General features: G+C 42.3%; 2 protein-coding genes across 2 annotated transcripts in view; both read left to right on the top strand.

The window, feature by feature from the left end:
* The window catches only part of FUNDC1 (FUN14 domain containing 1), a 13,376-nt gene extending 10,633 nt beyond the window's left edge, over positions 1 to 2,743 (top strand). Inside the window, exons 4-5 of the mRNA XM_063344324.1 lie at positions 365 to 493; positions 2,096 to 2,743. Coding sequence (XP_063200394.1) covers positions 365 to 493; positions 2,096 to 2,173 — 207 coding nt within the window. The 3' untranslated portion in view covers positions 2,174 to 2,743. The remainder of the gene's footprint in view (positions 1 to 364; positions 494 to 2,095) is intronic.
* A 28,160-nt stretch (positions 2,744 to 30,903) lies between these two features.
* Positions 30,904 to 101,630, top strand: EFHC2 (EF-hand domain containing 2). The gene is made up of 16 exons (XM_063353897.1): positions 30,904 to 31,010; positions 40,339 to 40,527; positions 44,779 to 44,929; positions 52,750 to 52,973; positions 55,874 to 56,125; positions 59,220 to 59,330; positions 59,657 to 59,795; positions 67,570 to 67,735; positions 68,747 to 68,889; positions 74,026 to 74,222; positions 78,536 to 78,669; positions 84,196 to 84,393; positions 84,960 to 85,052; positions 92,614 to 92,707; positions 95,129 to 96,635; positions 101,428 to 101,630. Exons 1-15 carry the CDS (start codon positions 30,969 to 30,971, stop codon positions 95,222 to 95,224), a joined length of 2,229 nt encoding a protein of 742 aa, XP_063209967.1. The 5' UTR covers positions 30,904 to 30,968; the 3' UTR covers positions 95,225 to 96,635; positions 101,428 to 101,630.
* Positions 101,631 to 144,179: the final 42,549 nt, after the last annotated feature.

The following is a 144,179-nucleotide window of genomic DNA, read 5'->3' as shown; positions in this document are numbered from 1 at the left end:
GAAATGAAACAGTTTTTTCATTGTTGTCCTATCGACGTGTCTTCTTTTTTACAAGTGAAGTTATAGTAAATGCTGAAAGAAAAACATTGTTATTTAAAGTTTTTATAACTAAAGAATAGATAACTAGTAAAATTAACAAGAGTCTACTGAACTTTGCCATTGATCTGATTTGAACTGCTGTTACTGTGGAAAATATTAGTGTCTGAAGCAGAGTACCTGCTGTAATTGGAATAATATCTTTCTGTAGCTGTAATTAAAAAAAAAACAAACCAAGAAAAAAAACAACTTTGTAGGCACTAAGATACTGTATTTTGACTCATGAAATGTTAACTACAACTGTACTAAATACTCTCTGTTTTCCTAGATTGCTAGTCATAGTGGATATGTACAAGTTGACTGGAAGAGAGTTGAAAAAGATGTAAACAAAGCAAAAAAACAGTTAAAAAAGCGTGCAAATAAGGCAGCGCCTGAAATCAATACTCTAATTGAAGAGGTAAGTCTATGGTGATAAATTGTTTTCTACCAGACAGTTTTTCTTACCTTCCATTGCAGGTCATGATTAGTTGAAAATGCAGGTGCAAAACTGGAAGGCATCAGAAATGGTCTGGCTGTATATTTTATTAAAAGTTATCAGACTGTACTCTTTTTTATTCATTTAGCTTTCTATTTTGTTTATTCTTAAAGATGACACACAAACTTCAACGTTAATCCATTTTTACAGCTGATACAGCTTAGGGACTGCTATTGGCAGATTCTTGGCTAGTGAGAAAGCAGTAAGGTCATGACACGGTAGAAAGTTGAGGGTGTTGTGGTTAAAACATGGTAGCTACAAAGACAAAACCCAAATGTTCTTAGACTGCTGATAATGCAATTACTTGGTTGGAAAAGGCTGACCTTTCTTTCTGGAGAAAAGCTATAACCACTTCCTAACTAGAGTTGTGGGTTTTTATCTCATTTTTCTACAGTTTGAAGAATATCTGTCTTCAGAATCTGTCAGATACTATGTTGAAACGAGGTAGCCCGTGATACTGATCAGTGTCACTGAGGCTGTTTCATTCTGTCAGTTGAAGACTTTTATTTAATTGTTTTATCTTTTTAAAAAAAGTACGTTTAGCCTGTTTTTACGTATTTTCAGATTTCATACAGACGATCTAAGTTTCTTTCTTAGTAAGTAAATTCTGACATGGAAAATGTTGCAAACAACGTAACAGCAGCCACACTAATGCTCTGTAATTAAGAGCTTTGACATCTCAGATTTAACCTGTGTGGAGTTGCACGTAGGTTGATAAAAGTTACCTTAAATTTTAACGTGAAGCGGAAGTTCAAGAGAGATGGCTTCCTAGCTTCTTCTGTATCCCAAATAGCTTAACTTGTCCTTCTCCATCACCCCGCAAAAATGAGTGGGACAGCATGGTGGTTTTGGTTGTTTCCTTTTTTTTTATTTTTTTTTTTTCAGATTATGTTACTTTCTTCTAATTGTGCACTAGTAGCCAATCTGAAGTGTTTGAAGTGGAGGATTTATGAAATGTCACGTTTGATACAACGTTATACTCTGTGCTATTACTTAATGGAATACTGTATACAAATGTCGTTGTACATTAAGTGCTTTTTGTAGCATTAAGTTGTTAGGAAACTGGCTCATAATGGAGTGAAGCGTATTTCTTTTTTTTTTTTTTTTTTTTTTCAATGATCTAATCTTCCAAAACCCAATATTTTTTTAAACTTTTTTCATGTAATTAAAACTGAAGTGATGGTAGTGCTCATGCTTTTTTGCCAAGGGATCTTTTGTAAAATATCTGTCTTGTTTTAATCAAAACAAGAGTGGTGTTGGCATGAAATTGCTGTGACAACTCCTTTGTATTTTGACTTTTAAAATGCTAACAGTGTTTTAAATATATCGTTAACGAAAGCTGAGAGTCAGTTTTCACTCCATTGGTGCCAGCAGTTGCCACCTAGCTTTATACATTTTTAAAAATATTGCTTCCCTCCCTACATAATTTTAGTATTCTTGTTTCCAGGCAATTGTGATAAGTATTAAAGGTTACAATCAGACACAAATGACTCAGTTCTTTACGAATATTATTTTTCTTCTCAGTCAACAGAATTTATCAAACAGAACATCGTGGTGTCCAGTGGATTTGTTGGAGGCTTTTTGTTAGGCCTGGCATCGTAAGGACCTGAATCGTCTCTTCCCGGTGGCATTCGTGCCGGCAAAGAACAGTTGTGGTGACGCGCTGTCTTAAAGCAGTGTGGGTCACTGGGCCTTCCAGAGCAGGACGAGTGGACTAGCTAGACAGCTTGGAAGCGCTTACATTTCAGGCTTTTGCCTCTCGAAGCTTGGCAAAACTAGGATTTGCTGAAAAACTGTGCAGTGTGTGCTGCTCATAGCATTTCTGGGCAAAACTGGTTCATCTTCATCATGACTCTTTTTATCTATGACCTTTCAAGATCTAGCATTTTTTAAGATGTTATTCTTGGAATGTAGATATGTAACCATACTTTAAGAATGAAAGCTCCATTTCTATGTTTTCAGTTAAATGTTGTTTATTTTAAAAGTATATTTCTTCATGCTGTAGTAAATAGTATCAATGACTACATAATGTATATGATACTGTAGTTTCAGCCTCGTGGCTGTCCATGTTCTTTGAAGTCACTGCAATAATCTATCAATCTGTAATACCTTTTTACAGAGTATTAAATAACAAAGAATCATGAGCTTATTAAAGGTGAAAATTAACTTTGACTCTGGCCTTTGTGTACGCAGAAAATAAAGTCTCATGTTTATAGCCTGCAGGCATCTGGTACAAATATTTGCAGAGATAGTTGTGTGCTAAGTAAATGTGTGTATCTGTTATTTTTCCCAGATGTGTAGACATGTGTAAACTCATTCAGTAGTTGGGGAGATGACGAGATGAGGCTTCTGTCCAAGCGCTGTGCAAGGGCTTGGTACTTTGTAGGGCTTGGTAGGATGTCAGCGCGATGTGCCTGGAACAAACTGAAGGCTGCTCTTGCAGTCTGTTTTAGATGGAAATGGTACTCCCTTTCATATCCGCCTTTATTGCCACCTATGTTCTCCCCAACTTAGACATATCTTTTTTTCTCCGTTGTCACTTAATTTGACTTTCACTGTCTAGGATGTCAGCTATGGGAAAACAAGGGCACAGATGGGTTTCACTTAGCTTATTGGGAGAGTGCCTATGTCTGGGAAAGCAAATGGGATTTAATCTCCTCAGTGTGTTTGCTGCCTCCGCCTTTGACAGGTCAGAGCAGGAAGCAGATACTAAAGGAGATTGGAAGCATAACTGTGGATGGGCTGGAAAATTTATTCTCTTGTAGGTTTTTAAGGTGGCTTTGGTAATTTGTTACTAGGTTATTCTGAAGAAGTTGAGAATCCAAACAAATGCTTAATGTGTTTTTCTGCATTTCAAACTTGTGAACCTTTCAGAAATTTCTGCCCAAGAAGAACTGTTTGCTCTCTGTTTTTTTTTACTGTACCAGCAAGTTAAAAGTGAAATGAAGTCTCTCTTACACAGGTTCTGTTGGGTTCGTGTTCACATGTCTGGACAGCATTGGCATCAGGTGGCTGGGTGTGAACTTTGCATGTACAGGACATGGGATGAACATCCATCAGCTGGGCTGTATGTGAAAGCCGTTTGACATAGGAGCCCATTATATATTTAGATTAGTGCGTCTGTGGACTTCAGAGATCTGTGTTATATTTGGCTTCATACATGCCTGCTTGTGGCCAAGGTGAGTAGGTTACAAAGCACGTCATGCATATCTGCGAGGTTTAAGGGTTTAGTTAAGCCTATTTAGGACTTTTGAAAATAAAACTTAACACACATCCCCTGCCCCAAACCAAACCCCCAAAACCGAGGAACATAAATGGCCACAACTAACATGCTAGCATCCTAAATATTTTGGGTTTAAGGTGAATATCTAAAGCTATGTAAACACAATTGCTGCAGTTTATTGGAAATGGGAAGCCGACGGAGGGATGCGCGTGCTGGGTCGTCTGGGATTTAAAGAAAAACTAAGAAAGATGAAAATGTTAAAATGTGAAAGCTTCTTTCCCTTAGTGTTCAGCCCAAACGATAATGGAAGGTAACCCCTCGGCTCCTTTCTGCTGATGAAGCTAATGGATTTTTGGCATGTCAGAAGAGTTGCTGAAGCCAACTGACGTGAGTCACCCACCCCCACTGGAATGAACTCGGGCGTTCTGGGGGCCTTTAGGAATGAAGTGGCCACTTCAGTAGCACGGACCCGTAAACTTGTATTTTTAAAGAGAGTCTACTTTGTGAAAGGATTTCAAGGGAGCGTCTTTTAGTGCGCTTGCTAAAAAGGCTGCTCATGTGACCAAGGAATATAATTCATAGTGAAAAGTAGAACTAAAAACAAAAAAACAAACAAACCAAACACAAAAAAACCCCTCCAACTTGCATAGATTAATATGCAAGACTGATTTCCACAGAGGAAAGTTCTTCTGCTATTATTCTGTTGCCATTATCTGAGATTCGGGGTAAGGCAATGAATAAAGAACTGGTCAAATTAAATATATTTGAGGTTTTTATTATTTTCTTTTTTTGAAGCCTTTGGAATAAGAAGCGTAATGTACGTGTAAAACTGTCCTAGGGACAAAAAAAAACAGTAAGGAAAAACGGGTATGATTGAAATGGTGAATACTGGCCGTTTGTGTTAGGATTGGCCTTACATAAATGCATTGATGATGTAAGAAGAAGGACTGCTGGCACAGCAATACTTGCTAAATTCTCCGCTGCGGTTCCTTAGGTTGGTGAGGTAGAGGGGATGCTGCCAGGAACTACAGCAACAACTGACAGGGCGAGGAGATGATGGAGTGGCAGACTTTGATAAACATAAAGTACTGAGGCAAATAAATGCAGCTTTTCTTGCAAATGCCTGAGGTTTTATACGTGTCAGCTCAGAAAACAGCCTTGTTTATCACTGCGCGTAAGGGAATGCTCTATAAAGTTACCGTCAGAAAAAGGGATGGGATTATCGAGAACGGAATGGCGCATAATGGAAACACTGTGTTTCTGGTGGTAAATTATTCTTTAGAATGATTTCAAAGTTACTATTACCCTCTGAGAAAAACTAATGCAGACTAAGAAGGTTCTGAGAAGGGTGAAATAAAGATTGAAGAAAAAATTTTTGAAGACCCTTTTTTTTTTGGGAGGGGGGAAGAGAGAACATCAATTTTAGAAAGCAGATGATTAAGAAGGAAAGTGTTAGAAATGTGTAAATTAATGAAAGACTGACCCAGCAATTCTGTGCTTTTTATTGTATAGCTGAAAACCGAAGTGGAAGGTGGAAAACGTGAAGCTAGCACAGGGAAACAGCTTTCCACAGAAGGTCTAATTGGTCCGTGGAGCTCGTTTGCACTGCGTGCTAATGAACCCAGGGAACGGGGCAAGACGGGGCAACGCTGAGGTAAATTGCAGGAGTGCTCAGTTATATCCAAAGACGTAAGAAAAACAATGTCAGGTTTCTGGGCCCATAGCTAATATTGCTTGGTGAAGTTCATGATAAAATCATCTTAGCGATCAGATTATCCTGCCTTTGCCTTCTCCAGGCTTGTGTGTTTTTTTTCCAGCAAACAATTGTTATCATCAGTCACTTTTCAAAATTGAATACTAAGCTAAACGACTAAGGCATACCATGTATCCCTCTGTAGTGAGCAGCTGTTGAAAGTTTACTAAATAGTGAGTTTTGGGAGAGGTTACTAATAAATCATTTATTTGTTTTGTATTATTTTAATGGTGATCGCTCTAGGTGATCCTGCCTCTGGCAGGGGGGTTGGACTAGATGATCTCCAGAGGTCCCTTCCAATCCCTACCATTCTGGGTAATGGGATAATTAATTTTCTGATTTTTTTTTTTAAGTTAAAGCAGCATTGGGCAATGAGTTTTAATATAAAGTGAGATGAATGCTTGGTCAAAACCAGTGTGATCTTATTACTGAACTTTAAGAAGTTAAAGTTTGTCTAAGACTTTGAAGGCTATTTCTGTTTTAGCAGCCACCCTGAAAATTAAAATATTGCAGCTAAAGATACATTCAAGTGCATTTGTCGTGAGGTTTTAAGAAGGGGGAGGATGTATACAGAGTGAAATGCAAAGTCAATGCTGTAATTCAAAACCGATGCCTGTGCAGATTTCATAACACACATGGCATATAATAATGTGAAGAAGCATCAGTCATACCTCCTCCTAACCTTTTGAAAAACATTGGAAATCTCAATTATTTTAAAAATCAAACTTGCGTAGCATGCAGCTGCCTGTGTGTGGTCTGTAGGTGATGGTGGAAAAAGAGAATGTTCACCCAAATTCAGCGCAACTACAACTCGGTGACATTTTGGGAGGGAGATTGATCATAAAAAAATGTGGGTTTTGGTCACCCTAGGACTGTGCCTGGGGCAGGGGGGCGGTGGGAGACAAGGACTAGAATCACATCTGCCGAGAGTGTCATCCTCCCTTGTCTTTTGTATTATAGTTCACAAATTTGACAGGAATTAACACCTTAAAGAGATGTTTTTCCTTTGTTTGACTGGGAAGCAGGTCTGATGTGATATGGTGATGTCTCGGTACCGGGACAAACGGAAAAGTTGACGTTTGTTATTTTGGGGCAATCTGGGAAGTGGGTGGTGAGTTCTTAACTACTGAGACAGCTGACATTCATTCAGGACCTGTAAGACCAGAAGCCAATTTTAATTAATATAATTGTGGGGTGGGTTACCACAAAGCATCCAGCGCCAATCCAGCGCAGCCTGAAACCTCGGTTGGATTTGGCTCCACATTCCAGCCAAGAGGCCATTTAAGTCTTGGAGCGCTGAGGGACACGGTGCAGAGACCTAATGCGGGCTTTTGTGCTCACACACCGGACTGGAGGCAGCAGGGCGAGTCCTAGGACAAGAGGTGCCATGCTTTAACTAAACAACCTTGCTGGACCCAAGCTGGCTCAATTTATAGCTTGGGTAAACCAATATAACGTTAACAGATCTGAGCAGTTCAAGGGTTCAGCACACAGAGGTCCTCTGCCTCCCTCACCCCCTTCTCTTGGCCCCTGACCTCTGTGCCCCCAGTTTCTCGGTGTGCTCCTACCTCCCTGATTTCGTTTTTCCTACCTTCTTATTTTTTTTCACAGCTACCTGGAATAGAGCACCACAGCAGGCGCTACTGCTGATCTGTGAAAAAGAGTGCTTGAAAGTGGGGTGAAGTTGGGGAATAAATCCCACAAGCCTGTTCAGCTCTTGGACTGTCTGCCAGCTAACGCCTCTGAGTTAGAGAGCTCAAAGAAGCTGGAGGCCACATTCAGTTACCTCTTCCTGGGAAACCTCTCCTGTTTCCCAGACCAGTACCCTACCTGCCAAACCAGGAGATATTTTGGCATGAGATATCCTTGGTCTCTCCTGCTGATGCCCTCTGTTGTGGGGATGTGTTTCAGCAGTCATGGGAACGAGGATGGAAACTTGTGTCTCTTCTCAAAGTTTACCTGAAATCCTTGCTAAATAGTGAAATACGCTGCTTGAAGAGGGAAGGGGAGGGGAGGGGAGGGGAAGATTTTTGGCTTCACTGTGAAACCCCCACAAAATCAACTGCTTACAGCCTTAGGCTGTAAAAAAACATTTTTGCACATGTGCACTGTATATTTTAAAAATACTCAATAGAAAATGTTAACATTAGAAAGGAAATAAATGACTATTGAATCATAAAATTCCCGTTTAACACAGATACTTTGATGGTGACAAGAGGCTACGTGCACACACTTGCCGATACACACTCATGGGGCCTAGAGAATTAAGACCCAACATATCTAGTATGATTTTTAATTAAACATCTTACTTTCTTGAAGTATGAATTGTGAAGTAAAGGTTGTGCTGTTTTCTCCTGTGTTTAACAGACAAGAAACTCATACTGCAGCCAAATATAAAGATTTTAATTTTCAGATTTCAAATCCTCTCCAGTGGGACAATTGAAATGCTTTGATAGCTGATGTTGCTCAGACAGAAATCTAAGCCAAACTACATCTGAACAAATCTGTAAACATAAGAAAAACGTGCAGATGTATGAAAGGAATGTATCAAAATCAAGTGTTGCCAAATGTTTCAGAATTCACTTGGGACAATAAAGAGGAGGAATGAAAATTAACAGCGATAAGGGAGTCCGTATTTTAATGCTCCTCTAACAGTGTATGATTGCTAAAGTTAAAAAATATTGAGAAATTGCCTTTCGAATCATTGATAATATATTTTTTTCTATTTCCATGGCATCAAATATGATACTTTATTTCCAAACCTAAAAGCTTCTTGTGCCAGGTAAATTGTGTGCTGGCTCCTGTAGGAGCTTTGTTTTGAGGCTGCTTGTGCAAGTAAAGCTGAGCGTGTGCTTCAATGGCGAACTGGTTTGCGCGTGAAAGCAAAGGGTAGAGCAAACATTGGAAGTGATATACGCATTTTTTTTTTTCTCTTTTCATGTTGTTGCAGGAAATCTCCAGTTAGGCTTTGAGACCCTCAGGTAGTCTGCAGAGAATCCAAAAACCAGGGACTGCACAATGTGTAGGGGCGGAAGGTAAGGCACAAAAAGTGGAATTTGTCGGTCTGAATACGGATGTCGAGCTACGTACCCTATGGCCTGCTTATACGAATTAAAGGAAAGAGGCATTTCTGTGGCAATTTGCCACATTCTAAAATTGACATCTACAGTGGCTCGGGAAAATCCGACCTAGGAGGACCCGCTTTTCCTCACTGTTTTTAAAGGCATCCCAGGCCTTGACCTGCTCACCTGTGGGTACTGAAGGCTGGGTGAGATGAATCCCATGAAACACGTTTGAACTGCCAAGGGCATGAAGGACAAGGAGGTGATTTACCAAGGACATGTCATGCTTGCCTGGCCTGTTCTCCTTCCCTGAAGAAGCGACTGGATATGAAGAAGGGGAGGCTGGTGGAGCAGACTCTTAAGTGGGCTGAAAACTGCCGGCACTGCCAGGCCCCGAGGGCAGCGATCAATGAAAGGAGGCTGTAGCGAGGTTGGGGTCGGTCTCTTCTCCCAAGTTACAGGTGATAGGACAAGAAGAAATGGACTCAAGTTGCACCAGGAGAGGTTTACATTGGGTATTAGGAAAAATTTCTACACCGAAAGGGTTATCGAGCATTGGAACAGGCTGCCCAGGGAAGTGGTGGAATCGTCACCCCTGGAGGTATTTAAAAGATGGGTAGATGTGGTGCTTAGTGATATGGTTTCATGATGGTTTTATCAGTGTTAGGTTGATGGTTGGACTTGATGATCTGAAAGGTCCCAAAGGTCCCTTCCAACCTAGACAATTCTATGATTCTATGACTCCATGTCTCGGTGTCCAGCTGGCAGTGGTAACAAGCGGAGTACATCAGGGACTGCTGCTGCATGGATATTTTTCAATATCTTTATCAAAGACCCGTGTGATGGGCCAGAATGCAATGCAGGCCTGTAACAAATCTGTGGGTGACACCAAGTCAGGAGAGGAATTCGGCAGACTCAAGTGTAGAGTTTAAATTCAAAAGGCAAAGCTGGGGAAGCTGAACATTGCACAAAGAGCAATCTTGCAGAGTACAGCAAGGAGAAGCAGAAAGTCCAGTGCCTGGGGCAGGTTAACCCTATAGACAGCCACTGCCTGAGTAGTAGCTATGCTGGAAAGGGCATGGAGGCTATGGTGGACCTCAAATTCAATTAGAATGAACCCTGTGCTTTTACTGCAGGTGAAGGAAATCACATACTGAGGTACCTTAGGAGGAGCATGGTCAGCAGTTACAGAAAGTTGTGACCCACCTGTCTGTACTTAGCGCTGGTGAGGCCACACCTGGAATACTCTGACAACTTTTGGGCCCTCCTGTTCAAAGGGGATATGGAGAAATAGGAAAGGGTCCAGAGAAAAACGCCTAAGCTGGTTAGGGGCCTAAAGCATAGGACCTAGAAGGGGACCTGAGGTTCTTCAGCCTGGGGAAGGGGAGGCTGAGGTGCCATCTAAGGCAGCCTACAAATTGAAGGGAAGTTACAAAGATGATGGAGCCAAACCCTCCTCAACAAGGAGCAGCAGCCACAAGCTGTGGCTTGGGGGAGTCACACTGGACATGAGGAAACCAGGAGGGTGGTGCAGCACTGGAACAAGTCACCCAAAGCTGGTGCGGGTTCTCCCTCCTCAGGGTTTACAAGATTCGGCTGAACAAAGCCACAGCTGACCTGATTCAGTGTTGATGACCAACCATCCTGCTGTGAGCAGAAGGCTGCAGTGGTCCCGTCCAAGGAGCACTTCTATGGGACTGTGAAAGACAGGTGTTATCGCACTCAGCCCATCAGCCTTTCTCCTGGGCTTAGTCTTGTGTTCCTGCACATCTGAATGTACGTCATAAATGCTCTTCTATGGCTGGTCTCTTCTTACTATTCATATTGAGCAGGAAAAATAGATGCTGAGGGTATGTGGTACTGCAATTAATTCAATTTTTTTGCTTTAAAAAAAAAAAGCAAATTTATTTATTATATCAGCATTGGAAAGGTTAGAGACCTGCCTGTTCTTGTGATATTAGATTTGTTTTCTGAAAATTAAGATCCTCTGGTAGGTGACATACGGGAATTCGTATATGCGTGGAGTTGTTGCAGCAAATTCTAAAATATGGAACAGCTAGAAAAATGATATATTTTTTTTCTTTCTAATAGGCACTCCTACACTAATTTAAAAATAGTAAACTGGAGCAAGGTAAGTATCACAGAGCCTGATGTGAAAAAGTACATTGATAGAAAATAAGGAATAGAATATGTGATGAAGATTGACATCACAAATGAAAAAGGAGGAGGAAAAAAAAATAACACAAAATAACAGAAGATGCAAAGTGATTAGGGAGCACCAAGAGAGAGACGGGAATGGAAAGTTGGTGACAGATGAGGTTGATAAGGCAAAGGGCCTAAAGGAATTCCTCGCCCCAGTAATCACAGAGGCAGCAGAAGGCAATATCCCAGGAACTGGGATTTGTTTTCCTCAGGGAAGGAAGGAAAATGTCAAAAGGTTTTACTCTTGCACTGGAGTGGATAATAAGGCAATTAGTACTATTAAAAGTTGTCAGCGCACCCAGACTGGAGTGATAAATCACATCCTAGGATTGTAAAGGGAGAGGGAGATGCTGGAAAGCTTTTGTGGAGCAGTTGTGATAACGTACTGGAAAGGGAGTTATTGAGAACTGGTGAGTGTTTAATGAAGTTGACACTGAAAAACGAGAGAGAGCACCTCAACCCCCGCATTTACAGAGCTGTAAGCTTGAGTTCACCTCTGCAGGAGAAACTAAATACTGGTGAGTCATGCCTGTGGATGTTTGTAAGTGGCAAAATGAATATATTATTAAAAATACACTGGTTTAACATACATGCCATGGGAGAAGTACACATCATACAAACGATTTGGAGTCTGCTGCACAAAAGATTTATGCAAATAACCTCTATTAATAGGATTTCTCAGTGCAAATCCTTTCTTGTCAATACGAGGAGAGGTCTTGGCAATGTTATGCTTGTGATTTACCTTTCCAAAGGGTTTCTGATGTTTCTACAGTTTCAAATGACATTTTTTCCCTGCATAAATATATATTATAGAGGAGGTAACTGCTAACCTTTTGCAAAACTCTGTAAATATGTGTACTATGCAGTTTATCATCCACAGGTTGAATAAGAAGGGAGAAGAATACAAGTTCTCCATATGCTATATCTGCACACACCTTCCCTCTTCTGATCTCCACACCTTTTTATTGCTTGATCTATTTTAGATAGGAATATGACTCCTTTATGAAATAGTTTAACTGCTGCCGATAAAAATAAAATAAAAATTATGGGTAAACTTCTCTGCTTGGTATTGCGGGCTGGTTAAATCCTCTGTTGCCTGTGGGGGGAAGATCCCACTACCTGCATACCTCCCCAGGGACCAAGGCAACGGGGGGACCCCATGGGAGGGTGGTAGGGCACCTCCCTGGTTCGGTAACGTGGGCCCACGGGTGGGGGTCTGGATGAGCTGGGCCCATGGCCGGGTGGGGGACTGGGACGAGGGTCTGCACCGGGCAGTAGCTCCCCAAGGAGTCTGCCCACAGCTCCTTCACCCACAGTCCTCTTCCCAGCGCTGGCTCCAGGGTCAGATGGGGCTTCCCTCAGGGTACCCCAGAGGACTCCCTCAGGAGACCATCAGCCTGCGTCTCCAGAGGTGAAGAGGAGCTGAAAAGTGAGACTGGGTAGGAAGAAAGTCATGAGCACTGAAGAGTGTTTCATTCACCTTCTCCTAGAGCTGCATGTAGTACCTTCCTCAGGAAGCAGCAGGGGGACCTCTGCTTGAGGGGAAAAAAAAAAGGAGATAAGGAAACGGGCTGGAAAAATCTGAACTTCTTGAGGGGAGCAGCCTCTGCAGAGGGCAGCTGAATAAACCAGTCCATCTCCAGTTGGCAGGAGGAAACATCTACCAGAAGATGCCAGCTGAAGGGTGGCAAACATGCTTTGCACAGAGTTTCCACGGTGGCCAGCACCAGCAGCACCCCCCTGGCTGGGCTGGCTGAAGAAAATCAGTGAGGCAAGGGCTGTGGGAGCTACAGACTGTGTTAGAATAACCAACACTAAGAAAATGAGAGGAGCGTTCAGGGACACAACGGCATCCTTCAGATCCTCCCCATCTACAGCGACCACCCTGCCCAGCACACTTACATCGCACCTGCCATGAGAGGTTTCTCTCCAGAACTTGTGCAGGCCCAAATCCTAAATAGATGTCAATGGGAGATGGTCATCACTGCAGGGTGGCTGACAGACCCTCGTTAGATACCTGCAGTTCTTGTGTGGTTCAGGCATGTGCCCGAGGCTGGGAGACCTCATGGGACCGCTCTGCAGCTGCACTGCAGAGGCAAAAGAGCTGCCAAGGCCAACATTGCCAGGATGCCTGGAGGCATGGCCACCCAGGACTGGGACCTTGTGCCGTCCCCATGTTCTGCTGCCATATGAGAAGGACCTCCCCTCCTCAGCTCTCCATGGACACCAGTTCATCCTCCACCATGGCCTCTGCTCTGCTTGGCAGCTGCTGTGCAGGTTTGGATATCCAAACTCATCTTTGGCTAATTTCAGGACTCGGGAAAAATAACGGCACCACTGAGTCTAGCTGGAATTAGCCTGCTGAGGGCCAGAATATCCGGTAGTGACCCAGTGAGTGGCTCTGTGTGTGTGCATGTGTGCATGCATCTAGGCAGGCACCATGTTCCTGGAGTTTGTGCACTGGTCCAGCAAGCGTGACCCACCTGCATCCTTGCTTCACCTCAAGGTGTCAAAATTAATATCTGCTTTTCCACGCCGTGCTGCTCGGACAGGACATGGGTGTACCCCCGGTGCTGTTGCAGCAGCATCTCTCCATGCATGGAACAGAACCTCTACCACAAGGGATGACGGGCATTTCAAAAAGCCGGGTATCCCCATGTGGTGGGAGGTAACACCAATGATGTGACCTGACCATCTCCTAATTTCTGACCAGCCCCCCAGACAGCCTCACTTGATGGTTTTTTGGGTTTTTTTTGTTTTTTTTTTTAAGGATTCAATACATTTCCCTGCAGGTGTTTTCTCTCTTGAATTCTTGAGCTCCACAACAAGCCCATCTCAGCATCCCTGCCTCTGACTGTAACTTTCCCTTATCTGTGTGCTGACTTTCTCATGGCTCTTTCTCAGCAGCCTGACTCAAGGTTACGCAGCTGTGCCGTATCAGAGCTGGGCCTTGAGTCCTTGAGACACAGGCAGCCGAGCTCGCTGGGGGGAGGTTACAGAGACAGGGGGGGTACAACACCGCACTGCCCATCTTATAGTGTGGGTATTTTGGGAGCGACAACCAAGCCTACAAAGCCATGCTTTACTCCTCAGGTCACATAACGGTTAGGCGTTGCTTCAATTCCTACTGACTTGGGGGTGACAAGGCAGTGCCCACCGCTGTCACCCATCACTTTTGCTCCTCCTTGCTACCATGTCACACCACCGAGGAGCTATATAACATGCAAAACTGGTGTTTTCTGAATGAAACTTGAGCACAAGTATGTCCACCAATGGCTAAAAGTGATAGCATTCCTGTGCAATATGTATTATTCTCAATTTGGGGGTTGACTTTCTCCCAGCCTGCTCAGCGTTGGGAGACAGACAGTCTTGTTTGCTCCTTGATTCCTTGATTCTCCTTCAAGATAACGAGCAGTGATGGACTTGATCTCCCCAGCACCAAAACCTAAACTGGAATGGTAGCGTGAGGCACCCACAGGTTTTGTGTTGCTTTTCAAAGGCTGTCAGTGCTTCTCATGGATGAACGGCAGCAGCGCCAACTGATTGTGGATTTCAGACAGGGTTCCTGTTCCTTGACAAACAGGTTTCATTTTTCAGGAAAGGCAAATTGAGTTTCGTGCAAGAGGTTTCTTTCCGAAGAGAGGAGGAGACGTGGACACGCACAGCCCAAGGTTCGCACCAGGAGCTAAACACGCACAGCTGAAGCAGCAGCATCGGTCTTACATGGCTGAGAAAATGCTCCTGAGTGATTTCTCAAATCAGTGTATTTTGATTTTGTTGATTATCTGCACTGCTTTTCTTAATCTCCGGCTTTGTAAGAAGTGGGAACTCTGTTGTGTTACTAGCCAGATTACCTAATATAGCTTTCCTTGGCTCAGCAACTAGTCACTTAGGCCACTGCAAGTTCAATAAGGGATCAGAGGCACCAGTCAGTTAAATTCTCCAAACATTTTGGTTGGAACAAAATTGCAAACCTTTATCTCACTAGAAGGATTTACAGATTATACATGACACTGATAAATAGGAGTATCAGTTTAATGTCTGACAGGTCGCCTCTCAGAGGACTAAAACCGGTGTTTGCAGAGGGATAGAGATGGTTATCAAATGATCGTTCCTGTCTCTTTCTTTTATGAAAACTGCCTATTTTGTGGCCAAGTGGTACAAAAGCAAAACAATTTGGAAGAGTTATTTTAAGGCCAAACCAAGTTCTCAGAAAATCTGTCTCCCAGTCTCCAGTACGTACAAGGTTGTTATAAAGAGGATTATGATCAACTGCTCGTCATGTCCATCAGAAGAAGGACAAGAAGAAATCAGCTTAAACTGAAGCAAAGTAGATTTAGGCTAGGCAATAGAGAAAATTTGCTAATGACGGCAGTCGTGCAGCACTGGAAGACATAACCCAGGGATCTTTGTTCAATTTTTCAAACAGAAGATTACGGAAACTTCCAGCACTGATGGTTCAGAAATGCTCAGCCCTGTCTCAGCGCATGAGGCGGCAAGGGTTGGGAGGGTGCCTCTTCCACCTGTGACTTAGTGCAACTTTGGGATGCGCTAATCTAATGCAGTGAGAGGCTTTTCAGGTAGCCTAGTGTTGCTGAGGGATTCATAGAGGCATAATTAAGTCCTTCAGGGATTTTGCCCTCTTAAGCACCCTAAAATTTCACCTGATGGACCTCTTTAGTAAAAAGTGGCATCCCTGCATGCACGCTATTATCTGTCCAGAATGTTGTAGATCTGGGTGCCACCTCATCTCTGGTGGGGCAACAGAAGGGGCAGGACCCAGGTGCCTGAACAGAGTGGGTCCAGTGCCCCTGGGACACCTCAGGATATCCAAAGCCATCCATATGGGGTTTTGTGTCATTTCTATCAGCTTTATATGGATGACTTCGATACTGTAGGGTGTTTCACATGGAACAGGGTGCCTCTGTTTAGACAACTGAATCATAGCTCCAAGAGATCCAGCTTGCTTCTACAGCTGGGAATGTCACCCTCGCCTCTATACAGCTCCTGTTTGAAAGCATGCAACCAACTTCCAACCTGTCTTCTTCCCAAAACTGCTGAGCCTGAAATGTTTTTTAAAAAGGGGGTTGGGTTGTTTTTCCAAATATCGTCACAGTTACTCAAACCTCCTGTAAATAATCTGCAGCAAAATAGAGCAAACGTTGCATGCCGAGGAGTCTCTCAGCTGGGAGAGGAGTCATGGCCAGCATGACCACACTCCAATGGAATGATGCCCCTTCCCTTCCCTGGGACCTCGAGTTGATATGATATGGTCTGAAAGGCAGATACTTTCTGTGCTCAGCTCTTGCTGGCAGCTTGTCCCTGCAAAAATCTTCATGCTTTAAATGACCAGTGCCACCATAGCGATCCTCACCATGGCTGACCAAGCATCGAAAACATAGAAAACTGTGGTCAGTGGTCACACAGGACAAATTGCGACCTGTTTTTCTTGATAATAGGCTGACATCATGCTATGCACAACTTGCCACTTGATGTGCAGACGGTAAAGCTCTGATTAGACAACCTCCCCTCACCTTCATGTTCTCATCTAGGAGAAAAACTTGACAAAAAAAAATGGAAAATGTGATTGCAAAGCTATATCAATTAGCAGAGGGATTCCAGGATCTGTTAGTTCCTGAATTTATTTAGAATGATTTTTTTTTAACTGCCTAATTTCAGTTTGATGGGTCCCTTTGAGAACTAAGCAGGTCATGTAGCTAAACTAAGCAAGAGCTTGTCGTCTTTATGAACTGCTTCTGAGTCATGTTTGTACTCAAAGGGAACGGTGTCATGCATTAATTGAGTCTCACTGGTTTAATTTCCAATTGACAAGTAAATAGTCCTGGTTCTTAAAAAATTACACAACAGAAAAAACTCTCAGTAATACTCTGGTGACAGTCTTCCCAGGTACGTTTTTTTTTTCTTTCCAGATCAGCACAAACTGCAAATGCAGTTGATATTGCATCATTCTGTTTCAAAGCATGTTATTGTAGTTCATTGTATTAATCTGATTATACTGAATTTTAGCTCTTACTTACGGTTAAATTAACTTTACTTACTTAATACAGCTGTGTGTTTAACACTTAATAAAATTGCTATCCATTTCAGTGAATCTGATTTTGTTCCAAAGCAAAATTCATAAAATCTGCCAAACTGCTGGGTGAGGAATCCAGAAGAAAAGCAGTATGGACACAGTTTAAGGGTCAGCCTTTCCCAGCTGTTTACAGATGCAGAAGAGAATTTAGGCCTCTTGATCTCTCCACAGGGAACAAGAAAGTGGGAATGCTTACTTTCCTGATTATAAAGATTACAGAGAGACCAGCCTCTTCTTTTTCTGGTTTTGAGATCATGCTGGGGTGAAGGAGTCCTGGTGGACGAAGACAGGAGGTAAAGGGGGATTGTGTCTGGGATCTTCTGTGTGTAGATGTCAACCCATCACCCTAGCTGGGTAGCACAAACCAGCCCAGGATGCTTGTGCCTCAGTTGCATACTCGCTTCTTGTTGGGAGAGTCCAAGCACAGGGCAAATGCATGAGATGATGGCAGTAGCCTGAACACAGCATTTTGTCAGAAGCCTAGTAGGTGCTTTAGGAACAAAGATATAGAATCATAGAACCATAGAATGGTTAGAGTTGGAAGAGACCTTAAAGACCATCTAGTTCCAACCCCTCTGCCATGGGCAGGGACACCTCCCACTAGACCAGGCTGCTCAAAACCCCATCCAGCCTGGCCTTGAACACTTCCAGGGATGGGGCATCCACAGCTTCCCTGGGCAACCTGTTCCAGTGTCTCACCACCCTCACAGTAAAGAATTTCTTCCTGATATCCAATCTAAATCTCCCCTCCTTCAGTTTGAATCCGTTACCCCATGTCCTATCATTACACTCCCTGATAGAGAGTCCCTCCCCATCTCTCCTGTAGGCCCCCTTTAGGTACTGGAAGGCCACTATAAGGTCTCCCCGGAGCCTTCTCTTCTCCAGGTTGAACAACCCCAACTCTCTCAGCCTGTCCTGACAGCATAGGTGCTCCAGCCCTCTCATCATATGTGCAGAGGGAACGGGCCTCTCAGTTGTGTTTAGCTATGGAGGCCTGTGGGCTGAGAGAGAACGCCTGCTATTTCCACTGCCCCATTCCCTGACCACCACACAGCTGGGAGAAGACCAATGGGCAGTGGTGGGCATAGCCACATTGTGGGGCACATTTTGCAGCTCATCTGTCCTATCTGTACCCATCTGCAGGTAATTCCCTCATGTCATAGAGTTGCACTACTGAGTATATAGTGGAACTGTTTTTTGCAAAAATAACAGAACCGATTATTGGTAAAAACGCCTTTGATTAGGGGTATTACTCATTTATTTCGCAGTAGCAATGACACCGACTTGATGCCATTTAGGAATACATAACATTAATCTCAAATTGACTATGTTGTCACACCTTGTTTTCCTTGACCAGCCGACAATCAAAAAATAAGAGTCAATTTCTAAGAAAACGTATATTTATAAAGTAATTTGCTTCACATAGAACACATATTTTAATTTACTAATCTGTATGAATTGTGTTCTTGTAAATTACTAAAAACTGTCCGGTATCTGGGCTGATCATCATAGCTTAGCTGTGATGGCTTCCAAGCACCACAAATCTTTACATTTCCAAATGTACTTTTCCACCATAACTATGATGAAGCAGGCACAGAATAAAACATGTTCCTACTTTATTAAAGAAGAAGGCAGTTTCACTCATCTAAAATGACCTAAATGTATAGGTCTTAGAAAGATGGCCTCTCTCCCCTCTTCTTTATACCAATTAGAAAAAAAATAAGGTCCAGGAGAGAACATTCTACTGCATCTCAAAGTCTCTTTTATGTTGTCTAATCAGAACTGGTGCGGCATTTTCTCTGTGCCCACGTAATAATAGTACATTTACCCAGAGACTGCATCCTTGGTCAGGAAAATAGTCCCTCTAGTCCAGAATCTATACTACCTCTTAAATGAGAAGGGGTCCTCTAAATAATCCTCTATATACCCATGACTAAACCCTATATTGCTGTACAGACGGATTTAGATCAAAATTCCATAAGAAGCTTTAATTCTGGCATCTCCTGTCTTTGTAATGGAAACGTTTTTTAAATATTTTTTTTTTTTAGATCCTGTATTAATATTAATATGCCAGAGGATTGTATAACATGACGAGTGGCATTTGCAGTACCTCTTTGTGATCTATAAAAGAGGTGGGGGAGCAACCTTTGAAGGTGACACAAAGTTATTTAGGTTAGGCTGAGACAATGGAGGGAAAAGAATTCGCAAAAGTTTTGTCCAGCCTGAGCATGTGGGCAGTGGGATGATAAAGCTGTTGGTGCTTATTAATGCAAAGTCATGTCCCGCGGATGGAGTAGCCTGAAACGCTCCGCACAGCGCTTGGTCCTGAATCACAGACAACAAAGTCAGGGAAAGACTGAGACATTCACCTGGAAGTTCAGTGCAAACCAGTAGTCAAATCACAAACAAGATGTTGGGGTACATAAGCAATGGGACAGGAAATATACCCAATATTATGCCACTACAGTGCCATTAAGATTTAGTTATTTGCCTTGAACACTGCATTTGGTTCTGGTCAGCCTAATGCTCTACAGAGTCCTACTCAGAAGAGATAATTTAGCTTAAGGAGCTTACTCTCCCTAAGATCCCTCTGCAGATGAGAGCGAGCTTTTGGCTTTCTCTTAGGAGGCGTTTCAAGCACCTTGCAGTAGGTTACTGTTCTCTGCCATCCTTCAGAATAGTCTGTTTTTCTCCATTAAAACAGATGCTAATGTTAGCCCTTTCTCTATCAAGACACACGGAAATGTAAGGCACAGTTAATGAAAATTGTTAGGGAAGTCGGGGAAAAAACAAATTAAGATTGAGGAAGCTGTTTGATTTACGCAGGGAGCATTCAGAAGTATACAAGCTAAGGAAGTCATGAGCAGGTAGACCTGGCACTTCTCCCAACTTTTTCGTAATCAGAGAGCAAAAGCCATCAGTGACACTGAGAGGCAGAGGATGAGAGAGGAAGGCTGTTCTACTGAATCGAGGGGGTGAGGCTTCGTTGCCTTGAAAGCCTTGCAGGATTAAAAAAATGTCATCCGCTCCACAACTGACGAGATTATCAACAGCTATGCTATTCAGGGTTAAAACGCCGCCAGTCTCAGGGCTTGGGTAGCTGTGCTTCAGGTTACGACTTCACTTGTTAATGTAGAAACTGGATTCTCATATTTGCCCTTCTTCCACCAACGAGCAGTTTATTCACTGGTTACCCACTCACAAGGCTTCTGCATTTCCCCCTGAGGTGTCTGGCACAGCTGACCCTGGAGACAAAATATCCCACCCGCTGGATTGGCCTTGTGATCTCCTCAACCGTTTCCGAGTGAGTATACAGTTGCAGAAGGAAAAGACACCACAGGGACAACCCTGAACGTGCACCTCAGAGCAAACGATGAGCCAGATTGCCGTGAGTGAAAGGCCACCCATTCCCTCGCCTTTCCAGCGGGACTCCTGCCAGGCCGTTACTGCAGATACACTTCACCGTATCCTGGGTGAAAAACACTGCCAAAGAAGACTACACAAACTCTTTGACAGCACCCCGCTGACCCTGGGGTGGATCAGCTGTACCTAAGCCACACCTAACAGAAATCTGTCTGAGCTGTTATTACGAACACTGGAAGATGAGGGTGCTCTGCTCAGTGGGGGTGAGACACTCCTCTTTGCCATCCCCAACACTACAGTATTTCTCCGTTCTAACTCGATTACTTTTTGTCTAGTCTTATCCACTATGGCCATTAAACACAGATACAGAATCACAGCTCCAGAGAGATATTTTGCGCATTGGCCTTTCTTACGTGCAGCGTCTTTCCTCACATTTGGTGCTCTCCTTAAGGCATTGGCCCAAGCACCCAGGATGCAGAAGCACAGCCAGATGCTGTCACCACTGGGAAGACTGCCTCCTCCTTACCTGCAAGGCTTTGGGGGTCTTCTCCTTTTCCTGCCATTCGTCTGAGAAGAACAGGATGCTCAAAGCTACGCAGCAAATGGCCCCACCAGTCCCCAAGCGCTCCCTGCGTCCTCCCCTCCTTGCTGTTCATCCTCTTTTTTCAAAGGGCCCGAACTGCTCTCAGCTGCACGAGCACTGCAGGAGCTCACCCACCGCTCACGTCTCTCTCTCAGCTTCTTTCAGCTCGGGTGCTCCCTGCATTTTACAGCTATTACAGTCCGCACAGCCTGCAGCGTAGGCAGCTGCATGAGCACTGGTAGCAGGAACCAGAGGGATCTCACATTTGGCCTCTGTTTGAAAGCCCCCACCCCGTGTATTTGTGGTAAGCCTGGCCAGGTTCCCCCTCACCCCCAGCACACGCGCTCACAAACACATACAAACACACACACAACCTTGTGCGTGGCCCGTATTGCTTTTCTCCTACCTACAATGCCTGTTTTTTTGCCATAAAAGGCAATTTGGTGGATTTGGAAAAAATGCAAATCATGTCAAGCTGCATCTCATTTTTAAATTTCATGGGATTATAAATCACCTGGTTGTTTGTCTTATTCTTTTCTGAGGTGTTACAGGGACGGTGATTATTTCCAATTCCCTGGCTCCACGATTCCCTGCCCCACTTTTAACAGAAGCACTATGTTTGTCCTCTTCTAGTCTTCTTCAAAAAGGGCACTAAGCTCTCTGAGCCTCTCAGGATCATCTGCCTATTTTCCCTTGGTTTCCCTTTCTGTTATTATCAAAAATGCCCTTAAAATGGCTTATTAGTATAAGCAAAGAATAGAAGTATTTTATTTTGTGCTTTAGAATTTCTGATTTTGTCTCAGTATGCTCATGCTGAGTTTTTTTTAACATTCATTTTTAGATATTTGACCTAGTTTCTATGTTCTGTACACTCTCTTCTTGCACTTGAGATCATCGAAGAGCTTGTGATTTCACAGATATCTCTTACTGCATTTTCAATCCTTTCTACGTGCTTGGATATTTCGTGATTCTGCTCCTACTGTCTTTTGTTTGGGGTTTTTTTTGTTTGTTTTTGTGTGTGTTCGGGTTTTTTTTAATGAACCATCAGCTCTTTCTGGAGCTTTTTTCTTCCACACATTTGATTCCCAGAGGAATTTACCTGCTAATATCCTCCGTGCTCGTTAAAGTCTACTGCCTTCCAGTCCATTGCCTTCAGGTTTCTGTTATCCTTCCTTCGTTCCCTGAGGCTTACAAATCCTAAAACTCTCTCACCAACATTGTCCTTCACCTTCACACTCCTCAGTGGTTCCTCTCCTGCGGTAGGAACCGACTCCAGGATGGCCACCTGGGAAGCTGCTTTCTGTACTGCTGCATGACAAAATGCCGGCGACATGCTCGCCAAGCAGGCTGTGCCCTAGTTTAGCACATTCTTCATAACTGTTGGAGTAGTTAAAGACACCCCCCTCAAACCAGTCAGCCCTGGGTTTTTTAAATGATTCTGCTAGCTGCTCACAAAAGACCCTCATCTATCGGAGTTTCTTAGGGGAAAGGAGACGAGTGTAATGGATGTGATTTTTTTACCGCATTATTTCCTGCTACTATTTAGAGATCAGGCCCATCTCGCTCTACACTTTTTGTCTGAGAAGAAATGTACGTATCTGCTTTTCCCTCGCCAGTTCATGTTTCTCCAGTTCACCGCTCTCCAGTTCTTCCTCATGTACGCAGTCTCATGGAGGGCCTGTGGAGCATCCTAACGGGAGGGGAAGGCAGAGCTCTGGCAGTCGCTGAACCTTCCCTGCTTGCGAGACGTGACAGTTACACAGAGAAGCGCCTCTTCACAGGCAAGACCTCTAAAGGAGATTACTTCATCCTTCCAAGATGTCACATAAATTAGGCAGTAAGATTTTGCCCAACCCAGCAGCCATGATTTGACTATCAAAACCGGCTTATTCCCCCTTTCTTTAATAGGCAGCTTTTCTTCTTGAACATAAACAGTTTAAAATTTGGTGCTGAGACCGTGCTGGATCACTGAGTTTAGTCTGATTTGATCTTGTCCTCTTCATTATGAACTGACCACACAATCTGAAACAGAAACATCATAGCAACATCAAATACCAATAAAATTGCGTGCGAATACAAAGATTAACTCGTTCCATCTTGACTTTTCGCCGCATGATCCTGTCCTCCTCATCCACATAAAAATTATTCAGCCGCAAAAGGCCCTTGAGCATAACATGACATTTACAGCATCTCTGAGTATTTCTTGTTTATTTCTCATAAATTTCCTTTGGTAATAACTTAGTCACTCAGCAACACTCCACAGTATACACATACATTACATGCTTATCTCATATTTTATACAACACATGTTAAAGTAATTAATTTTCCCAGGCAAATGTCATACCATTTAGTTCATTGTTAGGAGCCAAATATTTGTGCAACCGTTTGTTACAAATATATGCATAACCACAGAACACTTCAGCTCCATGGTATTTATTAAGTGTAATTTAAAGGGACACTGTCGAGGTTGCTAAAGTCTCTACTTTCACTTTAGTTTTTGTTCCACTTGAAATTCCTTTAAGGATCCAACCTCAACTCATTTATTTATTTGGTAACTATCCCTGCCTTTAGCACACAAAAATAAATACGGCCCCACTGTGGTGTGGAACGTGCTAGCAACCAGCTAATTTCATGCCCTAGCATGACAGAAGGGTTTCATCTCTCATTTAAACCTCCTTTATCCTTTTCATTAGCAAGATCTGGAGTTTGCCCCATCTTTAAGGTAGAACCATATCAAATAAGAGTAGGTCCCTCCTTCATAAAAAGAACAGAGTTTAATCAGAAGTTCGACTGAACTTTAAGACAAGATATTTCTCTCTGTGCTAACATGGGTTACCTCCAAACAAGCAGACAAAACCCCCACAGGACAGCAGCTCTAATTTCAACAGAGGGAAGACAAGTTAGCCATGCAGCATCAGGACCGGTTGCTTTGAAAAATACATTTTAAGGGCATGAAACCACCTCTGATAGATAGAGAAGTCTGCTTCTCCCATCCCCTAAATTAGGTCCTACCCGTGTTCCTCACACACTGATACAAAAGCCCTTCAAAGTGCATTTAGAGAGAGGAAGAGCAGCGGTGGAGCTGTGCAGTAAGGAATTGTGCTCAGAGACTCAACAGGCTGAACCAGACGTTCAAGCTAACAGCCCAATCAATCTTGCTCCCCACAGACCGCTTATTCTTCAGCACGTTCAATCAACAGGTTTGCAAAGGGGGACCCGACACTTCTCTCACTTATTTTGGCCTTCGATGAGAAAAGCAGCAGTGAAGAAAAGAAGCAGGACCAAAAGCAGTATAAGTGGGAATAAGTGGTAGGAGGAAGCGCAAACCCAAGGAAGCGGAAAGACAGGAGAAAGAAACACCGAGAGGATGCAGCAGAGTGACAGCAGAGATGAGAGGGACTGGAACAGCGCAGCACCTTGCTGAGACTTCGTTTAGGTTATTGTGAATAGCTACCTTTATTCAAGGAAGACGCACTCAGCCTGGAACAGGCAGACAGAGAAGCAGACCTGGGTGTTCAGAAGAAAGATGAACTATCACACGAGCGGAGTGCCAAAAAGTCTGGTTCGCTAAACTTGGCGAAAAGCTGAAAGGAGATGAGATTGCTATCTGCCATTACGTAAGGAGTAGGCATCGAGCGGCAAAAAAGAGACACATTATTCAGAGGACAATGCCAAAACAAGGATTAAAAGGATATGTTTCCCATGAATGCTTTTAGGCTGGAAGTTAGAATAAAGTCCTAATCAGCAAAGGAATTAGTTTTGGGGTAAACCTCAATTCCTAACTTATTCATAATTGACTATTTCAGTCAGTTTTGAGAAGCTGGTATTGACCAAGGCTTCTGATCCATACAGACGACCTCACTATCATTAAGGCAGAGGCTTGATTACTTTAAGAAACAATTTCTGGTGCGGTGCCCGCAATTGCCAATGTCTTGGTCTCTGTAACGGAGGGGATTACTGTCTGGCAGGCTTCACCAGTTTTGAGACCACTGCTTGGAAACCCCAAATGTGCTTGCTGCTTTGATATCTTACACCGCCTTATTTTTTTCTATGGACAATGCGCTATCATATTCGAAGCAGAATGGATGAGTTCTCAAAGCAGCTTTGATCTGTCCTAGATCCTCAAAGCAAGAATAGCTTGAAAGCTTTTTATTTAAAATAAGTGGCATTTCCTCCCCTCTCATTTTAATTGAAATAGATGCTGAATGCAGGGGAAACTGTATTGTATGCTTGACTGCAGAAAGCAAGTATACTTCTAAACCAGCCTTGATCAATAGCAGTTTCTGGTAATTGACTGTAATCTATCTACCTATTTATTGCCATGGGAATTTTAAAAATTGTTGGGTTTTTTTGTTGTTGTTGTTTTATCCATCAGCTGAAAAGATTAAGCTGGAAAATGGAGGATGGGAGGAGAGGGAGGAATTGATCAGTCATGCAGCCTCAACCGATGGCGTGTCCTCAAGGCAACTCGCAAGACTTGGAGAAATGCCGACAGAATTTTCCTAGGCAGAAGGAAGCAGACTGGTAAGTCTGGCTGAACAGAGCCAGCGCTGGGGGTTTTTGAGTGCCTTGCGGTGCCTCCTTGGCTGGATGGGAGAGCTTTGACAATGGGCACAGAGATGCTGGCTACAGACAAGTTACACCGCTGGTGGAAAGACAGAGAGATGTGTATTGACACTTCTGCTGAGCCAAACCCTTCATTTTTCTTGTCAGCAAGGCGGTGTGAGAGCAAAAAGAGGAAAGTCAGGAAATGTTTGTGATGTGGATGGATTCAGCCCCGTTGACATCCCAAACAGGTCAGGAGTAGAGGAAGAAAAACCAAATACAGTCAGGAGGGAAATAGCTGCCTCCCTTCTTTATTGTGGCCGTGAGTGCGACCTGTGTGAGTTCTGCAGTGTCTGACACTGTCGTCAGGTGTCTGGATGCTGCGGTTGAGGCGACAGCGGCATTTCCCTGACATTCGTGGGGCTGGCTGGGGGTGGCTGCTGCAGTTAGACAGTCACTGTGGCCCCCTACCACCGGGGCTTTGCGTTCCCAGGTGATTTGTCTTCATTCTGAAATAGATGCTGTCTGGAGGGAGGAATGCGTGCTTTGCTCTTTGTGCAGGCGACGACATAACTTGGAGGCCTCGACTCCATTTTGACGAATGGTTATGTTGCTGCCGAGTGCTGTTTTCATACTTTCCTGCTGTCCCTTTGTTCGATGTGTTACTTATCATGGGTTTTTCCTACTCTTCCCAGCAACTACTGCGTGATGTGGACACGTGCCTATGGTTTAATTGCAAAAAAAAAAAAAATCTGCATTCTGCTTCTGAATTAAATTAGAGGCTTTTCTGTCAGGTTCATTTTACCAGTGTGGCTGCATCTCAAATCAGCCCACGTAAGGAGGGTGAAGAGGAACCGAACAGCTAGTCTGTACTGCAGATCTCGCTGAATATATGCAGCGGGGGCAACACAAAGGTATTTACCAGGCCCAGAATATTCCTTTTATGTGTACTTTCAGAAGGGGGGAAAGCGGCCCCTCATACTCTCCCCGACTTCAACAACAGGGAAGTCAGGCTGATTGCAAACACCCCTGGAAAGCTCCCACCTTATGTAAAAGAGCTGGGTATCAGACGAGTAGGAACTTCAAAATGCTTTGAACAGGCCCGGCAAAGTGAAACATGCCCACTGAGCTTGTTTCGTGGGATAGCAGACTTCTTCCGTCAAGTTTCCAGAGGCTGATGAATTTGGGAGATGGTGTGATGGGGTGGGGATGGAAGGGGAGGAAACACCGCCTCTAGCACGCAGGCTGCACCAGGGAGGTCGCACCAACGGGGGTACGACAGCTCCCACCCTTCTCCCTGCCCAACGCCTCCCCAAAGGGCATGGTAGATCTGAGCAAGGTGATTCGTGCAAAAGTGCCTTATTAGGACATGCTGAATTGGAGCAATTAGCCATGCAAAGGTCATTCCGACTAAGGAAACCTTCCAGTGAGACCAGGCTGGATGCAACTGCTTTTCTGTTCTCCTGTCCTCCACAGCATCACTGGGAGAAAAAGGCTACAGACCATGAGCTGTGGAAATCCATGCTTAATACCTTGCCTTCTTGGGACAGTGGGCAGCTGCAGCAATAATGTGCTGCAAAAATGCCTGATTTTCCCTGTGTGGGTTGTCTGGAGCACTCCACAGCTGCAGCCAAAAATTGACTTCTGAGCATTGTTTTCTGGCCACTGAATAAGTATCTTCCTATGCTACACGTTCATTGACCGGGGAAAACAAAATGAATGAGGTAATAAAAGACATGGGAAAACATAAGGAATCGATATTTCTAAGGATCGTTCATTGATGGTATCGGTTGACACACACTGCACCACAATGAACAGCCATGTCAGGATTTGCTCTTTTTTCCCCCTACACTAGTTACAGGTAGGGCTGTGGCTCTGTGTGTGTGTGTGTGTGTGTGTGTGTTTGATTCCTCTTATCCTATCCCCTATGTGATTTCTGAGATGACTGTTACAGCATTTGATATTTTTCTAAGACAGGCCTAAGGACGAAGGTATTAATAGGTAATAATTGTCCATTCTTAATTTCTGGTACCTAATTAGGTGTATGTAGGTCATATGTTCAACTTTTAGTGTGCTCGTGTGATGATCCACATAGGGCTATAATTCACTTTAAACTAGGCAGCCAGGGAACAATTTAATTTTGGACATCCCAGCCTTAACGTGGCCTGTAGAACCAGTCCCAGAAAGAGGATGAAGTAACAGGTATGACGGAAGCAGGGACATGTATTGACAGTGAAGTAACACCAAATTATGCTGATTTCAGTCAAACTTCCCCGGTCTCCTCTTCTTTCCAAGCTTTCCTATTCTAAACTAACACAACTTGGAAGTGGGAGATCTGGTCTTCCACTCAGACAAACAGACTAACAAGAGCCTGGAGCCAACAGCATTTGGTCAGAGTAAAAACCAGTATTTTTTTAAAATTAAGCCTTTTCTGGAAAGTTTTGGGTTGCTCAGAAGTTTACAATTTGAATACCTTTACTGATTTCAAGTTTGCTAGTAAAACTCAATCCCAATACAAAGAGACTAGAATCTCTGTCTTTTTATCACAAAACCAGTATTTTTCCATGTTTCCCCCAGCTTTAGCTTCCCTCCTGCTTTCTTCCTCCTTTGAACTGTACAACTAATGCAGCCTTACGTACATTCACCACTATTATCCGTAGAGTACTGTCAGAATATAGTTAATTTACTGCCAACTGCTTGCTTTTGTTGTCATTAACAATCTTCATTTAATAAAAAGCTTTTATCAAAAATGGTTTTCCTGTAGTACTTTTATTTTTCCCAGAAAAGGCATTAATTTGTTTTCACTTGGTCTATATTCTTGAGTGAATATAGCAAGGAACAAAAAAGATAAACATTGGAGAGAAACCCCAAAGAGAAGGTAATGTAGAAAGAAACAATTCTGTTCCAAAGTAGAATACACTCTTTTTTTTTTTTCTTTTCACTTTTGAAAGCAAAAAAAGATTGAAAACTCACATAAAACATCACATTGCAACTGTGCTTTTGGTGTACAAGGAAGATGCTCCCCTTCTCCACAGCTCCCTGCGGCTTCTTTACTGGGTGAGGCAGAAGGTAACCCTATGCAGAAAGATTTGACCCGAAGATTAGGGACCATTCATGGGATTTTCTGCTGGAAATGCGTTGGACTCTCTACTGATGCCGTGCACTTCACTAACCTTCCGAAAGAAGCCATAGAGCCTCTGCCCCTACTGCCTGTTGGAGCAACAGTTTATTTTTGATATCAGTAGAGTATTAAGACATTTTATCCTCCCTGATATCTAATGAACCACAAAAACTAAACGGGAGATACCAATTCTGGATGAAAAATGAAGTGAAAAGAGACACTACCTCTTCATTATTGTGTTTTGACAATGGTTACTATCCCAAATAAGAAGTTGTGCCATTAGTTGTAAGGGACCTATGGGGATTCTGCACAAAGCTGCAGCTAGGCTGGTTCAATAATCTCAGAGAGACATACTGGCACATACACATTATAAAATGCTTTGGATCCACTCTCTGAAGATCCTCACTCTCTAATGACAGCTGCCAAAACTGAAAGGTATGTTTTATGAGCATGCCAGCTGCCTCCCGTGCAACATTTTTCAGGTACATAAGGACATATTGAAAGGGTATCGGGGGATTATGTGAACGTGCAAAGAACAACAGGCAATGCTGAAGAGCTTCACTGCTGAAGTATGGCAGTGTTGCATGCCCTGTAACGATCCTTTCAGAATTTGCACAGCTTCCCTTCCCTTCCCTTCCTTTCCCTTCCCTTCCCTTCCCTTCCCTTCCCTTCCCTTCCCTTCCCTTCCCTTCCCTTCCCTTCCCTTCCCTTCCCTTCCCTTCCCTTCCCTTCCCTTCCCTTCCCTTCCCTTCCCTTCCCTTCCCTTCCCTTCCCTTCCCTTCCCTTCCCTTCCCTTCCCTTCCCTTCCCTTCCCTTCCCTTCCCTTCCCTTCCCTTCCCTTCCCTTCCCTTCCCTTCCCTTCCCTTCCCTTCTTCAAACTTTTTGCAAAAAACAAAAAATGAAAGCATTTTCACTGAAATCACAGTTCTTGAAACCAGACAATTTTGGCCCAATACCAATTCAGAGAGCGAATGCTGCACAAGCGCTCCGCGGGAGCCACACGGGGAGCGCCTCCCAGACTCACTCAGACTAAGCACATCGCCCATGCTGCTCCACCAGCCTCTGCTTCAGGGAGGAGAGATGATACGTTAGGGGAATTTCATGGCCTGATGCATCACAGAGTATGAAATATGGCAGGGGAGATCCACTCCACCTATGAGAATAAGGACATTAAGCAACTGAAGTACAGCTCCTCTGAGAGAGCATGATGGCATATCAGAATTGAAATATTTGGGTTTCAGCTAACTATTTTATCCATAAACTCATTTTTCTGTAAAAGCAGTCCTAATTAAAAAAACATATTCATGAACAGCTTTATGTAAAATGGAGGAACATAATGTAGCATGGTTGCTGTTCTCTGGAACAGGCTTTGGAGGCGATCTGGAATGCATCCTTCCTTATTAACAAGGAAAATGTTACTTCCATTAAAGAAAGAAACAACCCTTCCCCCCCTAAGTCATCCGTGAGAAACTCAGTGCATTTTCTGTTTGAAATTTAAATTTGAGCGTAATACCACCCACTGTATGAAATGAATGTGATTAAAATGATGGTTCCTTTTATTTTCAATTAAAATACATTTTAAATGTTTACCTTTCCACACTAAATGCAAATGCAGGTGCATAATACAGCACTGGGAAACCAGAAAGTGGAAACCCACTGACCTAGTTTCACCATCCCTGTGGACTAAAACGCAAAAAAAAACCCAAAAGAAAACAAAACAAAAAAACAACAACAAAAAACCAAACAAAAAGATGTAAAAGCATCCCACCCCCCTGCTCCCCGGAGCCTGCCAGGGCGCCGAAGTAAACTGTGCCGTTCTCAAAAAGTTGCAATAGGAAAAACATTAATTCCTGAAGGAAACGGCAAAAGCGGCGGGATTTGCCCCTGTCCGTGGCTCCTGATCCAGGGTTATGTTTTCTGGGGGCTGAACCATGTTAAGAGGCTGCTTCACCCCAGCAGGAGGGAGGGGGCTACGCAAGGCTTTGGGCCTGAGGTAAATTTGGAAAGATTTGTGAAGAACACGGCAATGAAGCCTGAAAAAACCCTAAATAAATGGATTCGTGTTTAGTTCTACTTCGGTCCCAAAGGCCGCAAACCCCGACGCGCCCCCGCCTCTGGGCCCGCACTCCCCGCGGGGCTCCCGTGGACGAAAGCCAGGACCTGCCCCCCTCCGGTACCGCCCGGGCGGGCTGTGACACCGCAGGAACCGTCGGCGGGGCCGGCGGGAGCGCGGAGGGGTTGAGCCTGTGGCGCCCGGCGCTCCTGCTCCCGTCCCCGGTCCCAGCGGGCCGCACCGGCCGCCGCGGGGGGTGCCCAGGCCGGCAGCGCCCCGCTCGCCCCGGCCGCCCCTCGCCTGACGTCACCGGCCGGTCTCCAGGCAACGGCGCCCCCAGCGGCGCCGGGCGGGCCGGGAGCGGCGTGGTGCGGGGCTGGCGGCGGGACGGGGCGGCCATGGCGCTGCCGCTCCTGCCCGGGGTCTCCCGCGACCCGAACGTGAGTGACAGCGGAGGGGACGCTTCTGTCGCTCCCTGCTCCGGTGCCGGGGCTGCCTCCGGGGCAGTGCCGGCGTCGGTTGGCCCGGCCGCCCCCTTCAGGCCAGGCCAGGCCAGGCCGGCGGCGAGGCGGCCGCCACAGGGCCGGCCGGGGGGGCCAAGGCGGAACAAGACGCGGTTTGGTTGTCGGTGGGGCCGGCAGGAGGGGGTGAGGCGCAGGCCCTCCCTGAGGAGGCGGCCCCGGGGGTGGGGAGCAAGCGCCGGTGCCACGGCGAGGCCTTCCCCCTCTCCCCCCCGCCTCCACTCCTTACCCGGCAGGGGGAAAGTGAGGTGGTGGTATGTTTGCAAACCTCCTCCGGTTTTACCTTGTGAGGGGGAATGCTTTGCGGCTAGGTCGGGACTGAGGGGTCTGGCAGCTACTGTGGGGCAGTTTGAGCTCTTGTTGAGTATCTAGCAAAGCCAAACGGGGAGAGCCAGGTACCCACTAAATAAACCAGAGTCTTTGCAGAGGTGGTGGTGGGGAACGCTAGCGATGCTAATGTTTTTTTCAGAGTTGCCAGTACTATTGAATACCGATGGCAGTCTGAATATATAAGATGGTATTTTTATCATGAGCTGCAAGAGCAAACAAAAGAGGAGGCTGCCATCATGGCTTCAAACTTGTTCATCAAGGACGGCTAGAAAATTGATGAATACAATCTGTACTGTGAAATGGTGCAGGAGGTAAGGGAGGATTTGGGCATGGCACTGTAGCTGGTGCCTTCAGGAGGCAGATGAAACAGTGTAGACTTTCTTAATTTAAAATATCTGGAAGGGAATCTGTTGTTTTCACGATGAACATGTGGCCGTTAGAGCCCTCGTTTCTGCAGCCTGACTGATGGGGTGCTTTGCTAGCTCCTGAGTCCGGTCCACCCTATGAGGGAGAGCGTAGGTGATGCAAATGTATTTCAGGGACAATTTGCAAATGATTTGTCAAGACACATGTGTTAATGCCAGTGATACCACAAGCATCAGTACCCCTTCAATATTAGACTTGTCCACACTGGTAGCATATCTGGGAGCCCACTTTATGAGCTATGAATTAGTTTGCATTGAGAGTGAGTGGTCCAGTGTAAAACCTCTGGCAGCTCTCTAAAAAACCAAGACAAATAGGGGCAACTGTAGCTGCCTAGGTGCTGGTACAGGCAACATGAAATTGTACAGAAATATGTGAACTCCCCAGCCTCACTTGGTGTGTCAGCATTGCACAGGTATGAGCACACAGGACCTCTTACAGCAAAAATCCAGTGTACAAGCAGTGAGTATCTCTCAGGCAACTTCATCCCTACAAACAGCAGGCTGCATGCCATTGTTTTAGAAGGAAAAACAACAAAAAAAAGGGGGGTCTGGTGGTGAACACTCAGACTCTCTTGCTGAATTCAAATTTGTAAAGGGTTGGTTGTGTATATAATGCTTCAGGTAGCTGCTGAGTGGGCATATCGGCAACATTGAAATAGGTGTATACCATTGGTATCTGCTGGGTGGAAGTGTTATCTGAGATTTTATTGTTCCCCAAATTTTAATTTAACTTAATTGATAGGGATTATTGGTTTTGGAGTATGATGGAGTGAATTGTTTCCGGAACATCGCGTGCTGAAGTACATATAGTGCATATATGTCTGATGAAAACTAAAGGTGCGAAAACCAAGTCACGATTGCCACAAGGCAGCATTGTAAAACTGTGTATAACATTGTATAACTGTGGTTATACCATTGTCAGGGCTCCAAATTGCTCTTTTTGACAGTCCTTGAGATAGTCAAGGTAATATTGATAACTCACCTTTCTTGAAAAGCATTTCTGATCTCCGCTTATTGTTGGTTATTAGATTTAATTTTATTTTCATCTAGTTCCACAAATGAGAGGCCAAGAGGAGCATATTTAAAGGAAAAAAGTGTCACTGCTATAGATGAAAAGGAAAAATGTATTTTCACATGTTAGTACTCTGAGCATTGCCATCAACGCCTCTTACTGCACAGAAACAACAGTAGCAAAGCATGCCCTGAAGAAGGACAAGCAGGGGACAGGGGATTGCTGTTCCTGTCAGCCCTTGGTTTATAATTATGGGTATAAATTCCACTCTTAACACTGTTCAAGCTACTGCTACAATCCTCTTTTCTCTGCCCCTAATGCTTCCACCTGCTTCATATATAGGCCCAGGAAAGGCAGCGGAAGAGGAGTACATAGGCGTTTTGTCTACCTTGGATGTGTTTAATAAGGCAGCTGGACTGTCTCCAGAAAATCCGAGCTTTAAGATGGTTACGGATGCAGAGTCTAACTTGAGAGCAGCAGGGGCTGCGCTGACAAATGGGAAGGAAGGAAGAAATCCTTCCGCACCGCTTAGGTCTCTGGATCTAAGAGCCACTAGGCCTTCTATTACTTCTCTGTTACGATTATTATTGATTCTAGCTAGCTCTACCGGGGACACTTATTTCCGCTCCAGCCAGGAGCGGAAACATCCAGGAGCAGCAGCACTGAGGCCAGGCAGCTCGCAACCGCCCCTGGTGCCGGCACTATGAAACGCAGCAGCTGCTGGCTGGTTTCTGCCGTTTTTCCCTCCCTTTACTGTAACCGACTGGTGCCCGATTCAGTAGCATTCCCTGAGAGCGATGCTGCCGCTGCAGTCCTGTGTCTGGGACAAAATCTTGCTGCTCGGGCATCACAGCTAATGAGACTGGAGGGAAACACAGGGAGGCAACAGGCACTTTTAAAACAGCAGAGGTCGTTCTTATGGTAACGTAAGGTAATGTTTCCTTTGCGCTGAATGAGGAGCAGGGGTAGGCATAGCACAAGCAGTGCCATATTTGAAGTTTGGTTTGATGGGGTGGAGAAGAATGATGACTAACAGAAGGCATCAGGAGCATAAAATATTTTCCATCTACAAAGAGAGTAAAAGGAATGACCCATATTTTTTCAAATCTCTTTAAATTCAAAATTATAGTAGTTTGTGTACACACAACTCCACCCATTGAATAAAGCCCCTTCACCTCCTTTAAAACTCCTGTTCCTTGAACAGAAGATAAGATAAGCTGCTCATCAGCAGTTCCTGTCATGTTCACATGTGGGTGATCAGGAGATCTAAGGGTAGAGCAGGCTGGTATTTTGTGCACAGATTAGCTCATCTCCTGCCCACTTATGAGGACCCTCTCTTCAGGGGCCTGGCTAATGGGGAGAAGTCAGGACTTTCCCCTCTGCTGAGGCTGGGGAGGCTGGAATCTGTGCTGGGAGTGCTTCTGCCCCTCTGCAAGGCTGGTGCTCCTCTGTCCTGACAGCCTTAGAGAAATGCCCTTGTCTGCCTGGCAGTGGCAGAATGTGGTACTCACACATCATTTACCATCCTGATGGATTCAAGAGTTTATTCATTACTTTATTTTCACAAACAGTAACTCCTAGGTTACCTGTTTGAAAACTTCACTATCTGTTGCGTACCTTTGAAAAGGAGAATTCCTCTTTGCTTTTGTTCCTGCCACTGAAGTCAGTGTTTAAGAGCTGTGGAGAGACCTACATACTGTAACTTCTGTCTGCAGAGCCCAATCGATACTGAAATTGTGCAATAGCGAGACTTTCAGCTTTGTCCATACAAGTTGTATGTGTGTCACCTGTTTGTCAGGACAGAGGATCACAAGTCTTGATAACTGTGTTTAATCTTGCATATGTGGAAATGTAGCATATAATAGGTTTACTCTATTACTTCAGGAAAAAGTTTGTGCATTTGGAGTCTGTACTGTGTTAGGAATGACACTGATTGCAATGAAACAGCATCGTTACTTCCTTTGTTAGTGTTACTGGTCCATCTCCCATTGTCCAAGGCAACTGCCCCTTCTGATACCAGATTGATGTTCTTGCCTTATATCAGCAGCTAATGGAGAGGACTGCATATTTGTGTGGGTCAGATTTACCAGGTGCTAGCTGACCGGTGTATTTCTGTGCCTGAGGTTTGAAATCCCTCTCAGAGAGAAAATTTTGTGCAACAATTCTGCATGGCATTTCTCAGAGAATCGGACAATGAGTTTATAGATCTCCGGGTGAAATTACATCCTTAAGAATATCAGTTTCTGTTGCAAACTTTAGTGGCGCAGCACAAATTCCCTGTCTTCCTTGTTTATAGCAGGAGTTTGGAATTGCCCTCAGCTGTGCTACTGTCGCTCTCTCTTGTTTTTCCTGGCTTGAGTAATCCTTCTGCTCTGTAATCATTGGTGCCAAAATGGGACATTAGTTTTTCTTGACGGAGTGCTTGCCAACCTCTTTATAAGTAAGCCTGCCTGCTGTGCCTTCCTTTCTCCTTGCCCTGGCCTTCTTTCCTGAACCCCTTCCGCCACCTCCTGCCCTTCAGCCCCACTCCCCCAGGTCTCTGTCTGTTCATAACCCCCAAACCTGAGTCTTCCTGTAGTTGCCCGTCAGAGTTGCATTTTGGACCCTGTACTTTATATCCATCTGTTGTCTTCTCTCAGGCTGTAACAGCCCAGGCAGTAAGAGCAAGCTAATACAATCATAAAATAATAGAATGGTTTGGGTTGGAAGGCACTTTTAAAGGTCATCTAGTCCAACCCCTCCTTGCAGTGAGCAGGGACATCTTCAACTAGATCAGGTTGCTCAGAGCCCTGTCCAGCCTGATCTTGAGTGTTTCCAGGGATGGGCCTCCACCACCACTCTGGGCAACCTCAATGTAAAAAATTACTTCCTTATATTTGGTCTGAATCTTTTAGTTTAAAACCATTACCCCTTGTCCTATCACAGCAGGCCCTGATAAAAAGTATTTCCCCATCTTTCTTATAAGCCCCCTTTAAGTATTGAAAGGCTGCTATAAGGTCTCACCAGAGCCTTCTCCAAGCTAAACAACCTCAACGCTCTCAGCGTGTCCTCATAGGAGAGGTGCTCCAGCCCTCTCATCATTATTGTGGCCCTCCTCTGGACCCACTCAAACAGGGCCATGTCTGTCCTGTACCGATGCAGGCTGTTAGTGTTGGTGCCCCTAGTTCTGGGGTGTGTTAGAGGGGCACCGCAGTTGCTGGGAACAATGTGTTAAGGTAATCCTCCTTTTACGGTACCACTTAACCTCTGAAGATACTGAAACCTCAGCAGAAAGCCGGGGATGATAAAGGTTTGAAAATCGGTAGCTCAAATATGGCTTTTCACTAAGCAGTGAGTGCTAACTTTGTGAGAGATTCTACTTAAAAGTACTGCAGGAACTTCTGCTGTCTCATCTCTGTCTGGTGGTGACTTGCACTTTCCACAGGGCAGGAGATTACATGAATTTGACTGGCACAGTGTGAAGCATTTGCATTTATTTCCATTGCTTAGCTGAAGCAACCAGGAGAGTGTATCAGAGTAGTTCAGAAACATCACAGTTCATCCTGATACAGGATTTGAGCAGGACCTCCACAGTGCAGCTGCTGTTCTCAAGGTGGGAATTAAAAATGGATACAGGGAAGAGAACCGGACTGCTACCAGCCGTTCCTGCCATAACTCCCTGTGGACTTGGTTAAAAACATGTAGCTCCTGAGAGCGCATGTGTCGCAGGGTTCCCTCATCACTCCAGCCACTGTGGGGAGAGATTTCCAGTTGTGTTTGGTTAGTCTGAAATGTGCAGCTCCCTGATGAGTTTTCTGTGACCCTGTACCAGGGTATTAAAGAGCAAGATGGAGAGAGCACGAGGCAGTGTTCCCCAAGGAGTGCAGTGGCTGAGCTTGCAAAGCCAATAGCTGCAGTCAGAGAATCCTGACCTTTGCATTAGTCACTATCGAGTGTATCCTCAATATTTATTTCAGGCTCACCGCACAGAAAATGGCCAGCTTTGTTCAGCAGATCTACAGCCTGCTCAGCTTAGCTGCGTTAGCACAGAAGACACAGTAAAGCTCTTTCCCTGCACTCTCACAGATCTCTTTTAGAAGTCATTTAATATTACTGTGGCGGTAACATGATGTTCTATCACTATTTTAGGCTGGATGTGGTCTGACTTCATTAGCCATGAACGACATTCCCAAATCTCATTTTTATCTTTTGTGATCTTCAATTGTAATTACTCTTTTTTCTTAAACTTCCTTTTTGTTGTTGTTGTTTTGTTTTGTTTTTTTTTAAGAAATTGCTGTACAGACCTTTAGAAGAGATTATTTTACATATGGATTTATGTGCTTTTCATGGAGAAGGGGCTTATAAGTAATTCTGTGATTAGGAATCTAAAATAGTCTTTCTGTCGAAGAAGAATGCCATAAAAGATTCTTAACAGAGTTGCAGCTGTTGGGCTGTGTATTTTTCATATCAAATTGTGAACGGTGTTGCGATTTCATCCCTAAATTCTGGGAAATTTCCAGTAGAGGCAAACCTGGATTGTTGGATGAACACTTTACCGCACGGTAGCTCACCAAAACCCAGAAACAGATGGACAGCAAATGCTTCTAGAAGAAGCTTTGAGGACATGAAAAGCTTTCCTTTGCTCAGGAAAACTGCCACCCTCACTGTGCTTTGATAACTATGCCTTTCTCCCTAACTCATGCTTTGGTAATAAGGGGAAAATAATTAAATACTTGCCATGACAAAAAGTGGATCTGTTCTGTTGCACCTTCAGTATAAATCAGATGTTTCTGCCTAGAAATTTCCCTTTTAAAGCTCAGCTTGACTGTAATTATTCCAGATTTGAACTGATAAATGCAGAAAGCTCCCTCCCATTTTGACTTCTCCGCAACCCTTTACCAGCCTACCGAGGAAAGAAATTATTAAAAAAAAACAATAGAAGAAGAAAGGGCGGCTCAGTAGTGCCCAAAGGAGAGGGAGAAAACCATCCCAAGTGCAGATGTATTACAAAGTGTGTGCCAGACCCCGTCAGTGACCGTCTGTTTCAGTGTCCCGTGCCAGGAGAGTACCTGTGTTCACTTCTTCAGGGAAGGGTGGGATGACCAAATGAAGATCTGCTCTTAATGCCTGAACGTCAGTGCTTACACTGCTGTGCACCACAGTGTGAAATTTTTTGTCACAGCTCAAAAAAATGTGCTGATATAAAATATTTTATTTGGGGCATATTCCTGCAAATATGCATCTCTTTTTTTAATCTTGTCAAATTCCTGGCTTGAGCAACGCTGTGTGGCAGAGAGGCCTGTGGATTAATTAATCATTACACAAGTATTTCAGTATTTCCTTTTATCGATTTTCTCTTTTATTCAGTAACCTTTGTTCTTGAGTTATAAACATATGGTTCAGGAGTACTTTTTATTTTCCTTTGTATTATTCTTTAAACTATGACACTTGCCATGTGCCCTTTTATTTACTTCTTTTCAAAACATTGCTTACTTTTTAAATATCTTCTTTGGGGAAGTGCTACCATACTCCCAATCATTACTGTCCCCAGTATATGAACCTTAGCTCATTTTGCAATGACTGTTTCAAAGGATGCTGGCCAGCCCAGCTTTTGTTAACCTAAGCAAGGTATGGCCATTGATTATTATGGTATGAAAAATAATAATTTGTAAAAATAGTAAGTTATTATTTTTCATACCACTGTCCTTGCAAAAGAACACAAGTGGCATTCAAAAGGATTTTAAGTAAAGGTTAAGCTAAGGTAGTGACTGAGCTGTTCTTGTCAAGGGCAGCTCTCCATCCTGTGTCATTGGATTTAGAGCACTGCAAGGCGGGCGAATGGTTCGGATTGTAACTTTCAGTGTGCAGGAACTTGCCTATGTGCATGTTGAATGTTACGAGCCATGAGGCTGGGTAGCTGCCTGTCAAATTCCTCACTTTCATATCGGCAGAATGAAATAACTACTCGGTTACTTTCAGGTTTTGCTGCTTCACTGATTGCACACTTGTTCCCAGAACTGCTGTGCTGAGCGTATTAGATAATCTTGGAGCACTTCAGTGTTGCCATGATGAAAAACAATGATCTGTTCCTTTTCGTTGTTGTTTTTCTTGGCCATTTTTTGATTCCTGATAGTAACTTAGAATTGTGTACAACTTTGGGGGGAGTACTGGTTTAAATATATGTGCGTGTGATAATTAATGTTGCTCAGTCTTCCAAATGAGAGGTAATTTTGGCCCTCTGCTACTTTGCTGACATACCTGCTCTGGTGCTAGTATGAAAATTTTGCTGTCCAGTCTTTTCCTCTACCCAGGGCCTTCTCTTGCTCACCCATAACATCAGTTCCTCCCTCTTCAGCCACAGCTTCCCTCACGTTCACCCAGTCCCAGGCTGAAGGAGGGCACAGCTGCCATAGTCTCTGTCTCCCCTTGCCAGGTGTGCTGGGGTGCAATTACCCAGTGGCCCTTCTCCACCTTCCCAGGCAAGGTGTTCCAAGGATTTGAGAGAGTGAGGAAGGGAGGGATAGCAGAGCCAGAGAAGCTAATGAGTCAGAACTGCCGCTCATGGGAGGAGGGGTTAGTGGAGCTTTCTCTTGACTTTTCCTATTTCTGTGTCCTCTCTTGTGTGACTGATGTGTGGGGTTGTGAGAGGATTGCTGCCCCAGTGCAGATCACACCAGTTGCCTCCGTTCGAGGGAACTGGCCAGCAAAGCAGCTCATCAGGAGGGACGTTTCCACAGGCAGGACTGATAGTCATGTGAGGCCAGAGGCTTTTCTGCATCACTTCAAGATTGGCTCCAGCCCCAGCCAAGAAATGCGAGTAGGCAAGATGGGTTTCTTTGCAGTTGGTTGTGCATATTTTTTTAAGCTCTCCATCCTTAATTGCCTGAAAAAATAGTAATAATATAAAGAAATAACTTCAGAGACCTTGTTTTGGAATAAGCCCAGATAGAATGAATATTCTGTCTTTTGATTTGGATCCAATCTTCCAAAATTCAAGTGTATTCACTAGTACAGAGCTATTTATTTTGCACTCGGGGACACAAGTGTAAATAAGATCTTTGACATAAGTAATGAGAGCAGGCTGTTCTCTGTGTACTCCTGAACCATTTCCATTTGTCCTCTGGCGATCTATAGAATAGGCTTTTCCCCTCTACCTTTTGCAACAGTTCTCATGGGTGACTTGCTTCTTTCTACCACACGCCTCAATTCTTGTTGCAGGGAAGGAGGGTGAGGGAAACGGCCAGTATCATCCTGTCTCTCAGCCTGGGTAAATTACTGGAATATTTTCCCATTTTCATCTATAAGGCTGGCAAATCGACCACTGAAATATGATGCTTCACTTGCAGCATTCCAGTTGTTACAGGTTTTTAGACTCTGTTAAAAGTAATTATAGAGAAACTTTTACACGATTAATCCCCCTTGCCTAGAGAGTTAACTCTTATGGATTTAAAAACAAACACACAGATGTTTTTTTTCTCTTTTTCTTCCAAACTTTTGACAGATGGGTAAAGAAAAGTTCCATAAGTCACAGCACTGGGGTTTCTGCAATAATGTTGCTATGCTGGTTGCAGAAGATAAGCCTGGAATAGGAGGTGAACCGTTACCTGGTCAGAAGCTGAAACCTGAATACAGTGTGTTTCCTAAAGGGATGGGAAGTGATGCTCCTGCTTGGATAGCATTTGACAAGCAGGTACGTAGAAATCTGTATTTGTATGTTTTTTTATGAATAGCTACAATATGGCAAAGATGGTGTAAAGGTGAAACTCAGTTAGCCAAATACCTCAGAAGATTATTTTGTGTACACAAAAAAAAAGATCCTAAGTAGACAAAAAGAGTGGTAACATCTGTTTTTCCATCATATTGGTATATTAGACAATTAATATAAACATATATCATGCCATACAGCAACATATAAAAGTATTCATGTATTGAGATACATCTCCTACTGAATATAATAAAAATAAGGGAGTGGTTGATATATTTCTTTTTAGTGAAAATGGTGTCAGTAAAGGCAACATGTTAAGAATGAATGTAAGGTGAGCCCCAGTCCAGGAGAAAATGTGCGTGGGCACTCGGGAACCATTAACCACAGTGGAGTGCTATAGGCTTGGAATTCACTTATGCTATAATGTTTGCTTGCTCAAAGTCCTGTTGACTTTTGTGTGACCTGTTCACGTGTAATATAGCTAGATCATGTCCATTACAGACACAGGAATTTAAAATTAGTATTTTTTTTTATTTTGTAAGAACGTAGCGACACCTTTAAAGTTAGAGAGTTATCAAATAACTGTAATCTGTGATGATATGAATTTTGTAGCACACTGTTATTACTTTCTATGTTTAAATTTACATTAAATTCTACTTAGTGATGTTTTATTTCTAAAGCAAAAAGCCTACAATCAGAGAAGAAAAATGGTCCAGAAAAAGAAATCATTTAGCAGATCGCAGAAATGTTGCATGACTAAATGATTACAGTATTTAAATAGTGGAAAGAATAGCTAATCTCATAATTTTTCCTTTAAAAGAAAAGCCATGCAGGTAATTGCAGTACAATTATGCATTTGTCCCTTTGGCAGACCAGAACTACTACAAAACGTAAGGCTTGAACAGATACACGTGACTTAGGTTAGCATTATCTCTGAAGTCCTTAGTATTGCTCACATATTTTTCAGCAACGTGCTCAAGTATGAATTCGTCTAATGTGCCAAAGCGTTAAGGCTTCAGCCAGTCCTGCACTTTCTTTATCTGCACCCTTCTTTCAGTGGGGAGGTATGCTTTGGCTTCTCAGGGCCATACATAAGTTAGTTAGCCCCGTTAAACTTGTTAGGCTAAGTTAGCCAAGTTAAACTTGGACCCAAGTTTATCAAATAAAGGGATTAGGTGGGACGCAGTGGGGACCTGCCACAGAACGTGGTTTATGAGATGAACTAGCTAGCCTTTCGACATTCCTTCTCTTGTCAGCGTATTCCTCCACAGGGCAATACGGGGGAGGAGTTTGCAGATTCGGAATTGGCCTCTGGAGGGCTCATGTGTTTCTATTAATTGCAGACAGCTAAGGGGTAGCTACCCAGCTAATTTAGCTTCCCCAGTTAGGAGCCTAGAATGCAGCTACGTCCTCCAGCACTGCAGTTTGTGACTCAGCAAAATGGACTACATGAAAAATGCTTTGAGCAGGTGTTTATCTTTTTAAATGTAGCCTGCTTTGTTACGATTTTTCTATGGTTTCTACCTTTCAGCAGGTACCATAGTAAACCAGGCATAAAACTTCATTATTAAGTAAGAAATAGTTTTTGCAATTTCATATGCCTAATAGGAAGCAGATGTAAATTTAATTTCTTCTACGATAAAGTCCACACGCAAAGCCTCCTGGGCTTGAAACTATGGTTATAAATTGACTACCACAGGTGCCAGGGAAACCTTATGCCGACTTTAGAAAATGCCAGAGTTTAGTCAATATTTGTTAGTTTTGGTTTTCATAGGTAACATTTAATTTTTTAGAGTGGGATAGAAACGTTGCACATAGCAATGTACTGCAGATGAGACGTGAGTTAGGAAGTGTTACATTTCAAGTATTTTTAAGATTAACTTTGCGTTAAAATGAAAAGTAAGTCATCTTCTTTTCTCTTCCTTCTTCTCCTCACCCTTCCTGAATCATCTGTTTTGATCTGCAAAACTGCAGTTGGCTGCTGCATATTATTTCATACACTAGCATGTTGATAAGGGTATAAAGAGAATAAAGTTTAAGTGCAAAAGAACGTGCACAAACTCCTCGAATGGAGTAAACCAGGACATACGTGTATGCTCAGTGAAAGTAATAAATACAGTGTATTTAGAACCTGGTTGTGCTTGGAGGTCTGTGCAAACAGACTGTTTCACCTGGCTGGTGTCTCATGAGACAACCATTGTCAGAAAAGGTCATTGACAAAATTAAGAACAATTAGTAATCAAATAGGGCACTTGAACAATATGTTTGTCAAAAAACTATACTCTAGTGGGACTAGCAGAATAGGGAGAAGAGGGTACAGCATCTAGGGAAGTTTCCAATGGTTGCATGGCTTATCAGCAGCTGGGCAAGGAACAAAATTCAGCTCCTTGTCAGCTGAACCCCAGGATGTTCAGACTGGAATATAGTGGTTCCACCACAGTGCCTTTTAAGTCCCCTGGAGTATTAAAGAGATATACACAATAGTAACTGGAGGTCAGGAAGGATACCTGGGTCATCCAAAATAGCACTATACACCAACGTTTAGACAAATGGAAGGAAGAAGAGATGTTAAAGGATGATAGAGTTGTTTGTGTTGGCTCTGGTGTATGTAAGATGTTTTATCCAGTGTTTTTGTGTTTGATATATGAAACGGTGAAATCCACAGTTAAAAATTATATATGTCCAGAATGCATTTTTATTTATTTTCAACTATTTCATCTGTCGGTTGTTCAGAAACTTGCATGTTGTACTACTTAAACATATAGTGTCTAGATTCTTTTGTGTGAAGATCTAATGCTGTCAGATTTAACAGGTAACAGTTACATTGTTTGATTATAATTTAAATTTTATTTCCGTAATGGTGGCAGCTCACACTGCAGGAGAGTTGATGCCAAAAATGTATCTGTCATATTGTTTGATGCATCCCAATCAGTGGGATCTTAGCCTTTGAATTAGTTTGTGGAAACAGAGTTTTTCTCATCTTGCTGTTACCCTGCCTGACTAGGACACAGTGCGGCTATTCTTGTCTTCCCGAGCAAGACGTGAGCTCTCTCTCCCCAGATGGAGAAAAAAGAGGTTGTGTTTGTTTATTGGGGTGGTACATGGAAGTACTTTGAGATTCTCAAAGGCATGTGCCAAAGGAATACAGACTATTAACCGGCCTGTTCTGTGTCATATAGGGATCTTGGCTAGCTCACTACATTTCAAGCATTTTCAAGCCATGGTCTGCCAGATGCTCACTGAAACATAGTGAACAGCTAACTTGTCTTTTTTCCAATGCTCCAGTTTGTCTAATGATTCAAGAATAAAGGTAATTGAATACATTAAATAGAATCATTGCAAAAAATGAAGTATGGATTAGCACCTATTTGACCCAAACGTGTTGGGGGGGCAAGGCGGAAACCTTGTTTTAATTATTGCCTCTTTGCATATACTTACCACAGCAAGCATTCTGCTAGATAATGCGTTACTAAGTAGGTACTTCTTGCATGTTCCCTTAAAATTGGTCTTGGTGATTAAACACCATAAATGATACCAAGAAGTGCAAAACTGTGTAATGGTTTCCCGAGTTTGAGTTGGGATCTCCAGACATAAAGGTCACTGAGCACCTCACCTATGAAGGGTTTTTTTTCTTGCATTATTGCTATTGCAAGAGACCGTGAAGACCAGTTGGTAAGCTCGCTGAGATTTCCCCACTTGCTGAATTGCAGAACCAGGTAAGTTTTGAAATGCCAATATTGCACAGCTCTAAATGACTCCTGAGAAACATCATTTCTCTGTGATAATCTTCAGTACCATGCATTAGACAGCTTGCAGGATCTGCTTAAAAGAACTCTCCTTTCCATTTACCTCAATGGTAAAGCCATTACTGTCATAATGCACTTTATTTTCCAGCAATTCATTGAAGTCTAAAATTTGCTTCAGGACCTCGGTAGCTCTTTGTGCTATCAGAAGTGCTTTGTTCAGAAGATTTTCCAAGCAGCCTGCTGATAGTTTTGTGTTTGATTTCCTTCTTTATCTCTGCTTAGATGTTGTGATAATAAAAATGCCAAGCAAAGAACTTTAAATTTATTTGATTTTATGTTGATTTCTATTCTTACATTTGTGAGAAATAAATCTACCTTCTGAAATCCATACATTTAGTTACTTATAATCTATATGAGTTTATTTTATTGACCTATTTTGCAAAAGCATTGAAGATTTTGCTGCCTTATGTTTATTTATTGTTTTTAATAGGTATTGTCTTTTGATGCCTATTTTGAGGAAGAAGTGCCTGACAAAAATCAAGAGCTGTATAGAATCAGACATTGTAAAATATACTTCTACCTTGAGGATGATACAATTCAAGTGATTGAACCTCAAGTGAAAAACAGTGGCATAACTCAAGGTATCTGGTTTTAATAGCACTCTTTTTTTTGCCATTTATATCTTTTTCGGTACAGTCTTGGTCCATTCTAATGGATACATAACATGACTTCTTATAGTTAAAATGGGCTGTAAGTGAAGAGCTATAATTGCCTTTTCTTGTTATGGATCGTAATGTGAACTTTTTTATTGACTTTGTTTCTGAGGATGTAGGTTTTGTAAGGCAGAAAGCCCTCCTGCACTCACGCGTACAATTTTTTCTCTAATACAGCTGTTTGAAATCATATGATAGCGGGTCTATTATCAGTGTCGTGTCACTTCTGCAAAAACAATTTGTGTTCTAGATCTCCATTCCTGAGCCTGGTTCCTCCCATCTTGGCGCTGACAGTAAGTTCTCTAGCTGCAGCTTTGTAGTTGTTCATTAGCTGCTGCAGTATCTCTGCCATTGTTGAAGGAGAGTGCTTTTTGTGCCTCTGGCGGTTGGTTCTTTTATGATTAAATGCCCTTGGCACAGTAATTTTTCCTTGACACCTTTAAGTTAAGAAGCTGCCTTGCCTCAGTGTCACATTACTGCACTTGGGCCAGCCTGAGGACTTTTGGAGGAGGGTTTACTGAGCTGATTTACTGGAGTATTAATGGACTTGGTTTACATTAAGAAAACATGATGTAGTGGTCAACATCCTGTTGCAGAAGGGGAGCACAGCTGCTGCTTCTTGGTTTTTATGGGTCATTGCCAGAATTAAAAAAGTTTTCAAGGGATATAGTCCAGATAAGCAGGACGTCTTGTGATGACTGCACCTCCCAATCCCCAAAGATATTTTGTACGTTCTGGTGGATCTTAGCACAGCAATTTTCAAAAAGAAGTTAACCTTTTAACTACCGTATTGTTTTCCAAGATGAGCAGATGCTATCAATTTCTCTGTCTACAGAGCAGGATAATATTTAAAAGTGTTATGATGTGTGTTATTACTGCTAGACCTGGGATAAAATTACCTGGGAATCTTTTCTCAAACCAGTACTTCAGGCCCTGCTTTCCCTTTGTTGAGTGTTTCTTATTGCCAGAAATCTTATTGGCTCTTCAGCAGGAGAGGAACTCCTCTTCAGAGGAACCTGAAGGAACCTCATCCTACTCCTACCTGGACAAGTGCTTTTTCAAGACCTGAAGAAAAGCATGCTGGATCTCTTTTCTTGGGAACTTCCAAGTTACTTATCCCCTCCCTGCAGTCATATGCATGAAGCCAGAGACATCATTTGGTTTAGATTTTCCTTGACTTGTGTGTCACGGGAGTGGGACCGTCTGTTTCTGGATTTTGTGGCTTAGAACAAATGACTGTTGACAAAGGAAGTACAGTTAACCTGAGAGGCAGAGGCGACGTCTTTGAGAAGGAAGGTGGAAGCCAGGTTTGTTAGAGCAGGATAAAGCAAGTTCAAAGCTGATTCCTTTGAATCTAGCTATAGCAATGAGTCATTTTCATTGTCTTTGTTGTATGGGTTGTGACCCTTCAGGCCTCATGTTCCTGGCAGTCTAGTCATGATCCTGTGGTGACAGGAAGGCTACAATTTCTCCCTGTTTCTTTGGCTGGATCTTGTGTTTTGGAGTCACCTTTGGTACTGGATCTAAAATTAACTGGGTAGTGTTAGAGAGAAACAAGAATTTTCTCAGTCTTCCATGCAAGGATGTTTTGAAGGCCTTTACAGCTTTGTATGAGTACTTTATGTGGGATAAATGAGTATACACAGCATATTAAACTGATGGATTAAAAAGTAATGTTCCAGGATCTCAAAAGTGCATTTCATTTATTTGTTGCTGGTACCTGGGCTGGTAAGGAAGCTCTGTATATTGATTGTGCTTAAGAAGGAAGAGATACTGTAGACTGAAAGGCCCAAGGACTATTTGGGATGTGTTTAGGCTTCACAGTTGATGAGAAGATCTGGGGCCTATGCTTTATCATAAACATCTACATAAATACTCTCATTATCCTAGAGATTAATATGATGTAGAAGGAGAAAGGTGGTGGAGATGCCTATCAGAGGATTCTTTACTCACATGCACTTGGGCAGTGACTTCATCCTCCATAACTGAAGAACAATCACAAAGTTGTTATGTTAAAGGCATTAAATACTTGTTGTTGAATACATGCAAAACCAGCGTTTCTTAAAAAGAAATCCCAAACCATTAATTGCTAGTCTTATTCTGTTGTCAATTAAAATCTGGCTCATGGCCTTTTTTATTGTAATTATATGTATCTCTTACATTATTCAGATTCCCTGTCCTGACTGGGAATTTGTAAGCCTGAGAACAACAAGTGTAACTGTCTGCATTGTGAAGCTGGTAAACTGAAGCACAAAGGAATGAAAATCTTGCCCATGATCATGCAGAAAAGGTCATTAACAATACGAGGAACTGAACTGAATTGAAGTTCAGAATCTTAACCATAATGCTGTCTGCTGCACATCTGCTGAAATAAAATGTTTCAGTTAATGAAAAGGCTAGGGGTTTGTGGAGGAGAGTTCAGCTGAAGGAGATCTTGGGTTGTTGAAAGGCAAACTTCACTGAACAAAAGAGCACAGGTATGGGGATGCAGGTGAGGAAAGAAGTGTGGGAACATCGGGAGCAGGATAGGCTTAGTTTGCGTGAATAGTTGGAGAGCTGCAGTGGCAGGAAGGGGGTTGTGTAAAAGATAAACAGCAAAAAACTGCGATGGAAAAAGTGGAATTGAACTGTTGAAGGCAGAAGGTGGTGGTGACCTTAGCTTGGATGTTTACCCCAGCAGAAAAGATGTAAAGTAGACAGCTCAAATGGCTGTTCTCAGGAGTCGTCTTGCAGAGTAGATATAGCAGTGGTGGGGTGGATCAAAGGCAGGTGGTAGGGTAGATCAAAGGTAGATCTTCTTTGCTTGCCTGGTTAATACCTTGAGGCCACAGGATTACCAGTGCTTGTGCCATAACCCACAAATGAGAGCCTGATGGTCTGAATGGGTGTCTGTGGGCATGGTGGGATCAGAGAAATGTAGTAGTTTCCTACTGTACTCTCCACTGTGGGTAGCCGTTGTGGCTTTGCAGAAAAAAACCTGGAGAGGCTTATGGACTGCAGGAGGATTTGGTGAAGGAACAGCTGTCAAAGAAGAATTTCTAACTTGGATTATGATTTTACAAAACTAAACCAAATTGTCTTCAGGAAAAAAAAAAGCCACAAAATGCGCTTTTACCATTGATCAAAATCTCAGAGGGACACAGTAAATGATCTGTGGGAAATGTATTTCAGTGACTTTTTTAAAAAAGTATATTATGGAATCGGCTGCTGTACTTGGACATGAATTTGGACAGATAAGGTTGCTATCAAATAACTGAAATCTAAACTTCATTTAATTTTGGAAACTGCCTTCCTATAGTTTGAACTTTGGAAAATATTAAAGGCATTAGAAGAAATCTATACAAACAGAGAAATTCAATGCCAAGCACAAATGAGTGCAGAGACCAACCTGAAACTGAAAAACCAGAATCAAGGCAAAAAATACCAGGACAATCACAGTGCACAAAAACTAACTACAGATAAGGGAGTACAGAGTGAAGAGAAGGACAGTAAACTTGACCACATAACAAACTTCACTGTGTTCTTCCAGAGCCGGAATGCTCATGATTTTTCCCATATAAAAAGAAATTCTCCCATAGAGAGCGAGGCTAGATATGGCAGTGCAAGCGTTTTGTAGATCCAATTCCCAGTTAACAGGACTGTGGCTGGCTGATACTGTCTTATCAAAAGGTCATTTCTGTCCCATGGGGTTGACTGTAGCTTCCAGTGCAATCCAGGCCCTGCAAACCAGAGTGGAGTGGAGCAGCTGGCTGGTTTCCCCAAGGTCAGCCAGCTGAAGAAGAGAGTGGAGCTGCCTGCTGGCCGGGTTCCCAAGGCCGGCTGGCTGAAGAGGAAAGTACAAGCAGGAAAGCGAAGCTGAAGTCAGCTCCTCCAGTATAACCGATTATCTAAGAGTTTAAGACCTCCCCTGAGGCCTTGAAATAATTGTGATTTTGCCATACTTGATAGCAGCCAAATTGTGACCTTGCTATGTTCTGAGATGAGCGAATAAGTGAATGTAAGAAGCCCCCTTGTTTATTGGGATGAACTGTTTGTGTTGCAGAAATAGTAGTGGTTGTTTCTCCTCCTTTCTGTGCAAGCAGTCAAAGAGTGTACAAACTCCAGGTGTTACCCATTCCTCTCCTTTCTCTGATGCACTCTTGAGTAGTGCAGAGGGAGTCGGAAAGCTGTGCTGAGGCAATTCTCGGTACCACTTTATTTCTTTGGCAGAGCAGCATAGCAGCAGAGACCAAATCATTTGCTGCCCAGCTTCATGAGCTGCCCCATAGTCAAAAGGCCTTCACTACTCTTAAGGTCTCCTTAAGCTGCTGATGTAGCTCCCAAATAATCAGAAGCCCTGAGAGAAAAGAAGATATGCTACAAATTATGGTGTGGGCATGCGATGCCACCAGCACTGTTAGAGAAAAGCAGTACCCCAACTCCCTTTATAAGAGCACAGTAGAGAGCTTTAGCCTGACCAGATGCAAATGTTTAAAATATTGGTGGTGGTGCGGTAGGATAGCCTGTTCAATAAACTGACAAAAGACAAAAGAAACATCAAGAATAGCCATCTGTCCTGAGCAGCCTGAGTGTTGCACATGCCCAGATCCTCCTATGGCAACTTGTAGCAAATTTCTAAAAGTAGAAACGTAATTATTTTCTAGAAGGAAGGACAATTTAAAAAATGCTGAGTACTAACCTCAACTGATCAGGTTTTATTGAATTTGAAATTCAACGATATAAAATGTCTCCTCTACACGTGTAGATCAGGCACAGTGATACCTAATAAAAGCAAAGGATTGGCACAGATATTATCTTTACAAGACATTTTCCATTAGGAAAGAAATTCTTATCCCTCACAACAAAATGGGTATGTGTATTATACTTTGAAAACTGATATGAAAAACTAGCTGAAGGCTTATTCACCAGTTCTGAGGTGAATATACCTTTGGAAAACACCTCATATTACAAAATTGTCAACCATTATATTTTTACTGAAATGATGATTCAACAGGATTTGCATTGTTCTGCATTTATCACAGAATCACAGAGAATTTATTCTGTGAATTAGAATTTATGCGGAAGACTGTTCTGACTTAACACATTATTTGTTGATTTTTGTAGGAGTAACCAAAGGATTAGCCAAAATCAGGTAACATATTTTAAAGTATGTGGTTTTGCTAATGGTAATGCAATACAGTTTTGCATCATTTTAAAATGTGCTAATTACCATGTTTTCTAACTAATATCTCCATGAGGATGCATCTTAAATACATGTGTGTTTAAGCAGATAGAGGTTCAAATTTATTTTACAGTCAAAGGTCAGTAACGAGAATGTCAGATTTGGTACATGTGAAACACCAGGATGCTGAATGGGTCTTAAATATGGGAGCGTGGAGTGAATCTGCTTTGTTGCCTTATTCCCCTGAAAAATTAAGGGTGTGTTTTCATTGTAGGAGTTAGAATTTAACAAACAACCCAAGATAATGTAGTAGTGGAAGTTATTGCATACAGATTAGTCCCTAGGGAAATAATGTGAACAATAATGAATTTCCATGGACTAACTCAGAAATAAGGCCATTCAAACACCAAACCAAACTACACAGCAATATCTTTCTCTCTCCTCCTCTGCTTCTCTTCATCCCCACTCTCCCCGAGCACTCCTCCACGCCCACCTACCCCCAAAACAAAATAGCAGTGCTGGAAAATCATCAAATGGGACTCAGTGGGAAGCACTACCAGATGCACAGCTGAAGGGCACTGGAAAGAGATCCAGCTCTGTAGTGAGAGATAATGAGACAGACCTTTTAGATAATTGTGTCTAGTAAACTATTATTGTAGTAGTAGGCTAGTACTGGAACTATTTTTAGTTTCGGAATTTTTGTGTGTTTACTGTAGTTGTCTTAAAATTGCATCTTTTGTAATTACTGTAATTTTAAATTTGTTGGGCACCTATGGTAGCAAGGAATTATTATAATAGTATGGGTTGGTGGTTTCTGTCTGGTCTGAACCAGTGGATATCCAGATTATAAAGCTGGTGCTACAGAGGTATCTGGGTTGGTAAGCACAGCAAAGAGCCTGAGGTTGAAGACTGAACCATCTTTTTATTCTCTGCAGGGTATTTTCATAGAACTGTACTGAGGTATTGATGTGGCAAAACTTTCACTGTTGTCCTTTTTGTTCTCTCCTAATGTTGAAAAAAAGAGTTTAGTCCCAGCTTTGCCCATCTGCTGTTCTTTATGAACTCGTAACTTCATCCAGAATAAATCATAGCTTGTCATACATGCAGCTGCATACCTTCCTTTAATGTATGTTTTACATATTTGTTTAACCTACTGAGGCTGTAGCTTCTAAGTTGTTTCTAAAATACTTATAGTACCACAGAATTGTCGAGGTTGAAAGGGATATCTTAAGATTGTCTAGTCCAGCCCCTGCTGCTCAAAGCAGGATCAGATGGAGCCAGATGCCCAGGGCCATGTCCAGTTGCGTTTTAAGTATCTCCAAGGATGGAGACTCTACAGCCTTTTTGGACAGCCTGTTCCAGTGTTTCATCACCCTCACAGTAAAAAGTGTTTTCTTGTGTTCAGATGGAATTTTGTATTTTTTAATTTGTCTGGAGAAGCGCCTGTCTCCAGCTTTTTCATTCCCTCCCATCAGGTATTTATAAACATTGATAAGAGGTTCCCCCCTAAGCCATCTCTGCTCCAGGCTGGACAGACCCAGCTCTCTCAACCTTTCCATATGAGAGATGGTCTCTTAATCATCATCAGTGAGTGCTTTTGAAGCATTACCCAATTCATCAATATATTTGTGAGTTTTCAGCTGATTGATAGACCCATAGCAGATTCCTTCTCTTTTGATGTGGTAAATGTAAACAAATACTATGCTTCCAGAATAACAGTCCTTTCATTTAAAGACTATCAAGAAGAAAACTTAATTGTGTACTTACTTTAACAAAGTTAAAATGTCTATCTTTTTTCTTTATTCTTTTTATTTTCCCTTTCTTTTTCTTTTGGATAGTGTTCCTATTAGACTACGGGTTATGAGTTCCTGGCTCTGTATTTTGGAGATGGATCAATATATACATTTCTCTACTGCAGCCCAGCAATCAGCCCAACTCGTCTCAGTCGTCTCTACTTTCATTTTGCTCCTTTAGGAAGCTCAGTTGAATGCACTTCCTTCTGTGCTTGATAGATCACACTTTCTTCCTTGGTAGGGCATTTTTTCCCCTCTAACCTCAGCTATGTGTGGCGCTCTCTACCCTTCAGAGCATAGACAAATCTAGTCCCTCCCATACACCCCTGCCACATGTTTTTTTTTGCACAACTTTTTGTGTGTTTCTTTTTAAAGAAAAAATAATTATACTAATGAGTACTGCCTTGCTTCTCAGAAAAAGTGAAAAAGACATCTCTTATCTTAATGAGAGCAGTATCTTTGCTGTTCTTGTTGAAAAAATACTAACCTGTTACATTTCCAGCAACACTTGGAGAGTTACTCCAGTGGTTTCTTGTTTGCTCCAGAAGGTGCTAATTTTCTGTATTAAGTCAAATACTAGAACTTGAGGTTCTAGAAGATGATCAGTGTAAAGTATTTCTAATAGAAAGGATCCTCTTACCTAATAGTTCTTTTGCTGAATGAGTGACACTTTTGTTTGTCGCATACGACTTCATCTGTTTTGGTCGTATCAGCATAGAAAATTAGCAAGTCTGTAAAGTGATCCTTAGAGCAGAGGATATTCACGCCATGAATTTGTTCTAATTCTTTTACAGGAACTATTGTTCGACGGCATCGGATTCCACTTCCACCTCCTCATGAAGATCAGTTCTATACTATAGATCATTTCAATATCAACATAGAAGTAATCCTTTATGCCCGAAGATACAAGATTATAGATTGTGACCAGTTTACAAAAAATTTCCTGAGGAAGATGGGAGTTAGATTAAATCCTCCTGCAGATCGTCCAGATGACCCATACACCAAAGAGCGGCAAAAGGTCAGATGAGGCAGTAACAGTGAAAACTTGATTTTCATAAAAGTGTCCTTTTTATGAGTAATATGCATTATATAAAATATTTCTCTAATAGCAAATAGAAAGTACGTAGAGGTAGCTATTTCAACATAATGAATCACGAAACAAAACTTGCTTTTTAAAATTTTATTATATGACTCATTGTACTAACATAGTGAAGACCCGAATATAACTGATTTTCTCTCATGTGTTCACACATCTGTTGAAACAGAACAAAATGAATTAGTAAAAACAAAATAAACCTTTCTGTATTAAACGGAAAAGAAAAAAAAAGGACCTATTGTATGTTCTACTTATGATTTTGCTTGAGCTAATTTAATGATAATAAACACTTTTAAAGTGTTTAAAGAAAGATCTAATTGGAATTGTGGTTCAAGCACATCCATGGCTTCCTGCAGACTCACTCACTTGATTTGGTCTATTCATATGTCAGTTTTCATCTCTACCCCACATGTTATTTACGGCTCTTTGCACATGCAAAGCAAATTCTGCTGCCACACAGAACCCAGCAGTCTGCAGTTTTAAGACTTGTGAGGTTTTATTTCAATGCAGTTCCCTCTTTTATGAGTATATGGGAACACATACACATCTCCAAAAATCTCACTTGCAGCTCCTAAAAGTGATGTGGATTCCTCTCTGCAGGATTTGGGGTCTTTTCTCTGTGAGTTAATAGTGGGAGTGATGTTTTCTGTAGGAGATAAGATAATGACAATTTCTTTCAATTCTGTTTTTCTTGATTAATATGAGTGCAGATGGCACTGTATTTTTTTCTTGACCTCACGGTTAGGACTGTTGGCCCACGATATGCAGCCTGTTGTGATAGATGCAGCCTAGTACTCTGAAAGCAACAAACACTCCATGTGTCTGTTGCATTCAACTTAATCCTCCTATTGAGAAAACTGCTGCAGCTCTCAGCAGCAAAAATGGAAAGTAGTTATCACTGAGATGTGTAGGACCATTTGCATGTCTTTGAGGCACTCTCAGGCCAACGTGTTGGTTTCACTTCATTCATGCTTTCAGGCTTTTTGCAGTCCCACAACGAAGAGTAGTATTTGTAATATGTTTCCTGTTCCTGTGTAGTGGTGACTCAGGCTGGCCGTGGGTTGCTTTTTCCTTACTCAGGCCTTGTAGGTAGCGGGTGTGTATTAACACATGCTGAGTTGTCTTGATATTGGCAGACCGTGTCGGCATTATATATGGTACTGCATAACCTGCTTCATTATTATTATTATTTTTTGTAAAATCCACAAGCAAAACATTCCAAGTATTGTGCACATGTGTGTCTAAAGATAATGGAGAAAGGAAAAAGATGTTTGAGAAATAAGAGCATCAGAAGACCAAAAATTAGTGAAATCTATGTCTTAATATTCTCAGTTGAGAAATTACAGAAAAGTTACCTAGCAAATTCTGGCTGCTTTATGCTCTCACTTCCCTGTGACTAATTTGTGGAAGGTAATTTTTTTTATTTATTAAGGGAAGATTGCTCTGGACTGCTTTGAGCAAAATTAAATGGGTTTGCACCAGACTCCTAATAGTGCAGATGGCCAGAAAATGAAAGTATGAAGGAAAGGAAGGAATATGATGAGATAGAAAGTGAGACCAATGAAAAATGTAGAAAGACCTTTAGATTCATGTTTCTGTATTGTTGGAGATGAATTCCCATGGATGATGATGTTTTCTGGCTCTGTGACTGTATTTTGTTGCTCATTGTGTCTTCAAGGGTCAGGAAGGAGGAAAGATAGTACTAGGATAGTAAATACCATGCATACTAGCATGATGATGCTGGAAATGGAAAGAGTGCTGCAGATTAGCAAGGACATTGGCAGGCAAAACTTAGTTCTACTTTCCTTATTTTAAGATTTGATGCTCTGAAAGAATGGGCCTTTCCCCTCGCAGATTGTTAAGGCTAGAAGATGCATCAGTGTATAAATAGAAATCTAGACAATGATATGAACTGCCCATAGTTGACAGTTCTTTCTGTTCAGTCAGCTCAGCTTACATTGTCTCATTGATGTCTGTCACCATTCTCCTTCAGAAGCAATTTTGTAGAATTTTGTAGATTAGAAGGACTGTCTTGCCCCTTTAACTCACTTTGGATATGATGGATTTTGACTTAGGAGAAACACCCTGTTCAGGTCACCATTTATATACGTGACTGTAACTGACAGTATGTAAATGCAATCCTCGGATTGGATAGTTATCCTGGGATCTGATTTAATGCAGTGCTACTGGTTTTGCAGCAACCATGACTGTAGACAGCATCTTGTTATAGATCACATCAGCTGGAATATATCTTTAGTTTGAAATTTGCTATTCCTTTTCAGACCTGTGCGTGTATATTGGGAGGAGAACATACATACCCAGTACCTGCCAACTGTATGACATGAATCAAAAGTTAATTAACTATGTTTTAAAGCTAAAGGAAAGAAAACACCAAAGGGAAAATAAAGGATTAATTCTTTATGCCGCATCATCTATAAAAAATAATTTTCAAGGAAGTAAATCAGGCAGGGTGATGCTGTTTGGAGTTGTAGTTATCTGATTACCATGGGCAATTTGTTGAAAATGTGAGTTGTACTATAAATAATTTAACAGTTCTCTGATCTGAAGGACCTTATTGCAAGAAAAACAAGGATCAAAACCATTCCAAAATTGTTTTCATGTATTTTCTGGGGGCACAGCAACCCAGTAAATAGTTCTTTGGTAATGGCATAAATAGTGTTTCATGTATTGTAATTGTGTGGTGTTATTTGAAAATCCTAAAAGCATGGTCCATGATTAGCTAGTACCCTGCAGTTTGGTGTCCTGTTTTTAAGAGCAAATAATTAAAAAGGTGTTTCTCTTAATTTCTCCTTTCTGTGCAGATTCTGGAAAGTATGAAGCCATTGCGCCCTTATGAGCGCATTGACACTTTGAAACAATTTCTGGAGCATGATGGACAAGTTTTACGTTTTTTCTGTGTGTGGGATGACCCAGAATCCATGTTTCATGACCCACGGGAACTTGTTCTACACTATTATTTGTCTGATGATACTATTGATATAAAAGAAATTATACCAGTAAATTCAGGCCGGGATGCAGTTCCACTTTTCCTCAGAAGAGATAAGCTTCCGAAGGTGAGGAATGAAAATTTTAGCTTATTTGAAATTCTTTCATTAATTAAGAAATATTAAGTGCCTGTTTTGAAAATCCTGTATTAGGGTTGTAATGATGTGATGTGAAATGATGGCCAGAATGATGTGAAAGTGTTATCAGAGTATTAATCATAATTACATGATTTAGGTTTTGTACACATATTTATATAATAACAACTTAATAAGTGATGGAAAAAAATAGGTTTAGGCTTGTCATATTTAAATTAAATTAAAAGGAGAGAGAATTTAGGCAGAAAGATATCCAATGATTTCCTTTCTCCAATGTTAGTCTATTAAGGTAAATGTATTAATAAAGCTCTGCAGTAATGGAAGTCCAGAAAATTAATTAATATTGATTGATAAACTAATGTGAAACTGTGGTGAATTCAGATTTGATCTATATGACTTGTATTTGCAACCTTTTGAAAGGTCTAGTTTTAGTATTCCACAACATTACTTCTTTGTAGTAAATCTAGAGTGATTTCTTAAAAATGGGTTCCTAGGTTTGGGACCTTATACAAAGCTAATTAAAATCAATAGGAATACATGAATAAACTTAATCAGGTGCTTATTTGAGAAGGCTTCTCTCAGAGAAATCATAGAACCATAGAATGGTTTAGGTTGGAAGGGACCTTAAAGATCATCTAGTTCCAACCCCCCTGCCATGGGCAGGGACATCTCCCACTAGATCAGGTTGCTCAAAGCCCCATCCAGCCTGGCCTTAAAAACTTCCAGGGATGGGGCTTCCACCACCTCTCTGGGCAACCAGTTCCAGTGTCTCACCACCCTCAAGGTGAAGAACTTCTTCCTAACGTCCAGTCTGAATCGTCCCATCTCTAGTTTTACTCCATTCCCTCTAGTCCTACCATTACCCAACATCCTAAAAAGTCCCTCACCAACTTTCTTGTAGGCCCCCTTAAGATACTGGTAGGCCGCTATAAGGTCTCCTCGGAGCCTTCTTTTCTGCAGACTGAACAACCCCAACTCCCTCAGTCTGTCCTCATAGGAGAGGTGCTCCAGCCCTCTGATCAGCCTCATGGCCCTTCTCTGGACACGTTCCAGCATGTCCATATCTCTCTTGTAGTAGGGGCTCCAGAATTGGATGCAGTACTCCAGGTGGGGTCTCATGAGAGTGGAGTAGAGGGGGAGAATCACCTCCCTCGACCTGCTGGCCATGCTTCTCCTGATGCAGCCCAGGATACGATTGGCTTTCTGGGCTGCTAGTGCACACTGACGGCTCATGTTGAGCCTCTCGTCTGCCAGCACCCCCAAGTCCTTTTCTTCAGGGCTGCTCTCAAGCCAGTCGCTGCCCAGACTATATCGGTTCTTGGGATTGCTCCGACCCAGATTGAGGACCTTGCACTTGGTCTTGTTGAACTTCATGAGGCTGGCATGGGCCAACCTCTCCAGCCTGTCAAGGTCCTTCTGGATGGCATCCCTTCCCTCCAGCCTGTCAGCCGCCCCACACAGCTTGGTGTTGTCAGCAAACTTGCTGAGGGTGCACTGTATGCCACTGTCCATGTCGCTGACGAAGATGTTAAACAAGACCGGTCCCAGTACTGATCCTTGAGGGACTCCACGTGTCACTGGCCTCCACTTGGACATGGACCCATTGACAGCCACTCTTTGGGTGTGGCCGTCAAGCCAGTTTTAATCCACTGAATTGCCAGTCCATCAAACCCATATTTTATCAGCTTGGAGACCAGCACATCATGTAGGACAGTGTCAAAGGCTTTGCTCAGGTCCAGGTAAATGACGTCAGTTGCTCTCCCCTTGTCTATTGATGTTGTGACATTCTCATAGAAGGCCACCAGGTTTATCAGGCACGATTTGCCCTTGGTGAAGCCGTGTTGATTGTACCCAATCACCTCTTCGTTATTATTCTGCCTCAGCAGTGCCTCCCGGAGGATCTGCTCCATAATCTTACCAGGCACGGAGGTGAGACTGACTGGCCTATAGTTCCCTGGTTCCTCCTTCTTTCCTTTTTGAAAATGGGGATTATGTTTCCCCTTTTCCAGTCAGTGGGCTCAAAGAGTCCAGTCAGAGGACTCAAATCTTCAAGGGATTTGAGTCCTCTGTAACCTATTATGATTATAAAATTAATGAGCTGGATACACTTCTGTATCACTCCAGACAGATCCTGATGACAGAATAACGTCAACACAAAGATGGAGTAAAATACTGGGGAGTCTTTTCCCTCCTTTCCTTCTAATACTGGTAATCTATTTGTGATGCCATAAATGTACGTGAGATTTTATAGTAAAAAACCTAACAGCAAAATATTGCACTTTTCTCACCTTGTGCATCCTATGTTCTGAGATGCTGATTTAGCAGTGGCTCTATGTTAACAGACCCCCTTCTACCGTTGAAGTGCAAGTTATAATTTTAGAGGCTGGCTTCTTCCTTTGAATTCAGTGGAAATTTTGAGAAGGGCAGCAGAGGAGATCAGTCAAAAGATGGGGTCTCAGGGAAGGTGGCATGACAAAATAACCCACTTTGGTTACCCTGCATCAGCAGTTTGTTAATAATTAAAAAAAAAATATAATGTGTTTGCATATTAAGTTTGATATTACTGCGATAAATTTCTATTGTAATTTTGAAACCTAAAATAGAGACAAAAATACTAACAACTTTGCCAATAGAATCATGCTGACTTGAATTCCCTGTATTTGTGCAGTGGTTATCACAGTCGGACCAATCCTGAGTCGCTCTTTTGTATGTTTTTATAATTATTACCAATAAAAATAATAGCCTTTAGAGCAGATATTGACAAGGATATGTTACTTTGGATGTGCTAACCTTTGCTTTCTGTTTGCTTCCAAGAAAAAAGAGGCTTTACTCTTGGATACACAGTAAGATTCTAAATGCTTCTTCTGGCATACATACTGGCTTTTGGCATATACACTGGCTTTTAGGTTCGGTAGTGTAATCTTACCTTAGAATTTACTAAAATTTCTCCCAAGAAAATATTACAATAACAGTAAGTCTGTAAAAACCCCTGCTAGTTCTAAGGTAACTGAGTTTTCTTTCTTCACTGTTAACTGTATTTCTTAAGAGTTGGTGTCTTCTCTTGCAGTATGCTCCCACCGGGCTGTATCAGCCAGGCACAATCACCAGTCGCACTGTTCTTAATGTGTTTGGAAAGTTAGTAGGAAACAGAGGCCGTTACATTCTGGACAATCGTAAGGTCAGATATTATTGAATGCCTCCAGCTGTTGAATGTATTTATAGTAGTTTTTGTAATTTCTGTGGTTGTTATCCTCTACAACAGAGTTATTTATAAAATTGTGTTGCCACTGGAGAACAGCTCAAATGAAAACTACTGAGAATTACTGTATGTAAATTCCATGTTTGTGAAAGTGAGGTAGTTTAGCATGGTAGTTTAGCATACTTGCAAATGGACTGTGAAGGTTGTATTTTAAAACACACACACTAAATGACCTAAATTTTAAGAAAGGTTGTGGGATTCTGAGATTTATAGAGCTGCCATATAATTGTTCCCTCTTTTATTAGACAGGAGCAGTGCATCAGGAATTTTACAGAGACAGTGACCTGAAAATAGGGGCAGTAATTAATGTTTGGGGAAGGAAGATAATACTCTGTGATTGTGATGAATTCACTAAAGAATATTACAGGACAAAGTACGGAATTGGTAAGTAGTGATAATTATCCTTTCCTTATGAGCATTTTTCTACTTCTGAGTTTGACAGAGCTGTCTTTGCATTTTATTACTGACAAAACATGTTCGTTAAAACCTTTAGCAATAACAATCTGTTGTAGGCTGTTAACAGCAAAGCAGTAATTTTGCAGGTGATCCAGAAGGGCTTCCTTATACGTTACTCCATTGAAAAATAAAACATAGCATACATGTTCTGTTCCTAACTGCCTCTATTTTAAAACTAGAATGACAAAATAGTCATATGGACAGACTGCCAGTTCTTCTTCTTTCCTTCCCCCTCCCATTCCAATAGCTGTGTTTGCAGTCAGAAATTAATAAAGAGCATGTAGTGAGTGGGTAAGTAGAATGAGCTCAATTATTCTCCATTATACTATGTTTCATTTTATATGGATGTCAGAATCCTCACATGATAAGATTTTCTGATGCAACAGTAGTAGTCTGTCACATTATTGGTTTTTACAATGCAGTTTTCGTGTATTCTGGACTATTAGAGTATGTATCCTGTGAAGTTTCAGCACTGAATCCTGGAAACATTTAGCAACTATGTCCATAATGGAAAAGCATTTTGTAAATGTATAACCATAGGGACTTTTCGTTTATCTGTCTCTGAATTCCCTCAGTCAGACTTGCTAATGGTTCTATTATGGACATCTTCCTGCAAAAACAACTTAGTTAATTTCTGGCGGTTTATTCATTCAATAAATATAGCTAAGTGTCTGACTGTTCAGAGATGGTTGGAAGAATCCTAGTATGGCCTTTCTCTGACATTGTGAAACAAAATAGCTGGGTAGACTATTTCTTTCAGCTTGACTTGTGATCAGATCGAGTGTAATGTTTGGATCAAAGCTTGTCTGCTGCATTGGGGGAATTAAATGACGTAGCGCTGCCATTACAACACTGAATTTCTTAATTGGCAAAACATGTCTCTTTAGGACTTTTTTATTAATAGTTTGGCATGTCTGTACCAAAATAAATCTTTTTGTGTACTAGCCAACGTGTGAGGAAACCATATTCAATAACCATGGTATTATCTATAATAACAGTGAGTCTAACTCCAGAGATGCAAAACAGGGGGTTCTTCCCTGAGAATTTTTTCAGCCAAGACCGCTGCCGCTGTTTGGCAGCAATATCCTCTGTCTGAGCAAAATATCCTGGAACAGTGAATGGGGATTTCTTACTCACGGCAGGCAATAAATGAAATGCAGCTGGTCTTGCTGTATCAACCAAGCAATGCAAACAAGTGTTACACAAACGCAAAGGCTCTTCCCCTCCCTGTAACAGTGGCTCGGTAATTACTGGTTATGTCTCTGGATGTTAAAGTTAGGTGCTTTGCAAGTTAGGAGAAATCACAAGTTGCTGATGTACAGAATTCTAGAAAATTGGGACCATAGGTGATCTAGTCCAATCCCATTGTTCTGAGGCAGGATAGTGTATATACATAGGTTGTCACTGATGGGTGTTTGTGTGGCCTTTTATCAGCATCCTCCAGTAGAGGAGATCCCTTTGCCTCCTGAGGTATCTTGTCCTAACCTCATAGTTAGAAATGCTGCTTAAGAGCTACTCTGAAGCTGGTTTGTGTAAACTGAGTAACTTTATCTGCCTTACCTTTGTTGGACATGGAGAACAACTGCTCAGTATCCTCATTTGAACACTATTCCAACACACACCATCTTACCACCCTATTGCCCTCCTGGGCCATTTGCTGCTAGGGGAAATGCTGCTAGGATTCTTTCTCCATAGTCCATTCTTTTCCATCCGTGATAATTTTTCTGTTTTTTCTCAGTGCTCTCTCCAGTTTATCTACCTCCTTAACATGAAACACCCGAACACGTGCTCTAGCTGAGACCTTTGGGAAACTGAGAAGAGACTGGCTAACATGAAAAAAACATCCATCTTGATGCATCCTGTCTTGTGCATAGGAAATACACGCTTTCTTAGAGTTAAGAGATTCTCACAATTTGCTGTGAAATTCTTTCCTGTTTTCCCTATCAGGACAGAAAAAATGTAGGTATGACTTTTTAACTGGAGAAGCGACTAGGAGTAGAATCAGGGTAGTTTTTGGCTTAGAAGCAGGTTTTGAGAGAGAAAGGGTGAGGGTTCACCTTTTATTCTTAGTGAGTTACAAATTTTGTTTGTGTCTGGTGGACATACAATGTACTCTCAGTGGACTCAGTCCCACAAAGTGCCCGGCATTCTGCTCCCATCCAATTAAACACTGAAACATACTTAATTGCAGTTTGAGTCTAGGGAGACCATTTACTTGAGTAAGAGTAAGCAAATGGATAAATTAGTTCTTACATCAAGGCACAGTGCTCAGCACCTCACGGCATCAATCCAGCTGTTTGTTATTGTGTTTTCACATTACTCCCCTTCAATTTATACTCTTCTGCCAAAGCCATTAAAGAGGCTGACTTTTTTTGTTTGACTCTGCAGTTTCAGCATAAGTTGCTTGCCGATGGAATTTGCCCTTTAGGAGAATTAAGGGCAGTTTAGATTTCTCTTGAAATGCATGATTATGATATCCGATATATTTCCAATGTTGGTTTTGCCTGTTTTGCTCCTTACACTGTTCGCGAAAAGCAAAGGAGAGCTTTTCCATGGGTAAACAAGAGCTAATGCCCTTCAATAGGAAGCTAATGACATGACCGTCATCTAGCAGCACTATGAATGCAAGAGAAAATGCCTTAACATATGTGATATTATCTGTCCAGACTTGCAAGTGCAGCCTCAGAGAAGGAGAAAAATATTCTATAGCCATGTAGGTGTTGTGGTCACTCAGCTGAAACTTGAAATATACTGACTGATGTGCAGTGGGGGGAAGCTGATACTCGTTGTTTTCACATCTTAGGACAGAATTGAGTATAAAGTGTAGAATTGAGTATAAAGCGTTCTTTCTTAAATAACAGATTGTTCCTGAAGGAACAAAACCAGTAAAATCTGGTTTCCTACTGATTTTTATTCAATGTCCCGGCACCTCCCAAGCCTGCCTGTTACGCCTTTTCGCAGCACCCTGTGATCCCTCTCCTGTCCCAGCTCTCCTCGCCCTCCCACCCCCTCATTTCTCAGGCTCCCTCTCTGACCTGCTGCCTGGGCAGAGCAGCGTGCGGGGTGATCTGCTGGCCAGTACGTGTGTGCTTTTGGCCAGGCAGCTGCTGCTGGATAACAGCTGACTTCTTGCTTTTCCCTCAGTGGGGGCATTAAAGCCTGCTGCCAATTTTCACTGGACTCGTCAGACATCAGAGCCTCTCTGGCGTCTAACCTCACCACTACACATGGTGGAGACTGAGCAGCAGCTTCTAAATGTACTTGTGCATTTACAGATGCCTTTTTTCCTCAGGTCACTGGAATAATCATGAAGTAAGACTCTGTAAAAGGAGATTTCTTTGAATCAGAACAAACATTTTCATGTTTTAGCTGCGTGGACACTTTTGTGAGCACTCGATTTTCTTTAATCCTGCATGTGGAAGTTGTGAAGATGGTGGTATTGCCTTCCTATTGCACTTCTTACCTAAATTGTGAAACAGACTCTCACAAAAAGCAGGTCTCAGCTGTTTGTTATACTTCTCCTCATATGTAGAGAGAACATCATGTTAACAATGTCATCCCTCCAGGTTATCGCCAGCTTTTCCGTTGTCCAAGGCTGGTGGGATTTCTCTCTCCTGCTCATGGCTGTAATTCTCAGAGGTGTCTGTCCTCCTCCTCTGAAGGCAGAATTTCTTGCCTGCCTGCTGTATACTGATACTCAATATGGTTATCACTCTAATCCAAAATATCTACCACTTGACTCTTCCTTGAGATATATTTTTATCTAACACGAGGTCTTTCCTACAGTTCTTTGACTGAGGGCCAAAGGTAATCTTAGAATGTATATCAAAATCTAACAGTGTATATTGAAACTGAAAGCAGGCAAGCTCATTCAAGATGGTTTAGTGCTGCCTCTGCGGCAACAAATTCTTTTTGAGGAATTTAGTTTTTCTTACCAAGAAGGCTATGTCATATTCAAATTGTTCATATGCTAAAGATGTGGCTGGAACTGTTTTGTTTCCTGCTGTTCCCAGTGCTTGTTCAAATCTCACTCAGGTTTTGATGTCATGAGAAAAAGTTACTAGTATGTGATACACGGTTGATGTGCTAGGTGAAATAAACACCACAGTGCCAGCCCATCTCCTGCTGGCCATCAGTTGATGCAGTAGTAAGGGGTGAAACTGTCCATGGGGAAAATATCTGTGCTGTTCTTTCTGGAAGTAGGAATTTGTAATCCCAGACTTTCAATTTACCCTCTACTCACCGTAAATTCACATTGAAAATGGTACAGCCTGGAAGAAGAGGGCATTGATTCTTTTCTCGGACTGGACAGAGGTAATTTTCTTAAGAAACAGTGGTAACCTTGAGAGGTGTGTATTTTATGTGTAAGTGCAGGTTGTCTGTCTGATTCTACCCTAATGGTGTGTGGCAGAGCAAAGATGAAATGAGTTTTGAGCTCGGGTCTGGCTATTAGCTCTACTGCACCTGGCTGGCTATTCAAAAGTTTCAGAAATGAGTTTTTAACTAGTTTCGTAAACTGTATTTCTCCATGGCAATTTCTTCCTGAGTTTCGTCATTCACAGGAGAGAATCTGAATATATATTCCTTTCAAATCCTGGAAACTGTAGGCAGCACGAGGCTGGAAGTTTTGCTCGGTGAGTCTGAATGAAATAAAGTCATTTTACATCAGGGAAAGGATGGGAACCCAAGAGCTGAACTTCTCTTTGAACTCCATTTACTCCAAGCTTGGGTTATGAGCGATTTAATATACTCTCTGGGCCTAACAGAATATTCCTCTTAATTTTTGGTTTCCTATTGGTTTATAAATCTAATTTTCATCCATATGTGCTGAAGTACGTACAAAAAGAAATGCTTTAGCATTTCTAAATCAGTGCCTTGTGCGTGAGCGTTAATGTGCATGCACTGTGACCTGCACGTAAACACATTAGCTTCTCTTTTGAGTTCATAACTGGACATCCTGCCTTCCCAAACTCTTTTTGGCAAGGAAGCATGTTATTTGCAGCCGTGCGAGGAGAAGGCTTTTGTTTCTGCTAAAACACAGCCTTACAAACCTCCGGGCGTCGAGGGAGAAAAACATCAGCGCAGATTAACATATTGCGTAATTAAAAAAAACCCAAACCAACAGCACGGAGACCCTAATTAGAAGAACACGGAGATGGGGACCTCGGGGCCGGGCGGTGAGAAGGGGGAGCGGAGGGGAGCGGCCCTGCCGCGCCGCCGCTAGGTGGCGCTGCGGGAGCGCGGGAACCGCCCGCTCGGCGTCACCCGTGTCCGCCCCCCCCCGGCCCCTGCGCCACCGGCAGTGGGAAACCCGCGGGGTGGCCGCGGTGGTCGCCTGGCGAATGACAGAGCACACGCCGTCACCTGTGGGTGTTGGGGGTTTTTCCTTCTGCCTCCCGATATGGGCGTTTGCATACGCCGTGTTTACTCGCGACAAGAACGGCACGTGTCAAGTTTATAGCGTGGCACGCTGGACATGTCTCAGGAGGAAATTTTCTCACGAACAGTGTTTAGAGAATAGAGTTCTGGTGCATGCTTACGTGCACGCATACTCTTTCATGCCGAAGATTGCTTTGAAAATTTCGGAATGGACTTTCTGTTGCATAGGGGCTCGGCCTTTGTACTTCCGAATCACAGAAAAGGCACACGTAGCTTTTATGGAGAAAAAAATGTTGGCATGGTTTTGCAAAACCCCTTTTTGACTGACTCAGGTAAAGGTAATAGCTTTTCAAGTCAGACCATAATCTTCTAAGAGGTAAAGGCCAAGGGAGATCTCATCGTGTTTTCAAGTTAAAGAAAAACTCGGACATCTGGATTCTTTCTATGTTTTTCAACTTCATACTTCTGTTAGGCAAGTCAGATTTTAAAAGAGTATGTTGCTTTCATCTTCTGATATAGCCATGTTTAAAACATTTTAATCACAAGCCAATTCAGAAAATGTCTCAAGTGACAGAAGTTTTGTCATTCTCCTCTATTTGTGCTGAAACTTGATGCGATGAATAAAGTAGGTTGTTCATTTCTCCTCAGTTCTGGGTAGAAAAGTTAAGTTTTAAAGAAAAAACTTTTATTTAATGGGATCCACTTTTATACAGATATCACTTACATCACTCTTTGCCCCCTGGGCTGTGGTTCGTGATCTGTCTTCCTTCCAGTTTGCCTCATGTGTTTGCCTTTCACTTACTAGCCCAGCCGGCTCTCTGTTCCTCAGGGTGGCATCTCCAGCCCTCCCAGGTGTGGAGGTGATGCGGCTCCCCATGGGCAGTGCTGCGCCGCTTGGACCGCAGTTCGCTCTGACCTTCTCATTGCACCCACGTTGGTGTGGGAAGGGCCCTGCTGGTTATGGGGGCCAGCAAGCTGGGCTTGGGGCCACAGCAAAGAGAGCCAACTGTGACCTGGCCTGCCCAGAAATTGAGGAAAGTGACTATCACTCTCTGCTCAGCACTCATTAGACCTCATCAAGAGAGCCTTGGGGAGGCTGCTGAGACCCTCTTCACAGGGGTACACAGCAGGAGGGCAGGAAACAACAAGCATAAGTGGAAACAAGAGGCTCAGAATTGGATATCAGGAAAAACTTTCCTTCCTGGGGCGGGCTGCCAGAGCAGGCTGTGCAGGCTCCATCCTGAGAGGTGCCAAGCCCCGACTGGACACAGCCTTGAGCAGCCTGATCTAGGCTGGGGTTGACCCTGTCCTGAGCAAGGAGACCACACTAGAGACCTCCTGAGGTGCTGCTCAGTCTGAATTGTCCTGTGTTCCTATGATTTATGTCTTTGCCTCAGGTCTGCCTATTTACTTTCTCCCATATACAAGTTACAATTTTCCTCTCACCTTTTCCATTTTCCATTAACCTTATTTAACCAGCAGACTGTATTACTCTGTTGAAGTTTTATGTGAACCCCATTGGCAGCTGGAATCTGTGTCGCAGAGAAAGAGCCACCTTACAGGGATGCAACAAGGAGCCAAATAATACAGCAAGATTTTCACCAAGAGAGGAGTAAAGAGGGGACCACAGGGCAGCAGGGCTTTTAGGAGCAAGCCCTGTGGGAAGTGAGTGCAGGTCCCTGACCTGACACGTCTCTGCTGAGTCAGGAGAGCTCCTGCTGTGTATCTGTGATAGTCTGGACCATTGATCGCCAAGAGGAAAGACTTGAAACTGGGGAAAATGCGTAAAAACAAAGCTTCCGAAACTCTGGAAAGTGAGATGTGGACTGAAGCTATTGGCTTCAACATACCAAATTCTTCTCATATATGTATGATTGAAATAATTAATAAAATTTTATTTATTTATGTATTTATTTTCCTCTGGCAAAAAGCAGAAGGCAGGAAACTCATAAGCCAAGTATTTACTTAATCATGTTGTCTCAAAGGATAACACTGAAAAATTAATCTAGAATTGTTAATTTATTATTTTAGCCCATTTTGAAACAATATTTGTCTTTCCTTTTGCCTGTGTATCTTAATGATATTTGTCAAACATTTTAAGATTATAGATGAAATCCTGAAACCCTTGAAGAAACAATAATTTTGCTGTTGGCTTCTATGAAGTCTTTTTCTATGCTGTAACAATAGAAGGGATCCTGGTTTGACTTTGATCAGTGCTCTGTTACAGAAATAGGCTAATAAGTATTCATATTGGAAGTTAAAATCCTTAATGCAATGGCTTCATCTGAACGGTAATAAATAATTCTTGCTGTCTTTGTTGTAGAGGATTTCACCCCAGTTGCATATAAGGCTCCGCCACCTCCAAAACCAGAAAAAACGTTTCCTCCTTATACTGGATTTGGTTCTGAAGAGGATTCTCTGTGCTCCTGTATGAGTCTGCTTCTCAAGCCTCCTCAAAAAGATTTCAAGAAATTCATGGAGAAAGACAGGTATTTCAGTGAAAATCAATTCCAACTTTTTTAATTATGTCTTTTTGTGAAGGAGATAAATGTTAAGTAGGGATGTAATTTTTTTTCAGCAAAATATGCATCTCATCAGGCTTTTAAGGGACAGGTGTATGAGGACTGTTTTAGTAACATGGTACTGCAGTTTTCTCTGAACTCAGCAAAATTTCTCTTTTGACCCTACCTCACCCCCTTCCTTTCTGCTGTCTTCAGTGGGAGTTTGATGGAAGTCTTAGTCCAGAAATTAGTCAGGAATTTTGTATGCTTCAGCAGTCCAACACTAATTTGTTTTTCTGTTTGACTTTCTGGCATTTATTTTTTTTTTTTTTGTCTGCTGAATTTCATGTAGTTTACTGTAGCAATATTAAAGCATTAACCCTTTACTTTCCAATATGAAATGTTTTGTCAGGCAGTGGTTGTTGAAGCCTAAGGGGGAAGCAAAGTCACATGATAGAGATTCACCTGTAGCACCTCTATAAAAGAAGAAAGCTATTAGAAGAAGGCTTGGGAATGTATTGATAGTGCGTATAGCGGTGCTGTGTATGATTTGAAATACTATCAATTAACAAATATCCAACCAGTAAGATCATCTGATGGGCCTGATTTTGTGGAGATAATCCTAGTATGTATTGCTAATCAGAATTTGATTTGAAAATATACATACCTAAGTGTGTTCTTCCTTTATAAATTTTCTGGAAGGAAACTGGGAGCTTGATTTGCAACTGAATTTGAATACAAATTCATTCCAGACCTGTGGCAGAGAAGTAATTTTCCCCTGAAAATGATTCCATTCTGTCTGGCTGACTCTAGCTGGTTCTGTTAATTTAAGCTGAAAATGTTTTTTGACAAAGTAGGGAATCTTATGCTATTTCTCTTCTTGGTCCAGGAATAACACAATTAATGTATGTTACAAAATTCAGGAGAGTGCATCTCTTAGTGATGAAAACTTTTCTCATGCTCTGTTTTTGATTTCTTACCTCCTCTTTTGCTTTTTAGAAGTGGAATGGAAAGTAACATTCTGCGCTTTCTTGCAAAACTTGTCACAGATAGTCCTATTGACAAGGATCGGAAATTCATTATTTCCTATTTCCTGAGTGATGACACCATTTCAATTTTTGAACAGGTACAGCAAAACACAGGTAAGATCCAGTAATGTCTTGCAACCAGTCCCAGTTGCCCTGCTCATTTGATTAGAGTTTACAGTAAACATTGTGGCCCAGCTCAGCACTAGCTGAAGCAGGGATTTGGATTTTTAAATGCAATGGGAATTACATCAGCAGGCCTACTGCATTGTCTTGCGTAGTTGTATGTCATAGTAATTTATAATCTTCATCACTCAGAATAACGCTGTTCATTGTATCACCATACTTCACAATATCCTTTGGGAACTGGAAGTTTAATGCATTAGAACTTTTATTAGAACTATTTTATTAGAACATTTTAATTTGCAAAATTGGCCTTTAAACACTTACTTTTGTTGTGGATAACATACAGAAATTGTATTGTAACTGATGATAAATAGGGACAGGAAATGTAAGACTTCAAGAATGAAAGAGTAAATTCTTTGTTTTGCAAGATTGTGTTATGGTGTTCCGATACTTATGCAGCATCCATTATACAGAAGCAGCTCATGAAAGCAAAATAGCTGTGGTATTTTTTAACGTATTTTGTCATGAATCATATATTGTTGAGCATATAAAGAGTGAAGATTGCCCTGTGCTAGTGTCTGTACATATGTGTGTGCATAATACTGAACTGAATTTCAAGACCCAGACTACCAGCGTTTAAGTGCCAAATGCTTTGTTACTTCTCAGTTGTTTGATCACATTTATCCTATTGCCGGAGGATGGTCACCCAATGTTGTCATGGTTAAATTCTTTTGACCACTGTTGTCTGTTGTAGACTGCCTCCAACTGAGGATATGAAAGGCTTTGTGATTTTCAAGCATCGGTTTATTTCCTTGGAGTGTCTTCTTGCATGTGGATGGAAAGACACAACACTGGGAAGGATATCGGGAAGTCATTCTGTAACTCGCAGAGATAGGGAAGCCTGGCTAAGCATGACCCTGTAGAAGAGATTAGTGAATTTCTGTGAAGCCCACAAAACATCTGTAGCAACGGTTTCAGAGCAGTTAACATCCAGAAGTGCTCTGGCACCTCTCAACACGTGCAGTCAGAGGACTGACTCTCAAAAGCTGCCATCAGCCTCTGAGAAAACGATAGAAAAAAATCAGGAAATTGTATGCTCCCGAAGACAAGGGAAAAAGAGTAATAGAAGGTTTCCTTAGCTACCAGGTTAGGCTCTTTGTGGAACCTTGTGACTGGCTCTTTTGGTACTGCTTGAATTGCCCTGTGTCAGCTTCTTGGTACAGAGCACTTTAGTATGGTATATTTGGTACACCCTGCAATGGTGACTGTGCTCGGTACTAACCTATTTGATACTCCCAGCTCACTGTCTAGAGTGAAGACTAGAGCAAAGAGGACTTTTCTTCTCAAACTCCCCTTTGCTTCAGGGTCTGGAGCCAGCAGTTGACTTTTGGAGGTCCAGTTACTCAGCTTACAGTTAGGGACTAAGTATTCTTGCAACCCTACACTTAAGCCTACATTGAAAATGATTTCTGATGTTAATCCTTTTCAGAACTATGATGAACATTGCATCCATAAAAAATGAAGGTGTGGTGAATATCTAGACCCTTCTTTATTCCTAGAGAACTCTTTCTGTGCCAGTGGTGCTACTAAGTCATTTTGAGTGCCATGCACGTGAGTAGGTTTTTGGGAAGGCCTGAGCCTTTCCAGTGCAAAGACTTCTAATGGCATTTCTGCTGGTATCCAACTATATTATGACTGCATAAATGGGGACCTCACACCCAACTAAAATACACAAAATTCTCTTAGAAATGTTTTTGGAAATGTGCAGAGTACCTGCCTAGGCTTCAATGAGCATTCCCTGTTAGCCGTACTGCAGTGCAACATCAAGATTCAGCTCTGCTTATGGCAGCAGTGTCCTGTCATCATTATTTTACTAGCTTCCTGCCATCCAATGGACTGTAATTCATGCAACTACTTTTGTTACAGCTAAAGATACGTACACTTATGTATGTATTTATTATGCAATGCTGCTGTGAGGATCAAGAGCAGCTCAGTTCTTCACTAGTGAATGACATGTTTGATTGACAATCTTTATGTCTGGAGACGTAAGGGATGCTAAGGAGGCAGCTGCAGTGTTAAAGAAGTCCAGGGAATCGTTTGAATCTTGGACCTCAATCATATGTATTGCCTGTTTGGTTGCTTCTGGTTCTCCTTTGCACCATTCCAACTAGACAAGGCCCCAGAGAGCCCGAGGCCCCTCCTGGAGGATGCTTTACTCCAGGAAACTCCTCCTGCAAGGCAGTAAGGACAAGGCCGCACCAGGTTTGGCTTACTCCACACTTATCAGTCATCTAACACTATTCCAGGAGGTTTTGCACACTCTGAAATTCAGGTCCTTCTGCCACACCCAGGGGCTGTGATATGTACCTTCAGTTTTATGTTGTTGGACTGCAGCGCAGCCCTCACATGCCTTCAAACACTTCGAACGCACAAAAATAATAACTGTGTCTTAAGACCCCAGATTTATCACATAGCACCCAGAGCAGAGCCAGAGCCAGACAGTGTGCAGTGTGGATGTGGGCAGTTGGTCAGGCTCTCAACAGCATGGGTGCCAGGCCAGAGATTGCTCCCTGGCTTCCTTTTATTTTGGAATGAGAATATACGCTGGGATTGCAGCTGGGAGCCCCTTGAACATCGCTAGTCAAACAGAACGTGAAACAGTAAATAGGCAAGTTTGCATACCAGCAATAACAAATGTTTTAAGGTGCATATGAAAGGCAAGTATGTAAATGGGTTTTTAAGTTCCTTGGGATGTTAAAGTGGATGGAGTAGCTGACTTTCAGAGGTGGTGGACAGGTGAAGTGGAAGGATGTGGCTAAGAACTGGCCATTGGAGAGTTCAGTGAGAACAGCCTTGAAGAGGCTGGATAAGAAGTTCACGGGGGGTGAGGAGGGGGAAGTAGAGCAGTAGTTGGAAAGAAACCTGGGCAGAAGCTTCTTTGTTCCCACCTTCCTTCTTTTCTTTCTTCTCCTTTTTGCTTCTGTCTCTCTCTCCCCTGCTCATTTTACTCATGTCTGAAGGAAAAGTGAACCTGTTTCTTTGAGGTTAAGAATGAGAAGGCTTTGCAGAGGTCAGATAAAAGCAGCTAGGAAAAAGGAGTAAGGTGTGCAAAATGGGAGCAAGGACAGGAAGTGAGAAGGAAAAGTGTTGAAGTGGATGGGGTGGGAGAAGAGTAAGGTTGAGCACATCTTAGAGAGGGGATAAGTTAAAACAGTAAATGGCTTCCAAAATAACAACTTGACCATCCCTTCTGTGCACAGGTTCAAAGGGCTACTTTTGCCTTTTTATTTTTATGAATTGATACCAATTGGCAAGTAAAAATATTCCAAATATCAGTCCTAAGATGGAAGTACTAAAGTTGCTCTTACTTTTCCCAGTCCAGCAAGCTGCAGGTTGCAGAAAAGTACTTCACGCTATACGTAACATTATGAAACTGTATCTGAAATGCACAGGGCTGGACATCTTGAAGCGTTTGTTGAGATGGGGGTCAAAGCATGAGAACTTTGGCTCCCCACGTAGAAGATCACAACTCCCTTTTTACTCAGTGTAAGAGCAAGCCAACAGCTGTACAAACACCTGCAAAGTCTGATCTGATCTTAATGGAAGAGAGTATTTGGTTGTGGTGTTTATTTTGTGCTTTGAGCCTGGCTCTTGTAGATTTCCATCAGAATTTCTCATCAGGTTTCAGTGTGAAATCTCTAACCTAATGAGATATTTTTGGTTGTTTTTCTTTATACCACGTGAAATGTACTAACTTGTAACATTTAAAAAACAATTTTGGGACAGAGGTATTACGGTAAGTTTCCAATCTAAGTGCACAATTGCAGGGAAATAGAGACAAGAGCGAAATTCCAATCTTACAGAAACCACTTTTGTTTAAATATTACAAACAGTTGCCAGGGTTATATAACCTAAAAATTTCATATTTGTTTTAATAGCTGGGAGAAAAAGAATGTGTTAAGATTAGAGTTACATTAGTGATTTGAATAGTTTTTTTATTCAAGCTAGACCTGACTGTGACCATAGTGTATTTTTTGTCTTTTGCTTTTACGGTGCTAGTAAAGCAGTTAAGACAGATATCTGATCCAAACTCTGGTTTAATAAGTAGTTTGAGTTTTACATTCATTTATAATTTTGACTGTAAGAGGCATTTTATTACACTGTTCATCAGCCTTTTATTGGACTTGCATCACTACCTAATATGTAAGACATCATTAAACATTACTGAAGTATACATTTTGGCTTTTGACTTGGAAGCTGGGATGTAAACAGGAAATGAACCCCAGGCACTACAGAGTTGTTGTAGGGCACATATCCTGGCGAAACTAAACGTGTGACAGCCTGTTTTCTAGAAAGCTCAGTACACGCAATGCAATCTTGTGCACCAGAAGATATTACTGGAAAGCAAAATGTTCCTTTTAGTTTCTTCATACCCTTGAGCACTGCATGCGGTTTCCAGTGGCACGAATAAGATAATTATAATGTGAAAAGAGATAATGTGACATACCCAGCTCACAATACAGATCACAGTTAAATTGGATTGGCAGAACAGTATGTGGAAGATGGTGTCATGTCAAGTCCTATTTTTTTTTTACATTCAAAAGCCCTTAAAAACAAGTTAGAATTACAGTGCACCAGAATTCCTGATCTTCGTAGGACTGTGCTATTCTAAGTTGTGAATTTTGTGAATTCTTTTTTTTTTCTTTTTTGCTTTAACTGTTCAAGGATAATTGCCTGCATTTTACACTTTGCATCTTACGTTTCTCATGGGTCAGTCCCAAGGCTGGCAACAGGGTTATGGGAACGATTTGAAGAGGCACATTTCTGTCCCATTTTAAAGAAAAGAAAAAAAGGGAAGGTGTTTGGCAGGCATTCAAATGAGACATGTCACAGAATATGCACAATGTAACTGTTGCTGTGGACACCGACAGAGGCAGTTCTTTTAACAATGAAAGGGAAAGGGACAGTATACTATAAGACAAGAAACTCAAGGATGAAAACTGATTTAAATACAAACCAGCTAGTTTGGGGTGTCTTTTTGGTTTTCTTCTGTGGTTTTTTTTGTGTTTTTTTTTTTGCCCCCCCAAGTAAAGCCACAAGTAATGATTTACAATTCTATTCTCATAGGGATACTTGGTGGGAAGTTCTTGGAAAGAGGTCGCATTAAGAAGCCTGGGCAGGAGCTCTTTAAGAGTGAGCCATCCGAGTACTTCAAGGCTCAAGATCTGTTTGTTGGAGCCAGAGTTTGTTTCCATGGTCACAACTTTCTTTTGGTGGATGCTGATGAGTACACATTCAACTACATGGAGAAGCATGCAAATGAGGTGAAGCAGGCTCTTGTTACTTTGTTATCTTTAAGGACTGTAGTTTACCTGTGTATTTTTCAGAATTATTTATACCTAGTTTCTTCACCCGAAGTTCACAGCCCAGCGCTCTCTCTCTAGCAATGGATTTAGGAGAGGCTAGCTAGGGAGTGCATGCAAGCCCGGCCACTCTTTGCCGTTCATTCCCCTTCTACTTTCTCAGCATCCACTCTTATTGTTTCTCAGCATCCACTCCTGTTGTATTAGGGGTTGTTAGAAGGAAGTATCTTTTATCTGTTATAAATCAACCTCCCACTAGTTCAATCCCCATTCACCTTATGCACCGCCTTCATAATTTTGTAAATCTCAGACATTCTTCCCCCTTCCTATCCAGTCAAGAGTTTCAGCCTTTATAGTCTGTCTGTGCAAGGTAACTCTGAGATGTGGGGAATGGAACAGTGCACAGTATTCAGAATGTGGGCACATCCAATTTAGAGTCTTACTGATGAGGGTATTTTATTCCCTGATGTGATTTTTTTGGTTCATACGCATTTGTCTGCCAAAACATTTCCCTTCTAATATTAGAAATTCATATCACAGTCTGGAATTCAAGCTCACAGTTTGTACTGCATTCCACTATCTTTTGGTGTTCCCTTCAGAGGGAAGAGCAACAATAAATAGAGAGCTGGGGTGCCTCTGCTGATGTATAGTTTATGCTAGCAGTCATTACACAAATGGCTAGTAAAGAAGCCCTCATTTGCCAAAGCCAGAAACATATGCAATAGGAGGATATTGATTCTCCTATAGCAATTGTCACAGAGGTCAAAAAGAAAGGATACAGGGATGGAGAACCACAGAAGAGCCACAGAGCGTTTTGTCAGATTTTATATTGGTTTGGTAAGAAATGTAGATTATTGGGAGGTTTTTTGGGTTTTTTTTGGTTTTTTTTTTATGATGAAGTTTGTGCTGCAATATTTGAATAAATGTACGCCAGTATACTTGGAAATTTCTGTTATGTGCAGCTCTGACCCAGTCACTCTGAGACGCAACTTAAGAATGCATCAGCTCAGGAGCCACGGCATTTCTGCATCCTGATCCCTCTTCTGGATTGTTGCTTCGTCACAGTGTGATCTTGAACATCAGGACTTTGGGGTAGTGTGTATGCTTCATAGCTCATGGTGGGGTGGCAGCATGAATTGTGTCTTCAGCAGACCTTCTCTAGAGCTGCCCTTTTGCTTAGGCTTGCTGAGAGCATGTCTAAGGAAAATATCCAGGAGGATTTATCAAGCTGTGGTACTCTGCCCATTTGTCCAGACCTTTTGTGGATGGAGAAGGAAGAAGGTTCTTAGTGCAAGTTTTAATTGTTCCCTGTCTGCTTCCTCACTAAAGTGAGTGGACCTGCAGGACACCCAAGACACCAGTAGGCCCTTCTTGGGGACTGCGAGTCTTGATGCCATTGTGCTGCTGAGGCAGAGGTAGATTCAACACATGCTGTTCTCACTCAAATGAAAATAGCAGAAAGGTGTGCTTTCTTAGTAAATTAACGTGGAGTTAGCACCACCTGCCTTCCCTGGAATAATGAGGAAGGTCTGCAAAATGCTTGTTGATGTAAAATGCTACGACTGCTAAATGCTTTAAGCGGTAAAATACAAAGCTATATACATTATGTTTTCTTACTGCTGGACTGTTTCTTCTAGTAGAATCAAAACCAATTCTGCTATTCTCCAAAATGCAGAGCGCATCATTAGATTGTAAATGTTCTTTGGAACTGCTGTTTGTGTTGATTATCTTGGGTCAAACAGATGAGATCTTAGTTTTCCAGATTGAATGATTGTACATTATCAAAATAAAATCACAAAATGGGAAGAAGTAACACTAAAAATACTTCTTTAAAGTGAATTTTGAAATGTTCTTTGCACAGTTAAGATTTTACAACAGCTGTTAGAAAAAAAGCTTTATTCTCCCAACGGTAGTTGCTTTATTCACATCCTTTGAATAGAGCTCAAGAAGTAAGGGCACACCTTGTTTGCCTCAGTTCATTAAGGGATTGCATACTCAATTCACAAGAACTTCAGCAAATTTTAGAGAAGAGCAGAGCTGGAAGATGGCTTGAAGAAGGGGAAACAATTTTAAGAGGACTATTTCTCAGTTATTTCTAAAATTAGAAAATAAATAATTTTCCTTCTGAATAGACAGAGGTTTCCTTTCAGCAGAACACATCAGTACGTATTCTGAAAACTGGTGAAAGAAACCCAGATGGAATGTTTTTCTTCTGGAAAATGCCATTTTGACCACATTTCTATAGGCATATGTTGATTTAGATGAAATTTTGATTGGGTAAACATAGTGCAGGTGGGAATTGATTTTGCTATCATTGAAACATTTGTTTGACTCCATATGAGGTATTTGGAAAGCTTAAATTTTCTGTTTTGAAATTGTATTTATTGTATTGTTTTTAAGTTGTAGGAAGAGAAAAATCATTGAGTCTTGTAATTCTGATTGCCACTTGTGCGGAAAGTAACTTTATGGATCTAATTCTCAAAATTTTTCAAGACTTCTAGTCTCTTTTACAATTTGTGGGAAAAAGATGTATTTAGAAAACATAAATTCACTTCCAAAGCAGAATATGCGTGCTGTGCGCAGTCCTACCGGTATATCCAGGTTTGAGGAGGACTCTTTGAAACAAGGCATCCCTCCTTGTGCCTCTGTGGAAATTAATTTAGCATCTCTGGAACAGTCTCCATTGTTCAAATCTTGTAGTCTTCTGCAGCACAAACAAGGAGGTTGATTTTACTTCCATTGAATTCAACATAATAACCTCTGACTTAAGCCAGACCATGAAATAAAACTGGATTGTGACTACAGCATGTCAGCAATTACATGAAAAGCAGGAAAAGATGTTAAAGAGTTATTGCCATGTTACTCCGATACTTGATGTCTATGTAGGTGTTTGGAATATGCAGTTTAGAAAAAAGATGTAAAAATAACTGCTTTGATAATGTAGAGAAAGCAGGTTTTTAAATAGACAGAACACTTTGTCCATCTTTAAATACTCTAGTGATTGATTCCTTCTGCCCAGGCTTTTCTCAATCTCTGTTCCTTGTTTTTTCAAAAATGCTATGTGCTTGTGGCCCAAACAATAACAGCTTGGGGAGAGGCTTGAAAAAGTTGCTATTTATAAAACTTTTTGGTCCTGCTGCTCCACACCACTGCCTTGCAATGCATTGCATGCCAGGCTTGTACCTGGAGCAGTTTTGGCATGTGCAGCAACAGTTTTCTCTAAATCTGAGCATGTTACCTGCAACCACTGATACATTTATTAAACCTGGATCACTTTATACTGCTCTGGCAGTGCCATAGGGACTTTAAATACCCTTTTCTAGATCCCTTTGAACTGATACAATGCTGTAGACAAACTTCATCATAATTAGAGCAAGGCCCAATCTCTGTTGTGTCCTTAATACCAGTCATACCAAATTTCAAATAATTGCTAGTAAAAACAACATTGCTTACTGGAAGAAATGGGGGGAAAAAAACTGTGTTTGGAGAGTTCATTGTGCTTTGTAAGTTAGACAGAGCATGACAGATATAAGGGCATGTCAGTTATTCATGCTTGGACTCAACCCTTATTTAATGACTAAATACATAGATGTTTTATGTTAAAAATGAGTATAGCAAATAAATCTTTGGTAGAGTTCTAACACAATGTTCTGAATGTAGGGTGGAAGTTTAATTGCTCCAGTTCTGTTTACCTAAATTTAATTTTATTTTAAGGGCCTATAGTTAGAAGAAATAAGCATTCTTCTAACACAACAGGAAAAACTGGTTCTTAACAAATTTCCAGTTGCTAATTCTGAGTATGTAAAACAGCACACTCAGTCCAATATGAATGAGAATATCTGTTCAACAGTTCATCAGAGCCAACAGTGAAATGATTAGTTTTAACATGGTGAATTTTATTAATTGAGAATTCAGTGAGATGCACCAACATAAAATGAGAAGCAGGTTACTAGAACTGTTCTTTAAATGTTTCTGCTTCTGCTTTAACAATTCAATGTTTGAAGCAAAAGTGTCTGTCCTTTTATGTAGTTGGAATAAGCTTTTTGAGAGTGCATGACCTGATGATTTTTGTTTAATTTTTTATATTCTCAGTAGGAAGCAATTTTTTCAGTAGCAAGCTTCCCTCCAAACTTAACACAGTGCTGACTTTTGCATTTGAAATGAGGAAACTAATCATACTTGGCAGTTCAGCATTGCCCTGCATCTTGACAACTCTTACTGGTACGTGCATAGTGCCTTTCCCTCTAACGTATGTCTTGCTTTTCTTTGTTAAGTTCTCCATGGCTGATATTGGTATCATCCTCAAGAAACTAAAAGACACAGCCGAACCTCGTTCCCGAGAGATCAGACAGGTGTTTGCAGCCGCTGACCCTGAGCGTAGCAAGGTGATTGAGTATGAACCTTTCAGGTAAGACAGTGGAGTTTGTTTTTTAATATTTAATGAAGGCACATTCCACAAAAATGTATAGAGCATGGCTGTTTCTTGATGCGTTCTGCACAGTGTTAGCTGACAAATGGTGTACATTTGTTTTGCGTTTACTTGGAGACTGTGTGTGAAAAAGAACGTGAATCCACGCACCAGAAAAAAAGGAGAAATGTGATAGTTTCAAGTAATCTGAAAAGCACAACTAAAATCTGTCTGCTTTTTATGGAGCTGGCACAGGGTGTTGTGAAGAAGGGCAAGTTAGCAGTACACACAGTATACACTGAAAGATAAAGAAAAGTCCATCCTGAGAGTCAAAGAGTTAATTAGTAGTTTTGAAATTCAAGAAGGAATGTTTGAGTTGCCTTCTGAAAATGGTGTTATTTGGGTTTTGAATCATTGATAAATAAGAGAGTCTTCACGGAACCAAGGTCTATTGATATTATAGGATGCAGTGGTAAGCATCTTTAAAAAAGACTGGAAAGCAGTAGTGAGAGCAATAATTAATGCTGGGATAGTGATTTCAGCATAGATAGGGGGTGCGGAAATCTGGATTCTGGCAATGATCCAGATACCGCAATGGGCAAATGTAGAGATACTTGAAAGGGGAAATCGTGCTCAAATGCAAGCTGATTTCAGTTTATCCCATAGCCAGAATACTTGAGCAATGTTGCGTTGGGTACTGGTAAAGTTAATGATGTGGAACAGAGGAGGAAATTTTACTTAGAAGCATTTGGTTTTCAGTGGTAATATAGTATATATTTAGGAACCGTCATAATAACTAAAGCATATAAGTAGATGTATATTGCGTGGAGTGTCATCCCTATAGGAATGTTAACCAAGGTAGAAATTGCTTCTGAAATATCTCAGAAGAGGTATAGATCAGCAGAAGCTTCCTCCAGCAGTTCAAAGGGAAAGCAGTGAGAAATGAAAACAAGCTGGTATTCAGAAATAAAAAATAAGTGATTAAAAGGTAGGACTTAAACTAAGAGAGGCCACAGTTATTGGCAGCTTTTGGTCAAAATATTTGTAGACTCAGATATTTTACTCAACAGAAGCAAGACTTTGAATTGATAATTGCATTAAGAGGGAAAATGTTATTACTGGAGTAAGAAAGGTAGAAAATTGAAACTTAATGTATATCTGGAGAAACTTTATAGCACTTGGAAAAGGGTTTTAATTTATATGCACAATAAATGTTTAAAATCAAATAATTATGGTTTTAATTCAAATTATGAAATAATCATCTGCAAAACTATCTTCTTACATGCAATAAGAGCAGGGCAAAGCTTCAGAATGTTTGCATGACGAAACTGGTGGAGCACACTTTTAGAAGGGATGATTATGCAGGGAAAGATTTTTATTTTATTAAGGAGAGGCTCAGTTGCATGTAAATTTAATCACAGTTGTATTCTGTGCAGCTGTGAACAGCCCAGATGATTAATTTAGGGTAGTGCTGTTCTGTGGCATGGAGTAGGATATGTCTAGCTATACGGTATTAAGGCACTTGGTTTCATCAACAAAAATGCAGTAGCCCTCTCCGTGAGCAAGAGTGAAAGCAGCAGAGCCCACCTAATAAATGTTTTCTTGGCCTCAAGTGCTCACCTGGCCAGCCGGAGCACCTACTAACGGTCTCATCCCTCCTGTGGTGGAACCACAGGGAGGGTCTGCTGGGAAGCGTTCACATTGCCAGAGGAAGAACTTGCCTCTAAGGAAAATTAACTTTTGTGCTTTATAGTGATTTTGTTTCTGTTAATTTATAGGATATCCAGTAATCTAAAGGCGCTCTTTTTTTTTTGTTTTTTTTTTTAAATCTATGTATTTTGTTTTAGAATGAAAGAAACATTTTTAATGCTGAAAGCAGGAGCAGTTCTTTGCATCTGTGAAAAGTCAAAGATACTTTTCTGAGAACAGAATATGTATTTTTCTTTCAGTTCTGCATTTTCTTGTGTACATCACTGTTTATTTTTAATCTGTCGTGGCATTTCATGATTATAACTGTAACTACAAATGATTATTTTTAGTACAGGCAATTATCTGTGTGACAGCTTCAACCAGCATGATAATCCTCTTATCTTAAATACAGCTAAAGCTTTACTGCACTCTGAACTTGGCTGTTCAGATTTCTTCCTTTCTACCTATGTAATTTTATATGAGCTGCATTTAAAAATACACCTGTACGTATGATGTAGTGAAGCGGAATTGTAATTATACAATTTACTTCAACTACTTTCAGAGCACAAATCTATGGCACATCGTCCTGGAAATAAATGCATGGTGTACACTGAAGCTATCCCCTAAGCTATTGTTAAAACTATTGAAAACTTTGTTAAAAAGAGAAGAAAAAAAACCCCAAAACTTAAACTTAGATGCCTGTGCATCACATGATCCTATCCAGACTGCTTTTTCTCATAAGCTACTGGCAAGACTGTTCACTGTTGGAGACAAAGAAGCATGTGGGTTTAACAAAGATGTCTATCTTCAATTCAGTTTAAGAAATAGCTCTTTTAAGCAGTTTATTATTATTCCTTCTTTCTCTACCAAATTCAGATTGCAATCTGTCTTACTCTTCTAGAACAACAAAAAAAAAAAGTAAACCAAAAGATAACTAAGCTGTGGGAACAATTGTTGCAGCTTGTTTCTTTTTGTCAGGAAGAGTTTAGATGTAATTCTGTTTGTGAATCTCTGGTATCGCTCATTAGTCCCTGGCAATCACTAGAATATGCTTTAATTCCCAAACAGACAATAATTTTACCTGGGAGCTTTGGTGATTTTATTGTCGCTAACTGGCTTGAGAAAATAAAAGAGCTTTAAAATCCCGACACTGGCAAAATCTGTGCCATGCGTGGAAATCCAGTCTGTGGAAATACTCAGATGGGTGATGTTATCTACATGCTTTCAGCTTTCCCAGCCCAAGCATTTAGAGTGCCAGCCTTATCAGGCAGTACTGTCCTCTTCTTTGTGTTTGCAGTAGTATTACTGCAGGCTCCAGGGAAGAGGCTCCAGTTTTGACTGGATCTTTGAATGCTGCTACAATATAAATAGCAATATTCAGTAAGTGGAATAATAATACTGACAAGATAATGATAATATTAATAGATGGACCGAGTTTTGATCATTGAGTTTGCATAATCTCAGATAAGGTTTGCTACTGTCAACTTGTCTTCTCCTTACATTTATCTCCTGCCACTGCAAATAAAGGGTCTTTCTGACTTATTTAATGTGAAAAAAGGAGAAATTCAATCAAAGTAGACACTATGCTGTGTTTAGCATCCTTTTTTGAACAGCTGTGTAGGTGCAATCATGTTTTATGAACAGGTATCTTCATTTGTGCAAGCTTCTGAGAGGAAGCAAGTGAAATGTTATGTTTGTTGATGAAATTTTGCAATTTGGAAGAATACTAAGTTTCTGTCCTTTCACTTCACATGTGGATGTTAAGAGACCCATTATCAGATTTATTCCAGAGTTTAACTATTCTCCAGGGAGAAGTTCGAATCTTGTGTCAGAACTTTGTGCATCACTAGTAATTTCTTCCATTTGTTTTCAAAGATTGGTATATAATCACAGTGATGCAGTACCCTTAAGGGTACCACAAGGTACATCTCTAACTGCATCAGCAATTATGGTGAAGTTTATTCTTAGTGCAGTTTATTCAGAAATATTATATATAATTAATCTAATTTTGGCTGAAGCACATAGGCCTATGTTGATGCTTGCTGTTTTAAAAAAGTCCTGTTGAATGTGAGTTCACCAGAGGCAGACACTTGGGATCATAATGCCAATGTATCATAGAATCATAGAATGGTTTGGGTTGGAAGGGACCTTAAAGATCATCTAGTTCCAGCCCCCCTGCCATGGGCAGGGACACCTCCCACTAGACCAGGCTGCTCAAAGCCCCATCCAGCCTGGCCTTGAACACTCCCAGGGACGGGGCATCCACAGCTTCTCTGGGCAACCTGTTCCAGTGTCTCACCACCCTCACAGGAAAGAATTTCTTCCTAATATTTAATCTAAATCTCCCCTCTTTCAGTTTAAAACTGTTACCCTTCCTCCTATCACTCCTCTCCCTGATAAAAGAGTCCCTCCCCGTCTTTCCTGTAGGCTCCCTTTAGGTACTGGAAGGCTGCTGAACAAGCCCATCTCTCTCAGCCTGTATTCACAGGAGAGGTGCTCCACCCCTCTGATCATGTAGTTACACTAAGCCAGGTTTGACAAGAGTGCAGGACACAGTAGTGCAGGACTATTTGCAAGTCCTTTAAGTTGCCACTGGCTGATGATGATCTGCAAGCTTCACTGACCATGTAAATTAAGGGCAGATAGTATGAGAACAGCTGAGGTGATCTACAGTTCAGGCCAGTTTTTTCCAGGAGAGCAGGAAGCCTCCTAGGTTTCCTTGCATACCTTACTACTGTTTTTTTTTTCTTTCCTTCCGTTGTGTCAACATCCAGGACGTATGAGGAACTCTGTAATCATTGAAGGCAACAAAACCCCTACTGCAAAGACAGTGTGGTCTTTAAAAGTAGTCCTTCTCCTCCCTTCCACGAACAATATCAAGCAGAGGGAGATTGTTATGAACTGTAATTATTAGTCTTGGTTCTTAAGCTCCAAAGCTTGTGTCCACTTGCTGATATACTACAAGTACCTTCAGGAGTTTACCGAGAAATCACTCCAGCTCTATTACCAGCAACAAATTCTTGATACTAGCAGGAATGACTAGTCATTCAGTGCTAGCACTGGCCCATCAGATGGATCTCAGGAGCATTTCTTCTTTCTTGAAGTGGGCTGATTTGTCTGAGGAACACAAGCAATCTTGGGAGAGCGCATCTCAGTTCTTCCCTGCATAGAGTCTTCCTCCGATGACAGTGTCCAAGCATAAACCGGTCTTGCTACTGCCTTCTGTCTTCCATTCTTGGTAACCCTTGTAATTTCTGTAATTACAGCAAAAACTACCCAACAGGGCCAGCTTTCACAAGTCTTTGTGAAGTGTGGCTTGACACTTGATTAATATTGTGTTCTCTGTTGGGATCTTCTGCCCCACTTCTCCTCTGCCACTGTTAATTCTCTCTCTCTATTTTATGCAATTGTTGTTGTGCATGCTTTGTGTTTACAGGTAATTAATTACTGCAGAATGCAAAATATAATTAGGAACAAAACAGGATAATACCTTGTTAATTCACGATCTTGTTGGATAAATGCAATGACAAATATTCTGCTAATATTCCATGCCGGTATGGCATCTCCAGGTAAAAGGCTTCAATCAGGATTATTATGTATTTTTTTGTAGGTATAGCCAGCTACTAAGGAAATGTGGACATCTTGCAAAAGTTTAAGATTTGTTAATTTTCATTATACCTCCTTGAACAGATCTGGATTTCAAATTTAAAGATCTAAATACAGCATTTTATGATGAATGCATTTTAATTCCTTCTTCACCCCCTGAAATGTAGTGATTATTAACTGTTTTTAACTCCTTTACTTAAAACTCAAGTGAGCTGTTGTTTTTGTGAACAGAAATTTGATAGCCAGCATCACTGATGGAGCATTTTCAGAACATGAAATTATCACTCTTGGGCGCTATTACAGTGTGAGAGAGGAATATGAAATGGACCTCCACTTCCTCCTTGCAGTGGCTCAAGAACAACTAAAGAAAAATAGCTTTGAGAATTTTGAACAACTGTCTGCAGTGTTTTTATACAACGACCGTGAGAAGTAAGTTTCCTCTGTTTATCCTAAGCTGTTATTTGGGAAGCTCTACCTACTTTCTGTTTGTTGCTGAGCGAATGATATATTGTGGCCAAAGGATATTATTTGTAATGTTAAGCCTCTCTCAGCACTTGACAGTAGACAAGAAAAGGATAGCCTTTTTGCCTCTCATTTTGTTTGTGGACTTTTTATTGTAGCTACTGTACTGAACGTTTTGGCTATTCACAGGCAAAACAGAGTATTTCAAATCAAAGAGGAAAAAATAGTGATTTAAGGGGAAAAATAAAGGATTTGTAGCTGATTCTTTATATGACTCATTTGCCCTTTTTGTTCTCTGATGTCACAGATAAAGAATCACAGAGAATCACTAAGGACCTCAGCCCGGGGTAGACAGGCCACCATGCGTACTTCAAATTTCTTGGCTTTGTAATAGTGAAATTTCATTAAACCTTCTTTTCTTTATCTCTACCCCAATATTCCTCATGTGTTTTCCTATTCACAGCAACATTCACGTGAAATAAATCTGGAAAATACCTAATGTACACTTGTCCCCTCTCTTTCTGTTTATGTAGATGTGGAGCGCTGCCCCATGAGATGTGCAGGACTATTTGCAAGTCCTTTAAGTTGCCACTGGCTGATGATGATCTGCAGGCTTTACTGACCATGTGAGTTAAGGGCAGATAGTATGACCTGCCTGGATAGGTGGAAATCAGTGCTAAATATCTACTGCAGACAGAGTTCTTAAGTATTTGTCATTTACCTAATATTAATCATTTAATGATGTTGATTTTGTCGCTATACACATGTGGACTTTCCTATTTATAGAATATTTATGATCAACTGAGGTGCATCCACCTTGGCGACTTCTATTCATCTTGTCTGGCATGGAAGATCATCTGGGTTTTGCCAGAATTACATGGAATTAGTCTTATGGGAATCAGCTACTGATACTTATCATTATCTATGACATTCATTTTTTTTTGCATTAGTTGTTCCTGTGCATATGTAAGGTAAAACCAATAATCTTGTAAAAGCACATTACGTGAGTTTTAAGAACCATACCAAGATGAATACAATGAAACGTCCTTGAATCAAGTAGTCAACATCAATAGTAAATAAAAGTGGTTTGCTACTCCTATTAATCTCACCTGAAATGTATTTTATGGTAATTTTTAAAAAGGAAAAGGACTGTTAGCATGGTTTTGGTATTTTTCCACAGCACATTTGATTGTTTCAAGACAAATTGCTTGGCTAGCTGTATTAATGGGAGTAGAAATGAAAAGAACTAGTATTCAGTGCGCTTGTATTAAAGGCTAGAGTTCGGAGTACCCTGTGGTGTTTTGAACACTTATGTCATGTTGAGTTTGGTTTTCATGGCCAGATTTTCTGGTAATAGGTTTAAATACATGCTCACTGGTCTCTTCTTTCCCTTGTGGGAAATCCTTAAATATTTTGTCTGTTGCCTTCATACTGTGTTAAAAGCAGGAGCTGGTCTTGTCTTCTGTCATGTTTAGATGCTTTCAGGTAGATATGCTTCTTGATTTCAGGAGGAATTGCAAACTAAGCATCTGGATTTATCAAATAATGAAAAGACTCTTGTCAGGCAGAAATGTGGAATCCATTTTAATAAAGCATCTTTGTACTGCAAGCAAGACTTCCTGCTTCAATCGGTATCAACAAGACTGCTTTAAGAAGCCTAAGGGGCTATTTTTCACAAAGCCCCCTTTTCCAGACCAAAAACTTTCAGAATAGTTCCCTGCAGTAGCCAGATAGATGACTTTGGCAATTTGTTTGCTGTTCATCACTTCTGACAGTTAGTTACAAACAGGAGTAATCAGAAGCATGTCTGAATTTTAGGATTAATTTAAACCTCATTTTTAAGAACTCCCACAAAGCTGCCCAATGCAAAAAGTGTTGGAGGGCAATTGACATCCTGTCCTAGACAAGGGGTTCTCATAGTTTCCACTTCATAAAGGTTGAAATTGAATAGATGCACAGACAAAGGACTGGAGGTTTTCCTTTATGTACTAACTCAATGCTGATGAAAAACAGACAAGCCTGACACATCGTAGGCTCCAGAGGTGCGTTTATTGTTTGTGAATTTATGAGGGAAAGCTTTTGTGAGATGAACCTCTTCTCTCCTGAAGAGTCCCAGTGTAGGCAGTTAAAAAGAAAAAGCCCAGTACACTACAATAAAAATTAGAGATAAGCTTAGAAGACAAGGAGGAGACTAAGGGTTGGATTTCACCCAGGTACCCATGACAGCTGAATTAGGATTCAGCCGCTGTAAATTCTTTTTGTAGGCAATGGAGGAGGAGAGAGTTATCTCCTCAGCCTGTATAAGAGCTGGATTTCTAAATTGCCATCCATTTTCCTTTGTTTCTAAAGGGGCTGTGGCCAGACTGTATCACAGATTTCTGTTTGAGAAAGGTAAATGGTGTGAATCTGGGCCTCAGAAATGAGTGTGAGAAGTGCTTCATTATCTAGAGTGCTACGTGTAATGCCGGTTCTAAGTTACACTAACAGCTGCTTCAAAAGACGGCACTTTGTGGTGAGTCACTGCACTGCAGATAAGAAGGAAGACTTGCATTCTTAGTAATGTGTGCAGTTGGCACTGCCTGGTAAATTTATTGTTTCGTGAGGGTGCAGTCAGGGAAAGATTTTTTTGAAGTCTATTTAGTAGGAGTTAATTTCCAGTAATCTGGAAATTGAAGGAGATTTAGACTTTTCTCTTCCTTTCCTCCTGCTTTCTGTAGTTTTCTTTGAGACTGAGGAATCAGGAAACAGGCAGGTTTATTGTTAGTGAAGAACAGTCTCACTCCTGGAGAGTATGCAATTCAGTGTGGGCCAAGTTTTCAACAATATTCTTTCCCTGTGTTTTTTTGGATGAGGAAGCACGTAATTTTGTGTCCATTGATGTTTCTGAAGCAAGCAGTGGCGGTCTTCCTACTGTGTGTATCTGTATTTATGAAGGAAGAAAGTGGTACAATAAAAGTTGTTGGATTGATTCCCACAAAATCAGTATATGTAGCTAATGCACTAGCTGGACCCTATTCAGCTATAAAATGATGCTAGACAACATGATCAGATAGTAGTTGAAGACTGAAGCTGTATGTTTATTCAGCTTTGCTGTCTGAGATTACGTGGCAACTGTAGGACTTAATGGTTCTATTTTTCCATTTTGAAAGGTAATACTCTTAAAGTATTTATTATTTACATTTGTAAATTATACTGCAATGATCTGTCACTTATTAAAAGCATGGGATGGGACTAAAAGTTACTGTCTAATTTTGTGGTCACCTCCAGATGACCCAAGACTTTGTTTACTGTACATAAACACTATTCAGTTTCCACAGAGCGTAGGGAGAATTAGCACAAAGACTCTGAGGTTTCATAAGACACTTTAAAATTGCCTGTCTAGAGTAAATTTATATTTTTAATTGTGGGATGGTGGAATAGTAGGATTTAGGTACCCAACAATGTGTCCATTTTTCCAATTTACCTGAGCTGGCTTATTAAAAAGTATTTCCTTTCTCCGTCAGCATTTTCTCACGTAGTTTTTTATTCACAGGACAATACAGACTTTTAATCACGATGTATTAAGCAATGCATACGGTACACCATTTTTTCTGCCAGAAAACCACAGTAGTCATCATAAGCATTTCTTTAAATTTATGCAGGCATAATGAGCAATTATAGTTTGTTTAATAAATAAATGCTGCTAAAGTGCTTAAGTAATGGATTTAGTTTGGTTTTTTTCAGTTATTTTTTATTTACTGCAATGCTAAATGTATGCTAACAAGGACTTTTCAAGACGCAATCCTGTCCCAGAGGGTATATAAACAGCTGGCAGATAAGGAAAGAAAAAATGGAGGGAAGAAGGAATGGATGACAAGTTTACGAGTATTACATGTTGATTATTCCACGTTAGTTTAGTTGTTAAGCATATGTCCCTATTTTTTAAAATATGATTTTTAATTTCTGTTAAAAACAGCTGTGTGGTTCTTCAGCTCTTCACAGTATGAGGGTTAGTCTGTTGGACTCTGGAGGGGGGCTTGTTGTTTTGAAAAAGTTAATCCCAGGTAGCAGTGCCTGATGGCAATGGGCATCCTACATGGTCATCCCAGATCTCAAGTCACTAGTAGGGCAGGCCAGGCCACTCCTGCATGCTCAGCTTTTCTCTGGTTTGTGGCTAAGCATTGATTTTTTATGTAGTTGCTTGTCTGTAATGATTTTTAGGGCTGACCTATTTCTTTCAGGAAGCAAACCCTCTTTTCCTGCTACAGCAAGTGTCCTGCTAGCAGGAGCAAGACTGGAAAGGGTCACAAAATTGTTCTTCTGCACTCTGTCTTCTGCTCGTTACCTTTGCTGCCTGAGACTCCCTATGCCATTTGTGATTAAAAGACTCTCCAGCATTAATATTCCGATCTCTTAAAAGAAATTATTTCTGTTATTCAGTATGCTGAGAAACTGATGGTTCAGTTTATAGTTCATAGAATCATAGAATGGTTTGGGTTGGAAGGGACCTTAAAGACCACCGAGTTCCAACCCCCCTGCCCTGGGCAGGGACACCTCCCACTAGACCGGGCTGATCAAAGCCCCATCCAGCCTGGCCTTGAACACCTCCAGGGATGGGGCATCCACAGCTTCTCTGGGCAATCTGTTCCAGTGTCTCACCACCCTCACAGTAAAGAATTTCTTCCTAATATCTAATCTAAATCTACCCTCTTTCAGTTTAAAACCGTTACCCCTCGTTCTATGGCTACATGCCCATGTAATGGCCCCCTTTAGGTACCGGAAGGCCGCTATAAGGTCTCCCCAGAGCCTTCTCTTCTCCAAACTGAACAAGCCCATCTCTCTTAGCCTGTCTTCACAGGAGAGGTGCTCTAGCCCTCTCATCATCTTCGTTGCCCTCCTCTGGACCTATTCCAACAGGTCCGTGTCCTTCCAGTGCTGAGGGCTCCAGAGCTCCCCATAGTAGCTCCAGGTGGGGTCTCACGAGAGTGGGGCAGAGGGGCAGAATCACCTCCCTTGACCTGCTGGCCACGCTGCTTTTGGTGCCTCCCAGGGTGTGGTTGGCTTTCTTGTTGTTCCTAGTTGTTCAAGTCATGAATAGATGCATACACAAGATGGTAGCCATTACTTCATTTGTACTGATCAGCTGCATAGGCTTGTCCGTGGTTGCTCTTTTAAATCTTTTCATATGAGCAGTTTATGACAATTTAGGTGTATACCCGTGTATCAAACAGGCTGAAAAATCCCAACATTTTCTCTAAGGTTAAAGTAGTATGATGCTTCCCTTCTATTATTATCAGATAAACTTCTTCATACATGTTATTCAAAATTAAGGAATTAAAAAAAAACCCTCTGCATGTACATTAACTTTTCACATAAATGCTTGGGTTACAGATTTCTTGATGGGAAAGAAACAATATTAATAAGTAGCCTTTACTCACCAAAGCATATTCAGGAATAGTCATAATGTGATTTAACCAGATTTTTCACGTATCTGGAGTATTTCATTGTGAATATATTTTTAGAAGCAGAAATGTATGATTATTTCTGTAATGTCAAAGAAAAAAAAAGCTCTGCAAACTATGATAGGGATGGGGGAGTGGCTTTCATTGTCTAAAATCACATGCATTGGTGAAGTCACAGGGCAAAACTGAAGAAAAGCATGGTTTCAAGAGATCTTCGTTGCATCTTCGTGATAAGACAAATGTAATTTCCTTTCCTGAAGAGCACTGTCAGTTTCAGTCATATTAACTCCAGCCACTGAAATGTATGATATCTCTATCCTAGTAATGCACAAATTGATAACATCTCCTCAGTCCATCTGGATACTCTGTGCCAAATTGCAAGTGTGTGCATTTAGTAGATTGATACAATAAGTCACAGCAGGACAGAGATCTAAAGAGTAGATTTTATTTTATTTTTTCTTTCTGGATTATTCTAGAGTAATACTTTAAGCTGCTTTCTGTAGCTATTTAAATATGGGATTTAGGAATCCCATTTCTTGTGCTCGTGTTAAAATCTTTCGTTATAGTTAACTTCATGCCCATGTTGTCATCTCAGTTTGCTAGTGCTGTCACATTAAAGGACTTTTCTCCCTGTTAATGTATGTTGAAAGCAGAAGCAATGCCTTCCTTGACTTCATCGCCTCAACATAAGTTTAAGTAGTTACATGCCTTCACTTTTTCTTTATTTAAAAATCCTGCTTCTAGAGCTCTGCATCTTGGCAGTAGACTTAATCTTTTGACTTTTCAAAATTAGAAAATATATACAGTAAAAGAAAAAAAATATTTGTCATTATAGTTCTGAAATTTAAAATTTGTGTGCCATAGTTTTTTTTCCAAGAGGTATAAGTTTTTTATTGTCTTGTTATATCTAATGCAAAACTCCTTTTGCCAATTACCACGTGCAAAAAAAAAAAAAAAAAAACAAACCAGAAATAAGCAAGAACCCCTTAGAAGTGGGAATGATAATTTTCTTGTATATTGGATATATTTCCCAAAAGTAAGGCTTTATGAAAATGTTAACTTGCGTGTGAGCTATTGTAAACAAGCAAGCTATCATAGGAAGGTTTCTCATGGCAATGTTTCATGCTCCTCTTTAATACTAGTAACAGTAGCATTCTTTTCTGACTTTGCTTTCATCTTAAGCATAACTCACTCTACTTAATGTTCCAGTTTATCGCTAGCATCTCTGTTTATGGCTGTCAGTATATTTTATTATTATCTCTCCTGCTGACTATTAAATGAAAGGTGTGGGGGGAGGAGGAGGAGAGGATGAGTTGCAGTTTATTGCAGTTTATTTTTGTCACTAGATTTATTTTTTCCTCTTCTTTGGTATTGTTTTCCCAGTTTCTGCTGTAAATTCTCCCTTAAAGTACCTTCATGCTTAATTTTTACCATAACCCGCTGCAGTGGTTGAAGGGTTTTGAGGCCCATGTTCTGTGCAGTGCTATTTCTTTAAGAACAACATAAAATGGTTTTCTTTAAGAAAGAAAAGACTTGTTTCATGGAGATGACCCTGCTTCTGTGCAGTACTATTTGTCTCACCAGATTACAGGACAGAATTTTTTAACCTGGTGTTTCCCACCAAAGAATAGGTATTGAGTCTTGCTAGTTATATATATCTCCCTGTGGACCCCAGTGAAGCACAGACACTTTCAGGGTGTGCTTGTGTGCCTAAACCAGGTCCCTTTTGTATGTAGGTAGTGTTCGGTGAGACAGATGTCATTCACAGAAGCTGCTAGTACAGTATTTATGGCAGAGCAGTTAAGCTGTTCATTTCAAGAACGATTTGCATGGTAGCTTCAGCTTGTGGATATCTTTCAAGCATTTGCCTAGTCCCGCTGAAATAGCAGTGGTTCCCAAGTGCCTTAATCACCCGAGTGTTTTGCTGAATTGAGGACTTTTTTTGTGGAGCTGCTTCATTTGAATCAATGTCAGAAGGATGATGTGGCTTACAAATCTGTTCCCATGGGGTTTATTAGTGCAGGGTAATGATTTTAGAAATTTGAGGGAGGGAGACAGCATGTTCCACGTGTACCTGTAGACCTCAGTGGGCAGCATATGTATCTTCATGCATTTAGGGGCCCTCATAACTGACACAAATATATATTTATTCCATAGAAATGAAGAATAATGCCATAAAACAACTACAAAATGACAAGGCTTGTGATTTTTAAATCTGACTGTTATTTGGTACGTTAGAGAGCTGTGTGTTTTTCAATTGTAAATTGATCCCAAGGTGTGTGCAAACAGCATTTTGAAGGATTGCTTATTTTCAGGAAATAAAGCAGGTCAGTTGTGTTATAGCACAGCTCACTTGTATCATTCTACATGTTTCTTTCCTACACAAAGGAATCATACACTGATCATCTCACCTTTAAGTTTGTCACCAATTGTGAGATCCCAGTGTTGGAAAAGGTTGGGCAATGCTTCAAAAGCAAAATGAAATTAGTGGAAATGTAATAAAACGTGAAGAAGTTGAATTCTACTATGAGAGATAATAATAAGGTGTAAGAATATTGAATAGAAGGTATGATATAGAAGTTCTGACAGTTTGGTAGTGTTTTTCTGTACTCTGCCAGTGTTTGGTAATAAAGGAGTGAAAAATTACTATCCAAAAGGTAATGTATTAGTATGCTGTAGATAACATGATACAACTTTGTTAAAAATTTCCTTTAACCTTGAGTCATCTTACGGATATTGTGCTCAGGTTTGGAGATGACCATAAGCAAGTGGAATATAAAAAGTTTGTGGATGGGCTGAACTGGAGAGAGAATCAAATCCCTGCTTTCCAGACAATAAAGGTAAAACCAGTATATCTGTGCAAAGGAACAGTACAGTACGTTGATACAATTTGTCCAACTTCAACATGAGTGATTTATCCAATGGAGACCACAACAGGTTTCATATTTGCATATGTTTGCCTATTTTCTTCAAGTAATTAATTTATTTTCTGGGAGGTTTAGAATGAAGCAGAAAAATCAAACAAGGCCCTGTAACACTCCCATGCCTAATAAGTGTCACATCTCTGTGTCATTTTTCTAGAAGAAAAAAAAAAAGAGAAGGAGAAACAGGTGTATTTGTCCATGAACAATGGGCATGAACACCACTTCACCCACAAATATTGTCGACGCATGTCAAATGATCTGTTTGCTTGCTGAGATAGTCGGAAATACTTTAAACTTCACTGACACTGCAGAAAGTAGTTATATAACTCCATAGAAACTTGTACATAATACACCACATCATGGGTAGGTGTACAGCAAGAGCAGTATTGATGGATCAACTTTGTATATCTCCACCAGCCTGCTACTTAGGGTAAATTAAAATGTGGTATCAACAAGCTGCAGAGATTAACCTGATCTTGCCATCTTGTGCTAAATGGAACATTTAAAAATAGATGTGAATTATGCTGATTTTTAAAAACTTTGTAACAGATAAATCCGAAGCCCTTCTGACAACATGTGGGTTTGCTGTTCTGGCCTAGCCAATGTGTTGCTATGCTTGTACAGAATGTGTTTGCTTGTGTTCAGACCATTTAGAAACGTAGCATTGCTTTAAATTCAATGGTGGCATAGTTTAAACTAATATTCCTCAGGTACTGTGCTATTAACCTGACTCCTCTCTCTTACTTGGCTTACCAGCTCTTTCTCCTGTAGCATCTCAAACTGTCGGTGATGTCTAATGAGGGCCCAATGCTGCTGGTTTGCTCTGCTTTCCCTGGTGGTTTATTTCTCCCTTTGTCATTGAGAAGAATTTTTCCATCTTGTAAAGATAAAATCAAAGCCCTTGTATGTGTTTTATAAAGCTGTCCTGTGGTTAAAAGTGTGCATTAGGTTTGTTCAGTGGGTATTCTTTATTTTTACAGAAGAATTCTGTGCTTGAGTTATAAATCAGTATTTGAACAGTGACTGTTCTCAGGAGACTGTGTCAGGATAAGGGGCCTCATGACCCTCAGTACCACAGAAATAGAAAGGTCAAAGCCAGTGCCCAGAGGATTTTTGCCTTGAAGACGGTGCAAAGCGCTGTACCAAAAAGCAAGGGTGAAAGAAGCAGAGGCTCATATACACTTGCTGTTGAATGGGTTTGACCGTTTCCTTCCCCTCACAGGATGCCGTTGAACATGAGCTCATTTCTGGCAGGTGAGGGAAGGAGATGGCTCCTATGGGGCGCAAGTGGTGGTGGAACCAAGAGCTAGCCTTCACAAGTTGAAGGTGTGGAGGAAAAGGTGCTTGTGAAACAAGCAGGAGGTTGAAATGGACATTTGTGGTGAAACGTATGTTCAGAGCAGCATAAGAGATGAGGTTTTGTTTGGGTATGAAGAAGATATTATCTTTGCTTGGAGGACAGCCAGTGGATGGGCTTTCTGGGAGTAGCTGATGCCTAAGAGCCCTATTTAAGAATGGTACATGAAGTTATGGGAGGAAGGTTGCAGCTGAAATCAAAAAGGAAGAAAGAGCATCAATAGAAATTATAACCAGTCATCATCATGCTAGGATAATCAGTTCCTTATTGGCTCCAAAGCCTTGCTGTAACCGTCATACTGACATACAGCACTGTTTTTTTAATGAACTGCGCCCAAATTGGTCCAAGTATAGTTTATTCAGTTTTATTGACTTTATTGTTATCTTAATTAGCTGCAATACCTAGGCTATCTTTGGTGTAGTGCAAGAATATTTTAATGAAAACATCAATACAAAATGGAAAAAAATATAGAAAGGAAGAGAATTAAATCTTGTTCAACTTTAGAATCCAATTGTCATTCTGATCATTACTTACCATGAATTAACAGCAATATTTTGGGGCTACAGCACTTGTATTTGACAGACAGATTTCAGCAACAGAGTTGTGCTTATTTAGCTGACTTTAAAGCTTATTTTTCTTTTTCTTTCTCTCTACATCATTATTTTGTATGATTTTTGGTGTTGAGACATAGATGACTTGCAAGACTTTCAAATATAAGTGTCTTAATGAAGACAATATAGCATTATTTTATTTGAAAATATTTGCAAAGCGGCAAATGATAGAAAATATTTTTAATAAAATGTTGTGCAAGATCGATAAAAATGGGTGTGTAGTAATCTTTTGAGGATGTGTTATATAAAGTTCCACTTTTTCACAGATTTGGAAATGAAGCAGCTCATTCAATCTTGTGTTGACCAGCTTTTAACTATTCTTGTTTTCAATACTATATTCTAAGATATTCTCTGGGTTACTAATTTCAGAGTGAAGATGACTTGAGCGGACAACCACCATCCCTTCCTGTGAAAGGGATCAAATACTTACCTCTTCTGGATGATCTGTTTGGCAAGGAAGAATAATCTGATCTGTGCAAGGCGCTGCTTTTGGATTAGTGTTTCAGCTCCAAAGTTTATTTAGACAGATACTGAAAAACATTCCTTGTAAAACAAAAAAATCAGATATAAGTTTTATTGCATGTAATTTCTTATTCCAACATAGATGTATACTTTGTGTGTTTTTGTAACTCCTTCTAAATCAACAGTACTCTTTCATACTTATACAAGCATAATTAAAACTGTATCCTCTAATCTTTGTGTCTGGTTATATGGAGAATTTACAAGTATTGAGAAATCTTTGAGTCAAACAGAGCAAAATCTGACTGACCCTGCTTTATTCTGCAAACAAAAGAGGTTGTTGGATGACCTCTTAAAATGCTATGTCGGACTGTATTAGCACAATAAGGTAATACCATTCAAATTTCCTCTCTTGCTCTTTATCTTATATCTGGTTTTGCTGTATCCCTGTGGTGACGCTTAAGTACTGTTTGCACCAAAGTTCATTATTTTATGGAGGAAATACTAGCAGGGTTTTAGCACAGTATAAAGTTGCTCTAGTATCAGAGATAATTATAGCCTTCCAATGTAGAAGTAAGTATTTTGCAGCCACAGCACGGAAACTATCAGTTCTTGCTTTTTGTTTTAAACGTAACTCAGATTTGTAACCACCCAAGTTTACTTAAGTGAGACATGTATGAAGAGAAGGTGTTTCAGTACAATTTTAGTGTGCAACTTTCTTGCAGTAGCACTGTACTTGCCCTTTGAAAATTAATTGATGCCTTTCTCTTTGCTCAAAGTTGCAGTGACTAAATGGAGTTCCTGTTAGCATTTTTGTATCTTTTTAAGATTATGCCAGCTCAAAGCCATGATTAGATCTGAATTTAGTGCATGCTTTTGTGAGAGAAGTAATTACCTCAGTTTAACGAATGGAAAGCTGAGGTGAAGGGGAGAGCTGACTCATCCATGGTGATTCCACATGGGAATGGGAAGAAGTGTTAGTCAGCGCATCTCTGCTGGTGGCTGGAAAACTCACACAGTCAGTAGACTGGGAACCCTGCCCTTTCTCTAATCTGAAATTACAATTTGCGGAGGAAGTGTTTGATTTAGAAGGATGAGAATTAAACATATCTAACTTCCTAGTTCAAAGAATGACTTAATTCAGTGATTCTGTATCTTTTTGGAAACTTGGAGATCCCTTTTAGAATTATGATTCCATTTAGAAATACCTTGCTGCACTTTTGCGTGATAGTGTAAATGAAATTTCTAATTGTATTCTCTCTAGCCCCTCCAGCTCCTTAGAAGAAATTCTTTTCCGTCCATATGGCAAAATATGAAGCTTGTGGCAGTTTTTTACCTTTGTGAGTAAAAAAGGACTTGAGGCAAGGCATAATTATGTGTGTCGCTGCTGCTTAGGAAGATGTTTGCAATAAAATGGGTAAGTGATGGTTGTGTCCAGGGGGTCAAAAAGAAAACTGTGAAAACTTGTTGAAGTGCTTCAAGTTGTAGACAAGACCATGTACCGCTTTTTGATCCAAAAAAGGAAAATGGTTTCTTACAGGACAAGAAAAATGTGCCTGACCACGGGGATAGTGTCATGAGCCAAAACAATAATAACTTGTGTTTGAAGCCAGTTTGATGAAAGCTGAGGATTTTTAAAACATGCCACCAAGACTGAACTTGTCACTTTAAATGAATGCAGTTGCCCTTGTAAATTTTTAATATGTTCCCCAGATTTCAGAAGGGTATGTTTCAGTTGTGGAAATGCAACTGAGGGTTTCCAAGACAGATTGACTCTGAACATTTAGAACTTCCCAAGTAGCTTTTAAAGATGAGAAATTCACTTTAGTTTATTTTTCTTTATGTGTATAGGATAAAGAGGAGCCTCTTTACAGGAAAAGAAAAATAGTGCAAGTATATAATTTCTTATAATTTCATGTGGAACCCTGTGTATAGATCTGGTCAGTCATGATCTGTTCTGTTCTTGGTCATGGTCAAGAAAGGTGACTTCAAACTGGAACCAGTGTAGAGAATAACTAGAAAGGTGAGACCAAGAATAATCAAGAAAGGACACCAAAGGAGCTTGGTTTGTTTAGTGAAATAAAATGAAGTCTTAGAGAGAATATGACTGCTCTCTGTAAATACATTATGGGCAGGCAAGGAAAATAATCTCTTTCAGTTAAGAACATTGGTAGTCTAAGAACAAATGGATATAATTCGTCACAAATAAATTTAAACGGGATAACAAAAAGTGATTTCTCACTTCTAAACCAACGAGGGTCTCAAACAGCCTTCCAAGACTAAAGTACTCGGTTAGTTTTAAGGTTGAGATGGATCATCTGATGACAGTAATTTTAGGATGTTTATTAATACTCTTCTGAATTATTAGTCTCACTTCTCTTTCTCCTCTTTTCCCATGCATCTTGCATAACCCTGATGGGCAAAAAAGATCTCCTAGAAGCAGGGCGGACAGGGCCTGAAAAATATTTTCAGTGCTTGTCACTGTGCTCACAATGTGTCATATGCTGTGATCTGATGTGTTATAAACACTTTTCACCAGGTTTTCTTTTTTACAAGCAGCAGTGCTTCCAAAAGGGAAAGCCCTAGCCAATGAGCAGTCCAATAATACTCTTTGTATAATGTGACTTACAGCATATGCTGCCCAGAATATTTCAACCTCTCCTCTAATCCCGCCACCAGCTTCTTCTCTCTTTTCACATTGCTGATGAGGGGCCTGAATGAAGACAATACCACAAGATTATATTTCAAGATGGCAGGAGGCCACAGCTTTAAAGCATGCATCGCATAAAGGGGAACGCAGCCCTCACAGTTGCCATTAATCTCAGCTCTCGATCTCTGTAGGGGAGCCAAGGATATCTTCTTTCCACAAGTATCTGTGCTGTCCATGACAGGAGCGAAGAGATTCACATTACAGTACTGGCTCCCCATCTCACTGCTGGGGTCTGCTGCGTGTTCAGTGTTAATTTTTATTTCCTCAACTTGGCATTTGAGAATAAGAGGCTTCAAGTTCTCTGGAATAGCTGCTGCTGCAAGCAAATGGCAGGCTGCAAATGGCAAAGAGGACCAGTCCTTGTGTGCAGGTGGTGCACTGGTTAGCTCATGGCCTTGCGTCAACTTCTGTTCCTGTCCAGTTCAGAGTGCCTGCTCTGGTCACCAGCAGATAGGCCCCCTCAGACATGGTACCCACAAGCAGCCATAGACAATCTGTGGACAAAAATCAAGTTCCTTTCCAGGCAATATTTTCCTGTGTTCTGCCCATCATACAAGCATCTACCATATTTTTCTAGACAGAGACATTTGTACCAATGTCAGACAGGTGTTCATCTACATAAATGAAAATATGCTTTTGTCCCTCATGTTATGATGTTAGTTGATCCTGCTTCGTGGCAGGAAAGCTTACAGAAAAAGTTTGGGCTCAGTTGACTCCTATGTCTGCTCTTTCTGTCTTGTCCTTTTAGCCTGGGAGACATTTCTGCCACCCAAAAGCAAAGGTTCTGTGGGAAAACTGCAGGGATCCTAATTCCACAACAGCCAAAATATCAGATGTTTTCAGTCACTCAACAGCATTCAGAGAACAGCAGTCCATATATCAGTAATAGTAATTCACTGGTCTCTTGCTTGCTGGACCCTTCTATGTGTTCCCATGGTTTGAGACATGGAACTAATTATTACAAGAATTTTCCAGTTTTTAACATCTTGTAGTCATACGAAGGTTATCCAGTGACATGGAGGAAAACATTAGTTCTTTAAGCAATAATGTCCTGTACACTCAGTGACTTACCCATTGCATATTTACTCACAGCATTTCTTCCTCTTTGAGGTGGCTTAGCCAGCAAGCCCCAATACAATGAGAAAGACAAAATAGTAGCATGTTTGTGAAGAAGTTACAATATCAGGAGGAAAAAATACCACAATCTGAGCTCAGTCAGATTTTTAAAATTGTTTTTAGATTTTAGAGGGCAGTATAGATGATAACATTTGAGAGAAAACTATCTTGAAAGAAGACATTTTTAAGGCACTGTTTGCTCTGAATTAATTTCCCCTTGTTTGTTTAGGGTGGTGACTCAGACCCAGTCGGAAGCAGCACTCATGTTTTAGGCAATGGTCAAACAAGCCAGATGATAGATAGGGATGTGGAGGGAAGTCCGTGTCCCTACCAGTTTTCAATGTAAAGTTTAAAACCAGCAAGGGAACGTAACTAAGTTGAGGAAGGAAGTTAATATAGATACAATATATTAAGGTTATAAATTGATTATATAAACTCTTTCTCTGCGCAGTTGGGCATTTCTGAATCACCTGGAAGTTTCTTCTGGTATGTATTACACACAAATAAACTAGCTATCCTCATCTGCCCTTCACCCTAGCCATCTGTCCTCTTTGCTATCCTCTTTCGTCAGGATAGTTTCATATTAAGAACTACGAACAAAGAGAAGTAAAGGAGCTGATTCACAAACTTCTCCGAAATCTGATGCAGATCCTGGCAAGCAGCATGGTGGGATAATCTGTAACAGCAAAAATTCATTGTATCACCTAACAGTGCTTGAGAGAGCTCCCATTTTCAAAGGCAAATCTGTTAGAAGAATGGCATTGTCCTGAAAGACAAGAGGAAGACCTTTTGCAGAGCTGCTGTGGCACAGGTGGGACGCAGCCTCCTCTAAATTAGCATGAGGTCTGTGGGTGAGACTTGCATCCCGTGGCTTCAGATGTCTGCAGTGCAGATGTCCGCACCAGCACTAGCTCTCTGGATCCCTTACTTGCCAATGGAAGAGTGATGGGCACCTCTAGGGAGTGACTAGCCTACAGGAATATCTACAGGAGTCATGATATCCACACACCACCCCTCCGTCTGCACCGATCATGAAGGGATTTAAAACAACCAGCTAAACGTAGATGTTTGCATTGCTGTTAAGTGAGACGAATCCCGCCCTTGAGGTCCATCAGCATTGCTAGGGGTGCACTAAGGTCAAGCACAGTGACCACTTGCCTGCTCTCCACCCTTGTTGCACGTTGCAGCCACCCTGCAGTGAGTACAGTATGTGTAGGAAGGTCTGAGCATCAGGCAACTGTGGATAGTCTGGGTTGAGCTGGGCGGACCAGGTAGGGGAGAGCGTGAGTCCAAGCTACATGCCAGCCATGCATATGATGCCTCTCGTGGGGTGTTCTGGAGCTTAGGCGGAGAAGAGACTTAGGACCATGCTTAGCAGGAGGATCTGACTGTCCTCAATAAGCTTGACTCAAGCTCTCTCCAGTGAGACTTGGTCAAATTTCACTCCAGCTAGGTAAACACGAAAACCTGGGTTGATTTAAATGGAACCAGGATTATTCTTGTTAGAGCTCTCTGAGAATCTAATTTAGCAGAGTATTTAATCGTATGCATAAGGCTGCCCCTTTTGCACAAAGACACTCGAGTGTGTGCAGAAGGCTTGCTAAAGTCCGTCAAATGAAGCACCGGTGGAAATGCTTTCCTGACAAAGAGAAATTCCTAATTTGAGGCATTTAGGAATTAAATCATTGTAATAAAAAACTCCACCATATGAGAAGGTAACAGTGAAAGGAGATAATATAGAATTATCTGGACATGTTTATACAGGCTATATATTGTGTGTTGTTATTGTAGTTCTTTTGCAATATAAGCTAGCAATTAGCAATTAAATTCCCATTATGGGATCATGTTGGTAATTGAGATGAACTGTAAGTGTGTGACTGTTTTAAACCATTCTTTTAACTAACCCAAATACTGTAGTACTTATATAATTTAGAAATAATATCCCCATTAGTAACGTTTATGACTCAATAAACAGCTCCCGCAACTTCATAAAAGCCAAAACCGTAAACACCAGGACTATTAATGCAATAGAAATTCTGTGCCTCCCTTTTTTCTTGGTGGTCTAGATAGAGCAAAGGGAAATGCTATCTCAGAAAAAACCACATTTATTCTGGCTATATAAATATAAATGAATTGTCTTAAAACCCATCTGGAAATTTCCTCTCCTCTCCATGTCCCAGGTGGTCTGGCAACAGTGATGCATTCTGCTTTTGTCTTCAGGCAAGAGCAAGAGCTCCCATTTGAAATCATTTGCATGAAAGGATTGCATGTAAAAGCGCTGGTGGTATCCTCACCCTGCCTCTCCCTTCTAGAGAAACTGGAACAAATTATCTAGAGTTGGGTTTCAGTGTACTTTTCTATATTATTATTCTTTTTTTTTAAGGAAAAGCCTCATCGAAGTGCCTGGACTTCACAGTTTTTGAACCTCTCTGCTGCGGGCCTTTTTTCTCCATTTTGACAGCTAAATGGATTTTAGGGAAGAGCGACTGCTTGCCTGGAGGTTAATACAAGCAGAGCTTTTGTAGCTTATGCCTCTTTCCATTTGGAGCTGAGGGAAGTGATTAAGCCATTTGCAATAAAAAATTACCCCTTTCCTTTGTCTGGAAGAGCTTTATTTTGCAGTGTGGTAGGGCGCTGTTCTGCTTAGCGAATTGTTGTGCAATGAACCACCTCTACTGGTGGCTTACTTCGCTGCCGTTTCTTCACCGTTTCTTCCTGTGCTGTTAAAATCATACTGTTTGAGTTCATCTAAATGCGTGAAGTTTTTGTCATCGCTAGCCAGGCTAGCTGGCTGGGTTCACGTGGGTGTGAAAAACTGGAGGTACACAACAGATCCACTGCTCTTGCCCTCCCTCTCCCAGTAGGTAACTCGACCTGGGATGAAACACACGGTTTTCATTTGTTTTGCTCTTGCATCATGTCTTGTGTTTTGCCACTTTCGTGTGAGCGTTTGTTTCCAGAGTAAGCATCTCAAGTGGCTCTTGAGATTCATGTCTATCACCTCGCCACTGCTGGATTCCTGACCTTTAGGCCTATGAGTGAGTTTGTCCTTTAGGACATCAGGTAAAGCTCATTTTCACAAAGGCAGAAACTCAGAGAATTCGTTCTGCGGAAGCGTGGTGACTAGTGAGCAAATAAAGTCTCTCTTGGGCTTCATGCCATTTGCATTTCACTGGTCTTCCTAGTTTATCCTGAAGTTTTAAGTTTCCACAGCAATGGTGTCAAAGAGGGAGGCACTCCCTTGGGAACCTGCCTGCCCACTCACTCTCACCCCACACATAACACTCGCTCAGTAAAGTTTCACAGCCTTGCAGCAGGTTCAGAGGTGCCCCTTTTAATTCCCCGTTGGCAGCCACATCATGAAGACAACCGAAGACCCAAAGCAAAACAAATATTCAAATTAGAAAGACTCGGTATCTTAATGAAGCAAAATTCCTTTTAGGAGGCAAACAACCACGAAGGACCCGAACCGTCACTGCTGAGGTCCTGACAGTTTCACCATTGATTTCTGCGGGAGCAGGGTTTGGCTTTACTTCATGGGGAAGGGCAATTGCTTTGCTGCTTTCCCAGCGTTGCACACAAAATCCTCAACTCGTCTCAGGGTAGGCCATATGCTTCAGCTGCAGCAGCCAGGTCCTAGGACTGGGTCAGATCCTGGCAGATCCCAGTTCAAAATGCAGTATTGCAGGTATGCAGGTATGGGGGTCTGTGAGGGATGCACTCGCCCCCTTAACCAAACTAGCGGCCATTTTGTACAGGCTCCAAAGGAGATAAAGGCCTAAACCGTAATCAGGCCTTCTCTAGTTCCAGTCTGTTCTCTGAAAACCCACAAGAGAGCAGAGTGGCACAGTGAGCACTGATGCATATGAGATGGAACACCGACCATGCAATTAACATGTGAATAGTGGATGACTTTTCCAAGACTCATTTATCAAGGAACAAAGTTGTGGCTACAAGGAGTCTTATGCGTACCTTTTCCATTACATGTAATTTAACTACAAGCCAACCACTTCATTCCATAAGTATGATAGCCTAAGTGAGCCTTCTTTGATCTCTCCTTGCTAAGCAGGCTGGCTGAATGGTGGTGATCTCCCCCTGAGCTGGGACGCCTCTCAAGGTTGCTCCTCGAGGCAGAGAGACCTTTCACCAACGGCAGATCTTTGGTAAGCCACCAATATCACACATAGCCTTGTGTTATGGTAACTTTGATTTGTGTCTTGGTAACTTTGATTTGTGTCTTGGTAACTTTAATTTGTATCTTGGTAACTTTGACTCTGCCTTAGTAGTTTTGAATCATTGTTCAAATGATTGCGCAGTGCAGTAATAGAGCAAACTTTGCCATCAAACTTTGTTAAGTCACACTTTTATAACATCATATTTCGATAAAACCACTTTTGCTGATACCTTTGACAGTGGTTCTTTAAGCGATCTAAATCGCCCATTTGCAAGGGGGTCACACTGCTGCCTCCATGGCTGCAGCATTAGCAGCTCTGGCTCCCAGCACCTGGTGGGACAGAGAGCCAGGAGGAGCCATGCTCTGGCTCCTAGCAAGACAAGAGGCTGGATCGAAGCCTCGTGCAGACAGGAAAGACAGATGGTGACTCCAGTGCCAGCTCCAGCCTGTGAGTAGGGAGGTTTTGCAAGTAATGCTAGCAAGACTGCACAGGGATGGGAAAAGGAGTGATTCCTAGGTATGAGATAACCTTTCTGATGCCATGTAAGTATGTTGATGAGCAGGACAGGATCTGCATCGCAGAAAAACGTGCGTAATATTGTCTGCCTGATCTACTACATCTCTGTCATCCTGTGTCAACAAAGGGTATTGATGGAGTAACAGTGAAATTTTCATAACAAACTCTCATAAGAAGAGAATTAATGACTTTTCATTATCCTAAAGTACACCTTAATCTAAGTATGTGGGTGGCCTGTTACTTGAATTACAGAGAAGAAAACTGGACTTCTCAGGCTTTGACTGCATTGTATGTAGTTAAGAAATGCTCTGAAGCCTCCTGAGAGGTTCCTGGTCATTTAAAGGGAGCAAGATTGGGCCCTTCTCTCAGGTTAGAAACTCATCATTTGAAGTCTGTGGTTGACTCTGGGTCTCATGGGTTGCCCAAGTCTCTGCATGTAGCTCAGGAGACAATGGGGGGCTGTTTTCCCAGAGCAGGCCCAGCAATTGCAGGATTGCCTCCGCACCGAGGAGACGTTTCAGCTTTTTGATTGTTCTTTTCCCTCCTGGATTGTTCCTCCCAGTTGCGCAAATCTAACACTTTGCCTGGGTGAGAAGAAATTCTTGCTTTCTTGTGGGTCAGGGTGATTGTGTAGTCTTCCTCCTGCTTCATCAGCTAAGGCTTTCAGATACTCTGAGCCTGTTTAGCCCTGTCCTGCAAAGCCCCTGGCCGAGCTTTTCCTACTGATGGCATGTGGAGAGCTATAGAAAGAATGAATGGCATGACTATTTACACCCAACAAGCAGGAAGAAGACCTGCACAACTAATGCGTGGATGTTGATGAATGCTTCCCTCCCCTCGCATTCTTTTTATAAAAATGTCCCTTTGGTAGCATTTGAGGCATCTCTGCCTCAGTGTGCCAAAGGCCTCTCGTATTGCAGGAGGTAAACCGTAAATCACAGTGTGGGCTACGATTTTTTTGATTTAATATTGCTAATATAATCCACGTGAGTGACACTGAGCATGCATCAGCTAAGGAAAGCAATTGGTTGGCCAGCTCTGGGGAGCATTTTCAGAGTGTTTTCAGGTCCAAAAGGCGGAACTCAAGTTCATGGAACAGGACATTTCTAGCACAGGTGAGTGGAAATCATTCTTGGGGTGATATGGTATAATATTGCATTTATCTTAGGAGTACACCTAATAGATAATGTACCAGTGCAAATAGATTTTACAGTATGATGTCACAGCAGCCTTTCATCCGCGTGCCTAAATATTCAAACCAGAATAACGTACTTGAAGGAAATGATTACTGTCCCTGTGGAAGATAATAGTGCAGGACTCAGCCTAAAAAGTTGGCCTTATGCAGTAGACTGGGCTACATCAGTTAAAACAGTGGTGGTAATGTAAACAAAAGATAGGTGGCTTTATTAGGATAGTAATGGGGCTGCTGCCTCTTCCCTTCCTCTGTTTGCATCACTCACTGTATCTGCTTTGGGTAATACCGTGGAGAGAAAATACGTATCTCTGAGTCTGCCAGGAAAGAAAGGGTGTACCAGGCCACGTTGTTTCCGAGAGTCAGGCCATTTTAGGAAGGATGAGCAAAAAGCACTGGAAAAGATTTGCCACACAAAGATGATTGTATTTGGGTGAGTAAGCTTTGCTTTGCCCACTAGTAACTCATGGCTTTTGTTTCAAGAAAGCCAATGTGTGTCAGATGGCTGAAGGCGACTCATTAAAAAAACATATGCTAAAATTATTCAATAGTGAGATTGTTGTAGTGAGAACGATCAGGAAGGGAAGGAGAAAGAGATAATCAACATTTATTTTCTTTTAACAGTACTGAAATCAAGCTTTTTTATTTTCAGGGCTAGCTCCTGAGGCTGCTATACTCCCTGAACCTCTGTTCATGGCCATTGCTGTTCCTTATCTGGAGCGGTCTTCCACATAAGGTGAAAGCCAGCATTATGAGTTGGTTATGGGCCGACGTGACCAAGGAAGGCTGTGTCTCTGCCAGGCTGCACTTGCTATTTAAGTGGTAAAGATTTCAGTCTCTATTTTTTTTCAATTCAAAGTGTGATGCTGTAATCTTGGACTGGTGGGAACACTGCTGCACACAGTTGCTAGGGAAACATCTTCAAGTTCATTTTCCTTTGAGTTTTGTCATTCAACTCACAGCATGGCCGTAATTGTTCTTTTAAAAGGGGGACGTGTGAGCCATGAAGGGGTGCCAGTCACTGATGTAAGAGCTGGCATTCACCAAACACTCTGGCTTGAGTCTCACCAAGGGTCTTAGGGTCAGCAGAGAGATTTCTGCAGGTGCTGGAGGGGAGTGGGAAGCAAAACAACAGCAACATGGATTTGAATAATTTGTTGAGAAACTCCTTCAGTTATACCTACAGCAATGATTCAAGTTGAAGCTTATATGCTTGAGAAGTTTTGCTAGACTTTGTATTGACATTTGAGTAGCCTTTTCTTCTGGCAGTGATGCCCCTTGTTTTGTTAATAACTCTGCTAGCAGCGTATTGGTAGGCTCTGTAATGAAAGAAAATGTGACAGGAGTTACTGACACAATAGTCAAAACTGATCAGAAGTGAAACGACAGCCGCCTTCTATTGTTCAACCTTGAACGTCATTAAAATCATCCTTCATCAGCATACCACAGAGGCCGTGATGGAAGTTGTGGACACTAAGCTTTGTGGAAGAAGAGGCCTCTCAAAATAGACATATCTCCCAAACATTTGTATGTCTAAACTCTCCCTTGAAGAGATAATCATGCACAAAATCACTCACCCCCCTGTAGGGACTGAGCTGGGGACTAATTTTCTAATGGACAGTTCTAGGAATTGCTCTGAGCGGAGGCAAAGCAGATATTTTGGAAAAACAGTTGCAGTTTTGTTATCATCTATCTGTAATGCCTGTATGTCAGCAAAATTGTGCGTGGAGCCTCATTGTCTCAGTGCACAGACACAGCAGGAGTCAGCTTGTGATCCAGAGTGATTGCCCTTGAAGTAGATCAGACAGAAGCTGGAAAGGGGTCCCAAGAAATGAGATGAAGTGGCACATCCAAGAGTAGCACCTGATTAGATTAGATCTGAGACAAAATCCTGACCCTCCAAACCCCTAAATAGCATGTTCTCCAGCAGGCTTCGTCTTTCGTTTTTTTTATTTTTGGGTCTACAGCCCAGGTAACGTCTTCAGAGGATGGCTACACTTGCCCAGAACTTGCCAGATGAACTGGGATGGGGTCTTCTGTGGGTTTTGCCTTCCTGGGGCCCCAGTGTCCTGTGCTGAGTGACAATTTGCATCATGCAGAGAGGGGGACACAAAGGAGGCCCCCATAGCTCCTGTGGCCATGCAGGAGGGTGACACCCTCTGGGCCACGAGCCATTCCAGGCAGGCTTGACTGCTTCTCCTGCTCTTGTCCTTGGTCTCCTTCACAGCCAAGGCTGCCAAGCACAAGGAGGCTTTTTTTGGAGTGAGATGGGATCCTGGGTGTCAGGAGAGAAGAAGAATGATCCCACACCGGCTCCCTCACCCCTGTCTCCCCCTTTGACAGAAAGTTGGGTCAGTGTTGTTTTTGTTTCTGCTGCTTTCTCCCTTGCCAAAGAAATCATTGTGACTAACTCCTCATCATATGTGTTCCACAGTGTTTCTGGGATCAGGTCCTTCTCATGAAAACAAAAATAATCCCTCTTGCCTCCACTCCCAGCTGTCCCTTAACATACGTAAGTGTTCAAGGAAGCCAGGAATGTATTTTAATTCATATCATTATTAATAAGTTCAGGAGCTATGAGTTTTCCCCTCTTCATTCAAAATGAATTATGTTTTGGAGAAAAATATATCTATCTTGCAAAGTTTTAATCCAAAGGGACACCTCTTAATTAAATTAACCAGTGAAAAGGAAATACTTGTAATAAGGGTGCAAGATAAATATTTGTACCGTGCGCATTCTAATTTATCACAGCCTTAAAAGAGGGCATAAGGTTTGTTTTTCTTCACTGAAATGTGACGCATTCAGATATCATTCTCGTTTTTAAATTAGTGTATGCCACATGGGATACCCCCCTGTGGGTTAAGGGTATTGGCCTGTGAGTGATATACTGCAGCTGAGAGAGCTGCGAAGTGAAGATGAGTAGTTCTGAAACACAAGCCCTAAATTTAACATTACCCAGAGGCAAACACAGCCCTGGACTGACTCAAGGGTGGAGGCAAGGCTGCACAGCCCTGATGTATTATTATGTGGGAATGCACAGTGCGGTGGTGCTGCTCATTTTTAGGGAGAGAGGTGAAAGCACCCACACTCCCTCCATTAATCTGCATTTGTTTACCTACACGGTACCATGACGATACCTGCAGAAGCCCTGGGTAGGTGAAATATTTAAGTGTGAACCTATTTTTAAAGCACCCGATAGGTTGTATTAATTTCACAGACAGTGCTTTCATATTTGTACTTATGTTCATGATTAAATACTTGTTGCCTTCATTGCTGTAGGCAACTTTTACCTCTTCGGGTCTTATTTAGCATTTTTTGAAATAAAACACAGTTCCTGTACGCATGCCTTTGTTTGTGCATTCACCTTCTCTAATGTCTGCATGAATGCTCGTGCAGTGTTATGCACACACATGCACGTACACACTCTCAGGTGGATGAGAGTGTGAGAGAAAGTCAAATACAGACTTGCATATTTTTACCCTATGTTATACATTTGACTACATTTTAAAAGTATGCAAATTTCTACTTTGTAAAGCTGGGGGTAATCACGCTGAAGGAAAATATGATGAAACATCAACAACTATGCACAATTATTCCAGGAAAGGAGTGTGCACAGGGAAAGCTGGACCAATACAACTGAAATTATAGAGGCAAAATAACGCTAGTGCATTTCCCAGTGTAAGAGGGCTCTAATCAGTCATGAACTCAGATCACAGCGTTAACTGCAGATGCCAAACTATATGACAACTTCTGAATGCCTTCTATTATGTTTGACGCACAAGAGACTATAGGAGCAAAATTGTGAATACAAAAATGGAGTTTATGGGGGAATAAACTGCCAGTGCATTTTGCTGTGCAAAAACTAAATCAACACTTTATTCAAGGATCAAGGGCACCTTTCCAAATATTTTAGTTCTGGCCATACTTTGACCCAGTTTGTGGAAGAAGTTGCATTTTTAACAGGGAAGCTAGCAAAGGTAACTGAACTTGCCTGCAGGGAATATTTGTTGCCCTTCTAATTATTAATAAAAATTCACATTTGAACTTTTTATTCCAGATTATTAACATTAGCTAGAAATAATTCAAGAATGAACCGGAGAACTGCAAACTAATGTGCTGGCCTTCTATACTGAGCAAGGTATTGAAAATTATGTCACAGATTAGAATTGATAGACATGGATGGGTCCCATGTATGTGAGATAGGTGGTGGGAGGAGAGAAATGTTGCTTCTGTGGGGGAAAGTCAGGCTTCGCGAAGTTATTGGCAGTCTTTGGTCAGCAAGTATGTGACTAAGCAAAGCATCGCCAATAAAGCGTATCCAGCTTCCAAAAATGGTGCTTTGCCCCAGGCACGTTGGAAAGTCAAGCTGATGAGGAAAAAAGGCCCAAGTCCTCTTCGCAGAGCTGCTCTAGTCTGGAAAACTTTGTAGATGTATAATCTGATGTATTAATCAAAGATCTGGCAGAGGGGATAAATAGTGAGTTAACTCCATTTGCAGGTGATGCAGAACTCTTCTGAAGAGCTAACAGCAGACAGTTGCAGGAGGATCTCACACTGCTGAGTGACTGGGAGATGAAATGTCAGGAGAAAGTCAGTGCGATGTCATGAAATAGAGGGAACACAAAAAAATGACTACTGCTTACCCAACGGTTGGCTGCTGTTTAGAAAGACGTTTAGACGTGATGGAAACTTCTCTCATAGTATTGTCTGCTACTTCGCAATGGAGGAAAAAATAGGCAAATTAAGTACTAGATACTACCAGGAAAGGAAGTTGTTGTTTGAATTGTAAGTAAGTCCAAGCCATGCCATGCTTGAGTTCCCCTAAAATAGATACAGGAGAGCCAGAGGTACAGAGAGAAGAAAAAACAAGAATGAGGAGGGCTATGACCAAGCTTACACAAGAGGAGTGATGAAACAGCTTATAAAAAAAGGCCTGTTCAGGGAAAGAGCCTATTCTGTGTTTCTTGTAAGGTAAGAACTAAGAGTCTTCCAAGGACAATATCAGGTTTAAAAAGAGGGCAAGGAAGTATTAATTTCACATGCAGCATAGCTGCCTCGTGCCTGTGTCTTTGCCACAGGAAGCTGCAAAGGCCAAGAGGGTAGAATGGGCTCAAAAGGGGATTAGACAAATTTGGAGAGAACCGGGCTGTTGGGGACTGTCGAACACAGTGGCCCAGCTGCAGCTCCAGCTCAGGAAGCCCTGTGACCACTGAGCACTGGGAGCAGTGCGAGGACACCGGGAAGGGTCCCTGGGTGTTGGTCCTGTTTTCTCTGTGCTTTGTTCTGAGCATCTGCTACTGGCCGCTGTCAGAAGCAGGATACGGGGTTGGACCGACCCTTGGTCTGACCTCGCAGAGCTGTTCTTATGTTCCTCTGTCTCACCGAGAAATACAGATGTGCTGTGCTAACATCTAAATAAAATAAAAGAATCTAACTCTAAATAAACTGAATGTTCTCCTTGAACTAAAAAAAAAACCCAAAACAAAACGACAAAAAAAACCCAGAATAAAACCAAGATAATGTTTATACTGGGAAATGTGCATTTTTTTCTTCCTGGATAATTCAAAAACAGCTGTAGGGTTTTTATTCAGACTCCCCCCCCCTCCAAAGTTCACTTTTAGGTTGAGACAAATGTTTTTAGTGCCAAAGAAGACATTTGAAGAAGGCTGTAAATGAGAGAAAACAGAGTTAAGATGCAAATTGCATTTTGCTGCAACCTTAACCAGTAATCTCACTATTTACAGTAATTTTGCTAACATTTGCTTATCTTCAAGGAGAGAATGGCTCTGGTTTAGTGGAAGCTGTGTTTTACCAGGAGGATAAACAATGGTCTTACTGACTAATAAGGATTTCCCGATGTTTCTCATGAAGATTTCAGGAAAAATCTCCTCAGAATAATGCTTTTGATGGTAGGGCTGAGAGATTTGAAAGGAGAGCATTAAACCTGATAGTGCTTAGCAGCTGCTGGGACAGGCCTTGTGCATGTCACAGAACCTAAGACAATCTGGAATTAATCTTGGTGGCAGCCACAGCAGGGGATTTTGCCTCCAGTAAAGACAGGATTGCCCAACACTTCCCATTATAAGCTCTTGCTTATGCTTTCTCATAACATTGGCAAACTTCAGCTCTTCAGGCTAGAATTCAAGCACATCTCTCCTAGCTTACAAGTTTGGGAAAATGTCAATGCAAATGGAAAATTCGGAGGAGGAGGAGGAGAGAATGAAGACAGAAATGGGGGCTTAAAACCCACCTGCCAGCTCGTTCCCGTAGAGGCTGCTAAGTCCCTCTGGAGGTGCGGCAAAGACTTGAAACCTGGCAAAGGAGCCCGTGACTTGAAACCTGGCAGAGAGGCTGCTAACTTGTCAGCAGTACTGGGAATACTCCTATCCCATTATACAATTCCTGTTTGGTGGGCACCATCCTAGAGAAGAGGAGTTACCCTGAACTAATGTTTTCGGGGGTAGGATGAGTCATACATTATCGGTTTGGCTCTTCCCCTTGCAGGTAGCTAGAAACTGATTTTTATAAGAGCGCCAGTGGTGTGACTTCATGCCCTGCTGCATTAGGGAGTGCTGGAACCATGTGTGCAACCTTGGCAAGGCTGGACTTCAAGGACAAGGTCCCAGAACTTCAAGGAGAAGTCCCAGCACCCTTCCGTCTTCCAGGTGGGGTCCACCTGATGCTCCAGTGGTAACATCAGAGGCAAGATTGTGTGTTAGCAGCCATGGTTCTCCCCGTCTGAAGGGGAGATGAGAAATGACCAAGGGTGATGAGTACCAAAAAGCTGTTGACATGCATTCAGGACTCTGGGAAGGGACGTAGGAAATTTGTGTTTCCTGTTCTGCCAGAGGCACATTTGATGAAACTACCATAATATATATGTGCAGAAGGTTTGAATGAAGGGTCATTATATGTTAAATTAACTGTATTGCAAGAGCATTAAAGAAAACAAGAACAGGAGAAACTCTTCAATCCATGAGAGGATTTGTGTGATGCCTCGGAAAAATAGATCTTCTTGTTAGCAGGAGGCCTATCATTCTTGCGGGGTCATTGGAAAAGACCCAGGGCCTTTTGCACTCTGCATGTGCAGCGTAAAATAGCTTTGCGTTTGCTTGATCTTTTTCATTATATTATACAACCTTGAGGAAAGAAAAGCAAGCATCAAATTTGTGATTTATGGCTTGATATTTACTTGCCGTATCCGGGTGCGAGACCTAGTCCAAGAAACAGAAAGAGCCTGTGAGCCCAGAACAAAAGCTACACGCTTAAGGACTAAATGTATTTTTCTTGGAGCGCTGTCATCACTAGCTCTGCTTGGAAAGCCGACCGCCTGCTCACCCTGCGAGGGTTTCCAAGCTCATGTGCTTCCATGTTGAAGTCCCTCTTTCTCTCTCTCTCAAAGCTCTTCACACTTGGCTCGGTGGACCTCAACCCCCATCCACACAGCTCCTTGTGGAGGAGATTCCTGCACCCGATGGCTGAGCTGAGAAAATCCCTTTTTAATAGATTAATGCAATACGATGGGATGCAGGATCATCTGGTGCTCCCAGTTCTGATTTATTTCTGCAGCAACACACAAAACGTCGAGTGATAAATTATTGAAAGTCAATGGACCCTCGGAGAACAGGGCCATGATGAATAGTGAGCAGTTGGCATCCCACATAACCGCATGTCCCGGAGGGCTACCTAGGGAGAAGGTAAGGGGAAAGAAAAGGCTGAAGCCTTTGAAGGATACAGCTGTTAGGAATGTCTTCCTTTCAAGGAGAGATTACTTTGATTTTTAACGCCCTATTTCAGCAATGGGAAATGGGATTAGTAGTCAGCTGGGAAAAAATAGTAACCACTAAACTCACTTTCACCTGCAGCCCGGTCTGATACAGGATAACAATGAAGCTGAATTTTGATTTACCTCAAACGAGTTTTTCACTAAGAAAATGAAAGCTCCCGGCTCCCTTAAAAGATGTTGCAGATACCAGAGCTGTCTTTTGCAACTTCCAAGGCTGTGCCTCACCAGTAAAGAAGTCACATTGTGCTTGTTTGGTATGGAAATCAGAATTATTTTGAAGTTGGTGTTTAAAGATACTGGAAGAAAGGCCTGACAATGTAAACACTTCCCGATTGCCATGGCTGTGTAGGATTTTCACAAGGAGCAGTGGAGAAACCACTGAGAAATACCTTTCCTTAATGATCCTGGGGCTTGTGGTCACGGGGAAAAAAGTCTCCAGGCGAGGGGGTGTGGTGACTGGGATCACTGCAGGGGGCTGCTGGCTGAGGCTGTTGGGTGGCACTGGGGTAGATAATTGCTCCCCGTGCCTCTATCCCATAACCTGGGAGGCGGGTGCAGAAAACGCGCCATCAGTCATGAAAGACCAGTTGACAGAAGGTTTGTTGCACATCAGATTGTTACAGCAGCCTTTCCCAAGCCTGTACTTGCTGTGAGCTTCACTAAATCCTCTGAAGCAAAATATACCCATATCGTGCATACATGGGTGTGAGGGTTAAAATGAGCCCTGTGCACCACTCCAAATTGGAGCTAGGATGAGAGGAAGAGAGGGTAGTGCTCTGGGAACCGACCACCGCGGCCTGACTCCAACTTTTCCCGATGGATTCCCTTTCAGGAAAGAATGCATGGGTATCTAGAGCATCCTTGTGCCAGCACTTTGAAAATCTTGTGCTGTTGCTTCAGACTGTCATGCTTTTTGGATGATATGACTATTTCATAGAATCATAGAATCATAGAACCGTAGGGTTGGAAGGGACCTCTGGAGATCATCTAGTCCAACCCCCCTGCCAGAGCAGGGTCACCTACAGCAGGTTGCACAGTAACACGTCCAGGCGGGTTTGGAATGTCTCCAGAGACGGAGACTCCACCACCTCTCTGGGCAGCCTGTGCCAGTGCTCTGCCACCCTCAAAGGAAAGAAGTTCCTCCTCATATTTAGGTGGAACTTCCTATGTTCAAGTTTGTGCCCATTACCCCTTGTCCTGTCGCTGGGCACCACTGAAAAGAGCCTGGCCCCATCCTCCTGACACCCACCCTTTCAGTATTTATAAGCATTGATAAGATCCCCCCTCCGCCATCTTTTTTCCAGGCTGAAGAGACCCAAATCCCTCAGCCTTTCTTCATAAGAGAGGTGTTCCAGTCCCCTAATCATCTTGGTAGCCCTTTGCTGCACCCTCTCCAGCAGTTCCCTGTCCTTCTTGAGCCGGGGAGCCCAGAACTGGACACAGTACTCCAGGTGCGGCCTCACCAGGGCAGAGTAGAGGGGGAGGATGACCTCCCTCAACCTGCTGGCCACACTCTTCTTAATGCACCCCAGGATGCCATTGGCCTTCTTGGCCACGAGGGCACATTGCTGGCTCAAGGTCATCCTGTTGTCCACCAGGACTCCCAGGTCTCTTTCCACCGAGCTGCTCTCCAGCAGGTCAGCCCCCAGCCTGTACTGGTGCATGGGGTTATTCCTCCCCAGGTGCAGCACCCTACACTTGCCCCTGTTGAATTTCATAAGGTTCCTCTCTGCCCAAATCTCTAACCTGTCCAGGTCTCTCTGTATGGTGGCACAGCCTTCTGGTGGGTCAGCCACCCCCCCTGGGCTTTGTGTCATTGGCAAACTGGCTGAGGGTGCACTCTATCCCCTCATCCAGGTCATTGATGAATATATTGAAGAGGACTGGACCCAGTGCTGACCCCTGGGGAACACCACTCGTCACTGACCTCCAACTAGACTCTGTGCCCCTAATCACGACCCTCTGAGCTCTGTCTTTCAACCAGTTATCTATCCACCTTACTGTCCATTCAAGCCCACTCTTCCTAAGCTTCCCTATGAGGATGCTGTGGGAAACCGTGTCGAACGCCTTGCTTAAGTCAAGGTAGACCACATCTACTGCCCTCCCCTGATCTATCCATCCAGTCATGCCATCATTCATCATAGAAGGCTATCAGATTAGTCAGACATGATTTCCCCTTGGTGAATCCATGTTGAGTACTTCTGATAGCTTTCTTTTCTGCCACATGCTTTGAGATGACGCCCAGAACGAGCTGTTCCATCATCTTTCCAGGGATGGAGGTGAGGCTGACCGGCCTGTAGTTCCCTGGCTCCTCCTTCTTGCTCTTTTTGAAGACTGGAGGGACGTTGGCTTTCCTCTAGTCCTCAGGCACCTCACCTGTTCTCCACAACCTTTCAAAGACGATGGAGAGCAGCCCAGCAATGACTTCCGCCAGCTCCCTCAGCACTCTTGGGTGCATCCCATCGGGGCCTATGGACTTGTGAATATCTAATTGATCCCTCACTCGATCCTCCTCAACCCAAGGGAAGTCTTCTTTCCCCATTTATTTATCAGTATTACCACTGGCAGCCAGGGTATATCCTACAGCCTTATTTGGGAGCACTCTTTTTTTTCAAAGATTGTATCTGGCAGCTAGTGATAACTTCGCTTTGGCTCCAAAATTTTCATTTCAGTTGCCATAGGAGCCCTCAAATGCCACATCTTCCTGTCTATCTCTGCTTGAGACCGCTCAGCTTTCAGATACATGAGTTTGTGGGAGATGTCACATGCATATCTACCTCAATGAGAAAAAAGTCAGTATAACATTTTCATGTTTGTTTTCTCTTATCTGCCCCTTGTGTTCTCTGCCTCCATCTTCTACTGTAATGCGTATTTGTATTTATTAGCTATTATTCAGTAACTGGGAAATTCCTTACTGGTAGTGTTTTTTCTGTTTTGCTTTTGGCTGAACTACATGTTTTGGAAGTCCCTGAAAATTGCTAGTTAGATGATTCTCATAAATTGATATAAGTTACTCTAAACAGAAAGGCAGAAAACACCAAAACACTGGTGTAATTTATAATTGCTCATCAGTAACCTCCATGCAGGTTTTTGTTGTAGCTGTGAATTGCTCAATGAATGGGCCAGTTGAGCTGTTTGTTTTAGAACATCGCGGGCAGTTGCAAAACTGCAGGTGTGGAGTGGGACAGGCACCTGCAGGCTGGTGGAGGTGTGGGGGGAGCCGGTCACATACACCCCGTGCACATCGGCGGCAGCTCCCGCTTTCCCTGCCCAGCCCAGGCTGGGACGGCATGTCGGCTGATGAAAGCTAACTTGGAGTGTGCTAACTTGGTGCCACCGGGTACAGCATGGAGTCTGGAGTGGACAAAGTTGTACTACTTCTCTGGAGGGCTTCACAGCCAGGCTGGGCCCTGGGCTGGCAGGGGTTGCTTCAGGCTGCCTCTGGTGTTTCAGACTTCATCCACTTCCATTTACATCCTTAGCACTATCTTATTGCGGCTATCACGAGGCAATGGCTACTGAGTTGCCCCCATGAAGGAGCTTATAACAGAGCAATGTCAGGGTATTTTCATGCCTATTTAAAACCTTCCTCCTTGCCTCTTACTCTCCCTCACTCTCTCTATTTCCAGCCTCTGTTCCGCAGTGACATTGGTACAGGTTGTCCATACTGCATCGCCTCCCTTCCCCTCCATCATTGCTGCCAGCCTGTGTTTAAAGCTCCAGCAAAGAGACCAGGGTCTGAAGGGACATTAGAGACTGAATTAATTCTGACAACCTATTCTTTTTGCCAGGCCTACAAATGCACCCAGCAGTGCCGTCACTGCCTCCTGAGCTGGGAGACACCATTGGGTGCAGTGGGTACCTACTCTGCTCACACAGGACTTCTTGTTTTTTCTGTAGCTAAACCAGTGGTTTTCATTAGCGCACTGCATGAAAGAAATATACAGTACAGATATGTCATTTAAAGTACCTTAATTAGAATAAATCCACCACTGATGATATCAACAGTGTCCTTCTTACAGCATGAAAACAAAACATTCATCCTTTTTAATGGAGCATTTTTTCCCTCTACTTCTCGTATGAACAGGGCCTTATTATCACCATTTCCAGTCCTATATGTGACTCCAAATAAAATCCTGAGTTATTTCATCTCTTGCCTGGAAGGGTCAGTTTAACGTATCAAAATCAGCCTGACTTACATCTGCTTTGCAGATCATCACTGGCATACTTTTAAAATTGTTATATGTCTATAACGACGCTTTCCTCCCCTCCCCCAATGCTCCAGTAATGTCAAGATTTATTGAATCTGAAGGTCCAGTTGTGACCTTGGCTCCCACTCGCTAAATCTGAACCTCTGGGGTCTATAAATCTTTGTGCGCTGTTCAATTTATAGAAGTGAACATCTGGCTTATCATACAATATTTAAGTTGCAGGTGTATTCTACCAGTAAAATAAACACAGGAGTTCACGATTGCCTAGGCTATAGGACGTTAGACAGATGTTGAAGAGCTGGCGATGGTTTTGCCTGTTGGGAGAGCCCTGGGCAGGAGCACTAGCCATTGGCAGGGCTGCTGGACGGCAAGGTGGCTCTCAGGGCTCTGCAACACCAAGACGTGAAGGCAGCATAGCTTTTACTGCAAAACATCAACCCGGTCATCTTTCCATGCAGAGAGCAATATCTGTCTGAGATGCACGCAAATCAATCACATAAGGAAAAAAATATCTCATCTTCCTGCCTGTCCAACGTCTGGTGGGAAAGGCGTCAGCCCATGTAAGGACGGTTAGCTTTCTGCACGACCTGGGGAACAAGAGGCAGAGCAGTGTCTCTGTTTCTTCACTCACATGATGAAAAATACGGTGCACAAGAGAACATGATCTCAGAGCATGCATAGAGAGGGAGACACCTACAAACACCTGAATGTGATGAGAAAGGCTGAAGAGTCCTTCTCCACAGTGTAAGGAAAGCATTACTGACCACAAATCACTGGAAAGAGAAAACAGAAGGAGCAGAAGGTATCCACTGTGAGTGGAAAGGAGGAAAGAAGAGATGACCAAGCAAATATAATCAGTCAGTGATGGCCAAGCTGGGAAGCAGAAGGGCAGCACAAAACCAAGGTGACTTAGTAGAACCTACAGGAGATGACCAGTACAGAAGATTTCTGACAAAACCTGAGAAAGCCAGGGGAGACATCAGTTTCACTAACAAAAGGAGGAGGAGATAAAATTAATGACTAAAATGACTGAAAATCTTTCTTGTTTGTAAGGAAACAGTTGAGCTTTAAATACTGCTTATATTTTAAGGCTATCTCACACCAAAACTCCTGAGTCCAAGCAAGCATCCCAGTTAGGTCCTAGCTCCCTGTTGGGAGCTTATCCTCTTCCCCTTGCCTTCTGGGAAGGCAACGTGGCCATGGCGGCCAGTCAGGAACCTCCTCAGGCGTGTGGCCTGATGCCCCACAGAGATGAAGGAGGCCGATATAGCTGTTTGGGACAGTGGGATCACTCCCCCCTCTACTCTCCCCATGGCTTGGGGCTGATCACATCATATGCAGAATTAGCACTCCAAGCAGTGCCTGGAGGATAACTGAGCTCAGAGCTGTGGTGAGCATGCACAGAGGCTGGGGCAGCATTTCTGGTTGCCCTCCATCCCTATGGCTGGCCCTTCTCCTGTCTTTGCCCAGGAGATTCCTTGTAAAGGGCTTTGGCCCAGCAGCATGTGAAGCGTCAATTGCAAGCAGAAGTGCCTTTGGGCATGAGGCATTTGAAAAAGCATATTTGCATTTTAAAAAGTGCTTATGCTCCCTTTTCAGGATAAAGAGCATCTCTGCAAGAAGACCAGCTCCCATGCTAGGGCATGGGGCTTTCTGCTCCCACCTAGCAGCTGGCTGTGGAGGGAACCAGCTGTGATGGATGCAGCTATGCAGCATGGCATGGTGCTGGGCTGAGAAACTGGTTGGGGTCTCACAAGCCATGTAGCCGTGTCAGTAATGGCCTGGCCCCCATCTAGGTAGCCCTGTTTTGCAGGAAGGGAAAAGAGGACCATCACCAGAGTATTTCTGAGGCAGAAACCTGGACACTATTCTGCCCCGGCACGTTACTGGCTGCTGTGCTTCTCCCTGCTCCCTGCTCTCTCGATGCTCCAGGTTGCACAGGTGGCCCTGGGGCAGCCCATGACACTGCAGGAGCTACTTTGCACGGGCTTGCACTCAAAATGTGAATTCACTAGTTGGAAGGGTTGGCCATGACATGAAGAGCTGCAGTGGCACCAGGTGTATTTTACTTTGCTTTTATTCCTGCATGTCCCTGTGGAAGGCATAGCCCCGCAGCTAGAGATGGCCTCATCAACCTGTTGTGTGCATTTTGGAGGGTGACCAGCTCAGTTCATTAAGCTGCCCATGAAGGAGGGCAGAAGGGCATCTAGTTAACTTAACAAAGCACCTGAAGAGAAAAGATTGTGAAATATTTTAGCTCTACTTCTACCAAAACATCTATTAATATAATTCAAGACCTTCCATAGTTGTTTTCTCCTCCCTCCAGGCTAGTCTAACCCCAGCCATAATTTAGCATGAGGCATGAATATCTTCACTTATTTTACCCATAAAAGAAGAAAATTGGGAATTTGTTCAGACTGCCAGGAATCTGGAATTTGTTGATGAATGAACATTTGGCTGGACATAGTGAATTCCCAGCTAATTGAAAGCAGATAACAACAGTAATGCATTTACCTTGAAAAATATAATCTTCTTAATAAATAATTGAAATGGCAATCTTTTGACAGATGAAATAAGAAAAAAAATACTAAATAAATTCAGGATTAATTCCTGTCCTATATATTATAGCATAGTTAAAGTCATACCCTATGAGGAGATTAAAAACTATAAATCTTTTTTTCAGCACAGTCCCAGAGACTACTTTGGTCTAGGAGGTGCAAGGGCCATCCTGTTCAGGGGAATGTGGTTTCAGTCATCATCAGCCCACGTTTCTGTCTCCAGATATTGTACCTAGGGAGAAGAATGCAGAAGCTGGAGGAAGAAAACAGCCTCAGAAAAATGCAGGGGGTAGCCAGAGTGATCACAAACAATGGAATTAGCGTCTTTGTAGGTGTTCACCCTTCTCACCTCCTTCCTCTCCAAGAGGGTGGGCCAGCAAACCTGTTTCATGTTGCACTGGTGGGGAACTGTGGCTAGATATTTCACTTCAGTCAAGGGGCAGTGATCTTCAGCTGAAGAAAGGTTAATGACTGAAAACATGTTAGCTTGAAACAGATGATCTGAGCACGCCCTCCATTTTAAGGAAAAAATAGTGAAGGATCCAAACAAAAGCATATGGGTCCAAATATCCTGATCTGGGCAGGGTTATGACTTGGAAACCCTTCTGGATCTGGAAGCAGGTTACTCCCATCTTTATGCAACAGGACAAAATTAAACTGCAGATCTGAACTCCATCAAAGTGTAGAGTTTTCAAAATGCAAAGGTGGACTTTTTTCCTAGCTTTAGTTTGGCGGTAATAATTTGTTGTGGGATTGTGGTTTGGGTGGAACAAAATGTTCACAGAGAGACACGAAATCTGACAATTTTTAATCTGTTAAACTGCAAAACTTGGCCATACTAATTGGAAGCGTTATTAATCTGGGTTAAATTTGGAATTACTTTTCAATGAATTTGCAGCAGGTTGTGGTTTTGGGGAAATGCCATAGAAAACTTGGTAGTTTCACAAATTTTTAACGTGAAAAGGGGGAAAATGGTGGTGATTTTGCTTGAGTGGTGATTTAAGACTTTAAACTTAGTGAAACTGACAGGTTGCAAGGCCATGTGAACCAAAAGAACAAGTCCTGCAAACGGAAACATTACGACCAAGTGCAGCAGAGATGCTTCCCATCAGATCATCTCTTTAGCTGATAACAGCAAGAGATGCATCCAGCTTCTTCATAAAGTCAGTGAGCAAGAAGTTCTACAAGGGCACAAAAGGAGCTGAGGAGCATGAAGAAACAGGATAAATGGTTTTGAACTTCTAGCTTCCTTGCTATTAGATAATCACTAATTTGCAATATCTCCAAGTCCTCTTAGCATGGGGAAATTGCCATACTCTCAAGATAGAGTTAAAAGAACAACTGCTGAAAAGCTTGACAGTGACTAAATGTGGTGGCGGTACTAGCCAAGATGTCAAGATGTAAGAGCATCTAGTTGGTAAAAGCAAACAGTAACTTTGGGAGTATTAGATCACTCCTGTGTAAAGAAAGGTCGTCCTAGTTGTCTCAGTGTTGAGACAGTCTGCTGGTGAAAGACTCACTGAAAGTATGTGTCATCACTGACAACCTATTTTCTCAGATTTTTTAAGGTTTGAGTAGATATGTGGGTCTTCTAGACAGATCTTCATTGTAACAAAACCCATGGGACCTACATGGGTTTCTTTCTACTTGAAATTTCCGGATTTCCTCCAAGCTTTATTAGAAACTGATCAATAACAGGGAGCCTAATTGTGTGTAATTCTGGCAGTTAATTATTCTCCCTTCTGAAAAACAGTGTCTTATTTCTGTCAAAATTAATCTAACTTCAGCATCAGACCATGAGGTTTGTTAAACGTTTGTCCAATAAGTGAAGGAGCCCGTCTTTGTGAAAGCTCTGCTGCTGTGTGGCCTGTGTGGCTGTGACTTTGTATCAAGTCATCCTTGAGCCTTCCTTTGGACATGTCATATAAATTGAGCTCTTGAGTGTCTCAAGGTAAGGCATGTTTCCTACCTTTTAATTGAGTTAGTGTGATCTTTTTCTGACTCCTCTCCATTTGTTTTCAGGACCCTTTTTCTGAACACCAAAACAGTTATAGGAGCCACCACACCATTGTGAAACACAGAGGATACCTTGCTCCTTAACGGACCCTGCTTTGCACAGCCAAAGGCTCTCTTGGCCTCTTTGGACACCGAGCTCCTGTTCAGCTAACTTTCTACCAGGATCTGGAATTCTCTTCAGAATCACAGATCTCCTCACCTGGTAAGTCTGGCCTCCTTTGCTGTCCCTTACTTGTGCTGTGTCATGGTTACGGAGCAAACTGGATTTGTCTCCCAGATTAGCTGTTACATCTTCGCCACTCACCGGTCCCTCCCAGTCTTTGTCTTATTTGCCAGCTCCATCAGCAGGGAATGGTTGTTAAAGAGTGAAGGGCCAAGAACCCATATCATGAGATTCGCTGATTCCCCAAAGACAGTTTTATGTGAGGACCTGTCAGTTGGTAAAACAGTCCAACAGTATCATTTACATCAGCACTATTACCTTTACCAATTAAACTTGTACATGCTCCAACATTATAAAATTATTTGAATAGGGTCTATTTTTAATAAGTTCATGATAATTTCAATGTAATTCCATTTTTTCCCCTTAATACTTAATGGAGTCTGCAAATAACCATTCTGTTATTTTGTTCAGATTGATGTCAGGCTGACAGGCCTATATTTATTCATGTCACCCTAGTTACTCTCTTTAGGTGCTGGCACAACATTATCTTTCCTTCACATCTCTAACTTCTCTAGTGTTCCAAGACTTATTCAAAATCAGCAGCAGGGGTTCAGTGAACATCTTTGCCTCTTGGATGCAAATTATTCAGGAACTGCCAATTAAAATTTTCTAAGTTTAGAAATTATTGTTATAAAAGAAAGGGTTGTTTTTCTTACATAAGATGCAATGCATTATCTGGCTTTTCCCCAAATACAAGTGGGAAATATTTACTCAATGTTTTTACTTCTTTGGGTTTATTATTGGCAGTCTTAGCATGTCCATTTAGAAGCAATGTGGTACCTTTGTGATGATCCTATTTGTAATTAACATACTTTTAAAACTCCTGATGACCATAGATGTCTATTGGTGTCCTTTTCTTACCATACCACTGTAATTTACAGCCTGTAATTCATATTCATTACCAACAATTTACTCTTTTTTTGATTAGTGTCTCCTCTGGATGAAGGCCTTTACTACAGGTTCTCAATTTACTAGACATCAGAGGACCCACCTCAGGGAGACCCTTTATGAATAGCCAACAAGAAGCAAAGCTTTGACCAAGCTCAAGCCTTATCAGACACCAAAAGTCATTTAGTGAGGAAAGACATTCCTCACAAACTCAGGATTCATTGACCTTAGTTGTCACTGATCTGCTGTCACTAAGCAGTTGCCAATCATCCATGTTTCTCGCTTTAAATTCTTCCTTGTGATATTTTCAGTTTTCTGAAGCCAGGCTTTTCAAAATACCCAGTCCTGGCTGAGGCTATATGATGATAATGCCAACAAACACGATCCAGCCATGATGGCTTGTATCTATGCAGTCACTGCTTTGCACTGTCTGATCTGCTGGTAACCTGTAAAGAAACAAAATCTGGCAGATAGTATGTTGCACTCCAGATTTTACACACTACATGTTATACACTGCACGTATTTAAGTTATGCTATGTCTTCTGTATGTCTAGACATGCCATAAATGTGTTGGTAGATGCAATGGGAGGTCTCTCAGTTGCACTACACAGGCTGCAGCACCCATGGCAATGCAGTTTTTTGTCCCTAGGCATCATAATCCAGGGAGCTAAATTCACTCTTCCCTGTTGGCTTTGGAGTTGATGCTGGTTGTACCCATCTCAGACACCATTTCTGAGGACACTAATCCATAACAATAGGAGAACATTTGTTCCAGAGTTGCTAAAAACTTGGAAGCAGGCCAAAACCCTTTTCAGAAACAGTGAAACTCCTCCTTAGATTTTGCTCAGCTGATCCTCCTGAAATACGCAATAAGGATTGATTTAAACATTCCAGCCATGGGAATCTTCCCACCAGATTTCAGTGATATAGACCAGGTCAAGCTTATGTTTCTAAAGGAGCAAAAATTGTTCCCAATTCTCTATACAAGCAGTTACAGAAAGTCTTTTCTTGGTCTATAAAGATGTTTTTCCCAAACTTTCTGATTTTGTGCTAAAGGAACAGTTGGATCTTGTCTTGCTCATCATGCCTTTGCTCCAGCACACTGGAAAGGTTGGTTCCTTCCTGAGACAGAGGCTCCCCAGTACGCCACAGCCCCTGCACCAGAGAACAGAGCCGGCCGAACCACAATCTAATGATAGCTGCTCTTGGCATTTTAAAATGGCCAGTGGTAATTTTGCTTATGAAATAAAGTTTCTAGTTGTTTCTCACGTAGCACAGGAGACAGCCTGTCTCAGTGCAGATTGAATTATTATAATGAAACAATCATCCTTTTACTGCCAATCTACCCATAGTCTGACAAGGTTGTGCCAAGCGATAAACAGAGACAATAGCAAATGCAGCTAAGATATTGGCTGGCTGTCTCCAGAAAGTCCCCTCCGGTCTTTGTACAGTGGCATGGAAAGAGAGTAGGTTGGGCAAATGTTCTGTGATAATTAGGATAAGGATAAAGAAGTGAAACATGAGGTCATTCTTCTTTAAATGCCTAATTAATTCATTACGTTTATTAGGATAGTCTGGCTGGTTTTCATATTGATTTAACGGAAATGTGTCCCTTCTTGAAATTCCCAGATTTATTTTCTTGTTGGTATTCAGTTTTGGGTGAAAAGCATAGAAAGAATAAGTTAACTCAAAACAAATCAGTCATCTATTAGCAAAGGCTAATGTGTGCCTTTTGTATGGGTTTGTTCGATGATAATGGTGAGGCTGAGGCTAGTCAGCTTGAAAATCATTCTCCAAAATGAAACCAAGTTGTGCCTGGGGCTGATGGCTTGCTCTGACCACAGAGGTGGAGCCTACCTGAAGCAAGTAGACACCCAAGGCTTGCATAAACCCAGGGCAGGATTCATCTCACCTGGCTTTAGGAAGCTAGAAGGTATGTGCCTGCAAATTGGCAACATACTCAGACTGCTTTTGTCATCAGTGGAGAAGAGAGGTTTGTTCAAGGCCTCGGCCTTCCCTTCCTAAAGTAGCTGTCCACACAGTCGTCCACACAGTCTTCAGTTTTAATTAACCACCTTTACTCATTCTCAGCAGCCCCAAACTCTGTGGGGCTGCTGAGAATGTCCCCGGTCCCCACAGCACAACTGTCCAAGGAGTGGAGTCCTGCCCAAGCTGGGTGAGACTTGGCAGAGTGCAGGTCTAAGCCTGCCCACCATTTTGCATTGAATGTGCGGTGATTTGATCCATTTCTTTAGATTTCAGAATTTGAGAGAGCACAATGCAGTTCTCACTGCTCTTCCCTTCCGACTGTCCTGCCAGACTTGGAACGCTCTTCAGCCATTTGGGAAAGTATTATACTTGCAAATCCATTTATTACTTTGACTTTGGCATTCTCATTAGAGCCCTGGCTGTACATCTGAACTATTACCCCAGCTCGGTTTACCTTCTTGTAAACTTTGCTGATATGTGAAGTGTTGGATGGGTCCTGTGTAAGGCATATTGTCCTATTAAAACACATTTAAAGAGTCTTGTAAACCCTGGAGATTAACCCCAATGTTTATGGAGAGTTATAGATGCTAATTCTTGCATACTTGTCATTCCAGAGCACGGCCTGGTGGCAAACATTCTTGCTACCCCACAGCATTTACGTCAATGGGATTTGTCCATGCTCTGATTCCTTAGGACAGAAAAATGAAATGGTGGGAAAGTGAGGAATATGGGCATTTACCATCCTGGACTACATTAGCTGGTCATAAAATCTTACAGCTATCTCATAACAGGAGACCTCAGACTGGGAAATAGCAGAAGGACCTTCCCCAGAGGACAGTTTTGATTAAGAGCGTATTGATAAGAGGTGGTCTTGTCCTGTTGGAAGAAGAATTTTCTCTTTCAGTTTTTATGAATGTTCCTGTGATGGGGCACATCTGTGTATGGTCTCCTCTTGTCCCTGTCCTGCTAAACACACTGAGTAGCAGCAGCATCCCCACAAACCTTCAGCTTCCTCACCAGCTGTAGGCATGTGCCCTATCGGCCTAGCAACCATCTGCCCAGCAACCATCGTTGTCTTCTCTTCTGGGTTTAGCAGATTTTTAGCGTCAACAAACTCCTGCCTGGTGGTAAACTAGTAAATAAACAAGGGATGAACTCAGCTGTTTGGTATATATGGGTGCATCTGTAGGAAAATATGCTCAGTGTGTTCGTATAAATAAGTATATATATTGGTTCAGCGCATTCCTGTGTGTGGGTGTGCATATGTGCATACATGTGCGTACACACACGCACGCACATTTTTGGTGCATGTTTATATGGCTAGAATATATCGGAGCAAATTCAATTTGTCTGAGCTGACACGTCACTGCACCACTGCCTCTGTTGATATTTTGAACAAGTAACTTAATAGATCTCCATAAAGCTAATCCTGCCAACTTTTTGGTGGAACAGCAAGACATGTTCTGCGTGATATCATTTCTTTAGAGGACAAGGGATATATCAATTATGACACTCAGTAGAACCACAGCTATCTTAGGAATTTGGACTTTATGAGTAGATGAGCTTTTTGGGGACAACCGAGGTTTATGAGAGAGACCACCAGGGGAACCACCATGAAAGGAGATGATGAGGACAGAAAGGTAATGCAGCTCTGACCAAGAGCTTTGGGAACAGCTGCCAGCCACAAAGGTTATGAGGGGTACCTGCAAGGAATTCCTTTCCTGATGTTGATTTTTCCTGTCTTCAGGAGAAGAGGTCTTTATACTTTTTTTTTTTTCTTTTTGCCTAACTCAATAAATAAACAGATGTCATCAATAAATCAACTGGATTTATTATCTTGTTAATTTGACACAATCTTATGGATTCCAAATTTTGGCTGACCACTATGATTAAGATGAGTGAGGTAGATGGAAATTAGTCATCCTCCCACCAGCCAAATCAAGACCAATTTTTTTGATGGAGAAGGATTCTTGGAAACTTGAATGAAGAGAAAACATACTCTATACAACTGGGAAACCAAGAGGCAATAGTAGGACAATTAAAGGGAAGCAGATCATACAGTCTTTTTCTGGTTAAACTGCTACTTGACAAAGCTGGGCTAATAATTTGTCAGCAAAATCAATATCTGATGAATTTACTCTCTTTTTTTCTTTTAAATATTTTTCCAAGAGAGCTCATTATTTTGAATGCATTCATCAATCAACAATACTTTCTGGATAACTTTTGAAAAATATTTCTTAATCTCTTGGCCTAGAGCAGGTCACAGTGAGTAATAGATATTTATGATGCTTTGGTTGCATGCTTAGTCATTTAGCACGCTTCTACTGTCTGCCTAAGGAAGCGCAGCCTAAAGAATCGGGTTTCTATTAACTATGTCTATTACCCAGCTATATTTATGATGCAGCATGGAGGAAGGTACACTCACCTATATAAGAAGATTTAATGTGCAACATAGATGGTAAAAAAGACATGCTCCCTTTGGCTTTTGGAGCCTGTTCGGGCTCCTGGTTTCTAGTAGCGGTTCAGTCTTGGGAAGCTCTTTCCTTTATTCTCCTTGTTGTGGCCAGCCTCAATAAATAGATATGACCGAGAGGTGTGTGAAATAATAACTCTTGCCTCCATGATGACCTGTCTTCATATCCTTAACATTGGATTGTGCTCATAAATTAAAAACCTAAAAGGATGCTCTTGTAAAGAGCCACAGGTATCCAGCTCCAGGTGGTGCTGAGCACAGCCATTTTACACAGATGTAGCACGCAGCTAGTGCTTTTTTCCCCAACGTTTAGTTAAGTTAGAAATACCCACAAACTACCTCACGATTACCTAGTGCTTCTGAAGGCAAGATGTGCCCTGCCTTGTTAAAAAAATAATAAAAAAAGAAAAATATAAGATATGAACAAAATGCCATCCAAGGTGCACTTCTTAGTATTTAAAACTGCATCCACACTACCTTGCAGAGTGATTCTTGGGGCACCCATGAGAAGACTATCTCCTGGCTGTACTGCTAACCTTGAGGTGCACCCTTAGGTTGGACCGTCTTGTAAGTCCTGGGAGGAAACATGGGTGCACACAATGTTTCAGGTCCTGTTTATAGAGTAGCTTGTGAGCAATATGCAAAACCTATCACTCTTTTCTATCAGTCTTTCTTGGTTATCCTTTGTAATAGTTGCATCCTCCCGTGAACAGTTGTGTGGGCACTGCATGGAAATGTTACTGGTAATGGTTGAATTTCACCTCTTGCCCTTCCACAACATTTAGGAAACTTGCCTTATGTAGGAACAGCATCTGTGTCTTGCTCATCCACACGCTTGCACTCAGAGCATGGGTTACAGCAAAAATGAAGCCATAACACCAGCAAAGAGATAAAGACAGTTTTGCCTTTGGATGACTAAGAAATTTGAGTTTGTTATCTCAAATAGCTAAAACACGGGGAGCCAAAATTACTTCATCTTGGAGCAGTGCAGACTTGGATGAAGACACCTCCTCCACAGAGAGAGAAGAGGAAAAGTTCCCCTTCCCAATCATTTATTAATTTCGTGCCTGACATGGGATGGCAGACAGCTTTAAATAACAAATCCATTCATTGCATTTGCTTATGGGAGCTGATTTGCTGCAGGGCATGGACCACGACACTGCGTGCGTTTCCCCTGGCTGTGCAGCATCCTTCCGAGCACCGCAGCTTGGACCTTGGGGCTACCAAAACAGTAGCCAGGCACGAGCTAAGTGCACTGCACCTGCCTAAATAGAGAGTCTAACCCCCCAAAAAAGAGAAAAACTATAAAACTGGTAAAGAGTTCGGTGACAGAAGGCTGGCAAGTTTCGCTCATATTCTGGAAGATATAGCAGCCCCTCAGGGTTGGTCTCCCCACACTTAGTCTCTCAGCGGAGTTACTTTAGACCTTCGTTTTGCAAACAATGTTATAGGCAGGCCCCGTGTGCTCCACCTCCACTTGAGCAGGAATTTCTTCTGTGGTCACAGCGGGTCCTTGCGGGAGCAAGGGTGGCCGCGGGAGTGCTCGCGGTGCCACTCCTTGCACTTGCCCAAAGGGAGTGGAAAAGCCTCTGGGCTGCTGTGCGGGGCTCCCTCTGCGAAGGCCTTGGCGGCGAGGCGAGGTGGTGGGCAGCAGAGATCAGGCTTTCAGCATTATGGGGAGAGCCCAAAACGTCAGGATTTCCTAGTCACTAACAAACGTACCTTGACTGTATCGGGTTTATTTCTTCCTCAGTGAAGAAAAGAGAAGATGCTGTGGACTGTGTCTATAAAGAAGGTGAATCGGGAAGAAACCAGCAGAGCTGAACATCTTGCAAGCTAGAGTAACACACAGCTGTTGAGTTTAGCCTGGGTGAATGATTGCTTGATCGTGCAGTTACTGGAAAACATGTGGTTTGGGTGGCAGTGAAAAGCGGTTTGTCGAGAGCGTTTGGGAGACGCTGGGTTCCCACTAACTGTAGGCTCCCTCACATCCGATGACGAGCAGGGAGCCTCCGGGGGAGGGGCGTGTGGGAATGCCGGCTGCATGGCGAAGGGTGGCAGATGACACAGACTCCGAGGATGCTGACCATCCCACCGGCCACCCGACAGTGGGAAAGTCAAATGGCGTTCCTGTTAGAAGTGCAGGCTCTTTGCGGAAGCCAAAGCTGCAGCATCACCAAGCTAACAAAAAGTGGCAGCCTCAAATGAAAACAATTTGGTGGATTGAATGAAATCGGTAAAAGATTTATGTTGCTTAGAAGCATGGCACGCTGCCTTTGTGCTTGCAAGGGTGCTGAGGTTATAGCCCACAATGACTAGCACAGAGACAGCAACCAGTAGCTCATTGTTTGCGAGGAAGGCCCCATGATAATTGTTTGTTGTTCCAAGCAATTGCTTGTTGCAAGTACTCTGCGACTGATTGTTAGAGAATCTGGTGCCTGTTTTTAAAGTAGAGTCTTTCCCCCATACCCGGGCTTGTGGTGTGGGGCTTTAGCTGGCTGAGCACGGGAAGGGGATGCTGACAGCAGGTTGGATTGACTTTAACATTCATACCAGCTCTAGCCTGCCTGGCCTTGGGTTGGCGTTGGATGGGCTGTGGCTTAGCTGTGGCTGCCCATAGCTGCTTCCCTGCTTCGGCTCTGCACGGGGACTCCTTCGGACGAGCGGGGCTGGCGTAAGTCAGCGTGTCTGGTCTGACCCCTGAATGGCGTTCTCCTGCTTGGATGAGCACAGCAGAAGAAGGAAGGTGCAGATCATGGGAAAGTGTTGAGAACCTCCCTCGATGAGCCAATTACTCAGACTTTCCCCCTCTGATTGTGTCAGGTGCCTCTTTCAAAGACCTTAACTCACACTGTTAGGAGTTTCATTTTAGGCTCATGCCTCCCACATATGGCTTTTATACTGTGGGAAGCCTTCAGACATATCACACTTAATCTGTTTATCCTTACTCATTTTCTTGCCATGCTCGATATTTGTTTTTAATCAAGAACAACTTTTCTGTCTCATGCGTTCATCCAGCTAAATGATAATGTGCAGTTCTGCTCCAAGAAGTCACTATGTGCTTGCTGCATCAGTTCAAAGCCGGGCTTGCTGAGTTGGCTGGCAATATGGCTTTTTCTCCTGCTGGCCCTGAGCAGCCAGCGCAATTCTGAGGCAGTAAAATTAATTATATTATGTTATATTTTGTACCTCATCAAAAGAAATGGCAGATAAATTCTCTGTCTGTGGCCAGTTGTGTAGCACTTTGAGGATGCTTGTAGGACTTTTCCAAGGAGAGGAGGTAGTAGGGACAGAGAGATTCCTGTTTGAGTGACACTGTCGATCCACTCGTCAAAACCGCAGCAAGTGAAAGCTTGGCCCTTGAGAAGACAGCAAGAGCTTTGCTACAGACTTTCATAAAACCAGGATTAAACTTGCCTACTTTTAACACAAATTAAGCAAATTTTGCTCCCAGTACATCTGACACACTTTCCATTGAATTCACTAAGTCGCTGAAATGGGTTCTTGGATCTGAATTATAGTAAACTCAGAGCCACAACCATATTTTGCTGAGGAGCTGGGTCTCATTCAGCTGTTGATGTTGCCAAGGCAGAAGTACTTGGAAGACAAATGCAGACATTTTAGTCCTGTAAACCCTGGAGTCAAACTGGAGGAAGAACTGGATTAAAAGAAAATACACTCTTGCTTCCCTTACAGTCATTGAAGCTGTGACAGAGGGAAAGGAAAATGCTCATTCACAACATATATCTATACAGTATGAGTTTGCAGGGTGTTACAGCAAATAGCTTATATGAAATCAGCTTTGTAAAAAGATAAGGAGAAAGGGTGTATATGGATTTTTTGTTCAGCCATAACATTTTAATCTGTTCCTTTACTTCTGTCAGCTATTTCAGGGAATGTGAGCTGTATTTGGGAATACCTGACACACACATCAGGTATTTTCCATGTCAGAATCACCATTTAGGAGATATCATTATGTTTTTCTGCACTTGTTTTTATCTGCTAGTGAAAGAGATGAGTGAATGAATCTACATTCCCAGCAGAGCTGCCCGGGTGGGATGAACGTCCCATACACACAGCCTCCTCACAGATGCTGCCAGACACCGGCACTGTACAACTGCTTATCTTTCACCTTCCATTTTTGCATACAAAATACCTTGCAAAAAGTACCATGCCCTGGAGGGATCAAGGGCTAGGTGAGACATAACCATACCTGATTTTTCTCCTACGCTCCCCCTCTTGCATAAAGCATCCTCCAAGCCTCTTCATTTAACGTGATTCCTGCTCTGATTTATAAGGGGTGTTTTTCAGTGTGGCCAGGTTTTACAGCATCCTGCACTGACATCGGTCTGCCGGTCTGTTCCTTCTCCGTTCCTTGGAGCATCAGTTCTGATGTGGGTGACCAAGAGAGGCCACTCGGCAGAGCTTGGTGTGACACTGACGGTGCACAGGGAGAGGATGGGGCACATGTGGGCTACTGTTTCACTCAGCTGTAGATGTAAAGACAAGCTTTAGGCCATCTGTGTGTAACTCCTGGAAGAAGAAAGCCCTTGCCTGGTGCTTCTTAGCTTTTTGGGGCCCAAAGCCTTGGCGCTGCCCTGGTTCTCATGTGGCTGCTGGGGCTGATGAATTAAAAAATTAACTATGTTTTGCTTTCCTGGAAGATGCTACAGTCATGGGACATCTGGGAAAGCGGTGACGTTACAAAAACCAGAGAGTGACCACAGGGCATCTGGGAGGGAAGAGATGCTTAGTCAGAAGGTTTGCTCTTCTCTGGGCTGGAATTTCTCCCCTGCTGAAGAGATATCCTGGTATTAATTCAATGTGTCTCCTGTTATGGCGACAGACAGTTTTGGTTTTGGCTTCTGTCAGCACCCACATAACTCAATGACTACTTCTTTATAGAAGTAACCATCAAGGACTCAAACCATCTGACACTCCGCAGGCAGGTGTAAGAAATGACAAATAAAAAATACAGAAAATCAGTAAAACTTCTGGAGCAAGGATGAGATTTGAATTATTATTTTTTTTTGTTTCAGACAGAAACAGAAAACACGTCTTTAAACTTTGATCTTTCTATACATCATTAGCTAAAGTGACTATAATCCTAGGTTAAAATAAAATATCCTTCTTAAGTCCTCTTTAAGTTAGTCTTAACCGCATCTCAATCAGGTACTGAAGAAGCAAAACAAAGCAAAGCAGCTTTTCAGTCTCATAAATCAAAAAGCTTTTCCCATCATACTAAAGCTTTGTGCCAGAATTTATTTTACAGATAAGTGGTACACATACGCTCTGCTGAAACACCCACAATTGCTAGAAAACATAGAGAGGCTTTGAAGGATTAAAACAGAGCATGGGACCTGCAAATAGAGCTTGGCTAATAAGGACTTTTTTTCAGTTCATTGGCAGTACTGAAAGAACTAAAACACGGTTTGTTTCAGGTTGTCCCAAAATGAGAATATTCAAAGTGTTTTGGATGAATACAAGAGGGAAAAAAAAAGTCATTTGTGGCTGAACAAAATGGCTTATTGTCCCTGAAATCAAACCTTACAAGTATTTATGTGAAGCTGGAACCCCGTTTCAGTCACGAAAGCATAACATTTAATCTTAAAAATATGAACATTCAATTATTTTTTCACTTTGTCAAGGTCTCTTAAGGTTTTATTTTTCTGACCAGTCCAAGTATGCAATGTTGGCCATAGATTAGATCTTATTTTTGTCAATCTGTGTCAACATTTTTCAAGAAAAATCTATAGCCTTAAATGCCATCCCTCTGTCCAGGCAGAAACCATGTTACCTGCTTCTAATTTGATACAATAAGTGTGATTCACTAATGACATGCAATCATTAGGAAGTTATCACAAATTGTCAGTCTTACAGCAGACCTCTAGTTTTTCATTCTTTTAGGGTAATATTGTACAGAAAAAATGAAAGAAGACACTGGTGTCTGCAGCCTCTTTGGGGGAAGGTTTTTCTCTGAAGTGTCAGCTCCGTCTCCCATGCAGCTACGTGCTAAGGCTGCCTGGCATGAATAAGTTTGCAGACCCCAAGTGAACAAGTTCTTGAATGTTGTAATCAACTAGCATTTTTAATGATGGGAAATCTTCCATGTCTCAAAGGGCTCTTACCTAAAATACATTATGCAACAGACTTTCACCATTCAATCCCGAGGTTATGCAGAAAGCTATTGAAAACGCATAATACATGTTATTTTACATAATAATGTTTTATGTGCAGCCCATATTCTAAATTATTTGCTCTGCGAAGACCTGTAGTAAAACATATGTTGACCTCAGTAACATTTCTTTTTTTTTTATTTTTAATTTGCATTGGATGTGGTTGTTGAAGAGCCAGTGGTTTCTTATCTGTGACAGCCTTGCATTTGAGAGCCATTATGGGAACACAAGACTTATGTAACAGGGAATGAATATATCTGTCAACTTCGTATTTCTTCCTGGCATATTAATGCATTTCATGGGGTGAGATCCCCAGTTGCTGAATATTGGGCCCCTGTGTGTTTCCTCTGTATAGCGTACTGTGAAGTCCAATGGTTGTAACGCCACAACAAAGCAAACCCACTAAGCCTGGAGCAACTGCAGTGTTTCATAACCCACGACATGAACACAGTGGCGTTGCCAGGACTGTCAAAGCAGCTGTGCAGACTCCCAACCCCCAGGGAGTTTGACGTTACACCTCAACCAATGGAGATAAGAACTTTGTGAGCATCAGCATTTTTGTTAATTAGAATAACTGAGAAGCTTGTCTGTTTTTTCCTTTTGATCTCTTTCATCCATGGGTACATGTGCTCCAGAGAGCATTCGTTTGACTAGGAAGCTCACAGCGCTTTCTGTTTCTTGATATTGTCCCACAGGACTAGCTCCCTGGACACAGTGGAGGAGGATTTTCAGAGGGTTACTCAAAATCTTTTCTTTGCTGGAGATTGTGTACAGCGCCAGGAAACAAACACAGAGGAGGGCATGGAAAAGCAGCAGACATTAAAAGCACTGTCACATGCTGCTTTTCCATTCTCAGAAACCCTGGTTGTATACTCTGCTTGTTCTCTAGGAGGAAGAAGTCATGGGGATGAGGGGTGTTTGTGCGCGTCTCTCAGTTCACTGGGGAAATGACTTCTCTCTGCCCTTCTCCGCATAGGAATGGGAACCCTCCAAGGGAATCCGAAGGGATGCACAGTCCCAGAAGGATTTGTTATTGGTAAAATACGGTGCTTTGCGCAACATAAGAAATGTAGCAGACGTGCATTAAATCATGTCCATTCACAGGAAAGACATTTCTGCCCTGGGTAAGATCATGTCTTTAGTTCTGCAGATTTACTGCTCGGCTGTGGGGGGCTCATGGAAAGTCCTGAGTATTCTGGTATGAGCTGTGCTGCGGAGGTGGGGAAGGTTTACACCTGCCTTGGGCTGGACCACTGTCAGAGGGCAGTGTGTCTCTCTGACATGATCCAATTCTGGACTATAGAGGATAGCTACTCAGAAAATCAGTCTGGAAATAGCAAGTTGATGAAAAACCCAGAAACCAATTTAAAAAAATAAATAATCTTTTTCAGTTACAAAGTCTAAGCTCCTGGAGGAGATCAGTTCCTGTTATATATTTGCATTGTGTTGCTGCCTGCAGGTCCAATGGAAATGTCAGCAGTCCGATGTGGCCAGCAGATTAGCAGTAGAACCAGTTGCAGTGACCTTCTGGCCAGCAGTCGAGCAGAGAGTACAGAAAACAGATGCAGAGGGTACTGCTGACAGAGGGGCAGTAACTGTTAGGGTAAGTTCTTACTGTTTCACAGTAACACACTACAGTGTAAAATTGCTCAAGGTACAATCTTGGCTTGTCACGTTGCAGTCTTGACCCTGGATGAGGAAGATTATGCCTGATGGTGTGATGCGTGAAGACTGATTTTATTTTTTTCCCCTGTGGGTACCATAGCACAAAGTGAGGACCTGAGCCTGTCACCAGGACCTTGATGGTCCACACAGCCCTGCTGGGCTTCCTAAGGCACTGCAGCATCTACGCTGGAGATTTCTGGGGCTAGGGCCCCCCACCACTCAGGGAGGCTGGGGTCTTGAATCCTTTAACAAAAATCTTCTTCCACAAGAGGAATAAGGGAAAGAAGTGTATGGGTGAGGGAACACTGAAGGACAGTGTAAAAGCAGCCAAGGTGTAGCGTGTGAGTAAGAAAACCGCTGGCAGTTTCGGTCTGTACAGTGTGGCACCCAGCCGAACTGTGATGCTGTGCACTTTTTCTCATGAGCAACAAAGTCAAAAAACTTCATGGTTGCTTTGCAATTTTTTGAAAAAGACCCAGGCAGAGAGGCATGTCATGTGAAGCACAGGGAAAGTAAGTGGGATTTTGGTTTTCCAAAGGCAAGCAAGCATGACTTTGGCAACTGCTGGAGACACACGTGATCTCTCCCTAACCCTCCCACCCCCAAACAAGTGGTACTTCACAAAGACAGTGCCAGTCAGCGATGCTGGGGGGGAAGCTACCCCATCCTCACCCTTGACTGATGTCTGTTCCTATGAAGAGAGTCCTGAACAACAGCAACAACACCCTGCTCAACCTTTCTCAGCTGACTGATTCACTCTTTTTACAGAGCTAACCGATTCACAGACGTCCTTTGCTCCACAGCCAGAAATGATTTGCTGTTGTCTTCTGGGGTTTTTTTTGGAGTAGAGTATGCTTCCTCCATGCCTGCCCAGGTCCCCTGGGGTGCCGTGTAGCAGAGACTGACAGCTGGGTCCTGTTCTTCCCACCGTGCGTGCCCAAAGCCCATTGTAGCACCCTTGCAGGCTCAGCATTGCCTAAGGAATTCATACGTTGAAATGTAGGGCACAGGACTCGGACCCCTTTGTCAGCTCAGAGAAGGGTTTTCATGGCAGCTGGTGGCTCCAGTGGGCTTGGATCTCGTCAAGAAGAGGGTGGAATTGTGAAGCCATAGACAAGGAGGGTCGGTGGGTGGCCTGGGAGGTGAATGGGACCATTCCCTGTTCTGAAGCAAGCCCAAATGTATCTGCATTGCCCCTGGCAGCCTGCTCGTTCCCAAGCATTTTGGACCAGCTCCCCAGTTCTGTGCCTGAAGTCTCTCAGAGATCCCCAGCACAGCCACCCCATGCCAGCAAGTCTGTGAATTTCACATTTAATATTGTTCTGACTATTATTTATGGCAGAACCCTTTTTCTAGCCTAAACAAATTACTCCTTCATCTTTTCCTCATAAATCATGTGTTTCAGTCCTTTGCAGATCCTCTCGCTCCTCTTTCCTGTGTGCTCCCACTGCCTGCATCCTCTGCAGAGCCTGGTGCCAAGGTCTGGGCACAGGGCTGCTGCTCTGGGCTCCTCAATGCGGACCAGAGCAGAGTAATTGTTTACAGCGCTTGCTGGCATGTCCCAGAGTGACATTTGCCTTTTTTCCAACAGTATCACATTGTCGATTCATGCTTGCTCGCTCCCTGCTTCTCTCTGACCCCCGGACCAGTTTGCACAGCAGCCCAGTCCATTTCACCAGCTTGTCCTTCTGGGCACCCGAGTTTTCCTTCCTGAATGCCGCCCTCCACATCCATCTTGCTGAGTTTCACCCTGGTGATTTCAGATCTGTTTTACTTTATCAGGACTGCTTTGAATCCCAGTTTTGTCTGTGAAAATGCTGCTCAGGCCTCTCCAGTCTCACACTGTTCAAAATCTTATTGAAGCCAAGATATACCACATCTACAGCATACTCCTTCCCACCAGCCCTGTGACCCTGCCAGAGAAGGAAATTTGGTTGGTTTGACATAATTTGCTCTTCACAAATCCACGTTGGCTGTTTCTTCTCCCCTTGTTATCCCCTGAGAGTCACAGACCGATTGTCTAATAATTCGACTGAGTATTTTTCAGGGCTTCAGAACTCGGTTGACTGCTTCGTCATCCCCCAGGTGGTCTTTCTCTTCCTTTCTAAAGCCAGGCACCAGGCTTTGCCCTCAGTTAGTGAATCCCACATCTCAAAATTCATTCACACCTGGCTTATTGGGATCACTCTCCCTGGGATTGCCAGGAGCACCAGCAGTACGCAATGAGTATGTGGCCGGTCCTGTAGGTAGATCTACACACACTTACTGGCCCGCTTTCAATGAGCCATGTGTTCCCAAAAAGCAGTTTGCTGCTTGCCAACACATAGCAAAAGTGGTATCATAGGAAGACAGGCTGCTGCAAGTAAGTCAAGTCAAAATCTGCTGGGTAATTCTGGGAGCTGAATTTGTCCCATGAGAGGTGGGTCTCCATACACAGGTCTCGGAGCGATGCCTGACCTGACCAACAGAACCACTGCGCTATTTTGCTGTATTTTTGGAAAGTGTCACAGGGACTTAGCTCCTCCAAAATAAAAATAAAAAATATAGCGCAACATCCTCGCATTCATCTCTCCTAAAACACCTTCTGGTGGAGTTCTCTTCTGTTCCCTGCAGATTCACTGCTGAGTTTTCTGAATTTGGGAATGATGTAATTTCCTTGGTCTTAGTCTGGTCTCCCAGCCACCTAATCCTGTGCTACTTGCACCTACCCACCTGACTTAAATCCCTGTGCAATACCTTTTACAGATGCCTTCTTTAAAGATAAACATATGTTATAATAATAGTAAAATAACACATTACCCTCACAGGCCTTCCCACTCGTTAACACTCATCTGGATCTATGCAACCTCATTTTTATGTCTATAATTTTATTTCCATAAATTTTAAATCCATACCTAGGCTGTGGGATTTAATCACAGGTAACTAATGCCTTTCTTTATGAATCTTACCATTGGTGCACTTAACTGTAGTGCAGAGTACAAAGCACAAGAGTAAATTTCTTTCCTGGGGACCATATGTTAAAGGAATAAAGCTCTGACTTAATGCCATAGCCTTGCAGAGTAGCACAGTCAACAAACCACTATTAGATCATGGGATAAATATCGATGAGTTCCAGAGTATTGTTTAAGCCTGTTGCTATAGTAATTTGAAATTTTGTTCTACCAACTACTTAAAAAAAGAGGATGAAACAACACGTTGGTATTTAATTCTTCCCAAATTTGCTGCGTTGGCAACGCTCAAAGCAGAATCATCTGCTTTTAAAATAAAAGTGAAGCATGGGCATCTCTAGGCCAAGTTACTCTGCACAGGCTTCCACCCTGGCAATTAATTTTTCATATTAATGGAGAAAAACAGTCCTTTCCCTGCTCACTCAGACAATGCTTTAAGGTTCATAGCTCCAAACCAGATGACACTGCCTATTTCTGGAACCACATAACTTTATAATTTCATGTGAAGGATAAGCGTTTCAATGGGTAGTCGCAGAAGGGCACGGTGTCATGTCGCGAGCTTTCCTGAGCAGCGAATGCTGAGGCTCTTAGGCACAGCGCAGGAAGGCGTGTATCATCCATAATGTATGGACAACCTCTGAGCGCACTTTCTGCAGTGTGAAAAGATGGTGTGAGTGCATCAGGGAACAGCAGAGACAAAGGTCAGGAACTTGGGCAAGCCTGAGGGGACCAGATTAATTGTAGGATATGACAAAAGATCAAGCGTTGACTCTTATCCAAGTTACTTCTTCATAGCTGTAAGCAACTGTGTGAGGCCCGTGTGTCTTAGCAGGACCCGACAAACTGACCACTAATAATTTTTTCTTATTTCTTATGTGTTTCCTTCCATACCCTTAGTAAACTACAGTGCAACCTTCTGAGACTGCATGAGTCCCCTCCTGCGTGAACAAAGTTGCTACAAAGGGTGTGTAATTTGAGAACAAGTTTCTTCTGCATTTTCTCTGAAGTAGGCAATATTCTTTTGCCCCTCTGGTTTTTACTGTTCCCTTTATAACCAGTTAGAGGTGTCCTGGTAGGTAGTTTCATAGGATTTTACAGTTACTTTTCCTTAATATAAAGCTGTAGTTTAACTCTTAGTGTTTTGTAAAACTGAGGCTCTGGAAGGGATGGGAAAGTGCTTTTCAGTCTGTGGTACGCACATTGTGCTGGTCTGTAAGGCAGCAGACGGGTGGTCTGTGGATGGATAAAAGAAGTAAGAAAATCAAAGCAAGCCCATACACATCCGAGAGACAAACAAACTCGGGGCGGGGGGGGGAGAAACAGACTTAAAAATTAACATCTGAAGTTTAGCATCAATTGCATTTGGCTGCAGAGGAAAAGCAAACTGGCAAGCACTACATAAGCTGGCTCTTGAATTTTTTTTCAAGATGATGCATAGCTTTTGGAGTAAGGAATGTTAAAAAGCACTGTTGGGCAGTGTTGCCTACGCTGTTGCATAAGAGTTATGGAGACTGCAACATCGCCTGTGAAATCTGGTAAGTGCCTTTGTGTAAATGTCTGGGGATAGTACAATTGCTGTTGTGCCTTTGATTTGGCACCACACTGCGAATTATTAAATAGATGGCTGTCTGCTGTGAAGTTACTGCGTAAAGGCCTTTGATGGCAAAGACTGATAAAAGTGAGCTTCATCGCCTGATGCAAGCCAGGATTTGTCACTCGGGTGAGTCTCGGTACCTTCCTGGGAACACTCAATGTCCCTGAGACTCTCTGCAGGAGCAACCCTGGAAGGGTTAAATCTTTCCATCACCAGCGACCGACTCACACCCTTGAGTCCAGCCTATCTCCCAGGAGCAGCCTTTCCCCCTTCTCAGTGCTCAGAAACTGGGAGGCTGGCACCCTGCCCACAGCTTGTTTGTCAGAAACTGGGATCCCTTCTCTTCCAAGTGCGTGGCTGAAGAGCAGCAAGTGTGCCTGGCCTGGCCTGGCAATGTACTGCCACATCCTGGGGCTGAAAACGATTCTCATGGCTCTGGTGACTTGCTGCTGGTGTGGTGACAGCTCTCAAGATCCACAGGATGACATTTTTTTTTTTTTCTTTTCTTTTTTTCCCACCTTGCAACCCTGACAGGTACAAATCTTCTCCTTGTGGCTCATTAAGCAAGCTTTTTTGCAAGGAAGGGGTTTGTCCCCTCTTCTGCACTGGTCTTGACATGCATCACCCAGAAACGAAGACAGCCGGGTGGAGGAAGTGTAAGGAAAGGGGAGCAAACACTCTGCTCTCACGCTGAGGACTGCTCGCCCCCCACAACTGCCACGAACACCTCCAAGGGCTGCCGCTGCAGCTAAATTTCATGCGAGGCAGGTAAAGAGAAATTCAAACGGTCTTATTTGCACCTGCAACTCATTCGGAAAGTGCCATGCTGCAGGCTCAACTGAAAGATTCGGGACCAGTTTTTTTAAATAACCTACTCTGGAGCACCGTTGCTTGGGCTGCTGGCAAAATCGATAGCTGAGTGATGGGGCCAACAAATGCTTTTGCACACTTGTTAGGTCTCATATTTTCAGGGCTCTCCACATAGCTCTCATCTGGATCCTGACACACAGAGTTTATAAATACTCAAAAGGTGACAATCTAGTTATTTTTGCATGAGTAACTTGCCTGGGCAGTAGTGAACTGTAGCTGCTACTCCAGCCTGGAAACTGAGGTAGTTTGTGTCTCCTTGCCTCCTTTTTCCATGGGAAACCACGGCAGACAATTTCACTGAGCATCACCTACAACATCCTGCCCCAAGCCCTGTCAAACACCTCCGGTGCGAAAAGCATCTGGGGAGCTTTCTCATAGCTACGCTCTGTAATGTGCAAATTTGTCCATTTGCCTGCATGATGCAGCTGCCCTAAGCTTTCCATGGCCACAGAGGAGCTACCTCTGAATCCTTCTCAGAAATGCCTGAGGTATGCAAGACATCCATAGCCATTCTTAAGAGCTTCCCATGATTTTTTTACAATAAAGTGCACTTTCTGGGCCAAACTCTCTGTTGGCATAAACCAAGAGAGTATCAAGGATCCAGTTAAACAAAACCAGTTGTGCAATTGAAAGGACTTATGCCACTGGACAAGACTGAAGATGAAGACCCCTAATTTTGAAGCCACAAGGCCCCCATGCTTCCCTTGCAGCGTGCCAAAATGGGCTGGCAAGGAAGCCATGGTGCATGTCCCCATCTCTCCAAGCTCGAGGCCTGGTCTTTTCCCTTAGGGCAAACAGGAGTTTTCTTGTATGCAGGAACCCAGGAAATGTCATGGCTGTAAGTTTTCAGTGAGGGAAGAGGAAGAATGTGGTCCACTAAAAATCATCACTGTTGGGCTCACTAAAGATGGCAGGTTGAACTCTGGGGAAGCTCCTTTCTGCAGATGCCACTGTCAGCATCAGTGAGAATTAGTGGAAAATTTGGACTGGTTTGTGAAGCAGTAGCTTGGAAATGAAGCAAAAATGACTTGGAAAAGCAGTATTTAATGAAGCTCTGCTATTAAGACTGAGAAGAAAATATGCTGCAAGAAAATATGAATGAAGTGTCTAAGAGGACAGTTCACCTAAGTCCCACAGAAAAAAAATATTTGGATGCCCTTAGCTCACTAGCACACCAAAGGAAGTCTTGCAGGAGTTATTATTCTTCAGATATGACCTCTTTTTTTTTTTCACATTACTTCTTTGCAATGCAAGGATGGTCTCTGAAGTGCCTCTGTAGGGAACTGTAACTATATATGGTATCTGTGAGTTTAGGGAGGGAATGCGAGCAGGCAGATGTAGCCATCCTCTAAAGAAAAAGCTCTTGAAAAGTGAAGAAAGACCCTGTAAAACTGAGACACTCTCTAATAACTAGGAGCAGTTGGCAGGTCTAAGCATTGGTCAGGGCTGCAGGCGGGTGTGCATGTGCAAACGTGAAAACAGTTACGAAACCAGATAACATTTATTTTACTTAATGCTTGGTAGAGGCACATTCCTGAAAGTAACTAGAGCACTGCGTCTCACGTGCATTTCAGGAAAGCTGTTTCGGCAGCCGAGACCGTGCCGAAGGGGCACACAGCCTCGGCCGCGCGGCGTTGCCATGCTCCTGGCACAGGCTCGGGCAGAGCCGAGCATTGCACGGGAAGCATCGACATGGGAATGGGCACAGCAGGGAGAGCAGGCACCACCGTGGGTGCCTCAAGGGACAAACAGTGCAGCCAAGCCCCTGGAGGAGGGCAGAGCTTCCCCATGAACCAAGGGATGGGAGCACGGACTTTGTCCCAGCTCTCTGAGTCATGGATTGCTTTCCATCCCAAATGTTTCTTGGCAGGATGTCTAGCCCCTTCTATCTGATTTAAGCATATCTTTTGTTTCTCACTGAGTGCAGGCCCGTGGGCACCTGAGCTCTGTTCCTCGTGGCCCAACGAAGCTGGTCTGTGGCACACGCGTGGTGCGTTCTTCCCACAGCGGCCCTGGATACCCTGTCATGGGGTGAAGGGCTCAAGTGCACACGAGGTTAGTGCAATAACATGCGTTTCACCAGGCTTATGGACATACGTGATATCTTTCATTAGATCAGCTGATATTTGGAAAAAAACACGAAACAGGCAAATTGGTGGACGCACAGCTCTTTGCTCAGGACTCAGAAAGCAGCAGCAGCATCTTCCAGACAAAACACAGGTTAGAGACAATAACTCTTGTTCTATTCAGTTGAACTAGCTGACCAGTCAACTTAAGAGAGAAAGGGTGGTTACAGCCTGTGGGGTCAAGTAGGGTTTTAGCAAGGGGAAAGTGGTAACACATTTATTCATTCAGAGCAAAGCAGGGGGCAAACAGTTCGGCAGGCAGCCCATGTGGAACGAGCATCATTCAGCTGGATAGAAGAAAGATCAAAGTGTGCCTTAAATACATGGAATTTGTTTAGTCCATAACTTTTTTTTTTAGCCTACTAGAGTTAAGCATTTTCCTTTTCAGCCTTGTCTTTTTGAATTTTATCAGAAGCCACCTTTCAGGATGACCCTCTGAGAGGTCAGAGGGAACATTTAGTAAGAAGTATTCTCTACATGGTAACTGGATGCTATGGTTCTTTATTAATTGTCCAGCAGAGTTCACTCCAGCACAGAAGTCTTGTCCAACTGCATAGTTTCCATAAGTCCTGTAGTGTACGGGGATAGTGTGTGTGTGTGTCGCATTTCATGGTGAGCATGTGAAGGCTCCCTGGATTGCAGTGGGGCTGCTCGGAGGGCAGCCGTGGCAGGGGCTACCTACAGATTTTTTTTATGCTTGTTGCTGTTCATTTGTCAAAGGGAGGGCTTCAGTTTGTTTTGCTTGTGATCATGAGTTTGTTGAGGGTGAGGGCTATTTAAAAGTTAGGAAGCTAGATGCTGGGGGAAATCTCTTTCAAAACACATGGTCTTCTAACTGTGGTTGTGGTTGCTTGCTGATTTTCCATGTGGATCCCATTAGGGTTTAGTATGTGAAAACCGCGGGGTAGAGTCAGTCGGTTGGTTTGGTTTTTTGCACAGAAGTAAGCTTCTGGTTGCTGATTCACTGTAAGGTAGGAGTAGTTTCTTTGATAAGCAAAACCCAGTCTTACACCAATGAAGTCAGTGCCATCATTGCTCTCCTCCAAGTGACTGGTGGTCCCAGAATGTCTGCTCTAAGGCAGTGTTTTGAACGGTTGCAAGCTCGGTGGGGATACATGTGTTGATCACAGGCGTGCCTGCGCATGGAAGATTTAGTGTGTCGCTTCTGTAATGATAGTGCCCATGAAGCTGGTAGAGGTGTAAGAATATTTCAAAGACAGCTTGATGGCATTGCTGATTACTGAATTTGCTATGGGAATTGAAAGCAAACTACACGCGTCCAATCCAGATGGTGAACATCTGATTTCTGAATGTTGGTGAAAGCGTAGGCTTGGTGACACAGTTATTTAAAAAGAAGAATCTTCTGTGAAGTTAGTTATAAAGAAGTTTGTGTATTTGGGGGTAACTGTGTGCCTGTGGCCTGAATTTATTGAAAAAAATATATTGGTGGGATCAGGGGTGAAGTGGGTGAGTTTGATGGTACGCTTGGGTTATGAATCTGTGACTACATTGTATTTTTGTAGGTTCTTAACAGAGGCTGCAACGCTGTCACGGGGCATGTTGTTATGCAGGCGGTGCTTGGCTGTGGTAGCATGAATGGTGCTAATTTGGGGTGCTTCATGCTACCCAGCCCATGGAAAAAATCCTCAGCTTTCTGTGTGAGGATGGTTTCTCTGCCTTGTGATAATTCTTCAGGACAGTTGGAAGCAGAAGATCTGCCAAAGTTGGG

This window comes from Chroicocephalus ridibundus, chromosome 1, assembly GCF_963924245.1.
Source record: "Chroicocephalus ridibundus chromosome 1, bChrRid1.1, whole genome shotgun sequence".
NCBI lineage: Eukaryota > Metazoa > Chordata > Aves > Charadriiformes > Laridae > Chroicocephalus > Chroicocephalus ridibundus.
The sequence above is the reverse complement of the archived record's forward strand: the minus strand, read 5'-3'. Positions and strand labels throughout refer to the sequence as shown.

What these genes read in the sequence shown, in the direction of transcription:
- EFHC2 (XM_063353897.1), top strand. Translation starts at nt 30,969, where the DNA reads ATGGCGCTGCCGCTCCTGCCCGGGGTCTCCCGCGACCCGAAC. An exon ending in AAACAGTGGCATAACTCAAG is followed by an intron (nt 44,930 to 52,749) that starts GTATCTGGTTTT and finishes ATTCTTTTACAG; the next exon opens with GAACTATTGTTCGACGGCAT. An exon ending in ACATTCTGGACAATCGTAAG is followed by an intron (nt 59,331 to 59,656) that starts GTCAGATATTAT and finishes CTCTTTTATTAG; the next exon opens with ACAGGAGCAGTGCATCAGGA.